Source organism: Benincasa hispida, chromosome 10, assembly GCF_027475165.1.
Source record: "Benincasa hispida cultivar pf3 chromosome 10, pf3_genome.v1.1, whole genome shotgun sequence".
Classification (NCBI taxonomy): Eukaryota; Viridiplantae; Streptophyta; class Magnoliopsida; order Cucurbitales; family Cucurbitaceae; genus Benincasa; species Benincasa hispida.
The window spans coordinates 44378308-44522486 of NC_143487.1; the positions used below are offsets into that span (position 1 = coordinate 44378308).

At 36.1% G+C, this 144179-nt stretch overlaps 3 protein-coding genes and 1 long non-coding RNA gene across 6 annotated transcripts; 1 reads left to right on the forward strand and 3 right to left on the reverse strand.

The window, feature by feature from the left end:
- The first annotated feature begins 20243 nt into the window (after positions 1-20243).
- On the forward strand, positions 20244-37762 carry LOC120088133 (uncharacterized). Its single transcript, XM_039045220.2, has 20 exons — positions 20244-20390; positions 20459-20529; positions 20615-20697; positions 20783-20836; positions 20948-21051; positions 24174-24355; positions 24542-24625; positions 24724-24795; positions 24865-24936; positions 25035-25271; positions 26021-26131; positions 26220-26333; positions 27239-27361; positions 27464-27532; positions 27676-27781; positions 28585-28669; positions 28788-28875; positions 36134-36253; positions 36633-36817; positions 37157-37762. Exons 6-20 carry the CDS (start codon positions 24242-24244, stop codon positions 37452-37454), a joined length of 1878 nt encoding a protein of 625 aa, XP_038901148.1. The 5' UTR covers positions 20244-20390; positions 20459-20529; positions 20615-20697; positions 20783-20836; positions 20948-21051; positions 24174-24241; the 3' UTR covers positions 37455-37762.
- On the reverse strand, positions 36716-38728 carry LOC150033392 (uncharacterized). Its single transcript, XR_016524039.1, has 3 exons — positions 38590-38728; positions 38453-38523; positions 36716-36850 (listed from the first exon to the last, which is right to left on the reverse strand). It is a non-coding gene; the product is annotated as an uncharacterized LOC150033392 (long non-coding RNA).
- Positions 38729-47062: 8334 nt separating this feature from the next.
- On the reverse strand, positions 47063-50168 carry LOC120087578 (eukaryotic translation initiation factor 6-2). The gene is made up of 7 exons (XM_039044394.2): positions 49916-50168; positions 49735-49831; positions 49518-49603; positions 49331-49375; positions 48226-48356; positions 47699-47809; positions 47063-47585 (listed from the first exon to the last, which is right to left on the reverse strand). The coding sequence occupies exons 1-7, from the start codon at positions 49923-49925 to the stop codon at positions 47328-47330; spliced, it is 738 nt and encodes a 245-aa protein (XP_038900322.1). The 5' UTR covers positions 49926-50168; the 3' UTR covers positions 47063-47327.
- A 1444-nt stretch (positions 50169-51612) lies between these two features.
- Positions 51613-85446, reverse strand: LOC120087880 (uncharacterized). Of its 3 annotated transcripts, none has more exons than XM_039044882.2 (21): positions 84563-85446; positions 83945-84007; positions 79910-80253; positions 79710-79809; positions 79565-79642; positions 79392-79451; positions 79134-79238; positions 78859-78969; positions 73154-73195; positions 72936-73037; positions 72673-72860; positions 62451-62662; positions 62257-62372; positions 61415-61457; positions 61234-61325; positions 58188-58236; positions 57039-57109; positions 56659-56778; positions 56046-56146; positions 54795-54840; positions 51613-51864 (listed from the first exon to the last, which is right to left on the reverse strand). In XM_039044882.2, the coding sequence occupies exons 1-21, from the start codon at positions 84740-84742 to the stop codon at positions 51814-51816; spliced, it is 2274 nt and encodes a 757-aa protein (XP_038900810.1). In that variant the 5' UTR covers positions 84743-85446; the 3' UTR covers positions 51613-51813. The 3 variants fall into 3 exon arrangements, with proteins under 3 accessions (XP_038900810.1, XP_038900808.1, XP_038900809.1); XM_039044880.2 differs by having other exon boundaries at positions 72936-73049; XM_039044881.2 differs by having other exon boundaries at positions 72936-73049; positions 79910-80250; positions 84563-85399.
- Between the last annotated feature and the right edge of the window lie 58733 nt (positions 85447-144179).

Consider the following 144179-nt stretch of genomic DNA (forward strand, 5'->3'; position numbering starts at 1 on the left):
ATTAAGAGTTTTTGGTTGTACTGTCTACTATCATGTTAATGAGGGTAAATTAGAATCGGGATCTAAAAAGGGTATATTTGTGGGTTTTGGGGATGGAGTTAAGGGATATAAGTCTGGTCACCTTCTGAGAATAAAGTTATACTTAGTATGAATGTGATATTTGATGAAAATTCCATGCTTAACTCAACTGTGAAGCCTTTTGTGACGTCTACTAATGTGGGAAAAAGTAGTGGTGTTGATAAATAGATGGTGATGCAATTCACTCCAACTATGAATGCATTACAACATCAAGGTGGAGAAAATCAACATGTTACTACAGAAACTAATGTGTAACCAGAAACTAACATGCCTGAAACATCAGAAGTTGTTTTACCTGAGAATTCTAGTTCACAAGTAGATCAACTGAGTATAACTCGTGACAAAGCTAGAAGAGTTGGTGTTGGACCTCCTGTGAGGTATGGTTTTGAAGGTATGGTTATTTTTTAAGGAACTCTAAATGTAGAGAACCAATGAGCGGAAGCAGATCATTCCAAATTCCATTGTGAAAGAACATATACATTTATAATCAAACAAAACAGTTATGTATCAAGTCTAAATTACAGCGTGCTTCAAAAGTTTAAAAACAAAGGATCAAGTAAACATACCTTTGAAGAACCTTTTCTTCTAGTATTTATGCGATCGAACTTAGCAACGCGTCCAATAACACGGACGCAACATGCCTTTGGAATATCCTCGATCAGCAACAAGTGAAACTCAATCCTCGACCCTCGAATAGAAACTTGACACTACCACGAGGCTACCTTGGTATTCTCGGTGTGAGAATCCAGGAGGTGTGGGCTCTGTTTGGATTTGAAAAAAGAATGGAGGAACTAGAAGATCGAGTAAACGATCGAGTAGGTGGCAGAAGGAATAAGTCTATCATATAGACTTGGGTACTCGATCGTTTAGTTGCAAGTAACTATCGTATAGAAAATACTCGATCGATCATTTACTCTCTCAACAAGTTATCGTACAACTTTTACTTTTTGCGCGTGGTTTTTCAAAATGAAAACAATTTTCATATTTATTCAACAGTTGCCATAAATCGTGCATAACCTCCCACCAAGGTGGTTATTGGAGAAAACCGAAATCAATTATCTTATAATTATTTATTATAAATAAATATAATAACTAATTTTCTCATATTATATTTATAACCTATGGTTTTAATATCACATCATATGCAACATATAAACCATAGTTCTTTTTCTCCTTTATGGCATTTAATATCAATCATATTTATATTAATTCCTCCAATTAAATAATATATATCAAATACATTAAATCAATTATATCACATATAATTGAATCAATTTAATTATATCATATATAATCAAATTCTCTCTTGTTAATTTGAACACTCCAAACTAACCCAAAAACTGATTCTCAACATGAATCCATTGAGCTGCCAAGGGGACTTTATGGACCTGTAGCTTGAAGCTCCAATGGTATGTGAATAACTGACTACTTTAATCATGATATCCACCATCTGTTAACTGTCGAACACTCCACTAAAGACCGACAGCTGCACTCTTTGCATTACAAATATATTTCTGTGTCCATCGGATATGACCAATCAACAGTACGATGACCCTTCACAAATTGCTTGTAAGTACAACTAGACCAATTTACTATTTTGTCCTTATAGTTACATCCAACTCCTTAAGTACCACTGATTCCTCTAATGAACAATACATCATAGTCCCACTATGAGGAAACCCTTCTTGGGCCAAGAGAAGGTGTGGTGCCACATTGTTCAAGCTCCCGAAATCAGCCTTAAGGGAGCAATTTATCTACTTACCCCTGCTTTGGGGAAGTAGTGAATTTCTTTTTATGTAGCTGAGTACCTAGCTCCTCAATCAGACGAATCCCCAAAGTGGTAGGTTTGAGCCGACGATCTGGCCACTCGCACCCATGCAAATCAAAGGACCACCCTCATGGGCAGGAGTTCCCAACTCATTCAGGATTAAGGTCATGTTACCTATGGTCATCCTAGTGAAATGAAAGTCTCTATCATGAACGACATTATATAATGAGACTAAACATTTAGTGGTCCGGTCTTATACAAACTCCTTTGTATAGAGCATCCCGCTCGCGTGTCTAATACATGAATGGTTAGAATCAAATCATTTGTAGCACTTTATAAAAATTGTAACATCTACAAAGCGTGCCACACTCGTAGTGTCACCAGGATAAGGTTCCCCTCCTTTATCCATATACTACAGAGCATTTAGGTTATCACTTAAAGCACGATCCACTTGTATGTCTCCACATACATGCTTAAGTTACAACGACAACCAGGGATCTTAGTTTATTGGTTTGTGGTTAATGCAACTAAAATATCTCATATTTCATAGATTGTAGTGCATAAAATATCTCATATTATTACATCACAAATAGTTTGTTCATACCAGTATTTACAAACTACAGGACCCTACGAGATTTAGGGCATCAACCCCAACACCCAGATAGTGGCAGTTGGCCATAGAAATTCCACACGATACAGTTGTTCGTTTAATGTTGTCAAAGAATCAGAGAGACGGTGGATGTTGGTTAAAGCTGCAAATGGTAGGTTTATAGGTATAGTTGAGCCAACAATAATGAGGGCCAACGTTTAAAAGTCAGATCAAGGTCTATCAGTTTAGAAGCAATTACGAAGTCTGAGAGAGAAAGTTGATGGCTATCATGAACCTCTAATTGTCAAACATTCGAATGAATTGGTAAAGTTGCAAAAGCGAATAAGGGCATCAAAGTGGAAGACCATAACAGTTGCTAAGGTCAAAGATAAAGTCTTCAGCTTAGCAACAGGCTTGAAGGAATGAGTCAAACTATTTGTAGAATGTATCTTCTTCAAGAACAAGTGTTTAGGATTGAAGAAGATGTCAATTAATACCAATTAGTTGAAGTTGAAGTACGTAACTATTCTTTATGTCTGGGGAATAGTTCCATATAACTTGCTCATACCCTGGGGCAAATACAGATTAACTACAGTTACTTTCTGATGGTTTCCTGTTTAGTGACTGTGTTGATTTTACAGGTTTTATGTTAAGCCTTGGAGTTTGTCAAGAAGACCAGAGATAACTGTTTGAGAGTATGTCTTGGAGTTTGCTAAGATACTATGTTTTGTTACAGTGGGAGGCAAGATCGTCGCTTTTTTCTAAGTGGGAGAATGTTAGGATCATGGAGACAAAACTTCACATTGATGGAAACACACACATACAGTATAATCTTTGACCAAAGTCAAAATAGAAGGTAAGCTAATTTTGACCAAAAGTTAAAATTGAAATAAAAATAAATTGTTGAAATGAAGATTAATTTGGGCCTGGCCCATTTGGATATTAGGTCTTTGGCTTGCATATATATACATTTAAGTGGAAAAAAAAAGGTGGCAAGCGCAGACAACAAATGGAGGTTGCGACAATTTTTTTAAGTGTTGTCTATATATCGTACGTGCAATAGTGAAGAAAAAGAAAGAATACAAAACTCTTTGGGTTTTAGGCGTTTCTCTTTTATTGTTAAGACCAAGATATCACGTTGTGGTACTGGGATCAAATAGTTCGTGTTGGATTTTTGGGAGAGATTTGTAGCATGAGTTTCGAAATCTTTTGCAATCTTCATCATAGTAGAACCTGAAGTTGTAGAAGACTAGACGTAGTTCCGAGTTTGGGGCGAACCAATATATTTCAGTGTCGATTCTCTTTTCCTTTCGCTTAATTGTTTTGGGAATTTTATGATCATTAACCCGTTTTTTTTTCTAACCTGTAGAAGTGTGAATTTAAGATATAATTTTGATATTCCATATTTTATTTATCTTAGTACAAATTTCCAACAGAAAGAAGGGAATATTAAAACCCAAGGCTTTATTGGTTGACTACATTGACGTTGAACCTCCAAATGCCAAATAGGCATTAAAATATCCTTACTGGTGATAGGTGATGAATGTCGAATACTCTGCTTTATTGCAAAATAAAATATGGAAACTGGTCCCTTTACTAAAGGATCAAAAGGTTGTTGGTTACAAGTGACTTTTCAAGATTAAAAGAAACTCAGGTGGGTTTATAGCTCGATATAAAGCTCATTTAGTCGCAAAGGGTTTTCATCAAACACTTGATATTGACTGAGACACATAGTCTTGTTGTGAAACCTATCATCATTCGCATTTTGCTTACCATGGCTCTTGCTCGTGGTTGGAGTATTCGCCAAGTGGATGTAAATAATGCACTTTTACCATGGCTCTTACTCGTGGTTGGAGTATTCACCAAGTGGATATAAATAATGCACTTTTACATGGGTTTCTCTCGAACAACCTATTGGTTTTAAAAGTACTAATCCATCTTTGGTATGCAGGCTTCATAAACCACTTTATGGGCTTAAGCAGGCACCTCACACTTGGTTTGAACGCCTTAGTGCTTATCTTCACTCACTTAGGTTTGTTTCATTTAAAGCTGACGATTCCATCTTATTTCGGCATCAAAAAGGTGAATTGTGTTATGTTTTAGTGTATGTTGATGATATTATAATTACTGGGAGTTCTACGAATACTATTTCCAATACTATTTGCATTAAAAGATTTTGGTACTTTTAGTTAATTTTTGGGTGTTGAAGTGTCCTGTCCACCTAACGGTGGCATGTTTTTATCACAATCAAAGTATACTTTTAACTTGTTGAATAAGACTTGAATGACAGGCGTAAAGGCATTACCACTCCCATGCTTAGTGGTCCTCTATTGTCTGCTTGGAAGGGTGAATATTTCTCTGATGTGCATATGTATCGAAGTTTGGTTGGGATCTTGCAATATGCTACACTCACATGTCCAGAGATTGCGTTCAGTGTTAATGAAGCTTGTCAGTTCATGCATTCTCCTAGGTTAGTTCAATGGCAATTAATTAAGCACATATTTAGATACTTAAAAGAGTCCATTCAGCATGGCTCATTACTTTCTGTACCTTGAGATATATGTAATCTTCTAGCTTTTTATATTTATTGTGGGTGGGTTCAGGAGTGTTTTCCCCTTCTCTTAGGGTTGGCAAAAATCCTCGTGGTCCCCACCTTGATTGGGGCAGGGAATCCCCAATTTGACTAAGGATGGGGTCAAACTGAGGATTCTAACCGGGTCCCCGGTCAGCGACGGGGAGGGTATCCCCACCCTGTCCCCATTCCCGTCTCGACCCCAATAATTTTTTAATATATATATATATATATTAAAAAAAAAAAAAAAGAACAATGGGGATGGGGGAAATACCCCTCGTGAGGACAGTGATGGGGAATCTCCCCTCGCCCTGACCCTGTTGCCAACCCTACCTTCTCTGCTTATATATAGGGCATTTCATTGTGTATTTATTCATGAAAAAAATCAATAGAATATATAAGGTTTCTCTTTTTCTTAAAAAAAAAAAAAAAAAAAACTTTTCCTCTATAATTTATTTAAATAAATTTTTACGCATTAGAGAGAGTGTTTCTTTAACGCAAATAGAGAGTGGAGAGAAATTGAAGAGAGAGTTTTCTTTCATCCACATTGATAGAGAGAGGAGGGAAAAGAGGATCTTATTGAAGCATGTGACAAATTAAGGGGTCATAGAAGCGACAAGAGGAGGGAGGATGGTTTCATCAAACAGTAAATACAAAGAACCTCTGATAGAGAAAATTTTCGTAGGCACAGAGGCGAAGAAGATGAAAAGCAGGACATGGGTTCATAATTGGGAGACTACAACAAGTTTTAAAAAATATTGGACAAGACAAAATTGGTTTCAAGTAAATAATATATTTACTTGTATTTAGAGATAATATAAATATGATAATATTAAGGGCGATTTTTAAATATAAAAAAATGGGCCAAAATAATTATAATTTGTAGCAAAAAAAACCTACGAAAAGTTGCAATCCAACCAAAGCCCAAAAATGGTGTGAAATACCAAAAAAGTCCCGCCTGATTTTTCCTCTTCAGCCGATTTTTTCCTCCAACATTTTATCTTCTTCTTCAGATTGACTTCGTTCACTCTTCTTCTTTTTCTTCTCCTTCTTCTTCTTCTTTCATCACGTTGCTTCACGTCGACTTGGTTATTTTCCATCACGCTGCTTCATGACGCTTCTTTGATCGAAGTTGATTTATCTTCCCCAACATTTTTCTATTTAGGTCCATTTCATGTTACTATTATTTTAGGCTGTTGAAGCTACAGGAAAAGAAAAACGTACAAAGTTTAGACCAAATATATGTTCAATGTAATTCTATTAGGTACATCAGGAATTCTATCGTTGATAGATAATGATATAAGCCTATAAAAGTCTGTTAGTAATGGTCTATTAAAAAAGAACATGATTGTAAGCTCCATCTCACTATGATCTTCACGTTCACAATCACAAAATACTTAGATTTAATGGTCAATAACAATTCAAGAGTCAGGGGAGGTAGTATGTTGAGGCTTGAAATTCTTCGGTCGTTTACCAAATAGCAACTCGATCGTAAGCTCCAAGAATTAAACAATAGTTCACTTATGTAAACGATTGGATGAAAAGCTAGAGATCGTGTAGACGACAGTTGACTCTAGCTAGACGATCGTATAGATGACAGTTGATGAGCTAAACGATCATATAGACGATTGGACATAGAGCTAAATGATATATCAAGCACTGTCTATCACTATCTAGCAAGCGAGCGCCTACGCGATCATGCAACCAATGCCACATGATCATGTAAAAAACTCTACACGATCACGTAGCATTAGCTAAACGACCGTTTAGCAAATGCTATACAATCGTGTAGTAAACTCTACATGATCGAATAACAAAAGCTATCTGATTGTTTAACTTTGTAAAATTTAAAGAAAGCCTTAAAACGAGAATTCTATCACGAAACATCCATCAACAATTCATCCACAAACATTTATCACATAAACGCAATGTAGATAAGAAAAAACCCATAGTTTACTGATAAATATATTTAAACTACTATCAGTGTCTATCAATGTTTAAATATATATTATATACTTTTGAAGTCTATCAATTCCATACTTTACTGTTAGACATTAATAGACTTTTATCAGCGTCTATCAACTCTCAACTCAATTACTATAGTACTATAATGCTTCTAGTTTTGATGCCAAAAAATGAATCAACCATGGATAATCCTAATATTACAACAACTTTTTATATAAAAAATGAAATCAATATATAAATTTTAATAACCAAAACTGATATACAGTATCAGATGGTAAAAAATAAACACTGACTTTCAAATTGACCATTAGACAAGTTTAGTATCGAAGTTGATTGTTCTTCTCCAACATTTTTCTATTTAGGTCATTTTCTTCAATCGACTTCGTTCGCAACTTTTTTTATTCTTCTTCTTCCTAATCCTTCTGCTGCTTCTTCTACCACTATATCAACAACAAAAGGTATAACTCTTTTCTTTTCGTGATTATAGTTATTAAGTCTAATTTTGTTTACTGGTAATATTTATTAACCCTAAATTTTGTGTACAGATGGTAAGCAACATCAAAAGAAAAACTGTTAAAGAAGAAGGAACATCAAATAAACAAAAGAAGGCAAAAACTCAAAAAGAAAAAAAAGGAAAACTAAAACTAAAGGTATAAACAAACTATGATGGGCATTGATAGGGGTATATCACTGTCTATCAGTGATACGAACATTTTCTCATATATTTTATGTTATCTATCATTCATACCATGTTTAGTTGGAGCCACTTACAGTTGGTGCTATGATATTTCTTTTATAGATAGACAATGTTTTTATCATTCATAGGCTACTTACAACTGTCATGCTGATACTTGTATGTTTAAGATAATAGTGAGTGATAGTTTATGATAGAACATAGACATATATAACTTGTTTATTGTTGATACTTGTATGTTTAAACAGGTGGAACATGAACATGAACATCAAACAATAATGCAAGATCAGAACAAAAATTTGAAAATATCAATATGCATCTCATTAGATGTAATGCAAATTATTAAAAACCAATTAGATGATAGAAATTTAAATACTTTTAGAAATGGTCCTTTCGGACACTTTCTAGATATAAAAATTGAGAAAATGCCCACAAGATTCATAAACTATCTTCTAAGGAGACAATGCATCACAAATAAGCCAAATGTCTTGGCTTTTAACTTTAATGGGCATATAGCAAAGTTTGGATTAAAAGAGTTTTGTTTAATCACAAGTTTAAGTGGTACTCAACTACTATCAATAGATTTAGAAGAAAAAGAGCAAATTTCTAAACTTATAAAAATAGTCTTTAAAAATGGTGATTCAATTGATAGAAAAGACATTGAGAGAAGCTTTAAGTTCCTACATGATTTTGAAAGTGATAGTGTCAAGGTTAAGTTGGCAAACCTCCTTCTCTTAGAGTCCTTTTTAATCCCAAGGCAAGGTCACAATGTTGTTAATTGGAAATATGTTGACATGTTGGACAATGAAGAAGAAATTAAAACCTATCCTTGGGAAAGTTTGTCATATAATTTGACATATCAATTTTTCAAAAAGGCTTCTTCTATTGAAAAGGATTCTGTATGCCTTCAAGATTTCCCTTTGGCACTAGTTTATTGGGTATTTGAAATAATACCAAAACTTTCAACAATAGATATTGGATATGGAAGAAAAATTTGCAATCAAAGTCCAAGAATAATATCATGGCAGTGCTTGCAACCTGATCATTGGAGAAATCTTGAAGAGAATATCTTTCAAAGAAATGATGTAAGTATTTTCTATAATTTCATAACCTTATTTTTATTACTTGTAACGGTTTCAAACAAAAAATAGATAACAGTATATCACCGATAGACAGTGATAGTTCTATCACTGTCTATCAGCAAAAACAATGATAGACATATATCATAAAAAAACTTATTGGTGTTTTCCTGTTTTTGATCTAATGATTTAACATGTGTTTAAACTTGTAGTTTTATGTAATTCCACTAGTTCCAACAGAAGAAGAATCACAATCAACCACTATCAAATATTTGATAGATTTGGAAGAAAAGGAGAAGGAAAAAATAGAAAGAGAGAAAAAAAAAGAAGAAGAAATAAACGAAGGAAGAGATTTAATTGGAGAAAAAAAAAAGCATGGGAAAAAGATAATGGAAGAAATAGAAGAACTGAAAAATGGCCAACAAAGGATAGAAAAAGAGTAGAAAAGTTTGAAACAAGGCCAAGAAGAGATCATCAGAATGTTAAAAACCATCATAGAAAGACTTCCAATTGAAAAGCTTTCAAAAAAAAAAAAAAAAAAAGAGGTTGAGGAGACCATAGAGAATTCTTGTAGCTTACAAATTCTTGAAAGAAATTATGAAATTGACAGACTGATGAATTAGGCTGCAAATTATGTAGCTCGGGTAAATCTTTTGCAATGTGTTATTTTATTTTTAAATGTAAACATACATTTACTGAGTAAAATAAAAAAAAAAAATCTTCTAGATTAAAATTGGGAATGAAGGAAAGGTTGGTTTGTATACAAGTTTTTGTACTGATGGTTGTAGACAGGCCAGGTCCAACCCTTTCGACGTTGTTCTCCTCATCATCTTTGTATTTGATTTATGTTTTTTGTTTTAGGAATCTTATACCCAAATACAAGAGATTCAAATACAAGATTATTTTGATGATATAGAACCTCTACCTTTGGAAACCCCAAAGACACAAGAATTAACAATACTATTCGAGGAAGAGGATGAAAAGGAAAAGGTTTGCTTCATCTCTTAAGCTATGTGTTTTCTCTGTTAAGCTACGTATTGTCTCTGTTAAGCTAGATATTGTCATGAAAGTCAATTAGATCTATCACTAAGTTTATCACTGCCCATCAGTGATAGACATTCATGATAGAAGTAAATGAGGTCAATGACTGAACGGATTGTATTGTCTTCTTAAGTATTAGTTTTTTCCTTTATTACAGCCTGTTGATAAAGGAAAAAATGTTGTTGAACAAGAAGAGCATGTTGAAGAACAAGTTGATGAGGAAGAAAGTGAAGAAGAAAACGAGAATGAAATGGAAAAAAATACTTGAAAATAAAAGAAAAAAACCAACAAAAAAGAAGGTAACCAAGAGTTCTTGTTGTCAGTTGATGACTAAAATTTATATAATGTTCTTTAAAGCATATGGACAATGATGAATATGAATGTAATGCAAGTTCATGTCCCCAACTATTGCGCTAATGAATGAATGAATGATGCTCTATATGCGCTCAAGTGCTTGCGATAAAGACATTTTATACGATACTAAGTTCTAAATATATGCGTTGATAGTGATATACTCGTAGTATGCGATGAAGTAGTGCGTGTCACAAGTTTCCTTGCGCTAAAACCAAGTATAATTCCAACGCAAGTTTCTCAGAATGATCTGAGGTCGAACACGGGGATTGTTGTTGTTAAATGCGATACTAATGTGATACATGCGACCAGTTATAATAAAGAATAAAGAATTTTGGTTTGTGCAGAAATATAAATTGCGCTGAAAGTAAAAATGCGTTGATAAAGTAAATTCTTAAACTACTATGATACGGGGGTCGAGGACTGGCTGTGAAGTTGTACAAAAGAATCTATGAATGTGATGGCAAGTCTTATGAATGAGGCAGAAAGAGAATGAGTAAAAAGTAAAAACATCGCAAGTTCGTCAATCGCGTTAAGGACGCAACTAAGGTTCCACTTTCCCTTGGCGTACACCTTTCAGTGATCGGCCGCGTTCCCATACGTCTATGGTGAAACAGAGATGAACGTGATGAACGCAAGGTTGTTTCCATCTCTGGAAATACTTCTCGCTTTAGTTAACGCATTCTTCCAACCTTCTCTCGATAGGCGGAATAACATCTTCACTTCTGCTCTCACAGGTGAAGATGTCGTTGAGCATGCTTTAGCTAAACTTAATTGATTCCTTGACACAGATTGACTCACTCGCTTAGTTCTCGCTATTTACCCCTGGGATTAAGAACACATCATAGAGAAAATGGATGATAAATGTATGGAAAGAGACAGAGAGATGATAATGATGACGATGATAACATTTAATTCTAAAATTAAGCATTTGATACATGTTTATGAATGAGGGATCAAAGAAGATGAACACATAAGATGAATTAGAGAATAGAAACAAATACGAAAAGAGTGTCAACGTCTTGACACAGATCTCGATCGGAGACTTGTGCTTGCCGGCGTATGGATATGGTGGAGAGGAAAGCTTCCCTCTCAGGCTTGCTTTCCCGGTAGAATTGACCTTTTGCACAGAGCTTCAGCTTCGGGAATCGAAAGAATTCCTTGCTCGAGACTCACCTTCCAGCCTTGTCTCGTAGTTTTCCCGAATTTACTCTGTAAAGTCTCTTCAGACCAACCTCTCTCCCCGTATATTTAAGGAAGCTATTTATAGACAAGACCTTGGCTATTTGAATTTGTGGTCCCCACTGTATAATTATGGTAATTCCTGCCATGGCGTAATGGAAAATTCCTCTCTGCTCCACGATCAGTCCGTCAGAATTGCACAACAAAAAGTTGTACACTTGTCAGAATCTTCTGCGAATGCATTGCTCTTCACATCTTCGATCGATCGTCGTATGCTGTGTTGTTTTTTTATTACCGCATGCGGTTGAAAATCGTTGATCGCTAAAGCTCATGATCGATTGTTGCATGCGCCGTCAATGCGTTGATCATTTCTTCGTTCTTGATCGATTGGCGCATGCGATGTAGATGCGTTTTACATTTTGTCTTTGAGCCATTAATGCATGCGGTGATCTATTTCCTGCAAAACAGAGACTGAAACATTCTATTTCGCCATCGCAATGGTGTTAGTGGATGCGTTTACGACATTTCATAATTTTCGTATTTCTCAGCCAATTCTTATACTATCGACGCAACTTTTCTCTCTTTTTTCCGCAATATCTAAATAAAACAGCGCAAATAACTTGTATTTCTACAAGTTATCATCAGTCATGATATGTAGTTTTCAAATTATAACATTTAACATTCTTTCTTGTTACTATTATTTTAGGTTGTTGAAGCTATAGGAAAATGAAAACGTACAAAGTTTAGACTAAAAGTATTAGATGATGACAAGAATTTTGTCAATGAGAGGCCCAAGAGAGAAAGGAAACAAACAACAAAGGCAAGAGAAATGAAAAAAGCATCTCCTAAAAAGAAGAAAAAGACTAAAACAACTTCATAGATGGACAGTGCTCCAAGCTTCAGCTTAAACATCTCTCAACTAGACTCTCAAACTCAATCTCAACCTTCTGAATATGAATCTCAACCTTCTTAAACTTAATGTTAGAACTTGGTTTTAAAATGTTATTGAAAAAGACTACAATACTACTACCAATGAACTATGTTATTTTGTGAATATTAAAAGTGACAATGAACATTGATGGTATAACTATATCTATAAGAATTCAACTTTATACTAATGATGTTATCTGCTGTGATTGTATCAATTTTATAAACTTTTGTATGCATTGGATAAAATTCTATCAGGTACATGATGAATAAACCACTATAAAATATATGTCCAATATAATTGTATTAGATACATCATGAATTCTATCATTGATAGATAATGATAGAAATCTATAAATGTCTATAAGTAATGATCTATTAAAAAAGAACATGATAGTAAGCTCCATCTCACTTGGGAAAAGAATTGCTCACTGAGCTCTGATACCACTTGTTGTTCCAGATGACTATGATCTTCACGTTCACAATCACAAAACACTTAGATTTAACGGTCAATAACAATTCAAGAGTCAGGGGAGGTAGTATGTTGAGACTTGAAATTCCTCTATCGTTTACCAAATGGCAGCTCGATCGTGTAGATGAAGCTCTAAGAACTAAACGATAGTTCAATTATGTAAACGATTGGATGAAGCGCTAGACGATCGTGTAGACGATAGTTGACTGGAGTTAGACGATCATGTAGACCACAGTTGATGAGCTAAACGATCGTGTAGACAATCAATGCGATAGGAACTACACGATCGTATAAACGATACTTTAGTAAATTCTAAATGATCGTAGTGTCTATCAATGGTTAAATATATAGTATATACTTTTGAAGTCTATCAATTCCATAGTTTACTGATAGACATTGATAGACTTCTATCAGTGTCTATCAACTCTCAACTCAATTACTATAGTGCTATAATGCTTCTAATAGTTAGCCAAATGATCGTATAATGGATATCTAAACGATCGTATAGTTAGCTAAACAATCTGTTAGTATTATCTAAATGATTATTTAACAAAAACTATATGATCGCATAATAGATATCTCAACGATCGTATAGTAGAGGATAGCTAAACAATCGCTTAGTATTCTCTATATGATCGCGCAACAGTTAGCCAAACGATCGCATAATAGATATCTAAACGATCGTGTAACATTTAGATAAACGATCGCTTAGTAATATCTATCTGATCGCTTAGTAATATCTATCCAATCGTTTAGTAATATCTATCTGATCGTTTAGTAATATCTATCTAATCGCTTAGTAATATCTATCCGATCGCTTAGTAATATCTATCTGATTGCTTAGTAATGTATATCCGATCGCTTAATGATATCTAAATACTCACTTAAAGTATTCGTAGAAACGCATTCACCATGCGATCGTGTACACAGGAATTACACGATTGTGTAAACGATACTTTAGTAAATTCTAAACGATCGTAGTGTCTTCAGTATCAATATCCATGATTAGTTCATCAAGTATCTTCATTTTCAAAATAGCTATGATATACACTGATTAAAAGATAACAGTGGATATCAACATAATAGTATATCCGTGTGTATAAATGATAGACACTGATAGAAATCTATCAGTGTCTATCAATATATATCAGTGTTTGTATAAATGGCTATATCACATGTTTCAGTCTAGAAAAGAAATATAAACAAAGAAATTCAAGAATTTTATTCATATAAAGATAGTGTTCCATTCACCTACAAACTCAATAATAGAACCAACAAATGGCAAAAATAACTTTCATAAGTTCTAATATCAATCTATTTGGCAATACAAGGGAAAAAATGAACTATAATGATTACATCATTGATTAATTAGGCGAAGTTTACAAGTCCTAGAAGTGTGACCTTTAGAATGACAACGACTACATCTTAATGAACTACTTTTAGCTTCACCTATAGATGAAATCCTTTGTTTTTTATGTCTTCCTGCTGAACGTTTAAAATAGAAAGTAATGCTCTAATACCATCATCTAAAACCCTCCAATCTGAATAGACTCCAACAGGTCGAACACAACCCATATATGTCCATGACAACGCGCTTGAGTAATAATAATTAGATACATAGGAATAAATATCCATGTTAAGCAGCTGAAGAACAGCAAGCGCATGAGAGCATGGAATTTCTTCAAAATCCCATACTTGATAGCTACAAGATCCTAAATTAATCTTTACTAGGAATTGTTTATCACCATCCATTACAGAGTATTCAACGTTGTCAATAGGATGAACTTAATAAATAAAAATGGGAAAAGAAATCAACATATTACAAACATACCAAATATACAAATAAATAAAATTTTATAGAAATCTATCAAGGTTAGGATGATAGACTTCTATCATGGTCTATCAGTGATAGACAGTGATAGAAATCTATCACTGTCTATCACACTGAATATCATTCTCCTATCAATTTTATAAATAACACTTACCATGAAACTTCTTGATTGTTCATGTTGGTTGCGTAATATATTCTCTACCCAAGGAGTCAAAATTGATGTCATCGATAAACTAGCTTTCCTTCGATCATGAAACCATTTTTGCAATAAACCTCTAATTGCATCGAGTAAACTTGCAACTGGTAAGTTCCTATTCTCTTTCAAAATAGAATTTACACACTCTGACGGGTTTGTTGTCATCATTTCATACCTTCTTCTTCGAGAATATACACGAGACCACTTCTCAAATCCTACATTAATAAGGCAACTTCGAATATTTGGAGAAATTGACTCCATAGATCTCATATTAAACTCGAGGTCATCAACAATATAAGATTTAGTACAACTAAAGTAAAACTGGTCAATCAAAGGATTCTTGAACAACTTCTTCAAATTTCGCAGAACATGTTGAATGCACACACAATACTCAACATTGTTAAACACACTTAAGACACCCTTTGGAATGCTCAAATGTCGATAAGAGACAATGACTAAATGTTCTCTATCCCCTAAACTAGTTTGTATATGTTCGAAAAACCATTTCCATGATACATCATTCTTAGAATCTACAATAGCAAACGCAAGGGGAAAAATATTATTATTACCACCTAGTGTGGAAGCTGATAGTAGAGTACCGCCAAACTTAGACTTAAAAAACGTGCTATCAATGGATATGGTAGGTCTACAATACCTCCACCCCTCAGTAGATGCACCAATAGCCATGAAACATAATTTAAAATGTCCATTTTCATCAATCTTTAAAGCAGTGTACGTTCCTGAAAAAATAAATGAAAACAATTATATTAGTCACAATGGTAACAAATCAATCATTGTCTATCATTGGTAGATAAACAATAATAGATGGCTATCACAGTCAATCAGTGATAGACAATGATGCACAACTATCATTGATAGACAGTGATAGATGACTATCATAGTCCATCTACAATGCACAGTAATATAAAATTTATAAGAAGAATACTTCATTTAAAATAATACCTGGATTCATTTCTTTCAACCTTTCAAAAAATTGTGGGATCAAGCTATATGATTCAGCTGCATCACCATTTAATGATCTTAATATATGTTCTTTTGCTCTCCAAGCTTTTTGATTACTAATATTAACATCAAGCTTAGTACGAGCCTTATGAACAATATCTCTAGGAAGGGAGTGATCAGTAGAGATAAACCTAGAATTCTCTTTCAAGCAGTCCCCAATTACAGATGAAGAAGCTTGCCTATGACAATTTTGAGTTGTATTCATTGAACAATTATGGTCGAAAATATACTTTATAAGCATCCACAACTCACTCTTCTTGTATCAAGATGCCCGAACATACCATTGACAGCCTTCTTGCTAACATTTCAACTCAAGTGACTTTGAATTTGACTGCGTAGTCCTAAATTGAAAATTCTTATTCATTGCTATTACGTAAAAACACTTACACAATATTTCTTTACTTCCAAATACATATTTTCCTTCAAATCGCCATTAAAACAAACATTTCGTATAACTTGATCATTTGAAGACTAGAAGAAGAACCTAAATATAGTAATCTATCACCACCTCCACCACTAATACCATTACAAGATTCTTCTATAGAATGATGACTGACACGAGCAACTAAAGGATGCCCAGTCCCTGAATCTTTAGCCAAAGACAAATACCAACTGATATCCTTATATTGCTTTATTTGAAATACAAATTGAATATTAGTTTGACCAAAATCCAATAATGTTGATAAATCTATTGAAACATCCAACTGAATTTCATCTAATATCAAACTAACTAAACCATTGAAGTCTATCATATTATCAACAAAAACTCCAGTAACACTATAATTCTCATAAGAATTGTAATGAGTCCACTGTCCACCATAAAAAATGACTACAGGAATATTAATCACGGTATCAATTTACTACAATAAAAGGAAAATAAGATTGTATAAGAAAAATGTTAATATGTATATAACTCTATCATTGTCTATTAGTGATAGACAATGATGGAGCTCGATCACATTATATCAAATACGGTATATCACTAGTGATAGAACTCATTCACTGTTATAGAGAGTGATAGAGTTCTATCACTTTCTATCAGTGATAGATAGTGATAGAACTATATCACTGTCTATCACGGATAGAAAGTGATAAAACTCCATCACTTTGTATAATCCATAGACAGTGATATATGTGTATCATTATCTATCAATAGTAGAAAAATATTCACATCCATACATAGTCACAAAAAAACTATCTATATGCGAGGAAGAAGCCATAGATGGATGATGCTACACGATCGTTTAGCACGTAAGGATGCGTCGAGTATCCAATACCGTATGATCGTCTAGCAAGCGATCGCCTACACCATCATGCAGCCAACGTCACACGATCGTGTAAAAAACTCTACACGATTGCGTAGCATTAACTATACGATCGTGTAAAAAACTCTGCACGATCACGTAGCATTAGCTATACGATTGTGTAAAAAACTCTACATGATCGCGTAACATTAGCTATACGATTGTGTAAAAAACTCTACACGATCGCGTAGCATTAGCTATACGATCGTTTAGCAAATGCTACACGATTGTGTAGTAAACTCTACATATCGCATAACAAAATCTATCCGATCGTTTAACTTTGTAAACTTTAAAGGAAAGCCTTAATATGTATATAGCTCTATCACTGTCTATCAGCGATAGACAATGATAGAGCTCAATCGCAGTATATCAAGCATGGTATATCACTAGTGATAGAGCTCAATCACTGTTGTAGAGAATGATAGAATTCTATCACTTTCTATCAGTGATAGACAATGATAGAACTATATCACTGTCTATCACTGATAGAAAGTGATAAAACTCTATCACTTTGTATAACTTATAAACAGTGATATATGTGTATCATTGTCTATTAGAAACTATCTATCTATCTACGAATTCGATTAGCACGATCGTTTAGCACACAAAAACTATCTATCTTTGAATTCGATTAGCACGTTCATTTAGCATGCAAGGATGCGTCGAGTATCCAATATTGTGCGATCGTCTAACAAGCAAGCGCCTACATGATCATGCAGCCAACGACATACGATCATGTAAAAAACTCTACACGATCGTATAAAAAACTCTACATGATCTTGTAGCATTAGCTATATGATCGTTTAACAAATGCTATACGATCGTGTAGTAAACTTTACATGATCGCATAATAAAAGCTATCCGATCGTTTAACTTTGTAAAATTTAAAGAAAGCCTTAAAACGAGAATTCTATCACGAAACATCTATCAACAATTTATCTATAAATCTTTATAACATAAACGCAATGCAGATAAAAAAAAAAACTCACTAGTACTGTAAACGAATTCGATGAAGAAACGTACACTTACAAACACAACAAATAGAAGAAAAAACCGTACCGTGGTCGCGGAAAATTCCGATGAAGAAGATCGATGAGGAAGAAAGAAAAATAGTGTTCAACGAGGAAGAAGATCAATGTGTTCGATGAGGAAGAAAGAAAAACAAAGTTCAGCGAGTGCAGCAAATCAAATTTGAAGAAAAGGAAAATTGGCGAGAAGGAAAATCATAGTGTGAATAAGGAAAGAAGGAAAATCAATACAGTGTTTGTAATTTGAGAATGGCGAGGAGGAAAATCACGGCATCGACGAGGAAGCATAGTTTAGCAAGCAAGTGCAGCAAATGAAAATTCGAAAAAAGGAAAATCGACGAGGAAGAAGGGTATTTTTGGAAATTAAAAAAAAAGGAAAACTGGAATTTGTTTTTGCTATAAAGTGTAAATATTATTGTTTTTTTCTTATTTATAAGAATTCCCCTAATATTAAATCTTCTAAAAAATACGATGATATTAAATAAAAAAACATTAAATGACTTCATATATTAATTAGATTTTTTTACACTAGTAATTGTTTTTAAGTAAATAAATAAAAATTTTGAAATTTAAATATAGTCCATACTTCTAGTTTATTGTTGATTTTTCCAAAAACATCGTATTATCTTTTAACATTGCCAATATAAATTTTGAAAATGAAAATTATTTTAAATGACAAAACTGCTGAAGATATTTACAAATAATAGCAAAATATCACAATCTATTTGCTATAAAGTGCGATAGACTACTATCTGTGTATATCATGATGTAAATAGACACGGATAGTAGTCTATTGTACTCTATTTTAGATATATAGTGAAATTTTGTTATATTTATAAATATTTTGATCTATTTTCCTATATTTGAAAGCAACCTTTTGTGTTTGCATTTTCTTAAATAAAAATTATTGTTATTATTTAACTGTTTTTTCTTAAAATACTTTGAAGGACTAATTATGATTTAGTGAAAATAAGTGAACTAAAATAGGCATTTAAAAATATAGGATCTAAACAATATTTTAACATATGTTAATTAAAGCTTTCTGTTTACAATATATTCTTTTTTTTTTTTTTTTTTGTTTTTTTTTTTTTTTTTAATTTTACAGATTAGGTTCTTAAATTCATAATGCTGATTTAAAAGTTAAAAGTTCAAATTTTCTTATAGACTAATTTTATAATATATTAAAACTATAAGAATAAAACTATGAATTTTGTGTTTGCATAGACTCAAATGAGTCACCGAAAAAACTGCTTAAGCCTGCAATGCCTACAAAGAAAGACATTTTGTGTTGGTGTTTAACACATCTATATCTATATCTATACTGCATTATTAAAAGGAGTTTATAAGGGAGATTTTTTACCTTTCTTTTTTATTCTTATACTTTTAATAAATGATTACTTTATCCTTCAATTTTTAGAATACGATTCTTTATTTAGTGTTTATTGAGCGATATTAAGAGAATATAGTTGCAACCTTATGTCGATGGTATACAACTCAATGAGTACAAATGGTTACACATATTGAATTGGTGTATCCATTCATGTATGAATGTGATCCATATATAAAAATGTGTCTATTCGAGTTTAGTTGTCCATTGATATTCTTCAATATTTGGAATACGACTCTTTGAATTTATGTGCCTATTAACTGTTTGTGTGTAGGTAGTTAATTCATGTATGGATGCGATCCATAAAAGGCAACTTATCAAGTTTAGATATTCATTGAGAGATATTAGAACTTTGAACAATAAAGATAATCCTTTATATTTTTAATTTACAATTAATAAATATACATGATTTTTTAACATTTACATTAAATTTTTAGAAAATAAAAAATAAAACAATAAATTTGGCACATGAGTAAGTGTGAGCACAAAAAACCTAAACGTTGAATAGTTCATTCTTTATTAAAGACCAAAATTGTAAAATTTCCATCTATACAAAAGACTAAAATGAGTGAGGATAAAAAAAATCATGGGTCATTTTTAAATGTAGAAAAATAAAATTAAATATTTACAAAATATAACAAATACTTCTCTTCCAATTTGACAACAATCTACAGTTTTACAACAGTCTAGAGTTTCTAGCTTACCTGTTTTGGCAAATAATTTTTCAAAGTGCTCTATTTTTATACTTAATCCGCCCCCTCCCCCTCTGGCTCGCGCGCTTTTTCTCTCGATCTCTCTCTCTCACGCTCACTTCCCGCGCCGCCGTCACGCCCTGCTGATCGTCGAACGCCACCGCCGCCTCCGTCCAACCGCCGAACGTTGCGGCCCGAGGATCCGCCGGCGGTGGGCAATCTTTTCTTTATTTTCCATTCTCTCTCCCTCTCTCTCTCTCTCACTGTCTCTCTGTGCAGGCACCACCCACGCCGCCGCCGCCTTGCTAGTCGCCAGTTGAAGGCGCCGCCGGCATCCGTTTTGTTGGCTGGTAGGTGGTTTTGGAATTTTGGGTTGTTTCTCGAATAAATCTTGAATACCCATTGGGTTTTGGCATGTTTTTTTTATTTGCCCAGAACATTTGGGTGTTACATTGGAATTTTGGAGGATTTTTAGGTGCCGTCCAGCAGCGGTGAAGGCATTTCGGCAACACGTTTTGGTGTGTTTTAAGTTTCCAATTACTTCTGAATTCATTATGATTATGGTAGATTGTACCCTAAATTTTAAAATTTCACTGTGCTCAGAGTTGGGTTGTTCGTTGAAGCCAGAAGACTGATTTTGGTGTGAATAGAAGTTGGGTAAATTTTCTAAGCACTCTTGGTTCGAGTTGTTGCCGGAAGGACTTCTTAAGTGAAATTACAGTATAAGTTAGGCCCAAAAGATTGAGATTTGTTTATTTTATGTTGTAGGTTTTACACAAGGGTCTATGCAGTGGAAGTTTATTTCCTCATACTTGGCTTAATTTTGAGGATAGTGACGCTACTACTAGAATGGCTAGAGACATGCAAAATTGGTATGATAATGTTGTTGGCCTTGTCATCTCGAGTATTAATGTGGTGAATGTCGACTAAACATGGCTTCTTACGTGTTTGAATAGTTATGAATGATAGCCGCGTCCAGGATGATTTGTGATTTTATGTGGGATCTCATGCATTTGCGTATTGGCAAAGTTCTAGAATGGAATGGCTAAGTTTTATGCCTAGAATGGCAAACTTCTAGCCTGAAATGATTAGGTTTTGGTTAGGTTCGACTAAATTTTAGGTCCCACCCGTTTAGAGATTTTCAAGCTCATGATTGGATGTGATTGCATAGTTTGACCCCAATCGTAGAGTTACTTACCGAGTATTTTTAATACTCAACATTTTCTTTTTAATATTTTTTAGAAAAAGGCGAGAACGTACTAGGTGGTTGACGAGGTGATTTTTGACGGTGCCATAGGACTAGAGTCATTGCTTCCGCTTGTTTTCATGTTTTCAAGATGTTGTTTTGATTAAGTCTTTGAGTTAGTAGTTTGACACTAACCGTTTTTCATTTCATTAATGTTTTCAGGAATTTCATTCTACTATTTTGTTGGCATACATTAAATTGACTTAGTGATGTTTTTATTGATTTCACTCCTAAATTTATTTAGTTAGGAATTTTTATTTTAAGTTAAATGACAATTTGGTCTTCGTTTTGAAATTGCATGTATTTAGTAACGACCCTAGTTCGAGGTATAAAAAATTTGGGTCCTTAAAAAATTTTGGGGTAAAAGAAACATTCATGGATAGAAGAAAACAGGGGAGAACCCCAAACACCAAAAGGTGGTTACAGAAGAGATCACCAATTATTGACTAAAAAAGATAAGTTTAAATGAGTGAATGATGCCTAGTTTTACGTTACAATAAAGTAGTAGACAAAACTAGATCCATAAAACAATTAAAAGAAGAAAAAGAGTCGGTGAAAAGCTGTCTGTTCCTTTCACCTCACAAAGTCCAAAAGAAAGCACGAAAGACAGTCAACCAAAACCATCTTCTTTGTACCACCAAAAGGATGACCCCCCAACAAGGAAACCAAAATAGCAGCAAAAGGACAATGCAAAAACAAAGGGACTGAAGATTCAACATGTCTGCGACACATGTGACACCAAGCGGGAGGAAGAGACATGTAAGGCAGTCTGCGCTGTAATCGTTCAGCAATATTGATGGTAACCCAACTAAGCTCCCAAAGAAAGATTTCATTTTTTTTGGGATAACCATCTTTCCATATCACTGAATAAAGGTCAATCAAAGATGGATCTATTGCACCCACTAAATCAGTCATAAGAGATTTAATAATAAAATTGGAAGATGGATCAAGCGGCCACAACCAAGAATCAGAAGAGGAATGCAATATAATAGAAGCCAAAATTTGTGATAAAGAAGCCCATTCAAAAATCTCCATCTCAGTAAAATTACGACGTAAGTTCAAATCCCAAGCATTAGTATGTGGAACCTGGACATTAGCCACCGTTACTTCTTATTGCGGTGCAAGATGATAAAGTCGTGGATACATGATGGATAGAACACTATAACTAAGCCAAGAATCATGCCAAAAAGATGTAGTAGCACCACCAAGCCGACAACAAATACGAGCATCAACTAGACTAGTATACCGACAAATAAACCTCCAGGGAGAAATGGAAGTGGGCTGAATGTCATACGTGGAGTAGTGTTTTGCCACAATAAGATTCTGCCATAACGCATCATGCTTTGATAAGAACCACCAAGTCCATCTTGCTAGAAGAGCAAAATTACGATGCTTGAAATTCCCAATGCTAATACCACCCAAAAGTTGAGAGCATTGAGAAATCACCTAATTCACATTGTGCATGCCACTATCACGCCAAGAACCCTCCCAAAAGAAGTCGCAAACCATCTTATCAAGGCAATTAATGACAGAGGATGGAGCCCTGAACATAGACAAGTAATATGTAGGGAGGTTAGAAAGGTTAGCCTGGATGACCATGCCATGTGTTTGCCCCTTTAGAAATGTAGGCATATCCAATTATGAAGTTTATGCCAAAATCGCTCCACCATCGGCTAGGAGAGATAGTTGGTTTGGTTTTGTCGATTTTGGGGTCAACCAAGAACCAATCCAAACTAATTGGTTTTATAAAAAGATCCAAATCAATGTCCAATAAAGAAAAAACCAACGGATCGGTTTTTATTTGGTTCTCGGTTTTTGACATTTTCATTTTTCTTTCAAATTTTTCTTTCTATTTCCAACTTTGTTTTGAATGGCCTCCTTTTGGCTAATTTAAAATTAGAATTGGGTTCATTTCTTTGTTTATAGATTGAAATTGCACATTTTTTTTTTAATTTTTATTTTTTTCTTGGCACTTGCTAAATAAAAAACATAAACACTCCATAATAATTGGTCTTTTTTTCCCCCCCTAAACAATAAATATATATGCACCATCATAATTAAGACACTAAAAGAAACCTAATGTTGGAGGTTATTTTTTAGAGTATATATACCCTTGGTTCGGTTCGAGTTTGATTGGTTTTTCCAATAAAAAACCGATCTAAACCAATACTTTATGGTTTTCTCCAAATATAAACCAATATGTCCAATTATATACTAAAAAACCAAACCAAACCAGTGGATTGGTTTGGATTGGACTGGTTTTTCGGTTTTTTGTTGCACTCCTACCACCAACTGCCAAAAATTAACTGAATTAGAGTTGGCACCCAAAGGAAGCCCTAAGGAAATTGTTGGCCAGAAGCCCCTTTTGCAGCCAAAATAACTCAATAACCATTCAAAACCAAAGTCAAGAATATGGATTTCAAGAAGCTCACTCTTGGCAAAATCTTAGGCCCATAAGCACATTCAAAGATACGAACAACATCAAATAAGTTGTGTATTTCATGGTGCTCAACAATGGAAAACAACAGTGTATCATACTATCATGAACAAACTGCTCATCATGTTGTTTTCGTCTAAATAAATTGTTTCAATGATGTTCCTAATATCTACTCGTGTTTTCTATAAACTTTTTCTCCTAGTTGGTCTTGAGTTTGAGTTATCATGCATGAAGTAATGGCTCCAGTTATTACTATTTTTTTTCCTGATTAATTTGTTTGAATCTTTTGTTTCCTCGTTCTTATGTTTCAGGTTTGAACCTCATCCTGCTCCTAAGCCCCGTTGTGGTGATAGGATCTTAATAGTGTTTGGCGTTAATCATGGGGGTGGAATTGGAAAAGGGTCAAGCTCAGTTGCACGATATGGAGGGTGTTAATCTCACAGATGCGCAGTTAGTTGATTTTGTTAGGGGTTTTCTTAGTTCAGTGTCACTGGTATTGTTCTCTTAACATCACTATTGGTCTTTACTTAAACCAGAGAACATATGGCATTTGAATTTAGAATTTCACTCTGTTAGTTTATTATTTGGGTTGGATATGCTTCCAAATTCTCACTGTTAATCATGTTGTTTTTTGAGGAATAACTGTACTAACCTTACAATAGCTCTTCCATTGGTGTAGGGAGATAATGATGGGTATAACCAGCTTGTTGGTGTTATACACCACAAGGACCGACTAACCCCCGAAGAGGTTGCCTTGCTCGTGGTATGTCCCTTACATCACATCTGTTTTTGACCAATGATAAGAGATTTAATTTCGTACTAAATACTATCTAATTTGAATTCACTTGATGTTCTTAACAGACATGTTTGAAGGCACTATCTGGAGCAGTTTCTTGTATAGATATCGTTCTCCATGAATCTCTTCTTGCAGCAGTAAGTTTATCACTGAATCTCAAGTCATTATCCTGGAATTTCGTTGTCGTAATGGAAGTTCTTTCTCAGATTTTCAAAAGGAGCTTGTGGGATTATGGACGTAACGTGATGGATGCCCTGATTGAACTGATAATTTCCCTGGTATGCGCATTTATGATGATAGAACTCTTAACACTTTTTCTCAAGGTTCACCTAATAATTCCAATATCTTGCGACTTTTTGTCTATTCAATGTTTCAGGCCGTTTCAAGTGGAAAATATGTGGATTCATGCTTGGATATGCTTGTAAATAATTTCATGCCACCCTACTCCTACAAGGATTTCCTGAAGAAACCACATGGGCTTACCAGAAAGGATGAAGTTCTTTCTCGAGTGCACACAGCTCTAAAAGACATCTTGGACTTGGTGCCTCTTGCACCCTTGAGATTAGAGCAGATAGTTGTCCATAAAATGCAAAGAGTCTTTTTCAAAGAATCTGTGAGTTGAATTTTCATGGACTAAAAGTTGCCCCAGAAAAATCCAAGTGAAAATTGTGTTTATTTCTCACTGACGATTATTGTTATTTTCATCTTTGTAATGTTTCTTTAAAAAGAAAAATATTGCTAATTTTGGTTTTTTATTTTTCTATCATCCTTTTCGTTTCATGACCATCAATTCAATGACTATTGGAAGTTTGGTGTGAAGCCGAAAGCCCATTTTTTGTTTGAATGCTTTCGCACATTGAAGTATATTAGATGGCAAGATTTATATCATTAAAACACCCTACCAGATATAGTTCAAACTAGAACAATGTCTGATTATGATTTGTAGTTGAAATGCAGTGTCATACGATCTTTGAAGTTTGTACACTAGATGCTATCATTAAAATACCCTACCAGATCTTTGCAGTGTCAAACTAGAACAAATCTAGTGTCATATATACACTAGATGCTACATTTGTACAATCTTTGAAGTTTGAACCTACGAACTCTTCTTAAATTTTGTGAATAAATGTGTTCATTCAATCTAGATAGCTGGGCCATTTAAAGAGAGGTATCATAAAGATGGTTACATTTTCAAAAGCCCTCATCTTGAAATTTTTTCAAAGAGAGACATTGTTTTGATTTCTTTTTGGAACTTTTTTTTTAAAAACTCGCCAGTCTTTCTTCAAAACATTTGCTTGCACTCTTTGTCAGGAATTTGTTTTGGGATTGTCTTCCACTTACATGTGTTTAACCTCTATGTAGTTGACCACGATATATGTGGAAAGCATGTTGAGGTTGGAAAAAGGTGCAATGAGTGAATTTGTTGGGAGAAAGATCTTAACCGCTCTGGTGGATAAGCTTTTAGATTTGGATGTAAGTCGAAACAAATATTTTACTGCACTGACATTTGTTTATTTGATTACATTATCATTAATATTAACGAGTTCTAACCTTCTGGTAGGTGGAGATTGGGTGGGACGATATCCTACAAGACGATTTCAGTAAAGGAATTTTTGAGATGGAACTTGCAGATGATGATGAAACTACAGAAGATATTAATGAGGCTTCTAGTGAGGTATGATATTTAATATCTAGGTTGGATTAAAAAACTTAAATGTATAAAAAAAAGGATTTTTCTTCAACAAGTTGTAATGTATTGTCTTAAAAAAAAAAAGTTGTAATGTATTTCATCTCTTTCTTAGCTTTTCTTCGTTTTAATTTGGAGAATTGTGGTAGAGAATCAATGTCTTAGAAAAGCTATCGAGGCTTATGTCTTGGGGCTTACCTCTAGACAAGACTGTAACATCAAGCCTTGAGATGTACACATTTGTTGAACTAGAAGAGACTCCTTGGTAAAAACACATCGAGTCTTAAATTTTTTACACCTTGTGTAATGATTAGAAGAATAATTTGATTTCTGTCATTCTTTAAGAATATAGAGGTTTGTTGTGAAAATTTGGACTACTACTACTTTTGGTAACGTGACTTCAAAAACAATGAAGACAATAAATTATAGTTTTAGTAGATCGTATTAATGATAATAGTAGTGATGTTATAGGCATCATTTTAAAATATTTTTGTTTAAGTGGCAATTGACAGGATGAATTTTTTATACATTTATGACTATCATTTTTAACAATACTTGGTCATACCAATTTAAAATGTTTTTAACTAAATTTGAGGCTTACATCTTACCTCTTCAAGAGGAAAAGCCTCGAGGCTACCTTTTAGTCTTTTAAAGCAATTTGGCATTTGATTCATTATACGCATTTATGTTCAAATATTAGCCTTCTAGTATATGAAGTAATGGATCTGAAGTATATTCCTTGGCTTGAAGCTAATTGTCTTTTGGGTCTACAAAGTTTATACTCTAGCAGAATCAGGTTTTTAACTTACATTTGGACTTTTTTGCCATACATCTCAGTACTTCTTTTAATTCTTGCCGTTATTTGCTTGGCTGAGTTAAGTTTATTTTGCTAGCTTCCAAGAGAACTAAGTCGTAAGAGCTTAGGTGGAAATATAATTGCTGAAACGTTAGATAGCTTGATTGTTCTAACATTTGAACATCTTGAATCATGTGAACGTGATGGACGATTGAATGAGGTACCTTGTGTAGTTTATATAATTTTCCTTTTTTTGTTCTCAATTTCTTTGTTTTATCTGCAAGTGAGAACTTTTTCCATGTTCCTTTAATGTGGAGGTTAGGTTTTTGACGTTTTACTCCTATCATTCCAAAGAACTGTTCTGACTGCTTACAAGTCTAAATTCGCCCAGGTAATTAACATGTCATAGCCATAATTCTCAATATTTGCTATACTCTGGTTTAGTGGGCTCTCATTTTATATCTGTTTTTGTTTTTTTTGTTTTTTTTTTTTTTGGAGATTGAATGACTTGCTTTTGTTGCTTTTTCTTGGCAGTTTGTCATTTTCTATGCTTGTGCATTAGATCCTGAAGTTTGTGGTGCGAGATTTGCCGTTTGGCTAGCAGACATGTTTGTTTCCTGCAATGATCCTCCGCTTACCAGGTATTAGAAATTCATTAGAAAGCGCTCTCTCTCTCTCTCTTTTTTATTAAAAGTATTGTTTCCATTTAGAGGAGGAAAAAACACACACACATACTCCTAATTTTGTTAGTTAATTTTGCCTTTGAAAGCTATGTGTCACTAGCATTTGAAAGCTTCATAAAAAGATCTGAATGGGGGATCAACATTGTTAATTTTGCCTCTGCTTTTTACAACACTTGCTTTGCTCATTTCTTGTCCATCTAGTCGTAGCTATTTAAATTGTATCTCGTTTGCAAGGCCTTACTCATCTAACAAATCTACTACTAACAAGTGTGGGGGTTGAGTTTCTCTCTCTCCTTCTGTCTCTCTTATTGTTATTATTTTATTTTAAGGTTTTAAGGTTTATGGTTTTCTTTTAACTATCTTTCTAGATATATATCAATAAAGAAAATAAAAGAACTCTCTCGAATAGAAAAATTTGCACCTGCATGAGCCTATGAAACTTGTACTGCTGTAGAGGTTTAAATGATTGTGATTTGAGATGGGAAGAAAGCAAGTAGTTACGTAGGAATTCTATCTGATTTATGTCAATAGTCTAGTAGCCTTGTACACGAAATATAATTTTACATCATCACACTGTCTCACGCAGTAGTGGTCCCTAGTTTGAACCTGGGCTTAAACGCATGTTTTCATTTTTTTTATATAAAAATGAATTTAAATAATATATTTTTTTGAGCCTGGTTTGATTTTGAGCTCAAACACGTTTTTCTTTGTTTAAATATAAAAATGAAATTAAATAATATATGTTTGTGGTATTGTGCAGGGATGAAGGCCGTTTCATATCTTGCAAGTTATTTGTCTCGTGGGAAGTTTCTGTCAACCTCTTTGGTTACTATTATATTGAAAAGGTTAACTTGTCAACTTCAACTATGTTTCTGTGATGAAAAATATGAAACTGATAAAATTGAAGTAGGGAGGGTAAATACGTGTGGCTCTAAGTGTAGTTTTGCTTCTCATTTTTTTCAGACTGGTGGATTGGTGTTTAGAATATGGCAAAACACTGGATGTTGACCCGAACCCAAAGGCTCATAAAGTATTTTATTCTGGTTGCCAGGTATACAATTCTTGGACTCCTTTTTGCTAGACTAAGATACGTGGGGTTTGTTGAAAAATGAGAAAATAATGATTATCATTGAACGATAGAAGAAGGTACACAAGATTTACGTGGAAAACCCTAGAATAGGGAGAAAAAATTACGATATAAGTGTTCTTTTATTATTGTTAAGGTGTAAACAGACGGTAGAAAACCCTAATACAGAAAAGGAAAAAACTAGGGCAAAGTAAAAAGACTAAAATGTCCTTAGGGCTAATACATAACAACCCTTTATTTTTCAATACTCCCCTTCAAGTTGGGGCGTAGATGTCAATTAGACCCAACTTGCTAACACAAGAATCAAAGCTTTGCCCGAGTAATCCTTTGGTGAGAATATCAACAACTTGTTGACTAGAAAGGATGTAAGGAATACAAATACTGCCACTGTCTAGTTTTTCTTTGATAAAGTGTCTATCGATTTCCACATGTTTTGTCCTGTCGTGCTGTACAGGATTGTTGGCTATGCTTATGGCTGCTTTGTTATCATAATAGAGCTTCATAGGAAGATCACTGGCTTGATGGAGATCAAACAGAACTTTCTTCAACTAGATTTTTTCACATATTCCCAGACTCATAGCTTTGTATTCTGCCTCAGCATTGCTTCTAGCAACCACATCTTGCTTCTTACTTCTCCAAGTAATAAGATTACCCCACACACAAACGTATAGTACCCAGAAGTCTATTTCCTGTCTATAACAGATCCTGCCCAATCAGAGTTGGTGTAAGCCTCAATGCATCTTCTGTTAGTTTTCCTGAACATCAGACCCTTACCTGGAGTAGTTTTTAAATATCTCATATTCTGATTCACAGCTTCCATATGTTTTTTGTAAGGTGCTTGCATAAACTGACTCACTACACTGACGGCGTAGGATATATTTGGTCTAGTATGAGATAAATAAATAAATTTTCCCACTAGACGCTAGTATCTCTTTATCGATAGGAACTTTGTCAACAGAATCTCCCAGCTTAGCGTTGAATTCTACAGGAGTATCAATAGGTCTACAACAGTCATACCTGTTTCTTTCAGTAAATCAAGTGTGTATTTCTGTTGAGAAACAGAAATCCCCTCTCTTGATCCCACCACTTCCATTCCAAGAAAATATCTTAGTCTTCCAAGGTCCTTAATCTCAAATTCCTCAACCATTTTCTTTTTAAGCTTGATAATCTTAGCAGCATCATCTCCCGATAGAACAATATCGTCTACGTACACAATAAGAACAACAATCTTCCTGATATTGACCTTTTTGTGAATAAGGTGTGACTAGAGTGTCCCTGAGTATAACCTTGGGACTTAACAAAGATAGTGAACCTGTCAAACCAAGCTCTCGAAGACTGTTTCAAACCATACAAAGACTTCCTGGGATTACACACTTGATAGTCGAATTGAGCTTCAAAGCCAAGAGGACTCATAAACTTCTTCCTCTAATTCACCATTCAAAAAAGCATTTTTCACATCAAGTTGGTGGAGAGGTTGATCTTTGGTAACTGCTACTGAAAGAAGAACCTGAACTGTGTTTAGCTTCGTATAGGAGAAAAAGTTTCTAAGTAGTCTATTCCATAGGTCTGAGTAAACCCTTTAGCTACCAATCTGGCTTTGTACCTGTCAAGAATTCCATCTAACTCATACTTCATAGTAAACATCCACTTGCACCCAACTATTTTATGCCTTTTAGGAAGAGCCATACAATCCCAAGTATTATTTTTTTCTAAAGCTCTCATCTCTTCCATGACCGCAACCTACCATTCAGGAACTTCCATTTTCATATGTATATTGTTTGGTATCATTACTGTATCCGGGCTAATAGTGAAAGCCATGAACTCAAAAGATAAACTACAGTAAAGTAGAAAGCTATGCATGGAATATTTAGTGCAAGATCTGGTGCCCTTTCTCAAAGCAATGGGTATATTAAAAGATGCATCATAACTCTCTTTTTTGTTAGACCCCTTATTGGTCAGTTACCTGTGGCAAAGTCTCATCCACTGGTATTTCTCCTAATGACTCATCACTACCTGCAACTTTGTCATTCTCTGGAATTAACATGTTAGTTTTGTCACTCTCAATTACGTCACACATATCACCCTTGATACAAACATCAGTATTATTAGAAGTTTTGTCACTCTCACCCACATCACACATATCACCCTTAACACTAACATTAGTATTATCAGAAATAGGAGTACCTTGAGCTGGTGCTGGTTCCGATTCATGGACCGTAGCCAGAGAAGCAACAGGTGGCACTATTTCCTTTATGAGATTCTTCCTGTAGTATGTTATCCATGGAACTTGTTTAGTAGGTAGGATAGTATCATTCGTACCCAAGATAGGTTCGGGAAGAAGGTCCATAGGAGTTAAAGATGTGGACCAATTAGTCTCTTCATTACTATTCTCCCCTTGAAGAGGACTAATAGGAAAGAAAGGTTTATCCTTGAGGAATATTACATCCATAGAGACAAAGTACTTCTGTGAAGATGGATGGAAACACTTATAAACTCGCAGGTGAAGAGGATACCTGACAAAGACACATTTCTGAGCACGAGGGGTAAATTTAGTGCGGTTAGGACCATGACTATGGTCAAAGGCAGTGCACCCAAACACCCAAAGAGGAACATCAGGAATAAGGCGAGTGGATGGGTATGACTCTTTGAAGCATTCAAGAGGAGTTTGGAATCGGAAAACACGGGAAGGCATCCGGTTGATGAGATGAGCTGCAGTCAGAACAGCATCCCCCCCATAAGTAAGAAGGAAGAGAAATAGATAGCATGAGGGATCGTGCAACCTCAACAAGGTGACGATTTTTCCGTTTAGCCACCCCATTCTGTTTAGGGGTATAAGCACAGGAGCTTTAATGGACAATTCCTTTAGAAGCCAAAAATTCATGAAAGGTGTTATTAAAGAATTCATGGGCATTTTCACTACGAAGGATGACAGTTTTGGTGTTAAACTGAGTCTTCATAGTAGTATAAAATTGTTGGAATATCAATGGTACCTCTGATTTATCAATGAGAAGGAACACCCAAGTAAGACGAATGTGATCATCAATAAATGTCACAAACCAACGCTTCCTGGAAGAAGTAGTGATGTTTGAGGGACCCCAAACATCACTATGGATAAAGATTAAATGGCTGGGAAGGTTTGTAAGGTTCGAAAATAAACCCAATGCTGTTTAGCATGAATACACACATCACAAGACAAAGAAGAGATATCTACATTATGGAATAAATGAGGAAATAAATACTTCATATATTGAAAATTTAGGTGACCAAGATGAAAGTGCCATAACATATAATCTCTTTCAGAAGTTGAAAAACAAGAAGATAATAAACCAATCCTATAACAATTCCTAGAGGAAGCATCATCATTAAGGGAATAGAGCCTTCTATCATGTTGGGCAATGCCAATCGTTGTCGCCGAGCTTAGGTCCTGAAAGAAAACAGTATCAGGTGAAAATACAACTTGACAGTCCAAATCTTTAGTGATCTTAATGATAGACAACAAATTGTAAGATATTTTTGAGACATGCAATACATTTTGTAAAGTTAAACCCTCAAAAGGAGAGAGATGACTCTTTCCTGCAACAGGAGTAAAGGACCTATCTGCAATCCGAGTTTTCTCATTACCAACGCTTGAAAAATATGAAAGAAACTGATCAAACGAGCTAGTTAAATGATTTGTAGCTCCCGAATCAAGAATCCGTGGTTTCTAACCATTAATACTAAGGAGGCTGAAGGACTGAGAAGTACCTGACTGGGCAATAGCACTGACCTCGACAGTACCAAAGTCATTCTAGTTATTCACCTGAGATTGAGACTGTGAAGCACCATTTGTAGAATCACTCACAAGTGTTCGGCCAGGGTTTGACTTATCGTTTTGATGATGGCGTCTGCCATTCAGAGGTCGACCATGTAACTTCTAGCACTGATCCTTAGTATGCCAAGGTTTCTTGCAATGTTCACACACTGGAGGAGGTTTACTATTTTGCTTGTCACCATCAAGCCCAGATGATTTTACGCTAAACACAGCAGAATCAATGGTAAAAACAATAGGATTGTTCATAGCACTCGATCTATCTTCCTTTAAACGAACCACAGAGCAGACTTCCATGAGAGAAGGTATCGGTCTTTGTCGCAGTATTTGATTGCACACTGTATCAAATTTGGAATTCAGACTAGCAAGAAAGTCATAAACGTAATCAATTTCCTCAATTTTTGGATACTGAATTCCACCATACGGATAGTTCCAGACAATTTCATGACATAGATCCATCTCCTGCCAGATTAGAGACAGTTTATTGAAATAGGAGGTAACATCCATTGTTCCCTGTTTGCATTCATGGACATGTTTACATAAAGTGTATAATCGTGATGCGTTTTGCGTCTGCCTCTTAGATTACAGCTTCTGTACTGCATCCCAAATATCTCGAGCAGTTATAGCATACAGTAAGGTCTGTGGCTCCATACTATTATCTAACAACGAGCGAAGCAAGGAGTCTTCTCCTTTCCAATGCACTCTTGAGGATCTCCGGGTCTAGGTCTCGGTATCTCACCAGTTAGACACCCAAACTTGTGGCACCCCTTGAGGGCCATTTTGATAGATTGAGACCAAAAGAAATAATTCTGGCCATTCAGCTTCTCCCTTATAATGAAACCTGTAAAATTTCCCATAGATCCAGACAAAAAATTTGTTGTAGGTAAAGTAGGGAAAGTAGTTACCGGATTCTCTGAATACATTGGTAGACCGGAAGTTAAATCTGAGTTTACGGGGTTCAACTGAAGATTTGTGGAAGTTCCAAAAGTTGCCCTAAGAGTTGCAATCTGTTGTTGAAGGTTAGCTAATTGCTGTTGGACCATCATTGGAGATAGACTTACTGAACCCGTAGCACCATGGCTGGCCAGAGGAGACTGCACGTGGCTGGTAGTAGGTGACATGGCTGGTTGCTGTCCACCGTGAAAGGATGAAGATTCCCTTGTTTCAAAAGTGTGCTTATGGTCGTTGACATTCGTGCGATTGAGGTGGCCGGTGTTTGGGTAGTCAGCGCCAGGGAAGCCAGCGTTAGGAAGGCTGGCGCTCGGGTAGGGGAGCATCTGCAATCGCCAGTCAGCATCTGACGGAACCAACGTTGAGGGAGTTGGTAGCGGCTGGAGGTGTGGCGGTAATGCTGTCGTCTGACTGAGGAGAAGCGAAAGCGTCGTTTGGAGGTAGCAATCAACAGCTGCTTGCACGACGGCAGCGTGGATTGCATCAACAATGGTGGCGGCGGCTCCACCTGTTTCAGCAGTGATGGTGTCGCCAACTGCTATTGTTGGTGAAGGTCGAGGAACCAACAATTGATTTTTGTCAATGACGAATAGGGTTTCGTCACCATGTTCTGATACCATATTGAAAGATAGAAGAAGGTGACATAAGATTTACGTAGAAAATCCTAGAACAGGGAGAAAAAACCACGATAGAAGAGTTCTTTTATTATTGTTCAACACATACAAATATAAGAGGACTAAGGTGTAAATAGGCCGTAGAAAACCCTAATATGGAAAAGGAAAAAACTAGGGCATAGTAAAAAGACTGCCCCTTAGAGCTAATACATAACCGCCCTATATTTTTCAACAATTATGTTTCTCGAAGTGCTGTTATTTGTACTTTTCAGTTATGATTATGATGACTTAGATTTTTGTTTTTTAAACTCGGAAACAGATTCGACTGATATTAACAAAATTCAAAACCCCTTCATGGAATTATTTGAAAACAATCCAATTGGAAGATTTTAAAGAGTATGAGTAGTCATATAACCACTCTGGGAAGACAAACTCTACAAGTATAGAAAGGATTGGGATGCCTAACAGTCTCCCACACCATGCATCACGTAGGGGAGAGAATATAAATCTTGACAAATCCATTTTCCATCTCCAATTGGACAGCTCTTACTAACCATTTATTGAAGTATTTGGCTTATGGTTTTGATTTGTGTGACTTGAGGATAAAATCATATTTGGTGAAGGGCTTGCTTACCTAAACTATGTGTATTGCTAATTTCACTGGTAGGGAACCACCTGGACACCAAAAAAGACAACTCATCTGATATGAAAATTGTCAAATACTTATTATTAAAAGGAGCCAAAGGTGTATATTATTAGGCTCCCGTTATTATGGAAAGTAGACAACGATAGAAATGAATTCTTTAATCCTTATGAGCATCCCATTATGGAGGTGTAGGTGATTGCGATGCTTTATGGAGGTGTAGGTGATTGCTTATAAATACAAGTGGAATGAAACTCATTGGTGGCCTTCTATGAAAGGATCTCCTTTGTTTAAAGGCCATTGGCTCTAGATCATGAAAAACATCCTCACTTCATAGGAATGATACATAGTTAGAGTGGGTTGTGGTCCCATGGAGATAAAACTTGGTTTTGGAAGGACAAATGGTTGGTTGACTTGGCTTTTTTGAACAAGTTTCAACAAATCAACGTTTTATATTAAATAACAGGGATGACGTGTTTGTGTGGTAGCTGGAAAATGATGGCTCCTTTTAGGTTAATTCTTTCTCTCCCAAGGCTCGTTGTGAAACAAATAGCTTTGGAAAGGAAAAAATCTGATCTTATTTGGTTATTTTTCTGCTTCTTTGTGGTCCTTAACTTCTAAATTCTTGTGTAATTATAGCCTAACCCAAATTTATGCTCTTCTTTTTGTAAGTAATGTGGAGATGCCTCATCTCCCCCCCTTTTTGTGTCTGTCTTTGATAATGAAAGTTATGTTTATTAAAAAAAATCTTCTTTATCATAGTCATTTTTAGTTGCTTTTGAATGTAAATCCTTTTCATTTTTATTTTTACTTTGATTAAAAGCCTGTTATTATTCTTTTTAGAAAAGTCCATTTTGGAGGGATGTAGTATTTTTCTCGAACTTTCCCACTCCAACTCCACTAACATGGGAAAAAAATTTAACCTCTATGATTATTGTTATCTAAATTCCTCTCACTAAAAAAGCAAGGGGTTATGGCAAACCCTAAAATGGCTTTTTATCTATTTACTTATATTAGTATTTTAAATTCTCTATCGTTGGAACCTAAAGAAATAGAACTGCACTTTGAAATATTGATTCAATTCTAACACCTTGAATTGCTTCGAGGATGAATTTCATGGATGTTTGGTCAATTAGAAAATCTGCGTGGCAGCAGTTTTCTGTTTACAAGATTTAGAACCTTATTTTAATGATTTATTTTCCACAGGCCATAATGTATGTGCTTTGCTTCCGGATGAGGTCCATTTTGGAGATTCCACGTCTGAAGTCACAACTTCTGCTTATTCCTATAGGTCCAGTCTTGACGCATAGATTAAGCCCACTGAAGGTGGGTAATTGGTTGACCCCTTGATCTTTGGTGGTTTTCGTTTTGTCATAAATCTGTCTGATAGTTGTTCCTTGTCCTTGAAATCAATGTTTGTGTTCTGAAAACTGAGTAACTGTATGGAACTATGGGATGGGCATCTTACCCATGCATTAAGTTACAATTGTTTGGAAGTTTACATTTTGGCCTTGGTGCTTTACATTTCTAATTCGTAATTGCAACTCCTCTCCAGTGCCTCATAATCAAATCCACAAATCTCGGCTTTCTGCTATTGTAGTGATGGTGTGTTGTTAACCTCCAAAAAGATTTGACTACTTTCTGAATCTCTGTTCTGTGCAATTTTCTTATATGCATATTATTTTGGCGCCTTTTTGTTTAACAGGTTTGCCTACCATCTATCGTTGAGGAATTTCTTCGGCAGGCAGAAGTTGCTAATTTATTTTCACCATCAGAGACTTTTATATTCAATGGTTTGCTGGAGTCTGAATATTCTCAGACTTTTGGTGGGATAGAAAGGCTCGACATGTTTTTTCCGTTTGATCCTTGCTTATTGAAAACATGCGACAGGTTTTCACTCTTAGTCCTGATCTCCTTTGTTTCCTTTTTAAGACAACAAAGGATAGATAGATAAAACCATTATAAATTTGGATACACGCAGAAGAATTATAAAAGGCCACATAGAATTGCAAGTTAAAATCATTTTGCCTGCCTATTACGGGTAGATTGCTTAATATTCGAAATGATTGATTGGAATGAGTGAGAACGCTTGAGAACTTGAAGGTGTAATAAATAAGAATGTTTCCTTTGATTGATTGATTGATATATATATATATATATTTATTATTTATTTTTTTTTTTTAAAAAAATTATTAACTCATGCTTTGTTATTCCACTTGGTTTATGAAGATATCTACGGCCACATTTTGTATATTGGTCGATGGTCAGACCTACCTACGATGAAGAAGAATATGGAGGTAGCAGCGATGAAGATGTTGCAGAGGTTTTTCCAGATAGAATTGAGGAAAACCTTATGGACGATGAAGCAGTGGCAAGAAGCTACGACGACAGAGATTTTGATCTTGATGAATTTGATTCTGCATTAAATGAAATGTCCATCACACCAAGAAATTCTCTTCAGTACCGGCGAGATTTTGTTCAAATGCCCTTGCAAATCCGACCCACGATAAGTCCAGAATCTTTGTGATAAAAGATATCAGTTTGAATAGTTAACTGGAATGGAAGTATGAATGGCTGGGTTGGCATATTTCCATGAAGATATTGATTGCAAATCTAGGTTGGGTTTTTGGGGCTTGTCTTGTTTGTTTAAAATGTATAATAAATAGGTGGGTTGGAATTGGTGTTGGTGGGGTTCAGTTTTTTTTTTTTTTTTTTTTTTTTTTTTACCTCATTCCTTTTTCTAGCTTTGAATATTGCCTTTGCTTTTCTTTACGCTCCAGGCTTATAATAGTTGCAGTAAGTGATCATATACAGCCTAATTTTGTTCACCTCTAAGTGATATATATGTATGAGTATGACTGGTTAGTGAACTGTCTTTCCTCTATTGTGTTTCTGATGAACATTTTATAAACCACAGATAAATAACTCATATATTAAAGCTTGCTAACTTAATGTTATTGTAAAAAAGATAACATATACACATAAACGTTGAATAACTCGATAACTTGACTGTTTATGTTTATATAATATACATTGTCTATGTCAACGAAATTGTGTATAGAATATTTACCCTTCATTTCGATGTTATTACCTTCACTAATTATTTATCGAATGTGAATTTTATTTATAATAAAGCCTTAGTGTAAATAAAAGAACATTATATCATCTGTCTGTAATAAAAATGTTGAACTAAATCAATAATTTTGTCTATTAATAGCTATTCTTTGTATAAAAAAAAACAGATCTTTTTTAATATTTATTTTCTACCCATTTGCAATTTTTTTTTCTAGAAAATTGTAAGATAATTGAGCTCATTTAAAATTATAAATGGAATTATAAATTAAAAATGTTCTAAAAAATATCCACAAGAATGTCAATATACATGTGTAAAAATACAAAACCACAGTACTTTACAAATATTCATCAAGTCAAGCAACAAACAGTAGACTATAATAAAGATTTCTTTGAACATAGAACTTATGAACCTAAAACTAGTTATAAAAAGTCTGATCGATTAGAGCATACCTTTTGATTATGTTTGGAGTGAATGGAGGTTGAGACAGTCCACACGTAGGGAGGCATACTAGAGGTGTTGCCTAACAACAACATTAAAACGTTAATGACAGATCTTAATTGGAATATAAGGAAGGAAGGAAGCATACCTTGTGTAGGGCAATCAGTCATTTGTTTACTACCTTATATGAATGGAAAAACTTTGAAATTAGAGGTGGAAGAAGGAAACAAAAACATTGCAACAGCCAAACCACACATATGAGAATGTAAATCGGTTTAAGAAAAAGTTGAACAAAGAAAGAAAGAGTAAGAAAGTTGGGAATAGGGGTGTACCAACACCGTGTATCAGAGGAGGTTCTGGAGAATTCTAAAAAATATAAGGAGGAAGTTGGGTATAAATAGAAGATAAAATAAGGGTGGTTGGTGGGAGAGTTTGGTGCACTTAAGTGCATCTAACCTCAATAAGCTCAAATAGTAGCTTCATTGAACCCATAAGAAAGAGAGTTAGCTTAAACATAAATAAAGTAAGTAATGGTCAGATCAATATTAATTGGGTGGTTGAATTAAATACAACATAATATCTCACATGTAAATGGACATAAGAATAAAGATTAGAGGGCCTTTGGATTTGGTATAACTCTTTCATTGGAACAAATCCAACTCCAAACAAACAAAATAAACAGTTGCAACATTTGTAAAACTGAAGTTCAATTTCAATGTATGAAAACTAAATTTAGTTGAATACTGAAGACATTTTCAATGGAACAAAAAATAGCCATTGATGAGATGAAAAATACCAAACAAATTGACTATGTATGAAGGAAGAAATTACAAAACAGTCCACAAAACAGAAGGAGAAACAAATATGCAATAATTTGAAACGAAAACAAGAAAGCAAAGTTTTTAATCTAATTACTGAAATAAGTAAAATCGAATATGAAATTGTACTAAAAAATTAGGAAAAAAGATAGAAAACAAACCTATTGTAGGGTGGATTGAACCCTCCACCAAGCTCCAATAACATGGTCAGTATCCCTTACCAAGAATTTACTCGTCGTCCAATTTTGATGGAAAAGCAGAAAAAAGGTCAAGGGAAGGACACATGATTTATTATTGAAGCGACAAGAGAAGATATGGGAAAAAAAGTAGGGAAGATAGAGACGAAATAGAAGAAGAAAGAATAGAGACAAAGAAGTAAATAGAATAGAAATGGGAAAAAAATAACAGAGATTTGGTTGTAATAACATAACAGAAGTGAAAACAAGTTATAAGATGTTGGGATTGGCATCCTAATTCCCCCATAGTCTCGTAGTTTGTAAACAGTTTGTACACATTGTTATTAATAAAATAAATGTTATTTTATTTGCATTTACTCATATCCAATAAACTAAGATCCGTGGTTTTTTCAGGTAAACTTAAGCATGTATGTGAGACATACAAGTGGATCATGCCTTAAGTAATAACCTAAAAGGTTTCTAGTATAAGGATAAATGAGGGATACCTTATTCTGGTGACACTACGGATACGACCCCCTTTGTAGATGGTTACAAGTATTGTAACATGCTACAAATGGTATGATCCTGACCATTCATATGGAGACATTTGAGTGGGGGTGTCCTATACAAAGAGTTTGTATAAGATCGGACCACGAGATGATTAGTCTCTTTATATAACGCCGTTGATAATTGAGACTTACATATCACTAAAACGACCATAGGTGACTAACCTTAATCCTGAGTGTTTTGGGAACTCTTGTCTATGAAGGCGATCCTTTGATTAGTGTGGGTGAGAGTGGTCAGATTGCCAATTCAACAAGCCTACTTTTTTTAGGATTTGTCTGATTGGGGAGTTGGAAACTCAGTTATATAAGACGGAATTCACTTTTTCCCCGAAGCAGGGGTAAGTAGTTAGCTTGCTCCCTTAAGGGCTGATTCCGGGTCTTGAACATAGTGGCCACATCCTCTCTTTGGAAGAGAGGACCTAGTCATAGTAGGACTATGACTTATTGTTCATTAGAGGGATCAGTGGTACTTAAAGAGTTAGATGTAACTACAGGGGCAAAATGGTAAATTGGTTTAAACTGTACTTACGAGCGATTTGTGAAGGATTATCGCACTGTTGATTCGTTAATATGGACACAGAAATATATCTGTAGTGAGAAAAGTGCAGCTGTCGGTCTTTAGTGGAGTGCTCGACAGTTAACGAATGGTGGATCTCGTGACTAAAGAGTTTAGTCAGTTATTCACGTACCGTTGGAGTTTTAAGCTACAGGTTCATAAGGTCCCCTTGGTAGCTTAATGAGTTCAAGTTGAGAATAAGATTTTGGGGTTAGTTTGAAACATTCAAATTAACAAGAGGAAATTCAATTATATGTGATATAATTGGTGTAATGTATGAGATACATTAAGTGGAGGAATTAATGTAAATATAATTTACATTAAGTACCATAAAATAGAAAAAGAACTATAGTCTATATGTTCCATGAGAAGAAATATTAAAACTATAGGTTATAAATATAATATGATAAGTTGGTTATCATATTTACTTATAATATATTAATTATATGATAATTAATTTATTTTTCTCTAATAATTGATTGAATGGGAGGTTATTGGAAGTTTTATGGTAACTGTGAGATAAAAGGAAAATTATTTTCCTAAATTTGAGAGTTGCTTCATTCAGAAAGTTCTCACGGAGACAAGCTATCAAGTGAAAGAGTTTCACTAAGCGATAGTGTTGACAAAGACTAAACGATCGTGTAGAGTTGACTATACGATAGTCACTCAGCTAATAATAACTACATGATCAAGTAGCAAAGTCTATGCAATAGGCTTCAGTTTACTAAACGATCGAGCACATCGTCTATGCGATAGACTAGTTTTTTATCTCCCACTTGCTCGATCGTTTACTCGATTGTAGACCTCCAGTCTCTTCCTTAAGCCAAGATCATACAGAACCCACAACTCCTGGATTCTCACACCGAGGTAACCATTGTGGTGGTATCCTTACTCAGTTCGTGAATCGAGTTGGACTCGATTGGGTTCGAGGAGCTGTTAGCTGTGTTCGTTGTTCGTGCTGTTGGTGTTTCTGTTCGTTACGTTCGAGTGTTACTGTGGACGCATTGTATTCTGAGCGAGGGATTCTTGAAGAATGGTTCTTCAAAAATATACATCCTCTATCCCTTGTATCATCGTATAGCATGTTGTAATTTCTATGGTTGCATAACCTGTTAGTTTCTGTTTGAGACTGTAATTATTTGTGTTCAATCTGAATGGAATTTGGAACGATCTTTCCGCTGCTCATGAAAATTCTCTGGTTTGATTTCCTTCATAAGAGACGAAGAATAAACACATATAATGATCAAAATAAATAGTACATACACGAAGAAGAAGAAGATATTAGCAAGAGAAAAAATAATAGGGCAAATATAATTGATAACTGGCAATTACGACAATTTTAAACATCTCTATGTTATGGAGGGAACTCGTTGCTAACGACTGTAGTGTTGGGGTTAATGCCCTAAAGTCTCGTGTCCTATAGTTTGTAAACAGTTTGTACGAACACTTGTGATGTATAATATATGATATTTTACTTCACTTCTTGATTTTGCTTAGTTGAATGTTTTATTTGCTTTACCACAACCAATAAACCTAAAATCCCTGGTTATCTTTATGTAACTTAAGCATGTATGTGGTGACATACAAGTGAATCATGTCTTAAGCGATAACCAAACTGGTTAGTAGTATATGGATATAGGAGGGAAACCTTATCCCGGTAATGCTATGGATGTGGCCCGCTTTGTGGAATAGTTATAAGTGTTGTAACTTGTCACAAATGGTCTGATCCTGATCATTCGTATAGGGGGCATGCGAGCGTTGGCGTCTTAGTACAAGACCTGACCACGAAGTGTTAATGTCTCGTTATATAACATCGTTCATGATAGAGACTTCACTTAACTAGGATGACATAAGTAACATGACCTCAATCCTGAATGAGTTGGGAACTCTTGCCATTGAGGGCGGTCCTTTAATTTGTATGGATGCGAGTGGCCAGTTCGCCGACTCCAACCTACCACTTTGGGGTTTCGTCTGATTTGAGAGTTGGGAACTCAGCTACACAAGATGGAATTCATTCCTTTCCCAAAGTAGGGGCAAGTAGATAGATAGCTCCCTTAAGGGCTGATTCCAGGGCTTGAACGATGTTGCGCCACACACCTTCTCTTGGCCCAAGAGATATTCACACATAGTTGGACTATGTTGTATTATTCATTAGAGGTATTAGCGGTACTTAAGAAGTGAGATGTAACTACAGGAGAAAAACGGTAAATTGGCCCAGCTGTACTTACGAGCATCTGTGAAGGTCATCGTACTCATGATTGGTTATATCCGATGGACACAAAAATATATATGTGGTAAGAACAGTTCAGTTGTCGGTCTTTAGTGGAATGTCTGGCAGTTAACAAATGGTGGATCTCGTGGCTAAAGAATTTAGTCAGCTATTCACGTACCGTTGAAGCTTCGAGCCATAGGTCCATAAAGTCCCCTTGGTAGCTTGGATAAAGTTGAGAATCAGATTTTGGATCAGTTTCAAATGTTTAAATTGACAAGAGGGAGTTCGATTATATATGATATAATTGAACTGGTTAATTATATATGATATAATTGACTAAATGTATGAGATACATTACTTTGGAGGAAATTGGATATAAATATGTTTTATATCAAATAGAGGAGAAAATACTATAGTAGATATATGATATTAAACTATAGGTTAAGAATATAATATGATTATATTCATTATTTAATTAATTAGGCGGTTATGAGATAATTGGCCGAGTATTTCTCCGGAATCGTGCGAAAGTGAGAAGATCAAATTCAGTTCTTGTAACTGAAGAATAAAATGAAAATTGTTTTCATTTTTGATACATGAAAAAGAATGCAAGAAAATCACTCACGGTGTGAATTTATACGATCGCTTAGTGTTGAGGGCCTATGCGATAGCGCCCATCGTCCTAAACGATGGCACACCCGCACTAAACGATCGCCCGGGATTTCTAAACGATCACTTACCTTTTCTAAATGATCGCTTAGTGCGCTGAGCAGACCTAAACGATCACTTACCTTTTGCTAAATGATCGCTTAGCAAAACCTACACGATCTTATACCTTTTTCTAAACGTCAAGCACCCGACTATACGATACTCTTCTCTCACTTGCTTGTACGTTCTACGCGATCGCTTTTCCTCCTTCCCTCTACCAATTCCATCAAAGTCCATCCTTTGGATTCTCACTCCGAGAATACCAAGGGCTTCGAGTGGTGGTGTCGCCCCCAGCTGCTGTTAATTCGTGCGATGCCGATTGTGTAGACGACTGTGGTACTGGTAGGCAACTGTTTGTTGGACGATAAGAAGCGTAGAGGAGTTCACTTTCGTTGGACTGAGTTTGATTGAAGAAAGTATTCAACTGGTACGTTTCTCTCAGTCTTTTGTATATTATCTGTTAAAGCATGCCTGTAATTAGTGTTATAATGCATATCTATTTGTTAGAATGTATGTGTGGTAATTATGTCACAATGAAATCGGAAAGATCCGCTTTCGCTCATGGATACTCTTGTTTAAGGGTTCCTTCACTTAACACATATAAGTTATTTTCCAGATATGCTGAACAGATCTCAACTCCATCTTTATGAATAAACACTTTATTCAATTGAAAATTAAGAGTATATTTACACTGTATCAAACATTTTACAGAAATTAAGTTCCTTTTCAACTCAGGAACTACATAAACATTATTTAACCAACCTCTAGCTGCCGCTAGGATCTAATCCCCTGAAAAGAAAAACAAACATGATTAGTGGCGCCGGAGTCAATAATCCAGGCAGAATCATCATTCTCCACTAAACAAGTTTCCAAAACTAGTAAATCATATTGGCCGCCTTATTCTCCTTCAACCAGTGAGGACAATTCCTCTCCCAGTGCTCGTCCTGGTTGCAGTGGAAACACTTTCCCTTGTCAACTGACGCCAGACACCTACCCTTCCCCTTCCCCTTCCCCTTCCCCTTACCACCTATCTTCTTCTTCCACTTAGTAGTGTTAGAAGTAGAAGGTGCAGACTTTGTTCCTGAGGTTGAACCTCTATGGAACGTCTTTGAAGATGAAGCAACATTTATCTCACCTCCTCTCTTTTAATTACTTTTTAGCAAGGATTGGAAAGTCTACAACTCGTTGAGGAGAGTTGTAAGGGTATAGTCGACTTTATTAAGAATCACATTGCTAACAAAGTGCAGGAAGCTATCCGACAACGAATGCAGGTTAATGCTAATCTGGCTGCCCTCATCGATCCGAGACCCATTCATCTCCACCACATTGAAGTGGACCATCATGTTAAGCACGTGTTCATGAACATAGGTGCCTTCCTCCATTTTGGAGTTGAAGATGCATTGAAGGGCCTCGTGCTTAAGCTATCCAGACAGTTGTCCAAACATTCCTCGCAAGGACTCTATAATCTCACGCGTTGAAACCATAGGCTCATGCTTCTTGGCTAAAATGTTGTTAAGACTGGCCAAGATATAGGCTCGGGCCTTCTCATTCGCCCGTGTCTAACGCTCATAGGCCTCAAGAACATTTCGAGCGGCGTTAGGAGGTGGAATAGGAGAACACTCCTCCATAAGGTTGAACATGAGATCATCGATGATCAAAATTTTTGTGATTGTATGTTTCCAACTAGCATAACTCTCACTAGTCAGTTTATTGGCACTAAGTAGAGCTAATGTAGCGGTGGCCATATTAACGTTGCTAAAAACAGAACAAACTTAATAAGTCTATGCAATACCACATTTTAACACCAATTTTAGTTTTAGCAAAATAGTTTCCAAGTACCCTAAGTGAAAAAGACTTCTATTTCGCAATGATGCCCCAGCGAGGCAGGACAAACGTCACCGTTCATATCTACTAGATCTACAAAAAGATAGTCATACAAAGAAAATCGAAGAAGAGAAACGCAAAGTTCAACAAGAAAATGCAAATATAGAATGAAATCAGGAGAATACAACTCATACAAGCCAGAGGAAAAAATAAGAGATGAGATGAAAGAAGACGAACCGAACGGCAAAAGAAGGGAGAAGATGAGAAGAGAGAGAGAAACAAGTGAGTAAAGGGGAGAGTAATGAAAATGCATGATGAAAACGAGTCGAAATGTTGGAGAGTAAATGATGGGTTATTAAACTCACCGTTTTCTTTTAATCAGCCAAACAAACACCGGGTGGGGCTTTTCTAACTCTCTCAATCTTTCAAACGCCCCTGAAGTGTTTTTTATCTTTCAAAAATTATTCACTGCTCCATATGCTTTGCTAAAGCAGTGGCTTTGTTTGACTTCTTCAAATCTTTGCCAGCGTCAACCTATGTGATCAAATAAAGCTTTAAAATCCCATATGCTTTTCTATCTCTATAATGCTTACACATCAATTTCTTTGAATTTTCCCAGTGTATTCCCCAATTGTACACACATAACTTTGCTCCTCCTTTTTTGAATCTTCAAAAGCCTTTGTCAACTTCTCTTTTGTTTTTTTTGGCCTGTTTCTATCTGAACTTTATAGTGATTGATATCTATTCTGGTTTTGTATCATTGTTCTACAAGGGAACATAAGATGAATCACTGACAAGTAATTTGGTTGTCAAGATACTTCACAGTAATAATTGAAGTTACAAATTGCAAGGTGGGCCATTGAATTGATGGGCATTAATTATGAGTTACGGGTCGAGGTTATCGCCAAGAAATATAATTGCAAGGTGGGGCTTTGGCAAACAATCATCTCTTTCCTTTTGGTAGTTCATAATACACAAAATTGACAAAAGATTAAATTACTTATTGAAAAGTCATTTTTAAAGTGTTTTGAAAAGCCTAAATTATTTATTGAAATAAAAACCAACCTATTTAGATTGACTAAAGAAAAAAAAACATTTTTTAAAAAAAAACAAATCATTTTTATATGTTAGTTTAAATATTAACTTAGAAACTTTGTTTGTTTTCTGATTGTATTCCATGCTTAACACCTTTAAGAGTGGACTCATAGTGCAAAGACATTTATTTCTACAGAGCTTGAATTTTATTGTCATAAAGAGATGTTGACATGGTTTCTCCGCCAGTGCCAATAGAGATGGAAACATTATTATTATTATATTATTTATTTTAAGAAACAAACGTATGGTTCAAAATATTGTTCTACTAATTATAGATTGTTTGTTAAGTAGTTCTCCAATTATGAATTAGGTTTTACTTAAGTCGGTGCGCGAGCGAAATTACATTGTTTAAGTTTAAATCAATACTTAAAAGGAATCGGTCATTTATTTTCAATGTAAGAACATGAACAAGTTGAACCAAAAATACATGAATAGGTAAAATTCATATTGTGATACTAGTTGATTGAGCAACATAACTTTGCTGCCTACTAAATTCTTTTCATAAATAGGAGAGGGGAATACAAAGAGAGATAGAGAGAGGAAAATACTCTAAAACAGGAAGTTTAATTCTTACGGTTCACTTAGAAGAGTAAATAGTAAGCTTATCGATCTGACATTTTCATTAGGTCTTATGGCACAACAAATAAAGAAAGAGATCGGACAATGTAATTCAACATTTTCTTATGAATAATATTTCCTGTTCCTCGCCTTTCGGTTACTCGAGTAGTAGGTAGCCTTAATATTTTGTTTGATCATTACAAATATAGAACAGATTTATAATAGCAAATACGGGTATAAATTTTAACCAAAACACTAATTGCTTGGTCGAATTTCATACTCACCAAGTTGTTAAATATAATAGAAGGAAAAGAACACAAGAGTAATGACAATTAATTGCTTTCAAGATCTTAGGTGTAGTAGAAGAGACTCCTCACACATAACTGTCTATTAACGACTTCCTCATTTCTTCAACAATGGAACTTGGTTGAGCCTCTCTCAATTTGAAAACGCTCTCGATGACTGATAACTCAGTGGCAGTGGTATCCGAACCACAAAATGCAGTCCAGTCATTTGCTGTCAATCCAGCAGCAATCACTTCACTTCCACGATTCACGGTTCCAGCAACTAAAGGGACCTGAAGAAGGGTTGACAGCTCGTCCAAATCTTCAACAGATGTGTGTGGATGAACCTGCCAAATATTTGCATAATTCCAACTTTGAGGGAATTGTTTTACATGAAGTTAAAGGTAAGTTCAAATATGGAGACTAGACTTGGTTGAGGAGCCGGGAAGGTGAATATTACCAAGCCACCCCTATTTGTGAAGCTACAGTAGCTTCCCACCAGAACATTGCCCGCTACTGTCTGCCTAAAGACCTCTACTCCAAGAACATCAGCAATAAGCTCTTCAGTTTCCTGATCAATGAGAGAAGAACTTGATTCTTTTAGAAGAAAAGGAGGAATGGATGACATAACTAAAGCAGTCTCAAGTTCCAAAAGTATAATTTGAAAGAATACATTTTATAAGAAGACTCAAAGCAATAGAGTCCATATTATGTACCATGTCTTGTCTTTATTTGGATGTGTGTTCAACATTGACACTCAGTTCATAAATTACCTACACTGCTCAAAAGAAGTTATTGCGTTTGAGGCAGGGACGAGCTCTTTCATGAACATTTTCTAGAAACCAGGATATTAAAGAGATATGAAATGTCCAGATTGAAATGAGAGAACACTGTTCAAGAGATTGCAAGCTAAACAATCTGATGGTGATGCAGAAAGTGACATTAGAAACATAATGTGAAGTAGGAAGGATAAGTGAAAAAAAATACCCGATCAAGATCAGTATGTGTGAGAGCAACATGATCATTACAAGCAATTGTATTCCCCAGAGCAGACAGTCTCTCTTGTATACGTTGAACAACAACTTGGTCAGGTAGGCTATTCCTCAAGTGCTGGAGTTCTTCAAAACATAAAAAATAGGAACATAATGTCAACTAAATAATTTGGCCATACACATCATCACCAAATAACATAAACTAAAGAACATCTAGAAGAATTTCATGCAAATCGGAACAGAGTACAAACTTTATTTTCATGATGCGTCCTCACTAAAGGAACTTGTATAAACACACGTTTAATAATGGAAATGCTTAAAGTTTCAGGCATCATGTGCAGGACATGAATTGATTATTGCACAGTGATGTAGTTGATATATTCATAAACTTCATAAACATTTGTGTAATGAATTTCTCATCCTTTTTCATTAAAAAAAAAAAAAAAAAAAAAAAAAAAAAATACATGCATATTTCTCATCATTACTGCCAGTCTGCCCACCAAGATATTAATACTTCTAAGATTATTTTTTTTTATAATAGGAAATAGTAACATTTCATTGATGAGATAAAAATTACAAAAGAGGAGAATCTATCCAATGGATTACAAAAAAAAAAAAAGAAAAAAAAAACACACTTCACCAATTGGTCATGAGATTACATAAAAGGAAGTAGTGGAAAACAGAACAACCAATGTGTTGATCTAAAAAAGTTGACAAGCTTATCAATTTGGTAGTAACAGCTAGGATTACCTAAGAAATGTTTAGGCTTCATCAACACCATAAAATAGAGATACAGAATTTAATAATTCAAACTCACAATGCAATCATAAATGACAATAATCCGAGACTCTTGATCAAGGTGGCAAAGGTGGTAACCATTTACAATTGTATTGTGTAAATGGGTAGCGTCAGACATCACGAGTACAAAAAAATAGATCAAATGACCATCTAATCTAGTCAAAATTTTAAGGCATATTGTTTTTAATTCCATTAGCCTCCGATTCAATACTCCAAGTTATTCAAATAGATGTGGTGCTGCAGTTATATACCCCAACTATTAAATTAAAAGTGTGATATGGCAAGATAGAAAAGAAGCTTGCCTTGGTCAGTAGTGGTGTGTGGTACAAGAAGCCCATTTTTGTTTCCTACAGTATGAAATAAAAACAATAAACAATGTTATCGAAACATGAACATAAAGAAGTTTGGGCCTCACATCATTGATGGGTACCCTTCTCTTAAAAGATGAAGCAAATAATGAAAAAGAAAATGCAAGTGAGTTTTACAAACCAGCACATAGACGACCAATAATGCGAGTGCCATCAATAGATGCTTTAACAACCGGAATGACACCACCTAATTCAGTTTCAAAGGTACTAAACATAAAAAAAAAAAAAAAAAAAAAAAAAAAAAAAAAAAAAAAAAAAAAAAAATTAAAATTAAAATTTGTGAAAAATTGATTCCAGAGGAACACAGTCAGTAAACAGGAAAAGGAAAAAGAAAAAACCTGTAGAAATTCTCAGAGCCACCAATTGCAACCAAGCAGTAAGCATTAGTGAGCTTGGAGAAAACCCCAATTTCACATGAATTCTCAAACATAAGCCCTAAAGAAGCATACAAAGAATATGCTTAAAAAGGCATATAATAAAAGTGGGCGAGGAAGAAAACAGAAAAAACAGGAAACTCACTGGTCGCCATGATTAGCAGAGGATAAACCTTGAAGACTCGAAGAAGTCCCTTGCGATTGCAGTTTGCAATGCAACCGCCGAAGTTTGAATCCTCAATTGTTCTTTGGAACCCTTAATTTTTCTATTATGATTATTATTATTGATATAATGCAAATTTGAGTGGGCACCACGGCAGAAACGAGCCCAAGTTGGCCACTTGAAATTGGTTCGGTGGACTTCAACAACGACACCGTTTTGCTGTTTCTTTCGGATCAAGTAATTCTTTTCACAGTCCACTTTTGTTTTATTTTTTTTTTCCAAAAGAATATATATCTTTTTTGACAATTTTATTTCTATATTTGATTCTAGATTTTTTAAATGCTACCGATCTTTTAGGTTTTGAGTTTGATTTCAATTTAGTCCTTAAATTTTACTATGTAATAGTTTTATCCTTGAAATTTAACTTTTATTTCAACTTGGTCTCTAAGATTCAAGATTTACGTTTTTTTAACTTGATTTTTCACTTAAGCCTCACTTTTATTTTATAGTGTTAATGTTTATTAATTAATTTAATTTATATATATACACACACTTGGTTAAGTTTCACTATTTTTTTATTACTATTAAAATTAATTCAAATAATTGTTTTAAATGATAAAAGTGCAAGAAATAATTTTAAATAAAACAAAATATCATTGTCTATTGATGATAAACAAACATTTTACTCTATTTGTGAATTAATTGGTTGATTTTACTATATTTGAAAACTGCCCAATTAATTTTAGAAATTCACTTCAAAATTATTGTAAATTAATTAATTGACATACAACTGAAAGTGAGCATTTAACAAATAATCAATTTTAAAAATATAAATAACATGAGGACCAAATTGAAACAAAATTCAAAACTGAAAGATTAAAAGAAACCTAAGGTCAAGACCCAAAACCTAAAAACTTGAAAAGTATTTTAATCAAAATTAATAAAAACAAAATTCCTTCTAATATTTGAAAATACAAAACCAAATGACTTTTTCAAGTCGATCACTATAATTTGGTTAAACCTCATGTCAAAATACTCTTGGGTTTAACTTTACTTATTTATTAATATTATTGTTCTCATTTCAAAATATACATGTTCTCGTCATATATATCTTTAGATCCAATTAAACAATTTTATTTGTAGATTTACTTCCAGAAATTCCACATTTCTTGTTAATTCACCTAATATGTGTAATTTTAGCCGAACTACTTTAAAATATTATAGCCGAACTTAAAAAATATTTAAATCAGCAAACAGGTTAAACTTTTTATTATTAATATTAAGTCCAAATTAGTGATATTTGTTATATTGCACCAATTTTTTTTAATACCTCAGATCAACGATATAATCAGAATGTCATTTAAACTTGTCAACATGTCAACCAAGATTAAAAAAAAAATGTTATTAAGTAAATAAATAGTTTACAAGATATTGTCGTCCCCCCCTAGCTCAAAATATGAACAGTACTAACATTACAAGAGCCAAAACAAACAAATTATATCCTCAAACCAAAAAATCATAAAAGTTTGAATCCTCTCTCATATGTGAAAGCTAAAAATAAATCAATATATTTAAATTGTTTCGCTAACGATTTCTTTCTTTTGATAAATTTAGAACCCCGTTAAGGGCTGCACTAAGAACTCTTCAAAACATGATAAATTATTCAGAGCATAAATAACTGAAGCTAAACGAAACGTGAATTTGAAGATTTAAAGTAGCCAAAACAAGAGGAAGACCCTATTTCATTCCAAGCCATATACGCTCATTTTACCCATATACATTCTCATGAATATAAAAAAGAAAAACTAATTCAACATAGCTGACACAAAATAGAGAAAGAAAAGAAAAACGCCAATGGAAAACTTTGAAATCACAATTCTTTACTTGTGAAAGAACAAAACTCGCTTTCTTCCTTTTCTTCTCTCGCTAGCCTGCAAAGCACAGTAGAACTTAATCAAATTCGCAAGATAAAGGCGAACACAAGGATAACGTTGCTCAAAACAAAGCAGCATAAAAATTAAGCTTGGGAAAATACATTGTTGCCATTTTGCAATGCTAGTACCTCAGTTCAGAGTAATCAAGGAAATTCCATACTCCCAAGCTTGGTAACTTAAATTACTCTAAGGCCATTATGATTAAAGCCTGACTAAACTACATTGGCAACAAACTGATATTCCGATCTTGTTTATGGAGATTAAGCAGACTAAAATTACATTAGTGGTAAACTGAAAACTCCTAGTGCAGGGCACGGTGATGTCAGTTGATTGGATAATATCCCTAAATATAATTACAAAAGAAAAGAAATATCCCTAATATCCTCGTCATTTCCCTTCCTTTAAGACTCTCAATGTAGTTCTCTCTTCTCACAGCTCCCTAAGAATGATCAACCTCGAGTAAATCCTAACCGTTTTATCGTTGTTGCGCTAATAAAAAATGAAATAAAGCTCTCATAGCAAAGGAATTCAGACTACAAAGATCCCACTCCATATCTTCTTGGAGGACATAAGTAGGGCCAATAAGTTCTCTACAATCTATACTTGTAATCAAAGGTAGCACAAACACACCGACTTTCCTGGGTAAGAACAGTCCTGCCTCACATCAGTCATCTATCAAAAGGACATATAGTTTTGCAGCATCACTGTAATACCTAAGTTTAGGAGAGGGGTACATGAACGAACTAAGATCATGTACGAATGTGATGGGATCTAGCACATGAAAGTATGACTAATAAAAGACTTAAAAGAATTGAAAACTACTACCTATACTAACAAAGAGCATATTCTTTTTCAGTGGCTCGATCGTAAGAACTCCAAAATTGAACATGCTTAGCTTGGAGCTATTCTACGTTGGATGACTTATTGGAAATTTTCCTAGAAAATATGTGAGTGAAAACAAAGCATGCAGAAAGAACCCATGTTGGTTTGTGCCGATAGTCTTCACTCTTAGAAGCATTTTAAGAAAAGTAGATAGTGTTGCAGTAGAATGCCAGGACCATTAGGTACTGAATCCGGATTCCAGATCCTGATTCGAATCTTGGGCTTTGAGGCATTACAACCACAAACTTTATGAGCATGTCCTTGGGACCACAATTTTACTATGTTCATAAGGGTGCCATCATTTCTCCAAGGGATAGAAGCATTTGTATAATGTGAAATTGTGAAAGGACCAGCCAGCCTATATTTAGTGAGTTGGTTTATCCTAGACTGAGCTTTCCAATATTGCTAGCTACATAAGCTCAACACTGAAGTCACATAAACCCAGAATCTTGAAATCTAACTTTTCTGCTACATTATCAGTCACAAGCAGTAACCGATACAAATTATACAAAATCAGGTTTATGTTAGACGACCCTTCAAATTTTTGTTGCCCCAACCCTCTCCAGTAGACTGACTTCTCACCATCCCAATCTTCTAGCTCAATTTTTTCCTCTGGCAATATATGGCTAGCAATCTCTCAAGGAAGGATTAACTTCAGGCTCAGTGAATTAATGGAGAAAATAAATAAGCAATTTTTTTTAAGTAGAAAGCACCCAACAGTTTGGAAAAAATACCAAGAAATAGAAATTCTTTTCATCCATAGCAAGATTATCTTGAGAAAAATGCAGTTTTTACCCCCAACTTTGGCAAAGTGAGTCAAGTTTTGCTACAATTTTAATTTCATTAGACTGGACATAGACCCGGTTAAGTGTTGCAACTTACTCTTAAAAACTAGGTAAAAAATTTCTATTACTCAAACCATTTCGAATAATAATAAGAGTAATAAATAAATAAATGCACAAAATTGATATTTTGATAGATCTCCAACAACTCACCAATTTCACCATTTTTTAATTAAAAGAAAAAACACACCACCTGGTCCTAGTGTCACCTCCCTTTGGTCTCATCAATGATGCCCTTTGTTCTTGTAATTCATTAAACACGTTATAAAAATTACATTCAAACAGAAGCCCTAACAAAAGGTAAAAGTTGCAACTGGTGCATGGTCCAATTCATTGAAATTGGAAGTTAAGGGGGAAAAATGAACCCACCTTGTAAAGTTTAAGGGTACAAATTAAAATTTCCTCCTCTTTTTCCTTCAGTACCATTATAATAGGGAGATTATTAGATTTACATATCCTCGGAAGAGCAAGAGTAAAAGGGCATGCTCATGATTGGGCAGTGGGATAGGTGGACGCATTCATATGAATGACAGTGGGAATTACATGAAGAGGGTAGATCCATGTGTGAGGCACTGTAACTAACAAAAGCAATATGAAAGTATAGAACACTAACTAGAGAAATATCAAAATATAGAACGGATACAAAAAATTGAATTGCAGAGAAGCTAAGATAAGGATCTTGGCTTTTTCTGGAGAAACTCAACCCTGAACTAAAGTAAGAAAGGACCGTGTCAAACGAAGGCTAAATATCATCGTAGAAGGAAGAGACAATCTAGGCTCTCTACAAACTAGACTAAAAGGTGTCAATAGCTCTTCGACTAGGACTAGTTTTTCAGGCTTGATTGCATATGAGGAAAGTTGATTCAGGGTAGAGGACAGAGAGAGCTATTGATCTTCCTTGGTCAAGCAAAATATTCAATCATCTTTCGGTGAAAGGAATGTTCAGTTTATTTATTTATTTATTTTAAAAAAACTCATTTCTGTAGTCCTGAATTTTTTAATTAATTAATTTATTTAATTGGACATATATATTAAATAATATATATTTCTAGAGTTAAATCTTTTATATACTTCCACAGATATTAATACTTCCAAAGTGACCCCTTATAGTAAAAGATCTCTCCTACGAAAGGAAAATAAAACAGAAGTTACATCCCATTCTTTTTAAGCAAAGAATTGGAGACAAAATATGAGAAGACATACCCTTAGAATAAATAATCTCAAGGTTAGCACAATCGTATCTCTGCAGCTACAAAATAAAAATAAATAAATAAATCACTGCAGACAATGCAATCGAAAAAATTACAATATAAAGACAAATTACATTCTATAATCAGACTCAGAACTTGATCTAATGCAAGCAAAATAATACCTTCCCAAACTACACCTGTAAATTGTCAATATATGAACTAAAATCTAAGAAGTATTACTTTTTCGATCAAACGGAATTTTTAACTGATTTAATAAGAATTATACATAAGTTTTTATCAACTCCCAGAAGCTGACCAAAAAAAAAAAAAAAAAAGAACTCAACTAGAATTAATCATATCAGGCTACTTCTTGAAGAATAAATGTGTTCATATCTTTTTATCAGACTCGAGAAATCTGATATTAACTAATCCTGATACAACGCTCCAACAATTTCTGCTATGACCCAAATTAAAAATATTATGAATATATTCCTACTTTTCCCAACAAAAAACACACCAAGAGGAATTGGGTCTTCTGCATTCTATCTGTAGTATTCAAAGTACACTGGCGCACAAGAAAATTATAACAAAGTATCTTCTGAGAATCAACTTAGTGGAAAATGTCCAGTATATCCTAGTCTCCACACCCTTTTACAGGCTCATGCATCAAGAACTGTCCGGTTACAATATGATGCAATTCAGTAGAATTAAATTCTCCCTTTGCAAGCATCAAACCTTTGCATCTAATATCATGACCATCAACAAATATAAGGTTCTTATCAAGTTTAGAATTTGCCATTGGGGAATTCGATTTGTGTATTTATAATACACGTCAGTTTACATTTATCACAAAAACATTTATGTGCAGTTGCACATATATGGAGTAATGATCATGAAAATAGCATATGCAAGACTCCACTTCTAAAGAAACTCGCCAACTTAAAATTTGTTCCTTAAACATCGATGCAAAATTCTTTTCCCACGCTTTCCAAGGAAACCAATTAATTTGTGAGTGAAACTTTCTAATTTCAATTATTTACTAAGCCACTCACAGACACATATATAATGGTTAGTAGACCTCATTAAAGAAGGAAATAACCTAACCTTACTAAGGAAGGAAATAATCCAACCTAAATTAAATCTTCAAATAACACAAAATAAAAGAGAAGATAATTTCCGAAAAAGATAATTACAAGACCACCCTAACGTTCATAAGTTACAACAAATTACAACAGTGAGAAAATCCATTCCATTCCTTACTCACCAGCTAATATCAGCAGAATTGTTGTCCACTCGCAAGTGATGCTCAACATTATTAGAGCCAGTTATTGTAAATTCAGAAGGATTTCCGAATGGAATTGAAACCTACATGGATGAAAATATAAATAAATGTTTATATGGGAAAGAATGACCAATGTGAAGAAGTATATTCTTTTGAGATCAGAAATAAATATATGGACTAAAAGTAACTACAAAGAGGTAAGAAAGATTAAGTGACAACCCTATCACAAGGCAGGAAACCTACCCATATGAAAAATAATAAAATCAAAATCTCTTGATGGCAAAAGCTAAAAATAAATAAATTGAAGTATACGGCTGAAAACTCCCAGTCAAGAGTATAGTGAACAACACGATTGGTAAACTTTCAGTTCCATCCAAATGCAAATAAAAAGGGTCAGGAAATGATGATTCACTAATCCTGTGTGACAACTGCTCTAAAGCCACACTACCATTCCACCAACTCTCTTACTGTAATCTATTAGATGCCATTATACAAGGATACAGGATTACTTCATCAGAATAGTTTTCGACAACTGAAGATGGCTTAGCTTTTCTCTATGGTATATCAAAAATAGAGGAAACCACAGAAACCGTACAATTGTATTTGGAGAAAACTTTTCTGTGATGACATCACCACTAGACCCACTACATTTTATGCTGTATCCTTCCCTTTTGATGGACAGTGTAGCTCCTTCCCATATATCAAGATATCCAGCCTGCCATGGAGTAAAAATAAAGAAAGTTATCAGGTCAGTTAAGATTCTATTAGTCTTGAAAAGGAAACAATTTTTTTTCATTAAAGAAATGAAAAGAGACTAATGCTCAAAATACAAGGAAACCAAAAGAAAAGAAAATAAAACAAGTGAAAGAACAAATACATCATAAGTATTAAGCTCATGCACGAGTGCGAGTAGGCATGTATCTACAAACACAAATAAGACAAGCAAGCACAGTAAATAAAATCATGTCCTCATACCGACATGGATACTTTATATGATGCATGACCACTATAAAGAGTCTTCTCTATCTGGTTCTGCATTTCGGGATCTGTTGAGACGAAAGGAACAGTAAGTTACAGTAATTGGTACTAAAAGGACACTTATGAGTTATTACAAGAATCATCGGAGGTTCTTAACAACCTTTATTTTCATAAAAAGAACAAAATTAATAGTTGCAAAAGAGGGGGAAAAAGACAAATTTAATGATAGAAAAGATAATACAGAACTTATTGTAACTTTTTACACATCACTGAAAAGTTCAGTTTCTATATGTACATACTCACGGAACAACCAATAATAAAAAGAAGATACATATATAGAACTCTTTAATTAGAACAAGCATGTGCTGGTAAGAACTCCAGTGCACCAAGAAAGCTTCCAGTAGAGACAGTCTAATTTTTTCTTCTAGAAGAAACAGAGGAGACAATCTAATTAATTGACTTATGCTAGGAGTACAAGTGGAGGCATGTTGGTGTTGAAGTATAAATATAATTAAATTTACCGTAAGTCCATAACCTATCAGCTGAAGTTTTTGGGTTGATTTACGTTTTAACATGGTTTTAAAGCAAGAGGTCCTGTGTTTGAACCTCTGTAATGTCATTTCCTTCTTAGTTAATATTAAATTCCACTTGTTTTCATCTTCTACAAATTTCTAAGGTCATAAGTGAGGAAGAATATTAAAAAATTGATATAATTAAATTGAGCATAACCTATCAACTGAAGCTTTTAGGTTGACGGGTGATTTAACCATCAATAATAGCATAACTGCTATTACTAGATAAAACAGTAAGCATTGAGTGGTTATAAATAGGGTAAGTTCTTAGAACTCGGGGTCATCATGTGCGTATTTCTTTTTTCCCTGGGGGCCTGCTAAGGTCTCTGGAAGGGTTTCACATCTTCAATGAGAAGTCCTGGTTCCTCTTCTTTTCATAAAAAAACACATGGACACCTAACCAAGATTAACTCAAAACCTTGAAACTATCTTAAAATCACTCTCCAATTTTCAAACACCACTTGTAAAATATACAAAATTTATGTCTAGAATATCGTCGTGGATTTTTTTTATTGTAAAAATAAACAAATAAATGAATTATAGAATATATCCAGATCTAAAGTCACAAACTTACCACAAGTAATCTTTCGGTGGTCATTGGCAAAAACCTTTACAAGCTCTCCCTGCAATGGCAAAGAATGCAAGATATAAATACAACCAAGGGTAAATAGCAGGCAGACTCCAACTTGGCTCCCTGACCTGTGAGGTTTCTTCCTTACTATTCAATATTCAGATAGGATAATAAGCCAAACACAGGGGGAACGAGCTTGATTACACAGCAAAATGAGAGAACTACGCAACACTACAGCCAACTAAGAGGGCTGCTCTCTCCATAGTGAACTAATGTTCATACACAAAACACAAGATAACTAACCCTAGCCAAAACAAAGGTATAAATACTGACATTCTCCTGCAACAAGTACAATGCGGGACCACAGCCAACTACCCCTCTGTCTGGGGTGCAAACCCCTTTTCACCCCTCCTATAAATGCTCTTAATGGTTGGCCTAGCATTGCCCCCGTTCAGAAGAATCACCTTGTCCTCAAGGTGGAAATCCAGGAATTGCTAATGGAATAACGCATGGGACTCCTAAGTAGCTTCATGATCAGCCTGCCCCTTCCACTCTACAAGGCATTCCCACTCCTGTTCAGCCTCACTCCAGCGCATCTGTGACAATCTGCTCAGCTCCAAGACCCATTCTAATTCATCATTCAAAAGGGAGAGATCTTGTTGCATGATGTGGTGATTGCCGATTACCTTCTTCAACTGAGAGACATGGAAGACCAAGTGGATTTGGGTCGTGGACGGAAGATCCAATAAATAAGCGAGCCCTCCCACACAGCCCATGACACGGAAAGGACCAAAAAATTTGGGGGCCAGTTTCTCACGACGTTTCTTAGCCAAGGATTTCTGGCGGTAGAGCCGGATGTTCAAATAAACTCTCCTATATCAAAAACCACATCGCGGTGCTAGGCATCAGGAAATATGACATTCATGATGAGAGATTCGAAGGTGGTGATCAAGGGAGACCCGACACTAGCCCGGATGAAAATCTCTCTTAAGATGTTAGCCAAGACGTGGCACCTAGAAGACCAAGGATTTTTGGTTGACTTTCGAGCCCTAGGGATCTCATGAGAGGACCAAGAGTTAGAAGTCACAGAGACCATAGCGGAACTCCAACCAGAGCTCGACCAGTTACAACGGGAGTTTGATGATGTGTTCAATATGCCAGATGGGTCACCTCCTGCGCGACAAATAGATCATCGCATTCAGCTGAAAACAAATATGGACCCGATCAACGTAAGACCCTACCGCTACCCGCATGCGTAAAAGACAGAAATTGAAAGATTGATAATGATATGATGACTTTGGGGATTAGACGATTGAGCATTAGTCCATTTTCCAGCCCAATGATCATAGTGAAGAAGAAAGATGTGACTTGGCATTTCTGTGTGGACTACTGGGCGTTGAATCACGCCATACTGCCAGACAAGTTCCTTATTCCAATGATTGATGAGCTATTACACGAGCTTAATGGTGCACCGGTTTTCTCGAAAATAGACTTAAAATCGGGTTACCATCAGATAAGGGTGTAGCAAAAGGAGATGGGAAACGAGTATGAGTTTCTAGTCATGTCGTTTGGGTTGACCAATGCAACGGCAATGTTTCAGGCACTAATGAACCAGGTTTTTTGCCCCTACCTTCGTAAATTCTTACTCGTTTTCTTTGATGACATTCTTGTATAGAATTGATATGGCCATGCATTTGGAACACCTAACAGTGGTTTTTTGGCTCCTTCATGAGCATTGCCTGTATGCTAATAAAAAGAAATGCCAATTTGTGAAAGACTAGATTGAGTATCTGGTCATTGGGTGTTGGCCAGAGGGGTCGAAGCAAATGAGGAAAAAATTTGTGCCATGGTGCAATAGCCCATTCCCATAACGTGAAGGAACTAAGGACTTTCTAGACCTGACCGGTTATTACAAATGTTGTGTGACGAACTACAGGGCTATTGCCACACCGTGACGAGGTTGACAAAAAAAATGGGTTGCCTAGTCCGATGAGGCCACCCACGCATTTGAATCATTGACACTCCATACCTTCCATGATTCGGTTATTGGGAGACACTCAGGGTACTTGGGAACATACAAACAACCATCTGCTGAATTGTATTGGGATGGAATGAAATCGGATGTGAAGAAGTATGTAGCAGAGTGCACAATTTGTCAAAAGAATAAAACATAAGATAACTAACCCTAGCCAAAACAAAGGTATAAATACCAACATTCCCAACAACAAGTACAACGCAGGACCACAGCCAACTACCCCTCTGTCTAACCCCTTTACCCCTCCTATAAATGATCTTAATGGGTGGCCTAACATGACCACACTCATCTATCTCATCAGCTTAGGCTATGCAAATGAAATACAATTTTATTCCATTTAGAATGAACTTAATGGCAAATTTACAGTGAAAGAAACGTCTATAAAACAACATTTTGTGTTAACAATAAATTCATATATTTTGTGTCAATAAATTCATATGAATTTTCTAGAGGAACACAAGATCTGTAGGCCCCCGCCCACAATTACGGACTGGTTGGATCCTATCACGACACGGAAGTTGAGGTTCCTTCATACCCATAGAATGAACTCAAGAACTAACATCCAAGTGACTGCCCAAACCCAGGAGTCATAGAGGGACATGAATGTGGATTGGACAATGTTTTCTAAAAAAAAAAGGGAAACAAGATGTGATGAAAAAGAAACTAATGCTCAAAGTACAAATGAAGAAACAAACATAATACGAATGAGGATTAAACAATGTACTTTGGTAATTTGTGTTTTTAGTGCAATAGTTAGAAACTAATTGGTAAACCAGATACCTTTTTCCTTTGTTTGGGGGTATCTTTAAATCATGCTTTCATTTATTTTATTTATTTATTATTAGTATTAGTATTAGTATCATTGATAAGAAACAAATTTCATTGAGGTATGAAATCAAGGTTTCATTTAGAATAAATAAAAGAATACAAAATGATACACAAAAACATCACCCAAACACGGAGCAAAAACAACACCTAAAGATCTAACAAAATAAAATGGCTCAGATACAGCACCTTGCGCCTTCTGTTATCCAAAGGCTGGACCTCAATAGCCAGATAGGTGTCAACATCATCCGCAGTAACACGATAGTTTGGTTGCTTCGCCCCTATTATAATCATTTAAAGCAGCATAAGATTTATTAAAGAGGGGTGGGCGGTGAGGAACAAAATGTAATACACACATTAGAAGTGATACCTTCAATGTAATTTACAGATCCATCTTCCAAATGGCGTACCCACTACATTTTGAAAACAAGGACCATTACTTACAAAACAATAGTTAAATAGCTCAGCAATAATTCTTGAAGTTTGCAGCGTCATACGTTTTAAGGGTTTTGACATTCCTAAATTGGAAAGTAACAGAAGAACATCCAGGAGCATATTGAAAAATGTCATGCATGGGTAAAGAGAAAAGGTAGAACTATTTTTGTCTTTGGACTAGACCACTTGAGCATTTTGACTGGTTGGATTCATTTAAAAGCATAAGTGTAAATGAACTTGAACGTGAAAGAATAGTAACCCGTTGGAGAATAGTCGTTCACTCTCTGGAAATTCAGAAAATCCTCAAACCCTAAAAGGTTAAAAATAGAATGCTTCCCAATTTTAACAAATTTCATTAAAATAATAACTGTAAATGAACTTGAAAGTTTCACACCATAAAGAAGCATGAATCTAAACTAGATCAACTCTTCATACCACTCTAAATATTTCCTTTCAAAGACTCTTGGATTGCTTTTATTCAACATGTCCCACACCAAAGCTTTTATAGCATTAACACATGAAATCTTTGCTCTACATTAAGTTTTACACCACAAGAAACTGGAAAATAATTTTCTCCGACATTTATTAAAATCCACATTCCATAGAACTACTGAATGGTCTGAATATCTCATTCCAAAATGGAGACGGAGCAAAGTTACGCATCCAATGAGTTACTAACATAAGTAACTATTCATTTTAGTGTAAGCATCAGACTTCCAGATACAAAGAGCAAAAGCAGATTAAAAAAGGTAGAAAATTGGGCTAATGAAAATGGACCTCAAAGTTACAGCTAGTTGTTCCATTAATTGAGTATCCACATGCTTGGAGATCTTGTCCTGGAAAGGCTTCGCCAGATATTTGAAGGGCCTCAATAGCAGGTAATGGATCATCATCTAAAGCCAAAAGTGAACCCCGTTAAATAAGAACTATTACTGGCACGCTAACAACAAGGACAGAAAAATTATATTTGCCTTCAGAAAATGAAGGTGAAGGTTCCTCGAGAACTGGAGGCAGAATTGGAGAATGAGAAGAGCTTGGCTCATCAAAAGCGGCAGGAGGAGGGGATTGCCCAGAACTCCAGTTGGTGATAGTTTCTCTCTCTGTTTGGTGGACCACATCCTGGTCATCAATCTCACTATTGCTTACAGGTTCACGGAATGTCACCTGTTTGTTTGTTCCTTCACTGTTTGAACCAAGTAGAGTATCAGAAGTAAGTTTTGGAGGAAATATCAAGAAGATCACGGGGAACATAAGCAATGAAAAGACATGTTTTTCTTTGGGTAAAAGAAACATATCATTGATAAATGAAAATGCATGTTATTAATAGTAACAAAGCGTACAACAATGTTTGATTCACTATTAGCTGCCAACTGTTAGGTTGGAAAAGATTAAGAGAGTTCTACTTGTTATACTGCAACTTGATTCAAGCTTTTAAAAGGTTTCATCATTCTTCATAATATTTCTATGCTCTCAACTTCTTCCCATTTTATGTATCAGTATCCTTACCAACCCATGAACAGTTCATTGAAACTAATAGCTTCTTTAAAGCAGCATTACACCTAACAACATTACCAACAACAATATCAAAATATCATTCCCATAATAGATTTCTCCCTGACAGACGTTTCCAAGGACTTCCAAGTCTTCTCGAAGTGAACAATATAATAGATTTAGGAGAACGTTTGCTCCCATGCTAACAATCTCAACACAAACAAAAAGGAGAACATTTTCTCTCGGGCTTCATTACTGATAAACAACATGAAAAGTAAATAGATTTACAAGATTGGAGACTTGGAGTGCTGAAGACAAACGAAAGTAGGCATCATTAAATGTGGCATGTGCTTTCATGAAAAATAAGACTTAAAATAACGTACACTACAATACAATTTTTAGAATTTTCCAAACCCAGACGTCAAATAAAGACATTAAACAGTACCAATCAAAAAAATAATGTAAGAACTTTGGATTTTGGAAGCAATTTCCTTATCATCCACGAAAGTAGCATTTACTTCTTCTTCTAACTTCACATCTTGATCTGGTCTAGTCCCTTCAACTTCCATTTTCATCAGATGTCCCCGACCAGAAGTTTAGTCCCCCTCCAACTTCATCTAAAAGAACCTCATTGACTTCTTTAAAAGAATTGATTCCATGAACTTCGGGGCAAAGCAAAATCACCCTCATGACTTATTTAAGACTTTAACAGGGGTGAGAAATCTCAGCGGAATTCAATCAGCATCTCCCCAACAACCCTCCAACCTCTTTTCTAAGACCCGGTTGAAATTGGAACCAAAATAACATTCCTAACACCTTCGTAAAAAGAAGAAATTTCTGAATATCAACCGAACTTACTGGACTTTTTATGAACTCAAGGAATTCTACGTCCCCTCTCAACTGATTGAAGAAACTACCATTCAAAAGACTGGGTTGATTAAAAGAATGCTCCAACAAGGGCAAAAAATTCCGTTCACCCCCCCCCCCCCCCTTCCAGCAATAAATTTCCATGGAGTGAACAAACAAATAAAGATCTGCTGACGTTACTACAACTAATTTCCATGCAGAAAAAGAAACGACTTGCAAGAAGAAGTAATTGCCCTTCTTTCTGTCATTTTCGATCAATTGCTTTGTCCAAAGAAGGGATTCCCACTTTTCAGTCCCCAACTCGGCCGAGGGTTTCTCTTGTAGTTCACTTTTCCATACTCTCTTCTCTATCCCACTGCAGGCACCTTTACGTTCTTCTCTTTTTGCCTTTTTGAAAGGTAAAGATTTCTAAGAAAGTGAAATTCTTTGCCTTTGACAAGTTCTGCATGGGAGACTGAACACTTGAAAAGCACGCAAAAAGTGCTTTCTTAGGCTTAGAATTTCATTGGTTTTGTTGTTAATTTGTATTCATGGATCCTTTTCTTTGTCAAATTTGTAAAAACCGAGATTTTGAGCTGGAATAGGCTAACTGGAGTTAAAAAAGATGAAAATACCCCTAGGGAGATCAAAGGTTGACCTAACCTAGGGTTTGTGTAAAGATGAAAAGGGCTGAAAAAGGCACCCACAGCACTATACTCGACACTTCAAACCCGAGAGTGAAAAACAGGATAGTTCTGCGGCACCATAGAAAAAAGACATGTAGTGTTGTGGCACTGGGAGGAATTTGCACCAGCGCCATGGCACTACGACCAATTTTTCATAAATTTCACGTTTTTCCATCAGATGAGGGGAGTTCAATTAGAGCCTCCATGGGGACGATCGAGAGCCGATTTCTGGATAAAGGCAACGACTGAGAGCTCTCAAAGAATTAGATGATTGAGGAGATTGTTGGAGGGCAATCCCGAGCTTGAAGACAAGAATCAAGAGCCCAACTTGCTTCCCTTTCCCTATTTAGTCTTCTTCTTTTTCTCTGTATTTTTGGATACGTTATGAACTGGCGATATTTGTATCGTAACATGAGTTGTTGAGTTCGTAGTTCTTTTTAAAAAAATGAAACAAAAAACTTTTCATTGATATAATGAAAAGAGTCCAATGCTCAGATTACAAGGAGACATAATGATGCAAAAAGACGAGATAAGGACATCAACAGGCGCAGCCAGCCATCTCAACTAGGTTGACACCACCCTGGCACCCTCATCATATCCCAAAAGATACAAGATGAAAATGTCAATGTTTAACCTAAAGAGAAAATAATACAACTCAATACAACTCAATAAGCTCTTAAAAACTAAGAAATAAAGTAGCATCTAAATCTAGTGAAGTAAAAGCTCTCCAATTGAGACAAATGTCTTGCACCGAGAAGCTTGAGAATGCCTTGGAAAGTGAACACCAGGTGGATGCATTAAGTCTGGCCGCTTCAAAATGATTTATCCACGATAAGGATTTTTTATGAAAAATTATTTGGTTTCTTTCAAACCAAATTCCAGCAAGCAAAGACTTCACCACATTTATCCATAGAAGATTGGCTTGCTTTTTAAACTTAGGACCACCCAAGATTTGAACAACATTATTTTCAAAGGAAGCACCGAACACACATGAAGATGTCAAGGAGTTTCAGCCAGCATGCCCTAAAGAAGCGGCAATTAAAAAGTAAGTGCGGGAGACCTTCACCTGCAGAAAGACAAAGTGGACAAATTGAAGGGGATAAAAAGTGAGTAGACATTTTCACTTGAAGAGCTGAGGAGCAATTAAACGTTCCAAAAATCATAATCCAAATAACAATATTGATTCTTTTTGGACCGTTGGACTTCCATAGGCTTTTGTAAATATGGTGATCGATGGCCACTGAAGCAGCTAGGCACTTTGATAAGGATTTGACTGAGTAACTTCCTAAAGAGTCTAAAGCCCAAAATCGGGTATCATCATGAGCCTCCACCTTCTTTCCATTCAAGCACCGAAGGAGTTGAGAAAATTCCAAAATTTTTTTCTTTTAACAATCTTCAAAAAGGTAATATTCCATGATGGAGTTGATATGTCCCAATGATTGAAAATAGACCCTTTGGGCAGAAGAGTAAGCCTAAATAATTGAGGAAAACGAAGACTTAGGCTTGAGTTATCAATCCAAGAGTCTTGCCAAAAGGATATTCTTTTACCATTACCCAACTCAAACTGGGCAAATGCTTCTACTTGCAGCCATGCTTTAGAAATGTTGATCCATGGGCTAAGGAGACTATGCCAGTCGAAATGGTCTTTGCCATGAATATTTTGGATCACTTTACACCATACGAAATCAGACTCATGTAAAAATCTCCAAACCCCATTTTGCCAGCAATGCTAAATTTTGGTTCCTTAATCCACCAAAACCAAGGCCACCATCTTTTAAGGATTTAGAAACCATTTCCCATTTAACCAGGTGGTTGATTTTACTCCTTTTGTCATCTTCCCAGAAGAAATTAATTATGCACGAAAGTGATAGGAGAGTAATGGAGATCAATAATGAAAGGTCTTACCGTTGCATCTAATTGATTAGTTGCATGAAAATGAATTGATGATTAGATGTTAGAAAGGTTGAGCTCAAAAGGGGAAACCTGGATTGACTTCTAGGTCTATAGTTAGCATTAAATCAGTCTAAGAGTTAAACAACTAGTTCAGTTAATCCATTAACGAAATCATGCCCTAGGACGTATTTTAGTCTAGTTTCGCCATGTTTCAGTATTTATTTTTTTCCTTGGGTTTAGATTAGATTAGTTTTTATCAAAAGTCGACCTCCTAGATAAAACCAAAACGATCTCTTAGTAGCTAAAAGAATTCTATAGCTTGATGTGCGTGCTTGTGCGTATTAACACTCAAGACTGTCTCTAGAGAAATTTCTTCTTTTTGTGTTGCACCGAGAATGTTGTGTTCTAAAAATGCAACAATAGGACCTTGATCATTTACTTCCGAATGGTTTGCATTCTACAACCTTACTTGAACAGGATTTGTTCTATTGGTTGTACAACTATGTCCTTGAGTTCTAAGGATGGTTTGCATTCTCTTTTTGAAGTCGGTGGGTCATCCTTTTGGTGGTACAAAGAAGACAATTTGTTGGCTCTAATGCGTGCTTTCTTTTGTAGTTTATGGGGCAAAAGGAATAGCAAGCTTTTTCGGGACTCTTTCTTTGTTGATTGTTTTATGGAGTTCGTTTTATCTACTGCTTTTTCATGGTGCAAAACAAAGCACCATTTATCTCTTTTGTAACCACCTTTAGGTATTTGAGGTTCTCTCCTAATTTCATTTATCAATAAAATGTTTTTTACCCCAAAAAAAAAAGTCTGTGTTTTAGAGTTCCGTCACTTTGTTTTGCTATGCTGTGAGAAATTCGGCTTGATGGAGAGTTTTCGAGGGGCTGAGAAATCTTGAGAGGAGTTTTGGTAAATGGCTAGATTAAATACTTCTTTATGGGTGTTTTGGTAATTGAGGTTTTTGTAATTACTAGCTTGGTCTCATTCTTTGGCATTTGAGTCCGTTGTTGTAGCTAGTGTTGGGTAGGATTTGGGATTCATAATTTGGACTTGTTTTTTATGCCGATTGGCATTTTGCATTTCTAAATAAATCAAGATAATTCGGGCAGATACAATTATAACCTTGCCGAGGATGAAAAAAGAGAAGTGCACCAAAACATCTCACAATCAAATCCCATAGTTCAAGACACTCCATAGCGCTAGCATAGTAGCATTAAAGACCTAGAATTCTTTCCTCCCAAATTTTTCAAAACACTACAGAAGACTAAGATATCAGAAGTGCTGGGTTACCAGGACATAACTGTCAATACAAAGAAATGTTTCCTCGTAAAGAACCCAGGCCATGGCAAATTTATTAAAACGTTTGAACCAAAAGTGAAGAAAAGATGGTTACTGTCTTCAGCCTCTATTTTTTCCCCTTATTATTTCTCCGGATGGGATTCGAACCCAGGACACAGAGTTTCTCTTATTATTTCTAGGAAACAAATACTTCCTTGGCAAGATGAAATATACAAAAAGATGTGAGAAAAACATCACATGCTAAAGGAAGTCATGTAAGAGCCTTCCAATCAGCCAAAAGGTCATTTAATATATAATTTGCAAAGAGAGGATAATGTTTACACCATTTTTTTAAGGGGAAAAAAGATACGGAACTTTTCATTAAGAAAATGAAAAGAGACTAATGCTCTAAAGTACAAAGGAAACCAGAACATAAGAAATAATCACAAAAGTCACAAAAGCCACAAAAGGTACAAACAAGATAACGTTTACACCAATTAAAAGCAGGTATAAGTAACATATCTCTAAATTTATCAAAAGAAGTTGAAAGTCTAATGGTTCTTCTCAATCCAAAGTGTCAAAAGAAGAAGGGAAAAAAACTCTGACGATCTGTAGTCAACGGATTTCTTTCTCCTTGCAAAGGCATGACTCTTCAAGGATTGATAAGAGAAGGGCTTTCATATTGGTTGTGAGAGGAGCCATTCCTACTGGAGTTTAAAAGCAAATCATCCAATAGAAGCCCTTGAAAAGTCATAATTAAATTCAAAGCTTACAAAAAAAAGTTCTATTTCCTTTTCTTTGTATCTTGAACATTAGTCTCTTTCCATATTTCAGTGAAAAATTCTGTTTCCTTTTCAAAAGGAATAATAATAAAAAAAAATCAGACCTTTTATGGAGTCTCACAAATCAAATTAGGAAATGGGAGAAATTTTGGCGGACTGCTCTTCCAGGAGGTATGTGTGAGGCCATCGGTTATTCATTTTTTTTTTCTTTTTTGAAACGAAAACAAGTCTCTTCATTGAAATAATGAGATGAGACTAATGCTCAAAGTACAAGTTATTCATGTTTATGAGAGGAAGGGTAAAAAGGGGAATCACTTGGGAGGTAGGAAGCAAAACGGTTAGAGGAGGTAATCACTGGGTGAGTGGGGACCATGGAATGTGGGGGAGGTTTAAGAAGGGTTTTGGGGAGTGAGGGATGGTAGGAAGAATTTGGGTGAGCAACTGGCTCTTGGGAAGGATCTTCAGCCCTCTATAATGTGCCGAGAGTTTACTGGTTCTATATTTCATATATTGTCTTTGTTTTTTCCTTTGAATATTGTGATAGTTGAATTTCCTAGAAGTAAACATATAATATAAGGGTGTTTGCCTTGTGATTTCTTGAAATACTTGTTTCTTGTTGGGATTTTCTTTTTTTATATGATGTATATACACATCCATGAGTGTCTCGGCCGGATTACGTGCACCTCAACTAATCTCAAGGGACAACCCGCCTGACCCTACAACATTTGAGTGTCAAGGAAACTTGTAGGATATCAAATGTCATGGATTGAACCCATGACTCCTCAACCCTTTGCCTTTTTTTATGTTCCCACTACCACTAGGCCAACCCATGATGGTTGGGATTTCTTCTCTTTCTTTCTTTCTTTCTTCTTTTTTTAATATGAAAACAACTTTCATTGAGAAAAAATGAATACACAAGCATACAAAAACCAAGCCCACAAAAAGGAGACTCCCTTTACAAGAAGGGAATCCAACTATACAAAATCATGTCTATAGAATAATTACAAAAAACCTTCCAGATCGAAGCCCAATGAGAAACATGAAAACAAACAAGAGACCAAATCTCTCTAGCATCCCTCTCAATCCCCTAAACACCCTACCATTCCTCTCACCCCACAGCACCCAAATAATAGCACAAACACTAGCAAGCCAGAGAAAACGGCCTCTCTCCCCAAACAGTGGATTGAGGAGGAACTCCTTGATCATATCTCTAGCAACTCTATGTCGAGCACACATCATGCCAAACATTTGGAAGAAAGAGTCCCAGACAAAGGTCGCAAACTCACAATGTCAAAAAATATGATCCAAGTCTTCCTCTACTTTCCAAAAAAGGAAGGATACAGCAGAAAGGCCTAACAAACGACGACGTCTTTCTAACCAACCTATCCAACATACTAATACAGTCGTGAAGAAGGCCGTGAAGAACCTTCCAAGTGAAGAATCTCACCTTTCTTGGGACCTTAATCCTCCACAGCGACACTCACCCAAAGGTGAAGGAATAACCAAACATTGGAAGAAAGACTTACACGAGAACCCTTCCATTGGATTAGGGCTCCAAACTCACATCTCTCCTTCTAAGACAAAAGGGGTGACTCTTAAGAAAAGAAATGAGAGCAACTACATCCGTTGTTTACCTATCGAAAAGAGCACGATAGAACCTGAACTAAAATGAGCAAGAGCTCCCTGTCCACACGAGAAAATCAATCACCAAATGATTTTTAAAGGAAGTGATGTAGCCTAGGAGATAAAAGGAGAGAAATCTCCAAGAACCAATATTGTAAATCTTTTATTGGAATGAATATGTGTTTGATACAAGAGGGGAAGGTTCCTATTTATAGAGCTTTATTACAAGTGAGGGTAAAAAGTGAATTAACCTAGAATATTACCTAATTACCTGATTAATCCCTATTCTTCTTACATCATTCTACCCCTCCAAAAAGAAAACTCGTCCTCGAGTTTTAAAAAGAAAAAAATTATGAACAAAACAAGGAATGAAAAACTTGTTCAATGGAGTATGATCAAACCAACCTCCTATATTTTGAACAAAAATATTAAGATCAAAGGGATAAATTCGAGACAAAAAATCCAATATTGCCACCAAAAGATGAACTTCTCCATCGGCCATAAACCCAAAAAAAGAGGTTTCCTTCAAGTTCATTCAAAACCGTGTTCAAAGGAACAATCACTAAAAAAACGACCTTTCAAAGAGCACCGTTCAAGAATCACATATTTTTTATCATTTGCTTCAAGTTCTTCGACGGTTTGGTGATCCATTTCCAACACAATCAATGCGTCGTTGTTCTTGCTCGGTTCTTGCTTGGTGTTCGATACCTCTTTTCCATCTTCTTTGTTGGATTTTTAATCTTCACCTGAGACAATTTCTGAATTAACATCTTCAAACTCTTCTTTCTCTTCTTTTTTCTTTTACTTCGTTTGCATGATTTTTGTCCCAGTTACCTTAGTTAACTACATGGGTCTTAACAAGATTTTTCCCAATTTAATCACCAAGATTTTCTATTTGAAAAGGGTCCAACCGTAGTTCCTTTGTTTTTCTTCCATATATGAAATCAATCCGTTCTTGAAATCTTGCAAATGAATTGATAAATGAACAACATATTGAGTCATTTTTCCCCATGAACGTTGGATTTCTTTTGTTGTTTTCTTTATTTCCTCTAATGCTACAGGATCAAAGTAGGCATTTCGTTGGATTCTTGGATATGTTTCAATCTCATAGTGGGTATAGAGTTCATCCATTGATTTTCTTAAATCAACCTTTCTTGATCGTGTTTCACAACCAAAAGAATAATTTTGAGTCTTGAACGTTCTTCTTGGGCTGTAAAAATCCATGTTTGATGATTCTTAATGATTATTTAATTCATCTAACTCCCAATCTTTACATTGATTTCTTGAAAAATGGGTTTGATTGGATCATTGAGCCCTTTTTCGATATTGTTGCCTTCTTATTCCATCCCAAATTGACTTAAAAACGTCTCCAGGGTCACTAGAATCACTAGAATCAAATTTCCAATATGGATAACAATAGGTTCTTTGAGAAAATTGAGCATAGGCAAAATTAGTGTGTTGAAATTTGTCTTCTAAACACTTGAGTCAGGATCCCAACATTTTTTTTGGAAGTAAAATTGATTTTCTTGCCTATACAAACTGCTGTATTTTTCTTGGACATCTTTTATCGGCAATAATCCATTCTTGCAAAATCTTGAAAAATCTTTGGTTTCTTCTTTCTTTCTTAGAATTTCAAGGGTTCCCCCCAATTAGATGTGGGTTTTTTAGCAACGAGCACAACTCATGAAGCTCCCTCTTATGATCAGTGTCACCAAAAGTTTCCCGGTCTTTCACCGGCGGCAGTAACGTGGGCCCAGATGGTTGCTCTAGTACCAAATTGATGCAGCCTAGAAGATAAAAGGAGAGAAATCTCCGAGAACCAAGATTCCAAATCTTCTATTAGAATAAATAATATGTTTGATACAAGAAAGGAAGATTCCTATTTATAGGGCTTTATCACAAGTGGGGTAAAAAGAGAATTAACCTAGAATATTACCTAATTACTTAATTAACCCCTATTCTTCTTACATCAGGAAGACAAATGATACAACTAAGGAAATAACCCACAGAAAGGTGTCCCTCCCAACTAGTGATCTTCCCAAAAATATGTCTCTCTCCCATCACCCACCACACACTGGACCCAAAGAACAAAAGCAGAAAGCTCTTTTGAAATCTCTTTCCAAAGATTCTGGTAGGTGCCTTTAACCCCTTTAGCCAGTCACTCGAAAGGATGGGGATTTTCGGTTTGCAGGGAAGATAATACCTAACAACAAAAATGATGACACAACCGAGAGGCTTCCTCGAGTTAACAGGCTATTGCATGCGCTTTGTGAAAGACTATGGGGGCAATAGCATCACCTCTCACTAACCGGAAATTAAGATGATCCAAATCAATGATCGAAAATTAAGATTACCACTCTTGAGAAAATTATAAAATTGAACAAAAGATGATGTGGGGGATTCCATAGCATAATGAAGTTATATGTCATTGATGAGATAAAAGTAATGTTGTAAATCAACATTCATCTCTGGACAATACTAACACATTTGGCATGCAACATAAAATATGCAATGAAAGCAGAACGCACCAACAATGGAGATGGTTGTTATTGTATTCAGTTCAGTAGCAGTCTTCATGTGACCAGGCTCACCTGCTTGCATGATGTGAATACCTCCCCAAATCATCTGGTTCCAACTTTTTTGCCACACCAACACCTAAACCAATCTGATGATGAGTTGATAGATCCCAATCAGCTGTGGTCTGAGCATCAGAAGAAGAAACTGGCATCTTCCCGTTCCAGTATGAAGGTTGAGGAACCAGTTCAAGGCCATTTTTAGTCTGGCACAAAATTTAGAAGATTAAGAAAAAGAAATTAATTCACAAAGGAAATATAAAAGAAAGATGTGAGCATACTGAAGTGGTTAAGGTTGCACCAATAGAATGGAAGGGTGATTGTGGTGCAAAACTTGAGTGGCTTGCATCAGAGCGCCAAGGTGTCAATTGATACTGGGACTCCTTCAATTTTGTCTATCAACGCAGAGTAAGATACAAGAACGATAAAGAGAAGTAAAGAAAATGAATGATCAAATTAGAGTTTCCCTTGCTACATCAATCTAATAAATTCTCAGTACCTCAGTGAGAAGAAGCTTCTCCTGCAAGTGCTTAAATAGAATCTGCAAGAATATATAGACTCCACAAAATTAATTTTCCATTTATTATTGTTACTATTTTCTTTTAACAAGAAATAGCTCCTCATTAATAAAATGAAAAGAAAAATATTGAAAGGGTACAAACTCCAAAGGGAGTGAAAAAGAAAAGAAAACCAGAAAACAGACAAGATCTTAAAGCAGTTACAAATAAAGAGTGCCAAGAAACAAAAAGGACTGAGCGAACCAAATTTCAGCTCCAAAACAAACTGGAATAGCAAGCATAACAGCTGAAGATAAAAATCAATAAGCAAAACAAGAAAAAGCTTAGCCAAAATCGTCCTTCAAAAGGATCTAACAATTCAACAGAAACTCCCCAAACGAAAACCCCAAAACTCGAAATGGCAAAAGAGACTGTAAAGACCAAAAAAGCACTCACTGGAAACTTGATAAAATAAAAATTATTATTATTATTTAAAAATAATAATAAAATAATAAAATCTATTTTTATATATATATTATTAAAAAAAAAAAAAAAAAAAAAAAAACTGCAGAAATGTTGCCCTTGGTTCTTAATATCTCCCAAATCTGCCTTTTAAAGACTCTAAAGAGCGTTTATGGATTTGTTGTGCAAATTTGTGGAAGATTTGGGAGGAAAGAAATGCAAGAATCTTCCAGGATAAAAGAAAGACATCAATGGACATCATAGACTCCACCATCTTTAATGCTTTTTTTGTACAAAGATATACCAGCTTTAAAAAGCCATAGTTTTTCTATCCTTACTGCAAATTGGAAACATCTTTTCTACTCCCTATAAAATAGGCCCTTTTGTATTTTTGGATATCTTTGAATATTTCATTCAAACGATGAAATTGTTTCTTATCCAAAGAAACGGAAGATGAAGAAAGAGAAGGAATTTTTTGTTATTCAAGACCACAAGCTTCTATAAGAGATGAAAATCTGCTAGGCATCGAAGAGAGAGGAGAGAGAGAATAACTTAAAAGCATCCGAAAGGGAGTTTTCAATCTCCACATCATCAAAAGTAATCAACCATTGGCTACATGAGAGAACCCACGCGACTTAGACTAAACTCAGATTCAACAGCAAAGTCACCACCCCGAGAGGGAGAAAAATGAATGGTAGGTCTTTCGACGAGTCTATGCCCTCACGAATAAAAAATGTACCTTATGAGGAGAAAACTTTTTTTTTTTATTAGAACAACTTTCATTGAAGGAAAAAAAAATAATACACGGGCATACAAAAACCAAACCCCACAAAAATGGGAATTCCTCTATAAGAAGGGACTCCAACTATACAAAATCATGTTCATATGAAAATTACAAAAAAAACCTGTGAAATCGAAGCCCAATGAGAAACGTGAAAACGAATAAGAGACCACATATCTCTAGCATCCCTCTCAACTCCCCTAAACACCCTTCTAATCCTCTCATCCCACAATAGCACAAGTTGATGTAAGAAGAATAGGGGTTAATTAGGTAATATTCTAAGTTAATTCCCTTTTTACCCCATCTGTAGTAAATCTATATAAATAGGAACTTTCCCCTCTTGTATGAAATACATTATTCATTCTCATAAAAGATCAACAATCTTGATTCTTTGAGAGAATTCTCCTTTTATTTCCTCCAATGCTACAAGATCTAAGTAGTCTAATAAAGGACTCATCCATTGATTCTCTTGAATCAACCTTTCTTGATCGTGTTTCATAACCAAAAGAGTAATTTTGAGTTTTGAACGTTATCCATTCTTGATGATTCTTTAATTCAACTAACTCCCAATCTTTGCATTGATATCTTGAAAAATGGGTTTGATTGGATCTTTGAGACCTTTTCCGATATTGCCGCCTTCTTATTCTGTCCCTACCCTTGATACATCATCAAAATCACTAGAATCACTAGAATCAAATTTCCAATGTGGATAATGATAGGTTCTTTGAAAAAATCGAGCAAGGGCAAAATTATTATGTCGAAGTTCCTTCTATTCCGAGTCAGAATTCCAGCACTCTTTTTTTAAGTAAATTTGATTTTCTTGCCCATACCAATTGTTGTATTTTTTTTCTTGGACGCCTTATTTGGTCGGTAATAGTCCATTCTTGCAAAATCTTGAAAAATCTTTGGTTTTTTCTTTCTTTCTTGGAATTTCAAGGGTTCCCCCTAATTAGATGTGTGTTGTTTGGCAACGAGCACAACTCACGAAACTCCCTCTTGTGATCAACGTCGCCAAGAGTTTCCCGGCCTTCCACCAACAGCAGTCAATCTTGGCCCAGGAGATCGCTCTGATACCAATTGATGTAGCCTAAATGAGATAAAAGGAGAATTCTCTCCAAGAAGCAAGATTGTTGATCTTTTATTAGAATAAATAATGTATTTCATACAAGAGGGGTAAGTTCCTATATATAGAGTTTTACTACAAGTGGGGGTAAAAAGAAAATTAACCTAAAATATTACCTAATTACCCAATTAACCACTATTCTTATTACATAAACACTAGCTAGCCAGAGAAAACAGTCTCTTTCCCCAAACGGCAGACTGAGGATGGACTTCTCGATCATATCTCTAACGTCTCTTTGATGAGCACACATCAAACCGAACGTCTGGAAAAAAGAATCCTAGACAAAGCTCGCAAAATCATAATGCCAAAGCATACGGTCCAAGTTTTCCTCCACCTTCTTACAAAGAATGCAACAAAAAAGACCAACCAATGATGGCATCTTCCTAACAAGCCTGTCCAGCGTACTAATACAACCGTGGGGAACCTATCAGGTAAAGAATCTCACCTTTCTAGGAATTTTAATCCTCCGCAGTGATGAGAAGACAAATTCACCCACAAGAGAAGGGTTAACCAAACACTGAAAAAAGGATTTACACGAGAACCCTTCCAAAGGATTAGGGCTCCAGACTCTCACATCTCTCCTCCCAAGGCGAAAGGGGTGACTCTCAAAAAGAAAAAGGAGGCAACCACATCCATCATTTCCCTATCGAAAAGGGCACGACGTAACCCGAAGGTGAATGAGCAACAGCTCCCGGTCCATATGAGAAAATTTGTCACAAAATGATTTTTAAGAAAAGACAAATGATACAACCGAGGGAAAGAACCACAAAGAGGTCTCACCCCCACCCAGTGATCTTCCCAGAAATACGTCTCTCTCCCATCCCCCACCACACAACAGACCCAAGGAACAAAAGCAGGGAGCTCTTTCGAAATATCTCTCCAAAGATTCCAATAGGTGCCATTAATCCTTTTAGCCAACCACTCAAACGGATGGGGGTCATGTTTACTAGCAATAACCCTACGCCACAGAGAATTGGGTTCAAAGGAAAAGTGCCAAAGCCATTTGGCTAAAAGGGCTTTGTTTCGAGTCCTAAGGTTCCCAATTTCAAGACCCCCCAAAGACACCAGTTTCTCAATAATCTCCCATCTAATAAGATACGAGCCGATGCCTTTCCCTTCATCATCCCCTTCCCAGAGCAAGTCACGCATCAACCTCTCCAAACACTTACACACCTCCCCCATAGCTCTAAAAAGAGAGAAGAAATAAACCGGAATGCCACTCAGGACGGACTCAATGGGTGTAAGACGACCCGCTTTAGAAAAGAAACTCTTTTTCTAAGAAGCCAACCTACTTCAAACTTTGTCAATCACAAGGTCCCATAAAGAAACACACTTTGGACTATTCCCAAGAAAGAGACCAAGGTAAAAAGGGGGAACGCTTCCCACCTCACATCCAATCCACTCTACCCACCTTTTAATCTTATCTTCCATGCTATTGATACCCATGACACAACACTTACCCCTATTTATCTTCAGGCCGGACATCTCCTCAAAGAAAGCAAGCACGTGATTCATCATTGAGAAGGAATTAACACTTCTTAAGCAGAAGAAGATGGTGTCATCTACAACTTGAAGATGGGAGAGGGGAACCCTATCCTTACCCACCTCAAAGGGCTCAATTGGGTTACCTTCGACACACTTAGTCACCAATCTGCTGAACACATTCACAACAAGGAGGAAAAGAAAAGAGGAGAGAAGGTCTCCCTACCTTAGACCTCTCGACGCCATCACATTACCTCTAGTCTCCCATTGATAAAAAAAGGAGTAGCTCACATTCCTCAAGCAACCCCACATCCACATGTCTACTTATAACCAAGGCCTTTCCTATCTAAAACCTTATCCAGAAAGTTCCAATCTACGTGGTCATGAGCTCTGTCCTCAATCGCCTCATTGGCAACAAGGGCTTGATCCAAAATTTGCCTTCCTGCCACAAGGGCCCTTTGCTCATCAGAAATGGTCGACGGGAGCACCCTCTTCAGACGATTCGCCAAAACCTTCTCCAAAATTTTGTACACATTTGTGATGAGACTGATTGGACGGAAGTCCTTAACTCTTGTCACAGACTCCTTCTTTGGGATCAAATAGACGTAAGTTTCCAACATAGATCTATTTAAAATCCCCCTTTTGTAAAACTCTTCGAAAATTTTGCCCAGATCCTCCTTCACAAGGGACCAATTCTCTTAATAAAAATCCCTGGTAGAAACTTTATGGCTACTAGAAAGGAATGATGGATTTGATGGAGCTAATGTTAATAAGTTCAAACTCTGTCTTACAGAGGAGACCAAGAGACGTGAAAATTTTTCTTCAATTAAATCAAAATCCACATTATGATCCTCAATGGGTGATTAAAAAGAAATGATAGGCTCACGAATACGGAAAATGTGACACCTTCAATTGCGAAGACTTATTCTAGAAGGGGTAAATTAGGTAGTGGCTAGGAAAATGCTTATGTTGAATTGGCAGTGAATTGGCAGTGGAGTACAGTTTGTTTGGAGGGAAGGGTTTTGTAAGGGGTTATGGGGGAAGGTTGGGAGGTAAGAAAAGTTTAGACAAGAGTGTGAGGGGGGAGAGAGCCTTTTCTCTGAAAATTGCTAGTTACAAACATTGTAGAGTGATGAATCATTTACTCATCCTTGTGAATACATAACCCACTGTATACCAAAAAACTCTCAATATCACAGTGTTTTCTTAAGCTTTTGGTCCTCTTCTGTGTTTGGTTGTTGGTGTTGCCAAGTATAATGTCTGCAAGTGCAATAGTTTGGACACCTAACACAAGACTTTTGGCATAGACATCAAATATTGAAACGAATTGGTTCAATTTCTAGGCATGTTGATAAGCTTCGAAAGTCCTTTTTAGTTGGAGTATTTTGCAACCATTGAAAACTCATCGGTGGACGTTTATTGGTTACTTCCTTCCACTTTCTTCTATCTTGAACTCGAGGACAATTTTTTTTAAGAGGGAGGGCATTACCCTAGTAGTTGGTTTAATTCAATGTTTGATCTTCTTGGTTTCTCTTTTTTCTTTTTGGGTAAAAGAAACTTTATTTATATGAATAAGGGGAAGACCCCGAAGAATTACAATTCTTGGTTTCTCTTTTAGTATTTTAAAAACTGAGTCTGTTGTTAAATTCCCTATAAATAGAGGTTTATCTCTTGTATTAGGCACTTTAGAATCATAATAAAGATTGACGGAATATGTCAATCGTCTCCAAGTAAAAGGAATTCAAAAGATTCGGACTCGAGGGGTGTTCCTTCAATCTACACCACTATCATAGTCTTCCTCGTGTAAACTTGCAAAGTACTAAGGTGATTCATTCAAATCCACATATTTAAAGCCTCACCTTGACATTGCTGATGATGGACTGAGCGTCAGGAACAGGAGGCTGCAATGAATATTCCGCAAGAAGAGGCAGTAGAGATGATACAAAGGTGGTTCTCTCTTGTTGTGCTTCCTGATAGAACCAAAGTCATGGAGTTCATTAGAGTTCACATCAAGAAAGAAAATACAGTTCGCATCTTAATAGTTATTAGATTTTTTATCAAACTAGTTAATGGCAACAATACTGAACATTCTGAAAGACCAAAAGCCACATCAGAAATGGCACAGCAAAGGAACCTGTAATGCATATGTAAGACGAATATTTTCCTCAATTATGTCTTGTCTGTATGAGAGAGCTTTAGAAGCAGCATCAACAAGATCTTGTTGTTGTTGATCAAAGGCCTAATTGACGGACACCGAAAAGGAGGGGGGGAAATGTCCAACAGCAGAGCACCAATCAGAATGGAAACGATGGAAACGGTGAACATTGAAAGTTTAGGGAAGGCAATTGACATTAAAAAAATAAAATTTAAAAAATATTAAAAAAGGGCTTACCAAACGCATATACGCAATACGTTTTTCCAGAACATATTTTTCATTTCGTATTTGTGCTTCCTGTTACAATAAGAATTATCATCTTCTCCAAGTAAAAGGAATCCTAATTCCTAACAACAATAAATCAAACTCATCTAAGCAATGAGCTAAGATACGCACACGATTCATTTTACCTTAATTGAATATTCAGCAAGATGCTTGCGTAACTGCACAATTTCATCTTCATGTTCCTGGACTTTGACAACAAGGTCCTAAATATGAAACATAGGTCAGAGTGGCTCCTTGGAATATGTGAAAAAACAGAACCAAGAGATGTACCTGCTTCCAGAGGCTGTTGGGATTATTTGCTTCAGCCTTTGGCATTATGCCATGTCCAGACAACTTAATCCGTGGATCATATTCTACATCCATTGTAAACCTGAAAATTCATAAAATAGTTTTCATATTCTATATTAATTCAAACAAATAACACCATATAATTTCACCAGTAAGGATGAATGACATCCTTTTTAACTTACCTGCTAGCTGAGAAAGATGTCGTAGATGGTGAGGAGAACTGTGAGCAACCAGCATTATCAACTGAAGCCTGAACGCCGGGAAGAGCATTCACCATCCTGTCTGACTTCCTGTCCTCAAAGCGAGATTCTGCATCAACTCGCATGGAAACTTCATCTTTTTGCTCAACAACTTGATGGAGAACTAGCGGTCCGCGTGAATCAACAATAGAAATGTTATTCTTAAATCTCTGTCGTTCATTATCAACTGAATTATCTGATTGATGACCCCCATTAGATCCATGATGGTCATTCTCACTCCATTGGTTTGTGGAATGAAACCTTTGAGCCAAAGGCTCGTCAACCTTCTGCCACATTCAATGAAAAAAAGATATCATGTCAAAAGCAAATTATTAGATATAATTGAATAGTAACGACCTTACTTGAACAGGATCTATTCTATAGGTTGTACATCTATGTCCTTGAGTTTTAAAGAGAAGGAAAAAAGGGGATACAATTGAACAGTATATTGTCCGTGAACATATAACATAGAGCAAGCTCAATATCCCCAAAAGGGACATTCGTAACACCTAACTATCTAGTGAATGTATACATCAATAAAACGGTTACTCCTTTCCTATCAAAAAAAGAAACGATCAAGTCAATGTGTAAGAAGAAAATTTTCAAGTACCTGCAACACAGATAAAGATAACTTGGCAAGCTAATGAATTCCACATTATTTTTAGAAGAACCTAAGTTGCAAACCAGCAGCAATTGTAGTTGACAGCATAGAAATGTATGGGAGAGCTCAAACTAAATGCTAATTTGCTGATATTGAGATATATCAAGAAGTTGCAAGAATGGTAGCCAAGTACACGGAGGAGTTCAATAGATTGAGTGCAAAAAAGTTGAATCTAAAAACCAATTGATAGCTAGATATGTTAGTGGCTTGTGAAAAGATACTCAAAAGAAGGTAAAGAAACAATCTATTCGTTGTTTAAGTTTCTTTGGCCTAAGCCTATCGAGTGGAGGAACAAAAGAATGAGACACTGAAGAACACAAATCTTGGTAGCACGAAATCCCATTGGGAGCATGGGAGTGTTAGAGTTTAGGAGAAACAAAGGCATTACTCGGAGGATGCCTTTCTCTAAAAGTACACCATTTTCCTCAACATGTAAAATTAGAGAAGAACAAAACCCTAGGGCTAACAATTAGAAGGGAAACAAACCAACAAACGACCAACTAATTTTTGCAATTGGCCTACCACCGGGTAAGTGCCTTTGATGCAATCCGCAAAGCCATTTGTCAAATGAATGTTCTTGGAAAAGATCAATGGCATTTCTAGATGATAACAATGATGAACCGGTGAAACAAGAAGAAACATAGGAAGAAGTAGACTATTTGAAGCCTAATGACGGAGAAAAACTATTTCGTGTTACAATGATTCCTCTTAGGTCTTGCAAATCATGTACATCTCCAACAACATGCTCTTTTTCGAACCCAATGTACTACAACTGAAACCTTGTGCACAGTCTTCTGGTCAGATGATCACCCTAAAATTCATAAGAAAAATCCTAAATTAGGCAAATCTTGGCCGGCATCACTTGCTCTCTCCCTTCAAACAAGAACCCAATGTCCTATTATCGGAAAAGTATGTCTTCATCTCTTTAGTTTAATTATGTATTTAAATTTATGATCGTTCTGTGAACTATAAAAATCTGATTAAGGATGTATTTTTTATTTGGGATACGATGAGGGAGTTAAAGTTGTGTCAACCTAGTTGAGATGGCCTTATGCACCTGTTGATCCTCTATTCTCTTTGAATTCTATGATCTATATGTCTCGTATTTTGAGGCAATAGTCTCAAATTTTGTTTCTATTTAAAAAAAATGAAAACTTTGTGTTTAGGAAGCTAGTTCAATTTCTTAAACTCAAGGTCGATCCCCATCCATGAGTTGCATGAAGAAAGGTGGGGAAGTCAAGTTCATGAAATTCGTACTGTCCCAATGTCAATTGGCAATAATTACCAAGATAAATAGTGTGTGACATCTGGATATGGATGCTCATCACATATTACTAGGAAGTCCTTGGCAATACGATGTTCAAACCCTTACATAACAAGTGCAACGATACATATGAATTCTATTAGGTGGATGAAAATTTGTACGGATGCCTTTCGGTGCCTCACAAGAAAATATTGGAAAAGAAAGTATTAAAAAGTCTAGCCCTCTTTTTACTATCCTCGGCGGAAAGGAATTTAAACTTGCAGATGAATTGTGGGGTTATTTCCTACATCTGATATGCATTCACTTGACACTTCCTAAAATCCCATTTCCCAAGATGGATAAATTAGTCATAAATAATGGACCACATTTAGGGTAAGATAACCAAGGAAAGGCCTGTCTTTGTACCTTATCTTGCATGCTCAAAACTGATAAGCATGAAGAGTTTGGTATTTTCAAGTTTTTCCTTCACAAATAAACTTGGATGCAACTCCAATAGCTCAGTTTGGTTTTTTTTTAAGTGAATGTGGTCATCATCCATGCCTACTTGGAAAGGTAATGATTGGCCAAGTCCTTGTAGGTTGGAGGTTTAGAGGAAAGGCCAAGTGATGTAGCCTAAGGCATAAAAAGAGAGAAATCTCCAATACAAGAAGACAATCTCTCTATTTATAGAGAATTGGAAAGCAAACTAATCCTAATCCTAATTAATCAAGGAAACTAATCCTAATTCTGATCAATCATGAAAACTAATCTCAATCCTAATCAATTAAGGATTTGACCATAATACCCTAATTTACCCTAATCCTACCACATCACTAAGCTTTTATTGAATTGTGTGACTAGAGCTCTTATTTAGCTTAAACAAAGGGTTTCAAAGAAATTTTTGCATAATGCTCTTTCTTACCCTAATGCTTTTCTTTTGTAGCTTCTTAGGTAGGAGATTCCTCTATCCTAAACTTCTAGGCTGTTTTCTGGCCTTTTTTGTGTTCTTTACAACATCATATCTCAGTTCTTCTCCCCCCACCCCAAGTAAAATAAATACTCAAACAGCTTAAGTGTTTTGTGAAGCTGAAACTTAGTTGATCTGCAGGAGAAAAGGCCTGAACTCTCATACCACCAACAAGCACCTAGGTGAGGTAAACATTTTCCACCTTATGAGTGAGCAAGTTCATTCTTCCGGTTCCTTATCTAAAAGGTCTCTACGAAGACCAAACCCTCAAGGCTCTCATAAAAAAGAATTTTTAATAAGCTAAAAAAAATAATTAAAAAAAGCACAAGTATATACCCTCAAAATATTAGCCCCTTTTCATTTCATCAACGAAAAGTTTACTTCTTTTTTCTAAAAAAAATGAACCCTCAAAACATTTAATTCACACTAGAACCAAAATAAACACTTTTCATTCAAAATAAATGAATAAGAAAAGTTTACTTAATTTTTAAAATTTAAATATGTATATATATATATATATATATATATATATAAGAAAATTTTTACAAATAGAAAAATGTCAAACTATTTACAAAAATAGCAAAAAAAAAAACACTGGTAGACGCTGACAAACTTCTATCAGCGTCTATCACATAGTATTAATGATAGACTTCTATCAGTTTCTATCACCAATAGACACTGATAGACTTCTATCAGCCTCTATCAAAGAAGATCGAATTTTTCTATTTTGTATAAATAGTTTCACTTATTTTTCAATTTTTGAAAATTCCCCCATATATATATATACACACACACACATAAAAGAACCTACCCTAAACAGATGTTATCTATTTAACAAACTTTTTTTAGAAAAAGAATCTCTGATTTTATATTTCTGAATCGGTGACTGAACAAAATATACTTAAGAAGCAAGAATAAAAATCCATAACAAGTTCCAACTTTTTTCAAACTGACAGACATACATAGTGTATGCCATCTGAACTGAATGCAAGATGTGAAAATAATTAGAGTAATGTGCAAAAGTCGACCACGATCAATGTAAACTAAACTATTTCAGGGCATCAAGGAATGCTAAGATTTTGTGTAAATTCAACTTGTAGTACTTACATATTTCTCAAGTTCCTGAATCTTTTTCTGAAGTTCAGTCCTCAGTCGATTATTTTCCTCCACCTAAGAGTATTTAAATACACTCATATCAGCATATAACATTTAACTACTTAGAAACTTTCTATAACATACAGAGTCTTTTTATAGAAACTTTCTATTCAAATCATAGCCCAATATCCTCCTTAAAAAATGGGTGGGAGGGAAGAAACAACAAAAATTATCAAACAAGGAATAACGGTTATACTCAAGTAAAAGATCGAAGAAAAGGTGGTTTGTGAGTCCAGGATTGCGGGTCCGTATATCTCAACGTACAGAAGAAAAGGGTGAACAGATTTTGGATAAAGAAATAAACTCGAGTCCTGCAGCAAGTGTCTCTACATTCCTACAACATTCTCAATGAAGAAAATAATACTCAATTGACGGTATGCATTGTGCGAAAATAGAAAACGTGAAATAGGTTTTTAGCAAGAAAAAGTAAAGGAAGTAACAATGAAGTTGGCATCAAGCAATATTGAAGTGGGTATATACTAAACTTAGTTATGAAATCATCGGACGAATAGCATTAGGTCTGATGCTAAGAGACAGAAAATGAGAGGGAGGGATGAAAATTCGTTGCACCTGTTGCTTAATGGTAGCCTCAGCTGCTTCAACAGCTTTCAAAACCTGAAACAAGTTGCTATCATTGTTGTTACCGTGATTGTTGGATGAGTGGGAGTTAGATTGCTCTGCTGGAGTAGCACTGACGCCCAACTCAGAGAATTTTTCAGCCAATGATCTCCCGTCGAAACCATTTTCCATCTTCCACTTCTAGCTCAAATTCAGCTCAAACAACCAATATACGACTGATCCGAACCAGAATAGCTCCTGTGGTCTCAAATTGGCGTTAAATTCAGCAGCAGAATTGGGTCGTAGGTGTGACACCTCCTTCTTTCGGACATTTAAACAACTCAGAAACAGTAGTGTGAGAAAGGACGTATGAAAATGGAGTTAAAGTGAAACCAAAAGAAAACCCTAACCCAGTGGGGGCAGAAGAAAGATGATCTATATAACTTAAATCCCAATTCTCTATCTGTCCTGCAATGATTCACTAATGGGGGATGATGGGGTTTTGATGATTTCTTCGAATAAATAAAAGAGAAATGAAGATGACAGAGAAAGGACAGACTCGAACTCAACTCAGCTTGAACTTTAGCTCGAACAAAACCACTCTTTTGAGCCTGAATCAAACAAACAATCAATCAATCAATCGAATCCACAGTGTTGTTGTGGTGGATTCAAGTCGGCTCCTGCGCCTGTGCGCTTCAGTTCTCCGAAAGTCTGAGTGAGTGAATTACACGACGCCCGTCGCCATTGTTTATTATGTATTTCAGCTCCCTTCCTCATTTTACCTTTTCTCTCATTTTCTTTTCGCTCAGCTAACAACAATTTTAATTAATAATAAAATCACTCCACTTCCGCTTCAACCCCTCTTTTCTTTTCTTTCTTTCCCTATTTTCGAGAACAAGTGACTGTCTCTTTTTTCTTCTCTCTTTTTAATAAGATATTCAAAATATTATAAAATTGGAGACTGATAACAAAAATAAATAAATAATGATAACACTAATAATGAAGAGAACATTTAGAAAGCATGAAAGAGAAGAAGAAATTAAAACATGTCATTATTTACAACTATAATGAGTTGTTTGGGACTAAATTGAGATAGAATATTTAGAGTTTATATGTTTGTGGAGTTCATATACTTGTGTTTAGGGTGTAAAATTATTTGGTCTAAGTTTATATATCTGTGTTTTGGGTGTAAAATTGAGTTCATATGTATGGGTATCTGATGCAGTTTTTTTAACTCTAAATAATATGTCTTTATGATTACTCTTTTTGTTTTGAAACTCTTTTATTCAGTAATTCTACCCATCTTTGTGTTGAATAAAATGTGGATTGCAATTTTTTTCTTTTGATTTTTAAAACTTTTCCTTTTGTCTTTCTTTCTCTTCTTTCTTTTTTGGTCAATGAACAATAATTAGCTCATTACATTTCTTGTAGAAATATGGTTAAATAAAATGAGAAACTAAAGCGAAATCAAAACTTTTGATTCTAGCTAATTTTTCTCCATGAATTTGATTATCATCTTCTCCTTTTTCTTCTTCTTCCTATTGTTGCTCTATATTTTTACCATGTCATGAATTTTTTTAACTAAATCTCCCCCATCATAGTAACAGCCAATGGAATTTCACCACACTTCTTCAATAGTTTCACTTTCATTTCCTCTAAATTTGGAGGATCATCAGAGAACAAATCTCTATTTTTCACTAATTATTGCTGGAAAATGTTCTAGGAAAAAATGTTCATTTTATGGATTTTTTGTTATACATTACATATTTTTCAACTACATACATATTTTTTGTCTAAATATTATTAACACTCGTTTGATATGTAAATTCATTACGCATAAATATTGCACTTAATGTAGACAAAATAATATTTTTTATATAATCAACAACCCTACAACATACTTTAACAATCATCAGTCTTATCGAAAGTGGTTGTCGAAGTTGATTATCGAAGATGATTTTTGCTGGAGTTTGTAGTCGGAGCCTGGAGTTGGTCACATGAAGGTTTACTGGAGTTGGTTATCGAAGTTTGTCATCGAAGGTGGTTTTTTAATCCCATAGTTGGTCAGATGAAAGTGGTCGCCAAAGTTGATCATTGAAGATGGTTTTCGTTGGAGATTGTAGTCAGAGGTAACTGCCAATGCCTGAAATCAGTCGCATGAAAGTGGTATTAGAGTTGGTTGTCGGAGTTTATCATTGAAGGTGGTTGTCGAAGCCTCGAGTTGGTCGTTGGAGTTGCCCCCTCAAAGGTGATTTTAATTGGAGTTTGTAGTCGGAGGTAGTTGTCGAAGCCTACGAAGGTGGTTGTCAGAGTTGGTCGTCAGAGTTTGTTGTCGGAGTTAATTGGTCGTTAGAGTTGGTAGCACAAACGTGGTTGTCAAAGTTGGGTCACCAAAGGTGGTTGTCGAAGGCCATAATTGGTTGTCGGAGTTGGTCGCGCGAAGGTTGTCGGAGCTCGGAGTTCGTCGTTGGAGCTGTCATCGAAGGTGGTTGTCGAAGTCTGGATTTCGTCGCTAGAATTGTCATCAAGGGTGGTTGTCGAGGTCGGGAGTTGGTCGTCGGAGTTTTCATCGGAGGTGGTTGTAGAGCAAGGAGTTGGTTGCCAGAGTTATCATCAGAAATGGTTGTCGGAGACCATAATTAGTTCTCCAAATGTGATAGTGGCCAATTTGTGAAGCCATTGAAAATATGGGATGGGAAAAAGGGAAAGTTGGGGGGAGTTAGGGTGAGTTGAGGTGAATTGGTAAAATATATCAACTTAACTCCACTAACATTTAAAGTTGGTAGGCCAAACAATGAGTTTGTATATTATACCAACTCAACTCAACTCATGTTAGTGAGTCAAACACCTCCTAATATGTAGGAATAATCTCTACAATCTCTATTTAGGATAGTGGTTACAAGAAACAACATAAGTTAAAAATAAGCGCGGGTTTTTTTAGTACAACTGCGGCGTGAGGGTTCAAACCTCCAACTTCTAGGGAGGAAGGTTATGCCAATTACCATTGAGCTAAACTCGGCGTAAGGGTTCAAACCTACAACTTTTAGGGAGGAAGGTTATACTAATTACCATTGAGCTAAACTCACTTTAGTAAGATGGGGGAGTTATGATCGTCTAATTAAAATAATTGAGCTGAATATTCACAACACGTAATTTGAAAATTTAACATTTTGAAGAAGAAGAAGAAAAGTATTGGAACATTCGTTCCAGGGAGGAGTGGATGGGATGACAGAAGCACAAAGTGATTCCATTATAGAGCAGTGCACAGGAAAAAGAAGAACAAGATTATGGCATATTAACTAGATCTAGAGTGTGGGTTGATTTTTAAAATAAGATTGGTAGTGTGGCTACCGATTATTTTTCCTAACTATTTCATTCAAATTACCCAGATCCCATTGCTATTGACAAAGTTGGTGAAGGGATAATTTTAAAAATATCAGGTGATACAAAAAGGGAGCTTGAGAAGGAATTTACTAGGTTTGAGATCGAGAAAGCTCTGAAAAAATATGAACCCTGAAAAGTCTTAGGTTCTAACAAAGCCCATGCCCTATTTTATAAAAAATACTAGAATGTTGTGGGTGAGGACGTGGCCAAGTTTTGTCTGAAGTTCCTCAGCGAGGATGGGGATTTGAGCTTGGTCAACCACTCTTAGATTGTTTTAATTCGTAAAATTAATAGCCCACTATAATGGAAGAATTTAGACCAATTAGTATTTGTAAAGTCATCTACGAGATTATTATTAATGAAGGATTTGGAACCCGATGCGGAAGCGAGTGATCGCCTTTGTGTTAGTAAATTCATTTTTAGAAAGCAACTTAAAAACAGTGAAATGACATAACAAAAAGGATAAACGTCTAATTTATAAGCACCTTTCTAAATTAATTACATAGAGAAGAAAGGGAATAGTAGACACTTACCCTTGAAGAAATCATTCTTCATTGCTCCTCTACTAAAGTCACAAACAGAGATCTTTCTCATGAACATGGCAAGAACAAAGAACTTTTCTTGGACACCACCACCAAAGCTTTCCTTGGCTATTCTCAAACTAAAGATCAAGACAAAGTTATGGGTTTGTCTACTTAATTTTGGTGAGAAAATTGAGCTTTTCTTTATTGAGAGAGTTATTGGGAGAGGAAGAAGAATTTTTGCAGAGAGAAAAACTCCATCGTGTTTCGTGTATATTTTCAAAGCTTCCTCTGTTTTCTTGTATATGAGAGAATGAGGGGAGTTATTTTCATAACTCCCTAGGGAATTATTATACATTTAATCATATTAAAATAATATAATTAATTAATTTTTGTATTATATCTCATATAATATAACTTATAGTTTATGTTATATCATATATAACATAATCTAACTTTATATTCTCTCAATAACCTATAGTTTTAATATGAATCGTATTCATATTAATTTTAACCTGTAGTATTATATGAATGTATTATTAATATTTGAATTACATTCAAATAATTATCTCTCATTAAACTTTATATTATAATGTATCCATATACACATATCAATTGCATCTCATACAATTAATTCCCTTTAATTAATTTGAACAATTCGAATTAATCCAAAATTAATTTATTCTTATTTATCCTTTACCAAGTTAGTAATGGAACCTTATGGACATATATATTAGAAGCTTCGATGATACGAGATTCATCAATTGAACTCTTTAATTAAATTAATCAACATTCATTAACTGTCGGTCACTCCACTAAATACTGACAGTTGAACTCTTCACACTACAACTATAGTTATGTGTCCATGGATATAACCAATCAGTAGTAAATTGACCATTCACAAATTGTTCGTAACTATAGTAAGGTCAAACTACCGCTTAACCCTTGTAGTTACATCTGACTCTTTAAGTACCACTGATCTCTCTGATGAACAATTAGTTATAGTCCAACTATAAACTAGATCCCTATCTGGCCAGTGAGAGGGTAAGACACCTCATTATTCGAGACCCAGAATCAGTCTTTAAGGAAGCAATTAATCTACTTACCCCATGATCGAGAATGAGTGAATTTCGTCTTATGTAGCTGCGTTTCCAGCTCCCCACTTAGACAAATCTCCAAAATGGTAAGCATATTGAGTCAACGAATTTGGTCACTCTCACCCATACAGATTAAAGGATCGCCCTTGTAGGTAGGAGTTCACAACTCACCTAGGATTAAGATCAAATTACCTATGATCATCCTAGTGAAATTTAAGTCTCTTCAAGTAACAGTGTTGTAAAGAGAGACTAATCATCTGTGGTCTGGTTTTATACAAACTATTTATATAGGATACCCCCACTCACATATCTCTACATAAATTATCAGAATCTGATAATTTGTTACATTTTACAACAATTGTAACAATTACAAAGTGGTCATATCCATACCAAGATAAAGTACCCAGCCTTACCTTTATACTACAGACCATTCAGGTTATTACTTAAACATGATTCACTTGTATGTCAACTGTATACATGTTTGAGTTACAATAAATAACCTCATATCTTAGTTTATTGGATTTTGGATTAATGCATACTAAATGTCAAATAAAATAACACTTTATTTTATTAAATAAATAATTCATATACAAATAATTTACAAACTATGAAACCCATGAGATTTAGGGCATCAACCCCAAAATCTCCCACTTATCCCAAAGCTAGTGGGTTACAAAGTAAAAACAAAGTATAGTACACAAAACAATAAATTGGGGCATACACTATGCTCCCAGTAACATCTCCCACTTGCCCTAAACTAGATGATGCATGTCTCGTAGACCCAGATACTCCAAGTGACCCTCAAACACTTTAGCTGTGAGAACCTTTATAAATGGATTAGCAACATTGTGCTTCGAAGCGATCTTCACAATAATCATGTTCCTTCTATGCACAATATCCTGGATGAGATGATATTTACGCTCAATGTGTTCGCTTTCTTGTGGCCTCTCGGCTTCCTGAAATTAGACATAACACCACTATTATCACAATAAATGGTGATGGATTTTGACATGTTAGGAACAACTTCTAGGATCTGTCAAAAATTTCTTGAGCCATACAGCTTCTTTGGCAGCTTCACAGGCCTTTACATACTCTGCTTCCAGGGTAGAGTCAACAATGCAACCTTACTTTGTGCTTCTCCAGACCATAGCTCTTCTTTTTAAAATAATTTTCATAAATTAATTTAAAATGTTGAATTTTGAATTTCATAAATTTTAAAAAAATCAATTTAAATAATTAATTTCAAATAAAATTAATTTAAATAAATAATTAAATAATTTAATTGATTAATTGATTAATTTAATATCATATATTAAATTTAAAAAAAAAACATCTATCTTGAACATGAAACCCCATTCATGTATACAATATTTAAATCATATTTAAATATTTTCAACTATCCATTTCGTTTAATCATTAATACTTCCTTAAATCGAACTTCAACATTTCAAATTCTTTTAACATGTTGTTCCAAGGTTTAGTACGATATGAGCTAGCAAGGGGACCTAATGGACCTATAGATCACGAGCTCCAACCATTTGAGATTAATCTGCTAAAATCATTAACCCAATTAATTAACATTGGTTAACTACCGGAACATTCCACTAAAGCCTGTTAGCTGCATTCTCTTCACTATAGATATAGTTATGTCCACTTGATTTCGTTAGGTTGATGCCCTAAAGTCTCGTGTTCTGTAGTTTGTAAACAGTATGTAGGAACACTTGTGTTGTAAATATATGATATTTACTTCACATCTTTTTTTTTTTTTTTTTTGCTTGGTTGCTTGTTTTATTTGCTTTACCTCAAACCAATAAACACAAAATCCCTGGTTATTTGTATGTGACTCAAGCATGTATGTGGTGACATGCAAGTGGATCATGTCTTGAGTGATAACTAAAATGGTCTGTAGTATATAGATATAGGAGGGAAACCTTATCCTGGTAACACTACAGATGCAGCCCGCTTTGTGGAATGATCACAAGTGTTGTGACTTGTCACAGATGGTCTGATCCTAATCATTCGTGTTAGGGACATGCGAGCGGGGGCGTCTTATACAAAGAGTTTGTATAAGACCTGACCACGAAGTGTTAACGTTTCGTTATATAACACCGTTCATGATAGAGACTTCACTTCACTAGGATGACCATAGGTAACATGTACTCAATCTTGAGTGAGTTGGGAACTCCTACCATTGAGGGCGATCCTTTGATTTGTATCGGTGCGAGTGGCCAGTTTGCCGATTCAAACCTATCATTTTGGGGATTCGTCTGATTTGGGAGTTGCGAACTCAGCTACACAAGATGAAATTCACTTTTTCCCTGAGGTAGGGGTAAGCAGATAAATAACTCCCTTAAGGGCTGATTCTGGGGCTTGAACGATGTGGTGCCACACACCTTCTCTTGGCCTGAGAGGTGTTCACACATAGTGGACTATGTTATATTATTCATTAGAGGAATCAGTGGTACTTAAGGAGTGAGATGTAATTATAGGGGCAAAACGGTAAATTGGCCCAGCTGTACTTACGAGCATCTGTAAAGGGTCATCGTACTCATGATTGGTTATATCTGATAGACACAGAAATATATATGTGGTAAAAAGAGTTCGGCTGTTGGTCTTTATTGGAATTACTGACAGTTAACGATGGTAGATCTCGTGGCTAAAGAGTTTACCAGCTACTCACGTACTGTTGGAGCTTCAAGCCACAAGTCCATTAGGTCACCTGGGTAGCTTGGATAAAGTCGAGAACTAGTGTTTGGGTTAATTTGAAATGTTCAAATTGACAAAGGAAGTTCGATTATATATGATATAATTGAATTGGTTAATTATATATGATATAATTGGCTAAATGTATGAGATACATTATTATGGAGGAAATTAGATATAAATATGATTTATATCAAGTAGAGGAGGAAATACTATAGTAGATATGTGATATCAAACTATAGGATAAAAATATAATATGATTATATTTATTAATTAATCTGGTTAATTATATGATAATTAAGCCAATTTTTCACGTTCGGACGTGGGTTAGTGGGGAGCGTCGGTTAATGTAACCAATGAATTAAAATGAAAAAAGTTTTCATTTTGATCGTCCATCGTCAGATCGCACGAAGAGAATTCGGAAGCGCGCATTGGTGAAAGTAAACGATTATTCGAAAGATTACATGATAGCTCTTCTCCGCCTAAACGATTGTCCACCTCGCACTAAACGATCACACACTATCGCCTACACGATCGGATAGCTTATCTAAACGATTGTATAGTGTGCCGATTTTACTAAACGATCGTGTACCTTTTCTTAAATGATCGTTCAGTAAATCCTACACGATCGTGTAGCTCCTCCTAAACGATAAGCATTTCTGCTATACGATAACGTTTTCTTCTCTCCCACTTGCTTATCGCCTACACGATTCATGTTCCTCCTTCCTCTACCAAATTCACCAAAGCCTACCCTTTGGGTTTTCACTTCGAGAATACCCGGTGCTCTTTAGTAGTGGTGTCGTCCCCGCGGCATTCGTGTTCGTGCGGTTGTTCGTGCTGCTTTTATTGATGCTGTTGTTGGGTGTTGGTAGATCACTTGGAGGTTCCGCTGTGTTGGAGTTCCGAAGATTGAAGATTGAAGATTGTCTTCAACTAGTATGGAATTCTATCCTTTTGTTAATTTGCTGTTCGTAGCATGCCATTAATTAAGATTTGTTTGCATAATTGTATGTTTTGAATGTATATATTGTTATATTTCGGTCATTGTAAGATTGGAGCGATCCGAACACACTCATGGAACTCTTAGATAGGAAATCCTTCAATTGGTATCAGAGACAGGTTTTGATACTCCGATTTCATCTATTGCAACGAAATAAGATTTACATTCATGGTGGGTGCATTTTTACACTGATTTAATGGTTAAATTTTGTTGTGGATGTGCGATTAATGGATGTTTTCGGGATGATAAGCCTCGGTTTGATTTAAATCCTTTTACATTTGCAATTGTTTATAAATGCCTCAGTATTTTGGGCATTAATAATCGTTATCGAGTATGTATTCAAAGTTTGCTTGAAGTTTTGAGTCGTTCGTCGAAGTTATAGGCAAGCATTGCAGCTCTTCGAGGAAGGAGGCAATCTAGGGTTGAACGCATCATGCATAAGATGTTCTACGCGATCATCGTTGATTGCATTGTAAAGATGAAGGTGTACGTAATCGCTGTTGAACACATCGGTTAAACAATAAGGTATACGATCAAGAGTTGATCGTATCGCGTTTAACGATCGGGTACGCGATCGCTGAGTATTATGTCGTGTAGACGATGAGATACTCGCGGATCGCTTAACGCGCGGGTGTGTTAGACGATTGTTTAGGTCAGCAAGCTTCATCGCTTAAGTGACTGACTAAACGATCGCTTAGTATCGCAAGATAAATCGTTTACCTGGTTGCACGCATCATGTAGATGATGAGATGCTCGTGTATCATTTAAAGCGTGCATGTCAGACAATCGTTTAGGTTAGCAAGCTTCATCACTTAGTAACTCAAGGTACCTATCGTCGCTCTACACGATCGTATAGACGATCAAGCTTCGCAGCCTCGTGGTCGTCTACACGATCGTTTACTTATATTCCTATCATCTAGTGCGTGCTGAACGATTGTCTACCTACTAGAGTTTGATACACGATGAAGACCTCCTGGCGGTTCAACACCCGGTTCGCCTGTGAACCGATTTACTCGATGAAAATGTAATAGATAGAGTTTTTTCATTCCGATTTTTTGTGAAGGCTCATCCCGATCCATTATTCCTTTATTTATTACATGCAATGTATGTTTTTATATGTCATATGGTATGCACATATAGTAAATCCCACCTTAGGTTATGCAATAGTCATACATCATCTCTTTATTGTAATTATTATAATTTAGAGAAGCTTGATTTAATTATGTAAGAGCATGCTCATGCATCATATAATATAAGAGTTATATTTATGCATGCATAAAAAGCATTGACATGCATCATCTTTATATTATAAATGTTATAGTATAAGGGTGAATGATAGCATGTTTGCTTGGTTGTTACGTGTTATATAAAAGTTATATATAGTAATGACCGGACATTGCATGAAGCATGACACATAGGTTTATTTTATAAATGTTATAAACGCCTCGTTGTGCGCAATGGTTTTAGTTGTTTCTTTTTAAAAGTTAAAGAGAAATTAGAACTAAAAGAAATAAGAAAGACATGCATGCTCACTTAGGTTTAATTCTTGGTTTTAAAGTGTTTAAAACTTGGATCACATTGACCTAAGATCACGGTTCTAATACGATTAGCAACTCTAAGGCTTTAATCTTTTAATCAGTTTAATAGGATTAAATTGGCTAATAAAAGGTTAAAGTGTAGCAAATCTATCTATAAAGGACTTTTTGTCTAAGGCGGGTTCTATCTAGGCTGGGGTATTTAGTTGACGAAAATGTAACACCCCTACCTGGGAACTTACCTAGAAAGGTGAATAAGATAGATTTGATGCATGCATGCATGCAAGTTAAGGACAGTCCATTAAAGTGTTTAAATGTGACTACTTGAACTTGTTCATATTTCATAGACAAACGTTGTTTATGAGCAGATTTTAAAAAGACGACTTAGACTAAAATCAGTAGTCGGATTGTCTAGGTTAATGAATCCCTAGGTAGAACATTTAGTGGGAGGTACTTGGGGTATAATATGCTTCACTTAAACCTTTCAGTTTCTTCTAAATAGTCCACACCGTGAGATCTATCCTCGGCCTCGCGGCACCTTTGGCATGTCCCCCCAACGGATGGTGTTTGAATAGGTCAATATCAAGGTAGATGGAGAGAGTGTTGATAGTAAGTGGGAGCGGGAAGTGCGACAACATATCCCTTGGTCTCCCTCATTAGGTTGAATAAAGTTACTGCACATTGCCTCGAGGCACCCTAGGAGTATTCCCCTAAAGGATGGCAGTTTTGCACGTGTCATTACTGTAAGAGGATAAGGTAACATAGTCTCTTGTCCTAATCTGCTTCTTCCCTACGGTGGGCTCATTAGGGCGGGACTCTGGCACCGAAAGCGAAGGGTTACACTTACGTGGAATAGTTAAAGGTTAACAATTCTGGACCGAAAAATGGTGGCTGTTAGGTTCAATTCCAAGAGTTAGATCTGCCTAATGGTTGAGAATGTCTCATCCCAACGAAGGGACAACTGATCACCCCTCCGGTGACATTTGTCCGATGTCACTAAGGCATCATTGCAAAATAGAAATCTATAACTTAGGGTACTTGAAACTGTTTTGTAAAAATGATTGGTTTAAAAGTGATTTAGCATAATCTAATAAAGTTTTGTTCGTATTTTCAGCAACATTTTCAAAATGGCAATAGCTACATTAACATTGCTAAGCGCTGAAAAACTTACTGGCGATAATTTCACAACATGGAAACACATGATCATTGAGGATCTCATGTTCGTTCTCACGATAGGCTTGCCCTCCTATTCCAGCTCCGAATGCCACTCGAAATGTTTGGGAGGCATACGAGCGATGGACAAGGGCGAATGAGAAGGCCCAAGCCTACATCTTGGCAAGTCTTTCTGAAGTTTTGGCCAAGAAACATAAGCCTATGGTCTCAGCGCGTGAGATCATGGAGTCCCTGCGGGTAATGTTTGGACAACCGTCTGAACAACTTATGCACGAGGCTCTTAAATACATATTCAACTAAAAAATGGAAGAAGGCACCTCTGTTTGTGAACATGTGCTTAACACGATGATCCACTTTAATGTGGTGGAGTTGAATGGGACTACCATCGATGAGGGCAGCCAATTTAGCATAAACTTGCATTCTTTGCCGAAGAGCTTCCTACACTTTGTTAGCAATGTGATTATTAACAAAGTGAAATATAACCTTACAACTCTCCTTAACGAGTTGCAGACCTACAAATCTTTACTGAAAAGTAAGGTAAAAGTAAGGAGAGGTAGAAGGGTGAGGCAAATGTTGCTTCATCCTCTAGGATGTTCCATAGAGGTTCGACCTCAGGAACAAAGTTTGCACCTTCTGCTTCTAACTCTGCAAAAGGGAAGAAGAAGAAAGGTGGTAAGGGAAAAGGGAAGGAACCTACTAACCCACCGCCTGTCGCCCCAAAGAGGTGTCCACAAGTTGCTAAGAGAAAGTGTTTCCACTGCAACCAAGATGGACACAAGAGGAACTGTCCTCGATATCTGAAAGAGAAGAAAGCAGCCAAGGCTAAGGCCAGGGCGGATAAAGGTAAATGTGATTTACTTGTGTTTGAAACTTGTTTAGTGGAGAATGATTATTCTGCCTGGATAATCGATTCAGGCATCACTAATCATGTTTATTCTTCTTTTAGGGGATTAGATCTTGGCAACAGTTGAGGCTGGTGAGATGACGATGCAAGTAGGCACCGGGCACATCATCTCAATTGTGGCAGTGAGAGGACTCCAGTTAGCTTTACAGAATAGGTTTCTTGTTTTACATAATGTATATATAGTTCCTGAACTAAAGAGAAACCTTATTTCTGTAAAATGTTTATTGCAATGTAAATATACTATCTCTTTTAATGTGGATAAAGCATTTATTCATAAAGATGGTGTTTTTATTTGCACAAAAAATCTGGATTCGAATTTATATGTGCTAAGGTCGTTAGCCATTAATTCCTTTCATAATACTGAATTGTTCGGAACTACCGTAACTCAATTAAAATGTCAACGTATTTCTCCAAAAGAAAATGTCCAACTTTGGTATCTTCGTTTAGGGCACATTAATCTCAATAGGATTGAGAGATTGGTGAAGAATGGACTTCTAAGTGAGTTAGAAATTTTTTTTTTTACCGATGTGCAAATCTTGCCTTGAGGGTAAGATGACTAAACGACCTTTTACTGGAAAAGGTTATAAAGCCAAAGAGCCTCTTGAGTTAGTACATTTTGACCTTTGTGGTTCTTTGAATGTGCCAGCCCAAGGAGGCTATGAGTATTTTATCAGTTTTACTAATGATTACTCCATGTACGAGTATGTTTATCTTATGCAACAGAAGTCTGAATCATTTGAAAAGTTCAAAGAGTTCAACGCTGAAGTTGAAAACTCATTAGATAGACGGATTAAAACACTTCGATCGGATCGAGGTGGAGAGTTTTTAGACTCGGCATTTCAGGACTATTTGATAGAACATGGAATCGATTCCCAACTCTCAGCGCTGGGTACACCTCAGCAGAATGGTGTAGCGGAGAGGAGAAATAGGACCTTGTTAGACATGGTTCGCTCAATGATGAGTTACACTTTCTTACCGTACTTGTTTTGGGGTTTCGTAGTGGAGACCGCAGTGTACATACTCAACTGTGTTCCCTCCAAGAGTGTTGCAAAGACACCTCTAGAGTTGTGGAATGGGCATAAAGCTAGTTTACGTCACTTTTGCATTTGGGATTGCCCTGCATATGTGCTTGAGGCTAATCCCAAGAAGTTTGAACCACGGTCGAGGTCATGCCTCTTTGTAGGCTACCCCAAAAGTACACAAGAGTGTTATTTTTATGATCCGACGGAAAATAGGGTGTTTGTTTCAGCAAACGCTACTTTTCTGGAGGATGATCATATAAGGGAGCACAGTCCACTAAGCAAAGTCCTGTTACGTAAGTTTTCCAATGAAACTACTGAAACTTTAACAAGAGTTGTTGAAGAGCTTGCTACATCAATAAGAGTTATTGATGGGAGTTCATCGGATAGGTCGACTCCACCTCAAGAGTTGAGGGAACCTCGACGTAGTGGGAGGGTTGCGAATCCCACCCGTTCGCTATCTGGGTTTCATGGAAATCCTTGCTATGGTAGCAGATGGCGATGTTGAGGATCCGTTGTCTTATAAAAAGGCAATGGAGGATGTTGACCAGGATGGCGATGTTGATGAACCTTGTGTCTACAAGAAGATCATCCACACTTTAGTAGTTTTCTTAGTGTTGTACGTAGACGTTATCCTACTCATTGGGAATGATGTAGGTCTACTGACTGCAGTTAAGAACTGGCTAGCGACCCAATTCCAAATGAAAGATTTGGAAGAGGCTCAGTTTGTTATAGGTATACAAATCTTTCGAGATCGTAAGAACAAAGTGCTAGTATTGTCTCAGGCATCGTACATTAACAAGTTGTTGCTCAAGTACTCGATGCAGGACTCCAGAAGGGGCCTACTTCCGTTCAGGCATGGAGTCACTTTGTCTAAGGAAATGTGTCCTAAGACGCCTCAAGAGGTTGAGGAGATGAGACGGATCAGTTGTCACATCCCCTCCCAGATTATCCTTCTTAATCCAGAAGTGAATGTGACGACAGTAGTTACCAACCTTTTTGTGGCACTAATTGCCTAACTAACATCTTTAATCTGCTTAGATCCCTGGAATACATATATAACATTCACCAAACTAATAAAACTTTAAAAATAACTTCAGAACACCAGGGATCAACAACAACATAATTACATCATATTAACACATACAGAGTTTAGCGGTCCCAATATACTTTACTAGTCCCTAATATGAGCAACACATACATACAGACATTTACAGAATAAACACCTAAAACTTCTCTCTAGACTTTGGATTTTTAACTGGAGTCCTTGAGTGGTAGTGCAGGATGACAGCTAGCCTCTGGGAGATGACCACTACCTGGGAAAAGAAAAAAATTTGAAAGAATGAGCTACTCGCCCAGTGAGTGATTTAATAAAAACACAAATCTCATGCTTAAACTGAAAGCTAGAAAACATAATACTGGAACTAAAACATGCCAAGAAACGTGTACATAAAACCTTTAAAACCATTGTATCTGAAAACATAGCTAAACTGATTCTCGGTTGGGAGAGAACTCTTTTGTTCAATCTCAATGTCAGATATCATGTTCAAGAGAAAACTCTTTTGTTCAATCTCTCAAACATTAGCCTGGCCTGGGGTGAGAACCCTTTTGTTCAATCCTATTGAACTGATTAACTGTCATACGTGCATGTAGAGAAAACTGGATCCTGACGTCAAGGATCATAACTGAAGCAGGGTACCACTACTTATCATTGAACTGAGTGAATTATTCTAATATGTTCTCTAATTACTTCAGTACCAGAATCATAACATAACTAAAACCGGGTAGTACAACTCAGATACCTTCTCCTTGTACTTCAGTATTGAGCTGAAAATACCTGATAGGAAAACATTTTCATAAAACAAGCTTATTGAAAGCTTGATCTCATAAAACATAGTTTTCATAAGAATATCATTTGCTAATGCATGCTCAACAACATCAAGAGTACACATGCTTTAAAACATAATACAAATACTTGTAACTTAAACATGTCATGGAATCTTCTTTTGAAAACTACAATCGTTCAACCATTGTACCAAAGCATATTTCATAAACTTTGTAACTAGCATGCGTTTATAAGCTTTAGAGAAATATGTTGCTTGGAATTTATTGTAAAATAACCAGCATAAAAGTAACTGTCAATAAAGCATAGATTATTAAAATATTTATAAACCATTTATAAATTATTTATAGTCACTCACAGGTCCTTCAAGTTTCCTTCCTTAGGGCATGATAGGCTTCTCCAATGGGCGTTGAACCTACACGTATAAGTATACTACTTAGTGTTTACATTAGCCTTCTTTTTAGGCCTACTCAATAAATCAAGCTCACGTGCCAAACCATCACATGGTGCCTCCTACAATTCACTTTGAGGGTCGGACAGCCAATTTGGAGGGCTTGAGTGCCAAAAGAATGCACCCTTTGATCGCACACACTCCCCATACTTAGAAAAACTTTGGAGCATCAAGCTGCAAATTCAATTTCAACAATTCATAACTAAATTTTCGGAATTCATCTCAAGGAACTTTCTTCTACAAACTTTCATAGAATCAAGTTAGCAACATTACCTTAAAATTTTAGCTCAAAATTCCCCGTCGTTTGATCTAGAGATTCAAACCTTCATCATTGGCTCCGATTCAAGCAACTGCCTGTTTGTTTAACAACTTCTAGTTCAAACTTCAAAAATATATAACTCGATTTCCAGGACTCATCTTAAAAATTTTCATTCTTTAAATTTTTAGCTAAAAAATCTTCGTAATTCATCCTGAAGCTTCAATCCTTCATTGATGACCTAGATTCACCCGAGAAACGAACCTTTGTCTTTATTTTGCCCCTCCAGCCTTATTCCGGTGAGTTTTTCCTCCAGCAACACAGCCATAGAAAATAGACACATAGAGCTTTCGAATGCCACTGGAATTACACAAAAGCCTAAGTAATTTTTCCAAACCGACCCAATGATTCAACCTTCTTGCTTATACCACCGCCCAAAATCCTGCATGAACCCTCCTTGTGCCACTTTGCCCACTATTGGTGATGAAGGGCTAGGATTTAGCAAATTTTCTGTTGCTAACTGCACTTACAATATTACTTCAGCACTACACCTCATTAGATGGCATTTCATCCATATGCTTATTATGCATTCCATCATCAAGCATGACCTTCCTATACTAGGCCAACCCACCTCATGCTCGGCTTACTTCCCACTTGCACACTACCGCCCACACATTTCTCCATTTCCTAGCCCCTTGTGCATGAGCTTCTTCCTTAGCTTAGCCGAGTTTTGTCCTACTTTTACACTTAGCTACCCAAGAACTTATTTCTTCTTGCTTCCATCTTCTATCCTTCCTAAGACATGGCTTCATTTAGCTCATTAGAAGACATCACATTACTCAAGGTAATTAGGGTTCGGGTTTTATAGCAGTCTACCCAGGCCATTTTAATGTTGATCACCCGTTTATGAAGGCTCTCACGGCTACAGTGTTTGAGGGTCACTTATGGAGCATGGGTTTACAAGATCGCCCACGGTTGGACTAGGGCAAGTGGGAGATTTTATTGTACTGGGCTTTTATTCCCTAGTTTATTGTATTGTACTAAGTTTTTTGTACACCTCACTTCGCTTTAAGACTAGTGGGAGATTGTTGGGGCTGATGCCCTAAAGTCTCATGTCCTATAGTTTGTAAACAGTATGTACGAATGCTTGTGTTGTTAATATATGATATTTACTTCACATCTTGTTTTTTTTGCTCGGTTGCTTGTTTTATTTGCTTTACCACAAACTAATAAACATAAAATCCCTGGTTATCTGTATGTGACTCAAGCATGTATGTGGTGACATACAAGTGGATCATGTCTTGGGTGATAACCAAAATGGTTTGTAGTATATGGATATAGGAGAGAAACTTTATCATGATAATGCTACAGATGCGGCCCTCTTTGTGGAATGGTCACAAGTGTTGTGACTTGTCACAGATGGTCTGATCCCGATCATTCGTGTTGGGGACATGCGAGTGGGGGTGTCCTATACAAAGAGTTTGTATACGACCTGACCACGAAGTGTTGACGTCTCGTTATATAACACCGTTCATGACAGAAACTTCACTTCACTAGGATGACCATAGGTAACATGACCTCAATCTTGAGTGAGTTAGGAACTCCTGCCATTGAGGGCGATCCTTTGATTTGTATGGGTGCGAGTGGCCAGTTCACCGATTCAAACCTACCATTTTGAGGATTCGTCTGATTTGGGAGCTGGGAACTCAGCTACACAAGATGGAATTCACTCCTTCCTCGAGGCAGGGGTAAGCAGATAGATAACTCCCATAAGGGCTGATTCTAGGGCTTGAACGATGTGGCGCCACACACCTTCTCTTGGCCCAAGAGGTGTTCACACATCGTTGGACTATGTTGTATTGTTCATTAGAGGAATCAGTGGTACTTAAGGAGTGAGATGTAACTATAGGGGCAAAACGGTAAATTGGCCCAACTGTACTTACGAGTATCTGCGAAGGGTGGTTGGTTATATCCGATGGACACAAAAATATATCTGTGGTAAGAAGAGTCTAACTGTTGGTCTTTAGTGGAATTACTGACAGTTAATGGATGGTGGATCTCGTGGCTAAAGAGTTTAGTCAGTTATTCACATACCGTTGGACTTCGAGCCACAGGTCCATTAGGTCACCTGGGTAGCTTGGATAAAGTCGAGAACTAGTGTTTGGGTTAATTTAAAATGTTCAAATTGACAAGAGGAAGTTTGATTATATATGATATAATTGAACTGGTTAATTATATATGATATAATTTGCTAAATGTATGAGATACATTATTTTGGAGGAAATTAGATATAAATATGATTTATATCAAGTAGAGGAGAAAATACTATAGTAGATATGTGACATCAAACTATAGGATAAAAATATAATATGATTATATTTATTAATTAATCAATTGGTTAATTATATGATAATTAAGCCAATTTTTCACGTTCGGACGTGGGTTAGTGGGGAGCGTCGGTTAATGTAACTGATGAATTAAAATGAAAAAGGTTTTCATTTTGATCACCCATCGTTAGTCGCCCGAAGAGAATTTGGAAGCGCGCATTGGTGAAAGTAAACGATCATTCGAGAGACTATACGATAGCTCTTCTCCGCCTAAACGATCATCCACCTTACCCTAAACGATCGATCGTCCACCTCGCGCTAAACGATCGAACACTGTCGCTTACACGATCGGATAACTTCTCTAAACGATCGTATAATGTGCTGAGTTTACGAAACGATCGTGTACCTTTTCTTAAACGATCGTTCTGTAAATCCTACACGATCGTGTGGCTCCTCCTAAACGATAAGCATTTCTGCTATGCGATAGCGTTTTCTTCCCTCCCACTTGTTTATTCCCTACACGATTCGTGTTTCTCATTCCTCTACCAAATTCACCAAAGCCCACCCTTTGAGTTTTCACTCCGAGAATACCCGGGATACTTTAGTGGTGGTGTCAGCTTCGCGACGTTCGTGTTCGTGCGAGTGTTCTTGCTTCTTTTGTTGACGCTACTTCTAAGCATTGGTAGATCACTTGGAGGGTTCCACTGTGTTGGAGTTTCGAAGATTGAAGATTGTCTTCAACTGGTATGGAACTCTATCCTTTTATTAATTTGTTATTCGTAGCATGTCGTTAATTAAGATTTGTTTGCATAACTGTATTTGTTGAATGTATATATTGTTGTATTTCGGTCACTGTGAGATCAGAGCGATCCGAACACGCTGATGGAACTCTTGGATATGAGATCCTTTAGATTTAACCATGATTAGTAAATCGTTTCTTCACAGGATGTTCGCAGTTACAGTTAGGTCAAAATTATCATTTGACCCCTATAATTTCATCTAGCTCCTTAAGTCCTACTAATCCTTTAGCAAACAATTGGTTTATGGCCCAACCATTAAACCGAGTCCCTCTTAAGCCTTAAAGAGGGTGGGACCCCTTATTCAAGATCTAGATTAAGCACTTGAGAGTGTTGGGGTTAATGCCCTAAAGTCTCGTGTCCTGTAGTTTGTAAACAGTATGTACGAACGCTTGTGTTCTTAATATATGATATTTACTTCACATCTTGTTTTTTTTGCTCGGTTGCTTATTTTATTTGCTTTACCATAAACCAATAAACATAAAATCCCTGGTTATTTGTATGTGACTCAAGCATGTATGTGGTGACATACAAGTGGATCATGTTTTGAGTGATAACCAAAATGGTCTGTAGTATATGGATATAGGAGGGAAACCTTACCCTGGTAACATTACGGATACGACCCGCTTTGTGGAATGGTTACAAGTGTTGTGACTTGTTACAGATGGTCTGATCTTGATCATTCGTGTTGGGGACATGCGAGCGGCGGCGTCCTATACAAAGAGTTTGTATAAAACCCGACCACGAAGTGTTAATGTCTCGTTATATAACACCATTCATGACAGAGACTTCACTTCACTAGGATGACCATAGGTAACATGATCTCAATCCTGAGTGAGTTGGGAACTCCTGCTATTGAGGGCAGTCCTTTGATTTGTATGGGTGCGAGTGGCCAGGTCACCGATTCAAACCTACCATTTTGGGGATTCGTCTGATTTGGGAGTTGGAAACTTAGCTACACTAGATAGAATTCATTCCTTCCCCGAGGCAGGGGTAAGTAGATAGATGGCTCCCTTAAGGACTGATTCCGGGGCTTGAACGATGTGGCGCCACACACCTTCTCTTGGCCCGAGAGGTGTTCACACATAGTTGGACTATGTTGTATTATTCATTAAAGGAATCAGTGGTACTTAAGGAGTGAAATGTAACTACAGGGTCAAAATGGTAAATTGGCCCAACTGTACTTACGAGCATCTGCGAAGGGTCATCGTCTTCATGATTGGTTATATCTGATGGACACAGAAATATATCTATGGTAAGAAGAGTTCAGCTGTTGGTCTTTAGTGGAATGCCTGACAATTAACGAATGGTGGATCTCGTGGCTAAAGAGTTTAGTCAGCTATTCACGTACCGTTTGAGCTTCGAGCCACAAGTCCATTAGGTCCCCTAAGTAGCTTGGATAAAGTCGAGAACCAGTATTTGGGTTAATTTGAAATGTTCAAATTGACAAGAGGAAGTTCGATTATATATTATATATTTGGATTGGTTAATTATATATGATATAATTGGCAAATGTATGAGATACATTATTATGGAGGAAATTAGATACAAATATGATTTATATCAAGTAGAGGAGAAAATACTATAGTAGATATGTGACATCAAACTATAGGATAAAAATATAATATGATTATATTTATTAATTGATTAATTGATTATATGATAATTAATCCTAATATCACGTTTTGACGTGGGTTAATGGGCAATGTCTGTTATGGTAACCGATGGGTTAAAATGAAAAATGTTTTCATTTTTGAGTCGTGCAATCGACAATCCGTATTTCGTCCAAAAGATTTCGTGAAAGCGCGTTGGTGTTTTTGTAAAATGATCGCTCGAGAGCCTATACAATAGTCGCTTCTCCGCCTAAACGATCGTCCACCTCGCGATTTAACTTAACGATTGTATACATTATCCTAAAGGATCGTTCAGTAAATCCTACACGATCGTGTAGCTCCTCTTATTCGATAAGCACTTCTACTATGCAATAGTGTTGTTTTCTCTCCTACTTGCTTATCGCCTACACGATTCGTATTTCCTCCGTCCTCTACCAAATTCACCAAAGCCCACCCTTTCGGTTTTCACTCCGAGAATACCCGAGGCTCATTAGTGGTGGTGTCGTCCCTGTTGCAGCCGTGAGTTCGTGTTGATCGTGCTGCTGCAGTCGACGTTCCCGTCGAGCGTTGGTAGATCACTTGAAGGGTTTTCGCTACGTTGGAGTTCTGAAGTTTAAAGATAATCTTCAACTGGTATAAAACTCTTTCCCTTTGTTAATTTGTTGTTCGTAGCATGCCGTTAATTAGAGTTTATTTGCATAGCTGTATGTATTGAATGTATAATGTTATATTTCGGTCACGGTGAGATCGAAGTGATCCGAACGTGCTCATGGAACTCTGCATTATGAGATCCTTCAGAGAGAACAACCTATCTACTAACCCTAGAAGTGGGTAGGAATGAGTTTTGTCTTGCATAACTATATCCCTAACTATCTACCCGATCTTACCTCTAAAATTAGAGGCTTATTGAGTTGGCGATGTTGAGCCATTCTCACCTATACAGATTAAAGGATAATCCTGAATAAACAAGAGTTCATAGTTAGCTTAGGATTAATATCGAGTTACCTAGGTCATCGATTTGAAATAGTCGGCCTTATTAGTAAACAACGTTATAAAATAAAAGTGACTATTTCGTGGTCCGATCTTATGCAAACTCATTACATAGGATGTCTCCACTTGAATGTCTTTGCATGAACGATTTAACATCACTTCGTTTGTAATGCTTTACAACTATTGTAATGATTACAAAGTGAGTTGCATCCATAATGTCCTCAGGATAAGGTACCCAGCCTAATCCCTATACTATAGGTCGTTCTAGCTATTACTCGAACTTGATCCAGTTTTATGTATCTACATTAAGCTCAAGTATTCATGTTATAGCCAAGGGTTCTTAGTTCATTGGATTTAAAGTTTAAAACGTGCAATTCATATATTTGATAATATTTTTACTGAATAAACCTTAATAACATTTTTATTGAAAAAACAAAATATGTTTAATGTTCGCAAACCATGAGTTTTAAGACATACAACCCAATAAACTCCCACTTAGACTAAAACTCTTGTGGGGTTATATATATGAAATGTCAAGTGTGAGAGAAAAAAAAAACATAAATACAATAAACTAGGGCATCACACACCCATGACTTCTCCTACTTTCCCTAGATTTATATAACTCGTAGTCCTAAACTCACTAGGTGACCTTCAAACACTTTAGCCGAGAGGGTATTTGTAAGTGGATCAACTAAGTTTTCTTCTTAGGCTATTTGCGTGACGATCAAGTCTCCTCAATATACTATCTCCCTAATGAGATGGTATTTGTGCTCAATATGCTTTCCGCATTTGTGGCTTCTAGATTCTTTGGAATTTGCAACTGAACCATTGTTATCACAATAGAGAGTGATAGGCAAATGCATATTTGAAACCACTTCCAAATCTGTTAAGAACTTTCTAAGTCATACTGCCTTATTTTTCGCTTTCCATGCAACCACGTATTCTGCTTCCATGGTAGAGTCAGCAATATAACTTTGCTTTATACTCCTTCAAACTATAGCTCCTCTATTTAGAATGGACATTGATCCTAAAGTTGATTTCTTTAAATCTACACTGGTCTGAAAATCAGAGTCAATATATCCTATAAGGATCAGATCCTTAGCGCTATACACAAGTATATAGTTTCTCGTACTTCGAAGATACTTGAGAATATTTTCAACGTCAGTCCAATGATCATATCCAGGATTGGATTGAAACCTGCTGACAATTCTAACTACATAGCATATATCAGGTCATTTACACAACATGACATACATCAGACTACCTATTGCTGATGCATAAGGAATACATTTCATATCCTCTACTTCTTGAGGTTTCTTAGGACAATGTTCCTTAGACAGATAAATTCTATGCCTGAAAGGCAATAAATCCCTCTTCGAATTCTGCATTTTATATCTAGACAACATCTTGTGTATATAAGATGCTTGAGATAAGGCTAGTGTTCTATTCTTACGATTCCAAACAATTTGGATTCCAAGAACATATTATGCTTCTCCCAAATCTTTCATTTGGAATTGTATTGCTAACCATCTCTTAATGTCAGCAAGGAATCCTATATCATTCCCAATGAATAGGATATCATTAACATACAATATTAAGAATGCTACAATTTTGTCAACAATCTTCTTGCAAACACAAGGTTTGTCAACGTTTTGTTCAAAGCAATAAGATCTAATTGCAGTGTCAAATCTCATATTCCAGGATCTAGGAGCTTGTTTCAATCCATAAATAGATCGTTTTAACTTGCAAACCTTTTGCTTTTGACCTTGTTCAATGAACCCTTTTGGTTGATCCATATATATACTCTCCTCAAGATGACGATTTAGAAATGTTGTATTGACATCCATTTGCCAGATCTCATAATCATAAAAAGCGGCTATGGACAAAAGTATCCTAATTGACTTTAGCATGGTAACAGGAGAAAAGGTTTATTCATAGCTTACCCTATCTTTTTAGGTAAACCATTTTGCAACAAGTCAAGCCTTAAAGGTCTCTACCTTACCGGCTTGATCTTTTTCCTCTTGTAGATCCATTTGCAACCAATAGGTTTTACCCCATCCAATTGATCTACAAGTTCCCAAACCGAATCGAAGTACGTAGACTCAATTTCGAGGTCCATGGCTTAAAGAAGTATATCAGCATGCAGCAGAAGCAACAAGGATCAATAAGCGTTCTAATTCATCAATTTTGATTATAAATGAAGCATGCTCATACAATAATAAGAGGGTTTCAAGTAATACCTTCATAGAACCTCTTTGAATCACAGATTCAACTGCAAATCTTCTCCAAAACTTATTGTGAACCACCTCAAGATCTTCCCTACTATTCTCTTGGAACTTTAATTGAGTTGTGAAACTCAAAATAAGCTTGAATGAAGAGAATTTGGAGAATAACTCACTGTTGCATCCACTTGAAGAACGACTTCTTCAACTTAAATTTTTCTGTAAAAATTCAACTGATGCATGCCTCAATTCCACTTCCATCTTCTCTATTTATTGTAGGACATTCATGCAAAGAAGAAGGCCGCATGAGGTGCAACTCATGCTTGGAGTATTAAAACTAGAGTCAAGTGGATGTTAAGTGAGCTATTTGGTAGTGATTGGAGAAATCCAACATTTCTAAACTTTGTGTTTTCCAATTTTGTTTTTTATAAATTGATTTCCAAAACCAATTTTGTTTTCAAAATTGAGAAATTTATTAATTTTACAAAAATTAATTTTCTAAATAAAATTAATAAATAATTAATTACACAATTTAATTAATTATAATTTAATCTAATATCAAATATTAAATTAATTTTACACAAATTCTACCTTCATGAATTTAATTTCTAAATCATATTTAAATATAATCCTCTAATTTCGTTTAATTCCAAAATTAAACGCATAATTATATCTCATGTAATTACTAATTCTCTTAATTCTAATTTGAACGTTTCAAATTAACTTATCACGCTACTCTAAAGCTAATCCATTTTCAAGCTAGTAGGGGGACATCGTGGACCTATAGATCATGTGCTCCAACGATCCAAGATTAATTGGCTAACCTCTTTACACCGAATTAACCTCTATTCATTAACTAATGGGTCACTCCACTAAAGCCCATAGTTGCATTCCCCTCATTGTAGATATATTATGTCCACTCGATATAACCATGATTAGTAAGTTAATCCTTCACAGGTTTTTCATAATAATGGTTGGGTCAAATGTCTATTCTACCCTCGAAATTACCTCTTGTTACTTAAGTCTCACTAATCCTCTAATGAACAATTGATTTGTGATCCAATCAACAAACCAAATTCCTCTCGGGCCAATGAAAAGGTGGGGCCCCTTGTTCAAGACCCGGAGTCAGCACTTAAAGGAACAACCTCTCTACTATCCCTAAAAGTGGGTAGGAGTGAATTTAATCTTGCACCTTATGCCTTCAGCTATCTACCCGGTCTTACCCCTCAAATGGAGGTTTATTGATCCGACGCTGTTGAGTCAACCCTCACCTATACAAATCTAAGGATAATCCTGAATAAGCAGAAGTTCATAGTTAGCTTAGGATTAAGGTCAAGTTACCTAGGTCATCACTTTGAAATAGCAAGTTTTAAATAGTAAACAACGTTATAAAGTAAGAGTGACTAATTTCGTGGTCCAATCTTGTATAAACTCATTGCACAGGACGTCCCCACTCCTCATGTCATAACATGTATGAATTAGGATCACATCGTCTGTAGCACTTTACAACTTTTTGTAACAACTACAGAGTGGCCGCTCCAATAGTGTTACCAGAATAAGGCACCCAACCTTATTCATTTACTATAGATTATTTTGACTATTTACTCGAACCTGATCCATTTTTATGTCTCCACATAAAGTTAAAGTACTCATGTAATAGTCATGGATCTTTTTAGTTTATTGGATTTCTTTCTAAAACGAAATAAGTAATACATATTTTCAATAACAACTTATTGAATTTCAGAGTAAGTTTTATTGTTTACAAACCCTGTGTTTTAGGACATAAAACCCAACAAACTCCTACTTGGACTAAAACTCCAATGGTAACTTATATATCCAAATATATCAAACTAAGTTTATGAGTTTTTTAGAGAAATACAATAAACTAGGGCATCTCGTACCCATGGTTTACCATTCGGTATCCATACCTTGTTTTTCTCCCACTTGCCCAAGGTTATTAACCTGGTATTCCTAGTCTTACTAGGAGATTCTCAAACACTTTAGCCGAAAGAATCTTTGTAAACATGTTAATGTACAATAGACTTCTTATTAAACTATATGAGGAATGCATCTTATTCTCAATAATGGCCAATAAGTCATACATTCCTCCCACTACATCGAGGTACTCTCAACTCTTTGAGTAAGACGCATCTGACGTGTCTAGACAATTCTTGTTAACTGTGTTAATTCAATAACTCTTTATTGATTTATGCAAGTTTTTATGGAAACAAATAATATAAGGTGATCTAGAACAATATTCCAATAATTGGAATGACGTTTAAGAAAACAATCTAAGGTAACAAGAAAGTTTGTCACTGGATTTCATATTCTATCAGATAGACCTAGAAATCTTAAACTTTCTATACTTTGATCCAATCGAAGTATTTTGGTTTTATTTTACCTAACAAGTTTTGTACACTTTGAACGTTTCAAGTGTTTTAAACTTATCATTTAGGTTAAATAACTATTTGCCTCAATCGATTTCTAGCCATTTAAAATATCTGAATATTTACAAATGGCTTTTAACTAGGTCGGTTCTTAACTAAAGTTAATATGAAATAGAACAAACATAATTTTCGAAAATGAACATTTCATTTACAACAAAAATATATACAATTTGTTCTTTACAAGATAACAAAGCTGATAAGATTATCTTCAAACAGCAACATCTCCCACTGGTTAAGTTGAGCAAGCAGTCCTGAGGAACTAGTTTGCCTGTTTTGCTTTCTCTACTCTCTTCTCAGCAAGGTACTGAGGACAGTTCCTCTTTCAGTGCCCTTTCTCGTTGCAGTGGAAACACTTTCCTTTGCATGCAACGTTAGTCTTGGCTATTTTACTATCGGGTTTCTTCTTCCCTTTCGCTTTGCTCTTCTTAACAGGAATACTTTTACTCTGTGAAGAGGAAGCAACATCAGGCTTTTTGGAGGACATTCCTCTCTTTTTCAGTAGTTGTAACGTGTACTTCCGGTTCCAGACCTTTAGCTCTGATCATTGTCTGGTAAGCCTGTAGCTCATTCAGAAGAGTAGTTAAGTTGTATTCAATTTTATTCATGAGAGTGTTCGTGCAGAATTGTAGAAAACTCTTCGAAAGAGATTTTAGAATAAAACCGACTTAACTTCTCTCGTCGACGAAAATGCCATTTATTTTCGCCATATTAAAGTGGACCATCATGTCTAGGACATGCTCATGAACAGAGGCTCCCTCTTTCATATGGCAGTTGTAAACGTACTTAATAGCATCATGCCTTAGGGAGATGGACGGTTGCTCGAACATCCCTCGTAGAGATTCCATAATCTCTTTGGCAATACCTATATCCTCATGTTTCTTGGCCAAGACATCAGATATGCTGGCTAGGATATAGGCACAGGCTTTATCATTCGCCCTGATCCATCTATCGTACGCATCCCTAACAGTTCTATTTGCGTTAGAGCTTGGAATGGGAAGATAATCCTCTGTTAAGACTAACCGTAAATCGTCTATTACCAGTATAGTATTCAACTTTGATTTACAGGTTATATAATTATCCCTTATCAGTTTATCAAACACCAACAATTGTACTAGTGCACTTATCATTCTGAAAAACATAAATAAAGTTTATAAGTGAATTGCTTTTAAACCCCAATCAAGTTTTAGCAAAGTAATAATATACCCAAGATTATTTTTGTAACGATACTACAACAAGACATATTGACTAAACACTATCTCCAAAATAACTCATATTCTGATTGTTATTTAGTTACTGTTTTTTATCAGAAATTACTAACTATTTAGTAATTTTGTAAGTGTAGCCCTTTGTTTTCAGACCTCAAAAGTCCGATCCCAACAATGCACCCAAAGTTGGAAAGTCAAAGTTGAAACCAACTTTAGAAATCCTATTTATTTATGGAGTTTGAGTTGTTTTGAATCCTATGTTAGAACCCTCTGAGGGGATAGCCGTTGTAAACGACTAGCGAGGCCAACTTAAAGACAACAGGCAGGTACAACATAGGAATCTCACGGTTCAAACTAACAGAAGAGGCCGTAGGATATGTTGACACATATCCTTCACCTACTTATTATGAACTACCTCACCCACTTTCCGAATGGAGGTCACTCCGAGGGTTTTAATTGTTTTACCTAATAGGTTCTCAATCTCAGCCTTATATTCCTTAAACTTTTCAAAAGTTTCAGACTTATGATGAATTAGGTAAACATAGCCATGCCTTGAATAATCATCAATAAACTAATAAAATATTTATACCCTCCTAGTGATTTGATATTCATTAAACCACAGAGGTCTAAATGCACGAGTTCTAAGGGTTCTTTGGCTTTAAGACCTTTTCTCGTAAAGGATTTTTTGGTCATCTTACCCTTAAAACTGGAGGAACCTTTGAAGTTCATTGAGCGAAAGCGTGGAGATCGATCCAAAATTTATTTTCACATAATCAAAATTATAAAGTACAAATGTTATGCATAATCATAAATTTACAGCATGCAAACAAAAAGGAAATGAGAGAATTAGGGTGAGAGAACTAACCCTTGAATAACGATCTTCTTCGTGTATCCTCTTGTCCAAAAATCACAAACTTGAAACCCCACAATGGACATCACCACTTGATTACCTTAGTATTCTCTGGGTGAGAATCCAGGAGTTTTGTGGGCTTTAGCTATTTTGGAAGAGAAGGATTTTGAGCGAGATGAGAGGAAGTGATAGGATTCAGATTTTCTCATAATGTTTCCGTGGATCTTTTTTCTTTTTGTGAAACCACACCAGGAAGAAGAAAAATATCTCTCCCCACCCCACTATCACGTATTAGAGAGAACAGAGGGGGAGAGAGTTGCAACTCTCTCCCAAAATGATTTTTAAAATAAAATAATTTATTTTCATAAACCAATTGAATATATATTTATATGATAACCACCTTATCATATAATATATGTTAAACTATATGTTATAACAAATATAATACATAACCTATAGTTTCTATTCTCTCACCAATGGCTTTTAATATAAATCCCATTTATATTAAATTTAATTATATGAATCAAATTCGTATAATTAATATTTGAATCATATTCAAATATTTATTTCCTCTCAAATAAACTTTATATATATAGATGTCCATGGGGTGGGGCGGGGACGGGGAAGGGGAAGGGAAAGGGGGAAGGCTTCCCCATTCCCATCCCCACCCCCTATTTCATTCTCCGTCCTCGCAAAATTTCACGCGGGGATCGGGGCGGGAATTCCCCGTAGGAATTCGTGGGGTTCCCCATTTGTTTTTTTCCTACATTTTTAGCACTTTTGTTTATTCTCAACCAAATAAAATTATATATATTAAATGAGTAATTTCCAATAAATTTTTCATTCAAAGAATATAGTATAAAATTCATCATAAAAATAATACTATTATATTTCTAAAAATATAATTTAATCCTGTAATTTCTAAAAGTTAAAATTTAAATATTACAATATCATAGTCAAGCTTTCCATTTAAATACTACAACATTTATGGCTTAAAGTAAAAAGTCTTAAATGTTAAAACAATTTAGAAATGTATTAAAATACAAAAAGGTTGAAATGAAAATTAGAAAATAACTAACTTTTTATACCATCATTTTTGTAAAAAAGTATATGGATAAAATAATAATAATAATAATAATAATAAGTAATTATTATTATATAAATATAATTATATAATATATTAACTAGGGTAGGGCGGGAAACCGGGGTGGGGTTTGAGGACGGGGTTGGGGTATATAATACCCGTCCCCATCCCCGTTTAGGTGACAGGAAAAAAAATATCCCCGCTCCCTCCCCCATTCCTCGTCTAATCGGGAATTCCCCGCGGGGTAAATGGAAATCCCTATTTATATACATTATAGTAGTTTTATCATATATAATTTGGTTAAATTAATTATCTCACATGTAGTTAATTCCCTCAATTAATTTGAACCATTCAAATTAATCCAAAAATTGATTCTCATTAATTCTCGTTAAGCTATAGAGGGGACCTCACGAACCTGTAGGTTAAAGCTTCAATAGTACGTGATTAATTAATTAAACTCCTTTAATTAAATTGTTCACCATCCATTAACTGCCGGGCATCCCACTAAAGATCGACAGCTGCACTCTTCGCACTACAAATATATTTCTGTGTCCATTTGATATAACCAGTCAACAGTACGATGAACTTTTACAAATTGTCGCAAGTACAATTGGACCAAAATTACCGTTTTGCTCATGTAGTTACATTTAACTCCTTAAGTACCCTTAATCCCTCTACTGAACAATAAACCATAGTCCATGACCAAACCTCTCTCGGACCAAGAGAGGGTGTGGTGCCACATTGTTCAAGCCCCAGAATCAATCCTTAAGGGAACAATTTATCTATGGTACCCGATATTAGGGAATGAGCGAATTCCTTCTAATGTAGCTGTGTTCCCAGCTTCCCAATTAGACGAATCCCCACAATGATAGGCTTGTTGAGTCGGGGACTTAGCCACTATCATCCATACAAATTAAAGGACCGCCTTCATAATAGGAGTTCACAACTCACTTAGGATTCAGGTCATGTTACCTATGGTCATTCTGGCGAAATGTAAGTCTCTATTATGAGCGGCATTATATAATAAAACTAGTCATTTCGTGGTCCGGTATTATATTAACTCCATTGTATAGAATATTCCCGCTCACAATAGAGACCATTTAGGTTATCACTTAAACAATTGTAATATCTACAAAGCAAGTCATACTCATAGTGTCACTAGGATAAGGTATCCAACTCATCCATCTACTACAGACCATTTAGGTTATCACTTAAACATGATCCACCCATATGTCTCTATATACATATTTAAGCTACAAGATAACCTTGGATGTTAGTTTATTTATTTGTGGGTTTAATGCAACTAATTTTCAAATAAAACATCACATATTTTATTAGATAAATAAGATGTTTGTACAATGCAATTACAAACTATAGGACCATACGAGATTTAGGGCATCAACCCCAACAAAGATAGAACTCACACGGAGGTAAGGAGTTGTCTTCTAACTAAGTTAGGAGTTCACTCTTAACCAATCTCTTAATTCTACTAAGATTAATGTGTCCAAGTCTCAAGTGCCAAAGTTAGGCATTAGAGGAAACTTTTTGCCTTTTATTTTGAGTTTTAGCTATTTTAAACATCTTAGTATTCAAAATAGTTTTAGCGTTAGTTGGTTTGGACACGTATGAGTTGTTTTATAGTTTTGCAGAACATATTTGGATACCTCTTTAACTAATGAACACTTCATTAATTTTAAAGGATACTTTGTACAATTGTTCTAACAAACAAAAGATAGATATTAAATTCCTTATCATAGTTGGAACATAATATACGTTCTGTAGTAAAAGGAATCTATCTCCAAAAAATAACTTCATGTCTCCCACAAAAGTTCTATCCTTTATGTCATGGTTATAAACATTTTAAGGAATATCGTTGCTAACAATTGTCCAAACAATGTCTGTAACGAATCCATGATTTCTTTAGTAGAAACCATGTTCTTAAGTTTATTAGCTAGTCTATCGAATATTTTTTCTAAGATATGGATTCAGGCCTTTTCATTTGCCTTAATCCATCTGTCATATGCATTCCAAAATTTTTGGTTTGTAGATGAATTGTGAGATGGAGGACATTCATCTGTTAAAACAAATTTTAAATTATCATCTGCTAGTATTGTGTTATATTTGATGTTGAAATATTAAGACCATTAAACTTGTCGGAAGCGAGTACTTTAGAAGAATTCGACATGCTGAAAATATAAACAAATTCTAATATGTAAATTTCTTTTAAATCCAAACAAATTTTAGAAAAAATAATAATGTACCCAAATTTCATTATTCATTTGCAACGATGTGAGTCAAAATATATGTTATCGAGAGGTAGTCAAATATACTCATTCATTGAAGCAAGACATTCTTGACTAAATACTAATTCCATAATAACTTTTATTCCTATAGTCATTTAGTTACCATTTTTTGGTCAAGAACTTACTAACACTCAATAACTTTTGTAAGTGTAACCCTCTCCATTGTCGGACCTCAGAGGTCAGCCCCAATGATGCTACCGAATTGGAGAGTCAAGGTTGGGAATGGATCTAAGAAATCCTATCCATTTCTGGATTTTGAGTTTTTCTGAATCCCATGTTACAACCTTCCGTAGGGATAGCCATCATAAAACGACTAGCTTATGTCGTATAAATATGACAAGTAGGCGTAACATAGGAATCTCACGGTCCAAACTAATGGAAGAGACCGTAGGACATGTGACACACATCCTTCACCCACTTACTATAAACTACTTCCCCTGTTCACCTTGCTATTGACCCATGCAAACACTTTCCGAATGGAGGTTACACCTAGGGTGACACGAAACCGAGCATGAATCTCACAGTGTGAAATCTTAGGAACGTGAGAGCTAAGAACAACATAGCGTATATATTATTGATTTCTCATTGAAGTGTTATATTTGTTTTGGGTAAATATTTACTTAGGTATATTCCAGGTAATAAAACAACCTAAATCTAGGTGACTTTCCAAGTATAACGTTTATATTTGGATTTAACCTACTATGTTTAGGTGACAAACCAATTTTAAAACCTCACATCGCTTACATGCTCATAAAACTGGGTTAACAATGCTCTATTATTCGACTATAATCCCTAAGTAGCAGGTGTTCCGTAAACCATCAACTTAAATACCTCCTGCCTTAGATGGGATTATAGAATGGTTAAGTTTGTAACCAAAATTTTACAAGATAATGACCTATTTTAACTATTAAAACAAGTTGCTATTTGTTAACCCTAGGTGAGCATGCATCTTATCTTTGTTATGGATTTTAAATGTCTAATCCATTTCATAACAACTTATAGAACTTTAGACATGCTTTTCATCTATAACATATATAAAGCATTTCAACATTTAATATAACTATTTATATTAAACACTTGAAACCCTAACACATGCATACTATACATTATAACTATTTATGTAACGACCCGACCCCTTAGGACTTAAGTTAGGCCGTTATTAAATACATGCATGCATGGAACTCAAAACGACACTCGGTTATGACAAAATAAATGTTAATTAAATAAGGTAAGTTCAAAAGACTTTCATTAAATTCAAATACTAAAACAATAGTAGGGTACCCATAAATCATAAAAGATAATAAACAAGTCTGAAAAACGACTCTTAAAAAGTAAATTTTAAACATCAAATCTAAAAGTTAAGAGAAACATGAAAAGAACTCTAAATTTCATGGTGCGGAACCGTAAAAACTAGTCCCAGTGGCTTGATCACGAATTTTGCTTGTCTATCGCCGGTGCATCTCTATCCTTACCTGAAACAAGAACATGAGAAAGAATGAGTATAAAATACTCAGTAAGTAACCCCACTAATGGGGTCAAGCTGGGCATCTATGTCCTCTAGATACCCACCTCTGGTGAAACATATAAATTGCTCTAGTCCTCATGGGACACATATACACATGAAACAAGAAGGAAACTGAGTTCTATCCTACTGTAGTTAAGTATGCCCACTACCTCTGATGAATCCTGAAGGAGACACAAACTGATGAATCCCGAAGGAAACACAAACTAGTGAATCCCAAAGGAAACACAAAATCTAATGGGCATCTAACTAATCAATAAGGACATTTGCACAGTCTCGACATCATAATAATCACTGTACGAATCTATGACATACATATAAACCTCAACATCATGGCTCTACAACATACACATATACCTCAACATTATGGTTCTACAACATACATGTATACCTCAACATCATCAGATCAAATACAACCATGGAAGCACATACCATCTTATACTAGCATTAAAATGTCTATGTGCATAAATAAATAATTCGGATCTCGTAACAGAACATACTTTGATCATGTTATACTATCAATTTATCATGCTGTCATTCTGCCATAACATTCATTTATCATGCCAGCATACATCTAATGCCTGACCCGTGGGAAGTTCCAGTAGTAAGATTACTTACCTCAGACTTAAGCCCAAAATAACTAACAAGTTTATCTTCTCCTTAGAATGGAATAATCTTGGATCAAAGTTCCAAAGCTGAAGTTGAAGCCGAACTCGCTCCCAAACTTTGCAAACAAAGCCAACCAAAAACATAAGCCATTATTAAGTTTTCAAGTCCAAATTTTTACAGCAACATCAACCAAAACAAGATGGTTTTGAAACCTCCAAGCTTAATAAAACTTGTCGAAAACGATCTCGAACCCGCTGGACAGCCACTCCAATAGTTTCCCAGACTCAAATCTAAAGCCAAAAATAGTTCGAATAAGTTAACTTTCATTCCAAACTTAATGGTGGCCCAATCTTCTACCCAAAACTTCACAAAAAGATCTTACCCAAAACAGATCCGATGACAACCACAGCGGCGGCAGGGGCTGAGCGGCGCGTGACAAAGATCGGACCGACGGCTGGCCAAATGGAGAAGTGGCAGTATGGCGTGGCTTTACAGTTGGAAGGTTGGCTAGGAGAGAGCAGATCTGGCGGCACATGAGCGCGGGCGGCTCTACGGTGCGGCGGAATGCAGTGCATTAAGAGGGGGGCTTCGAACGCGGTCGGGCCTCGCCAAACGGTGGGTGTCGGCTGGGCAAAACCTCGGTGGCGATCGGCTAAGGCCAGACCGGCAGCGTCTGGACGACGAGCTGAGGAGATCAGCTGGAGGTCAAGGTCGACGACGAGAGTGACGTGGTGCGGTAAGGCTTCAATGGCGGCTGGAGGAAAAAGAAATTGAGGGGGGGAGGTGCGGATGAGTGAAGAAGAAGGGAAATTGATTTTTATAAATAATAATAATAATAACTAAAAAAGGAAATAAGTATAATTATATTTTATTCCTTTCCTTATTCCACTTTATACTATTAAATTCCTTTCCTTCTCGAAAAGAAATTAATTCCTGCCATTAATTTCCAAATTGAATAATTTCACGCCAACAATTAAATTCCCACACTTACACTTGACGTCCAAAATTCCAAAAATGCCCTCAATAATAAAAGGAAATATTGAAATTACACAAAAAATATAAAAAAATATTTGGGGTGTTACAATTTATAACGTACTTTCAATTCCTGCCACATGCTTCCTATGGTGGGATTTTAAATCTACATGACATACTATATGCACATACAAGATTTATTTAATTATAACATACATTCATAATGCATAAATAATTAAACACATACTGATATGGACCAGTTTTGGCATCTTAAGCAAGCAAACAACCTAAATTATTACAAAAATAATAAAAACCAACTTATGGATCACAAACCAATGCAAACCGCCCTAACTGAACCTACAAAGCTCCAAAAAGGGTTGAACCAGCCAAAACCGGGCTGAATTGAACCTTTAAGACCCAAACCAGCCAAACGGTTCACTTGAATCGCCATTCGGGTCACACACACACTTTTTAGGCTAAGATGAACAACGTGGCAACACTTCATCCCAACGTTGCGATGGTAGGGGAATTTTCCTCGTTTCTGGGCTGCTTGAAGAGCAGCATTTCGATGCTTCTCATACCAGTGAGTTGTATGCTATAAAGCCGTGTTGTTGCTTATTGCTTTCTAGTTGTACGACTAATGTTCATTGTTTAATCATGCTTTTCTTGGAATGTATCAACATGCAGCAGAAGCAATAAGGATCAATAAGCACTATAATTAATTAATTTTGGCATAAACTAATATGCTCTTGCAGAAACAAGTGGGTTTCAAGTCTTACCTTTGTAGAATTTCTTCAAATCTCGATTTCCAGCTGCAAGTCTCTCCAAATCTTGTTGTAGACCACCTCAAGATCTTCCCCACTATTCTCTTGGAGCTCGAGATTGAGTTGTGGGACTCAAAATAAGCTTGAATGAAGAGAACATGGAGAAAAACTCATAGTAGCAACCCACTTGAATAACACCTTCTTCAACACGAATTTTCAGCTAAAATTCTATCGATTGCCTCACCTCAATTTCACTCCAATCTTCTCAATATATTGCAGACTATCATGTAAAGAAGATATCTGCATGAGATGCAGCTCATGCTTGGAGGTATTGAAGCCAAAGTTTATGGGTTTTGTGTGAGCAACTTGAAGGTATAATGGAAAATATGAAATTCCATTTATGTGTTTTTTTAACGTTTTCAATTTTTCCAAATTTGATTTCAAAAATCAATTTGTTTTCTAGAATTTAAAATGTTATTAATTTTACAAAATTAATTTCATAAATTAATTTTTCTAATAAAATTAATAACTAATTATTTAAACAATTTAAACAATTCTAATTAATTTAATATCAAATACTAAATTAATTTTACACAAATCCATGTTCATATATTTAAATCATATTTAAATATTAATTCTCCAATTTCGTTTAATTCCTAAAATTAAACATGTAATTATATCTCATGTAATTACTAATTCCTTTAATTTTAATTTGAACGTTTCAAATTAACTTATCACGCTACTCTAAAGCTAATACATTTACGAGCTAGTAGGGGGACCTCTCGGACCTACAGATCATGGGCTCCAATGATTCGAGATTAAACTCATTAGACCGAATTAACCCCCATTTGTTAACTAATGGGTCAGTCCACTAAAACCCATAGTTGAACTCCCTTCACTGTAGATATATTATGTCCACTCGATATAACCATGATTAGTAAGTTAACCCTTCACAGGTTGTTCGTAATAACGGTTGGGTCAAGTCTTTGTTTTACCCCCGAGATTACCTTTTGTTCCTTAAGTCCCACTGATCCTCTAATGAACAATTGATTTGTGATCCAACCAACAAACTGAGTCCCTCTCAGGCCAACGAGAGAGTGAGACCCCTTGCTTAAGACCCAGAATCAGCACTTAAGGGAACAACCTCTCTACTATCCTTAACAACGGGTAGGAGTGAATTCCTTCTTGTACCCTATGTCCCCAGCTATCTATTTGGTCTTAAAATTGAAATGGGAGTTTATTGAGTCGATGATGTCGAGCTAACCCTCACCTATGCAAATCTAGGGATAATCCTGAATAAACAGCAGTTTATAGTTAGCTCAGGATTAATGTCAAGTTACCTAGGTCATCACTTTGAAATAGTCAGTCTTAAATAGTAAACAACGTTATAAAGTAAGAGTGACTAATTTTGTGGTCCGCTCTTGTACAAACCCTTTTGCACAGGGACACCCCCACTCCTCATGTCATAATATGTACGAAATAGGATCACTTTGTTTGTAGCACTTTACAACTCTTTGTAACAACTACAGAGCAGGCCGCATCCAATAGTGTTACCAGAATAAGGCACCCAACCTCATTCATATACTATAGATCATTTTGATTATTTACTTGAACCTGATCCACTTTTATGTCCCCATATAAAGTTCAAGTACTCATGTAATAGTCAAGGGACTTTTTAGGTTTATTTGATTTCTACTAAGCAATATATATATTCAATAACAACTTGTTGAATTTTCAGAATAAGTTTCATTATTTACAAACTACGAGTTTTAGGACATAAAACCCAACAGCTTTCAATGGTTGCGAAAATTTTTTCCTCTAAACCTATTTTTTTTAAAACCTTTTCTCAAGAATGAGGGTGGAGCTTGTGAGAAATGCCCATCGTGCCATCGGCTATTCAGATTTGGATTGGCTAACTTATTCGAGGGCAAGAAAAAGTGTCGCACAATCGCCTCGAGACCCTTACGAAGGTGCGATTGTGACATTGGGCGTGGGGCAGGGCAACCTGGTGCTGTCTTTTTCGAGAACACCTTAGTTCAAAATTAACCAATTTTTAACCCTAATTAAAGCAAGAATTTTCACATACTTTCTTCATGAAATATGTTAGGAAACCTTTAAATAACTAACCTCAAAATTTCAGCTCTTAACTTTTCTTGTACAACTCAAAATCGCTCCAAGATCAAACCTTGCTCAGATTTTCCAATTTCCTAAACAACCTTACCCATTTTCACCATTTTGCCACCTTCACAACTCCAAATCACTTTGGCAACCACCGGTTAGAATCAAGACTCATTAAGGTATGATCTGGCACAAAAAACGAATTTTGTACGAGTAGTTTTGGAGAAATGGCTTCCAAGCCAAGTCTTTGTTCTTCAGCTGCCTGCTTAAGTCTTTAAACAAAAGGCCACCTCCTGCTTCCTACGTTGCTCCTTCTCCCTTCCTCCCTTCCTTTACTTAATTTTGAAGTAACCTAAACAAAATAACAACTAATTAATGGTATTTATTCAAGGTTATCAATTAATTTTTAATTATTTAATTTGTATCATATTTACACTTTATTACATACATACATACATACATACACATATATATATATGTATATATATATTCTTCACCTCCCTCATTCTCATGTGCCCTCCCTTTTATAAACAAATTTAATTCGTCTCACCTCTAACTTAACAACTTCGAACAACAAACCTCCTTAGATTGCATATTTCATGTTTACTTCTTAATTTAATCATATGTTTAATCAAAAGGTAAAGGATCAAGGACTTACAACACCAATTTGATATGTATGGGTGAGAATGGACCATGTTGCCGACTCAACAAGCCTACTATTTTAGGGATTTGTCTAAGTAGGAATTTGGGAACATAGCTACACCAAATGGAGCTCACTCTTTCCTGTTTTTAGGGAAAGTAAATGAATTACTCTCCCAAGTGTTGACTCTAGGTCTTAAACAAGAGGTCCTTCCCTCTCATTGGCCCAAAGGGATTTGTTTATAGTAGGACCATAAACAAGTTGTTCATTAGAGGATCAGTGGGATTTAAGGAGAAAGATGTAACGTTACACCCTCACCCTTACAGAATTCCTTTAAGTAGAAAGTAGATTGGAGTGCAAGCCTTGGGAGGAGAAGTTTTGTTAAGTTTCTCAACTATTTGTTGGGTTTTATGTACTAAAACTCATGGTTTGAAAACAATAGAACTTATTCTGAAAATTGAATAAGTTGTTATTGAATATATATATTGCTTATTTCATTTTAGAAATAAATCCAATAAACTAGAAGATCCATGATTATTATATGAATACTTGAACTTTATGTAGAGACATAAAAGTGGACAAAGTTTGAGTAAATAGTCATGGTCTATAGTATATGAATAAGGTTTGGTGCCTTATTCTGGTAACACTATTGGCTGCGACCCACTTTCTGAGCCCGATTCGGTGTTGTTTTAATTCCCAAAAAGGACCAGAGCAAAAGAAAAATTTGTAATATCATCGAACTACTTATATCACTACTAAAATGTAGCAATAGTGGTAAATGTGGGGTCGAACCACAGAGAAGCGAAGAATTTATTTCTTTTTGTGTTATATTTGATTGTGGGAAAAGCAGTAAAAATGGGGTTTTGGTTTTGATTTATAAGGATGCAAGAAAAGTAAATTACAAGGGATATATGGAATGGTAAATAACTCATTAGTTCTCAGATCAAGTGCTCATTCGATGTAAATTAAGTCATTGTTTTCTGCCAAGTAACTACAAACTATGCATGCATAGCTATTTAATTTGATGAGAACTAATCAATCTCTACAAAGGCCGAAAATCAACTAATCTAAACCAAATCAAGCATCCTAATCCGTAGTTGAGGCTGGAAAGATCGTGCCTTAACTAGCCTACATACTTCTAGATGCAATTGGGTCCTTAGCGGCCATAAAGAACTAGGAACACATGCATGAAAATCAAGGATTCAACTATGTTGATTAAGTGTCAGGAAAGCCATATTCAGATAATCAAGGTATTTCATTAATTCTAGATTAAATGTACGATCCAAAGATTCAAGGTTAGCTTATACACCTAAGCATGCTCATCTAATCTATGCTACATGGGTAAGTTCAAAGCATGGACGATTACAAGGATACGTGCGAGCCTGAAATTAACTAGCAAAGACATGCAATCGTAATAGGGTCATCAGTCCAACACACAAAAGAAAATCTAAATCATGTGAGATTAAAGAAAAACACAATTCTTAATTGAAGCACAAAATTGAACATATAACTCATTAAATTACAAAGAACACTTAGTCCAAGAACTAATAGAAAATTACCTCATTGATTGATAATCAAAGCAATGGGATACAATCTGATACAAAACCATAATCCGGAAAAATAAATCTAACCTATGATACTGAATACATAAAAGAAAAAAAGGAAAAAGAGAAAATCAAGGCCTCTCCTCGGCCTCCATGAAGAGTTTGGTGTTTTTAGAGCCTTTTTCTATACAATTCAACATATTTTGACCTAGCAAAAGGAGATATTTATAGAAAAATTCAGGGCAGCATTGCAATGCTCACTCACACGCGCGCTTCTCACCCCTCCATCAAATGTCGTAACGTCGCGACGCTCTAAAGGAGCATTCCAACGCTACATTACTGTCTTACTGTGTTGAGCTAAAGCATTGTATGGCGTTGTGATGCTGATGCTTGGGGTATTTTGGTCATTTAACATCCCTTGATGCTTGGATACTTTAAATCTACTCTAAATCGCTTCAAATTAGTCCCGATCAGCTTCAAATCCTCAATTCTTCCTCTTGGTTGCTCGTTACCTACAAAATAGAGAAATAAACACATAAAATCCATTAACGAGTGATTTGTTGTAAATGTGATGCGATTATGGTGTATATTTGCGGTGATGATTTATGCGTTGCATATGCAAGTTTTCCTAGTAAAACCCAAGTATAAATCTCACTAGGTTTTTTGGTAAGTCTAGGGTCGAACACAGGGACTACTGAGTTACTATGCGACAGTAAATTTTGATTCCTTTGCGGTGGAAAAAATAAATAATTTGGATGGTGTTTTGTTTGAGTATATTTACTATGCGGCGGATTCGAGTAAAGAGTTTATGAAATCGAGAATTACAATGAGTGTGCGATGAACGGGTTGAGAAGGGATTTAGCTAACACTTCCTAAGATTGCGTTTAAGTTATTCGATCATACTATACACACACAAGAACATGTCATCTCCCAATGCAAATGCCATAATTCCTATTTCTAGGGTGTATGCGATGCGTAATAGCAAATAAAACTTATTCCTAAGTTTGTATCTCTTGCTTATGCGGTTCTAATCTGACTCTCCCAAGCCTAGATTTTAATCTGACTCTCCTAAGCCCAGATTCTGTCTTTAGACCACTCTCCCGAGCATCTCTAAAGAGTGACTGACGTATACATAAGACAAGATGATCGCATAAAGTGAAGATCTTAGGTCATGCTAGTTAAGTGCTTCTCAACCCATTCGAAAATTTAGCTACTCATGCGAAGTATGAAGTGATTGAACACAATTTGAAATGAGATTTCCATTGTCTATAGATTAAATGCAGAATACAGAATAACAATAGAATGTAAAGATGAGAAGCCCGATGGCAATGTCTTGCTTTCTGTGGCCTTTTACATTATCTTTTCACTCCAACTCCGCTCAGATGAATATCCTTGCTTCCGCAAGTGTTGGCCCTCTTTCCTTTTGTAGCGCCTCCCAACAGTCTTTCGAGCTGTCCAGGAATGATCTCTCAGCGTCTTCTTCTCTTCGCTCGTCTCCGTCTTCTAAGTATGACTATGAACATACTATCGGCTAACTATCTTGTATATGAACTCTATTCTATATGGCGAACTTGTTAACCCTTTTTCAATGGTGGCCTCCGGTATTTATAGAGCTCAAGGTCAAGAAGCTTTTCTCTTTCATGATTGCAATGATGGACGATCATTAAATCTTCTGCTATGATGTACCAATTAATGGTAACCGAAAAGTTAAGTGTACTTGCTACAGTGTGTCGTTAACGGCTTGTCAACTAAATTTGGATTCGACCGTCATCAGCTTTCCGTCCCATCATGATTTATTATGCTTTCACCTTGATGAGTCGTCTTTATGCGGCCACCTTCTTGAGCAACTTCTTGCGAGCACATACGATCGCATGACTTTGCGATCACAATCTTTTAATGCGTGCAGACGTCGAATTCCTTGGATCGCAATTTTAATTGCGCCAACACATTTTTCCTGCACAAAATAACTAAATTAGTTGCTTTTATACGATGAGCGCATGCGATCACAATATTCTCAATTTAACACTTTTGGACATGAATTTGTATATTTTTACCGTCACATTTTCTCATTGTTTTACTTATTTGTGTTGTAATAACGTGCATTTCTACCCGTTATCAACAAGCTTGAATTAAGCTAGGAATAATAACACTTTTTGAGAGCTATCAAACACCCCCAACTTAATTCTCGCTTTTCCCTAGCAAGATAGAGAAAAACAATCAAACATTGTATAAATCACTTAAAGACATGCTAGCTTAATTCACAAAGTTGTTACTCCAATCTCAAAAGTCAGATCGAATGAAAGTTAAATCAAGAACGAAATTCAATTATGATCAATCAATGAAGCACAAGTTTAAGAATGTTCTCTATCTAAACATGCACAATGTTGGGATTGGTGTCCTAATTCTCTTGAAGTCTCGTAGTTTGCAATTGATAGCTTATAGAAATACAAGTTATTTATACTGTTTTATTTAAATATTGCGGCCAAAAGAAAGGAAAGTTGCGTCAATTGTATAGAAATTAGCTAAGAAATGCTAGAATTATAAATTGTCGTTAATACACCCACTAACACCATTGCGATGGTAGAATAGAATATTTCAAGTCTGTTTTACAAGAAATCAAGTCACTGCATGCGTTCAAGGCTCAAGATAAAAAAGAACAACGCATCTACGTCGCATTGTGCCTATCATTCAGGAATGAATAGACGATCAACGCAATGACGACACATGCAATAATCAATCAAGAGCTAAGGGATCAACATAACTTCAACCGCATGCGGTAATAAAAAACAACACCGCATGCAGGCAAACGATCGAAGATGTAAAGAGCAATGCAAATGCGGAGGATTCTGACGTGTGTACAGCTGACCATTGTGCATTTCGGACGGGATTGATTGCGTAACAGAAGGAATATTCTCTCCACCATTTCTGGAACTGCCTTAACAATAAAGTGGGGATCATAAGTCAGAGAGCCAAACCTTAGCCTATAAATAGCTCCGGCCATTCCACTGAAAAGGGATACTTGAATATAGAGAAAAGTGTATATACCGATCTGAGGGAGAGACTAGTTGAGCGACTAATCAGAGTAGATTCGAGAAGAATTAAGAGATAAGGCTGAGAGGTGAGTCTCTAGGCAAAGAATCCTTCCGATTCCTGCCGTTGAAGCTCTATACGAAGGTCACCTCTACCAGACGAGCAAGCTTGAGAGGGAAGCTCTTCTTTTCATCCACTCCACACGCCGGCAAACAAAACCACCGTCCAGATCTGTGTCAAGACATTGGCACTCTTCTGTATTTGTTTCTATCTCTTTATCATCACTTGTACTCATCTTCTTAATCTCTATCATTCACACCATGTATCAGACGCTTAATCTTAGTATTAATTGTTATGATCATTTTCACTTCCATCTTTCTGTCTATTTCCGTTCATCCGTAATTCACTTTCTCCATGATGTTTTCTTAATACCTTGGATAATTAGCATGAATTAAGCAAGTAATTAATTGGGTTAAGGAAATAATTATGTTTAGTTAAAGCATGCTCGACGACATCTTCACCTATGAGAGCAGAAGTGAAGATGCCAGTCCACCTATCGAGAGAGGGTTGGAAGAATGCGTTAACTAAAGCGAGAAGTACTTCCAGAGATGGAAGCAACCTTGCGTTCATCACGTTTATCCCTGTTTCACCATAGAGATATGGGAACATGATCGATCACCAAGAGGTGTATGCCAAGGGAAAGCGAAACCTTAGTTATATCTTTAACGCAATTAACAACCTTACGATGTTTGTACTAATTATTCCTTCCCATTCCTGATTCATACATAAAGACTTGCCATCGCATACCACGATCCTTTGTATAAACTTCACAGTCGGTCTCGACCTCAGCGTCATGTATATCATGTATCTTGTATCTTGCATCACATTAGCTTAGGTTTATTTTCATCGCACTTTATTTTATCAATGCAACTTTAGTTTATCAGCACAATTTTACTTTACTGCAATTTAATTTTCTATACAAACACAATCTTTCTTAATTTTAAAAACACCGATCGCATATATCACAAATGTAACATACTAATGACAACAATCCCTGTGTTCGACCTCGGATCACTCCGAGAAACTTGCATTGGAATTATACTTGGTTTCAGCGCAAGGAAACTTGTGACAACGCATTACTCCATAGCATACTACAAGCATTTAGTTAACAACACATATATCTAGAAGTAGTCATGCCTAATACAACATCCACATTCCATTTCCATCTTTACGTCATCAGGTTTATGGCAACATAAGCTTGTATGATTCATTCACCTGTATTCATATTTGTCCGCATCCTGTAAGTAGTGTGAATAAGCATAAGATACACAATTTTATGCCACATCAAGTTTATGGCGCCGTTATCGGGGATTGGTAACATTATTGTTAAGTACGTTTGTGATATTTTGCAGGACAAATCTCTTTGTACTGGCTATTTATCGCGGAGAGTAGTCTGACGGTTTATAAGTACTGGAGTGATCCAGAAATTCTAAGCTAACCTAAGGATCAGGTGTATTTTTCGCGTAGGAGCACATCAAAACTAGATTAAGCGCCGGAATTTCAAGACCTACAGTTGCGGAGAATGCAGGGTATGAGAATTGTGCAACGCATTCTTCATACCTAGTGTGACTCCCCAAGGAACTAGATTGTATCTCTTCCCGTATACATTGCGGGATGAGGCAAGGAGGTGAACAATGTCCTTGATGGCATTGTGTAGACAAGCTTGACCGTCTGTAGGGGATGTTATTGTGGTAACTCTGAAAAACTTCTTTCAATTAGCATCCCCATATCTATGTTTAATTGCTTTCTTTACAGCTTTTATTTACTACTTTCTAAATTGCGTTATTTACTGCTTATTAGAATTAGCCTTTAATGCTTTATGTATTTCCATGTCATGTTTAATTTCATTAATTTGTATGCATTAGTAGCGTTGTTCTTAAAATTTTTGTGAATGCCTGAATAAAACGATGAACACCGCAACGTCTTTTTGACTTGCGTTATTGATGAATTAAAAAGGAAAAAAAAATTGGTATGCAACGCAATGATGGGTGCATTTCATGATAACAGATCATCTTTGCGTCCATTATACCTAAATGCATTGCGTTGAGGGGTGTGTTGCGCTCGTATGTATTGTTAGCCTGTCCTTAGCAAAAGCGCACTATGTTGAGGTAGTGTTGCGCTGGTAGAAATACCATGCGCCCGCCCTCCAGAAATGTGTTGAGTTAAGGGGTATGCTACGATGATACATGCACCCATCCTCAGCAAAAATGTATTTGCGTTAATGGAAGCATGGTGTTAATTTTTAATCATGCACCCGTCTGAATAAAAAACAAAAGATAATTTCATTTATTGTTTTCTAAGTAAAGAATCTGATTCTTTGATTCTTTGTATATGATAAAAAAATTTGTATTGCGTTAATTGTCATCCCTTGTATACTTAGTTATTTTTTAATACAACTAAGTAACAATTCTTTCAAGTATGCAATAGCCTCTTCTTTATCATCCTTTGTCATTATTTGTGATATTCTTGATCTTCTATTTTGTGTTATTCATTGCGCTGCCATGATGTATAATATGCATACACTTAGAAACATTTCCCACACTTTGTATTTTCTGATTAACACTTAGTTAATTCGTAGCTATAGCAATACTTTACCTTTTATCCTTCAAAATTATGCTCAAATCTTTTTTTTTGAAATTTTGTCTAAGTGTTTGTCTATTCTGTCCAAACAACGCAGTGAGAACCTTGCACATCTCTAAATTTGGGGGTGGGGAAGGTCTGAGTAGATGAGATCAAGTGATGTGGTCATTAAGAAAAATGTGTTATCAAAAAAAAAAAAAAAAAAACAAAGAAAAAAATATATATTTTCATATAAACTCCCATGTCAACACAAGAGAAAACTCAAAAACAATCCCAACCTGATAAGAGTTAAGTTGTGAAAGAAGCCTGCTCGTAGTTGGATGTTCGCATGACACCCGTGGGAGCAAGCCAAAACGAAGGTAGGTTTCTAAGAACAACGCAATATGAAAAGAGAAAAATGAGAAAAAGAAGAAAAAAAAAAGAAACAAGAGACAACTCCTCTAAAACTCAAGAGTTAAAGTTGAGATTGGCACACAACCGTAGTTGGATGTTCGCATGACACCCGTGGGAACAAGCCAAATGAAGGGTGTGACCATGATCAATAGTCTCTAATATATGACACAAAGTTTGACCACCACATCCAGACACGTCAAGTTGTTTTGATAAGAAGAGGTAAACATTCTTTTTAAAAACTAGAAAGGCATTTTTTAGCAGAAATTTGTGGTATAGAAGAATAAAGTAGGGTTTTGCTAGGAATTTTCAAGGATAGAAAGAAATTGCGATGTTAAGTAATGTGCCTAGGTGGAGCATTCAGAGCAACCAATCAACGCAAAATTTAGGATAGGAATTGAGCAATATTGCCTTAATAGAAGATATGCTTGAGGACAAGCATATATCTAAATTTGGGGGTGTGATAACTTGTAGAAATACAAGTTAATTTATACCGTTTTATTTAGATATTGGGCCAAAAGAAAGGAAAGTTGCATCAATTATATAGAAATTAACTAAGAAATGCAAGAATTATAAATTGTCGTCAATACACCCACTAACACCATTGCGATGGTAGAAATGAATATTTCAAGTTTGTTTTGTAGGGAATCAAGTCACCGCATGCGTTCAAGGCTCAGGATAAAAAGAACAACGCATCTACGTCGCATTAAGCCCATCATTCAGGAATGAATAGACGATCAACGTAATGATGGCGCATGCGATAGTCAATCAAAAGCGATCAACGCAACTTCAACCACATGTGATAATAAAAAACAACACCACATGCGGGCAAACGATCGAAGATGTTAAGAGCAACGTAAATGCAGAGGATTTTGACGCGTGTATAGCTGACCGTTTTACATTTCAGACGGATTGATTTCATAACAAAAGGAATATTCACTCCACCATTTCAGGAACTGCCTTAACAATACAGTGGGGACCACAAGTCAGAGAGTCAAAGCTTAGCCTATAAATAGCTCCGGCCATTCCACTGAAAGGGGATGCTTGAATACAGAGAAAAGTGTATATACTGATCTAAGGGAGAGACAGGGAGAGACTGGTTGAGCGACTAATCAGAGTAGATCCGGGAAGAATTAAGAGACAAGGTCGAGAGGTGAGTCTCCGAGCAAAGAATCCTTCTGATCCCTGCCGTTGAAGCTTTATACAAAGGTCACCTCTACCAGACGAGCAAGCCTGAGAGGGAAGCTCTTCTCTTCATCCACTCCATACACCGGTAAGCAAAACCACCGTCCAAATCTGTGTCAAGACGTTGACACTCTTCTGTATTTGTTTTTATCTCTTTATCATCACTTGTACTAATCTTCTTAATCTCTATCATTCACACCATGTATCAGATGCTTAATCTTAGTATTAATTGTTATGATCATTTTCACCTCCATCTTTCTGTTTATTTCCGTTCATCTGTAATTCACTTTCTCCACGATGTTTTCTTAATCCCTTGGATAATTAGCATGAATTAAGCAAGTAAGTAATTGGGTTAAGGAAATAATTATGTTTAGTCAAAGCATGCTCGACAACATCTTCACCTATGAGTGTAGAACTGAAGATGCCATTCCGCCTATCGAGAGAGGGTTGGAAGAATGCATTAACTAAAGCGAGAAGTACTTCCAGAGATGGAAGCAACCTTGCGTTCACCACATTCATCCCTGTTTCACCATAGAGATATGGGAACGTGATCAATCATCGAGAGGTGTACGCCAAGGGAAAGTAGAACCTTAGTTATATCTTTAACGCAATTAACAACCTTGCGATGTTTGTACTAATTATTCCTTCCCATTCCTGATTCATACATAAAGACTTGCCATCGCATACCACGATCCTTTGTATAAACTTCACAGTTGGTCTCGAACTCAGCGTCATGTATATCATGTATGTTTTATTTGCTTTACCACAAACCAATAAACATAAAATCCCTTGTTATCTGTATGTAACTTAAGCATGTATGTGGTGACATACAAGTAGATCATGTCTTGAGTGATAACCAAAATGGTCTATAGTATATGGATATAGAAGGGAAACCTTATCCTAGTAACGCTACGGATGCGGCTCGCTTTGTGGAATAGTCACAAGTGTTGTGACTTGTCACAGATGGTCTGATCTTGATATACGTGTAGGGGACATACGAGCAGGGGCATCCTATACAAAGAGTTTGTATAAGACCTGACCATGAAGTGTTAACGTCACGTTATATAACACTATTCATAACAGAGACTTCACTTCACTAGGATGACTGATAACTTGTAGAAATACAAGTTATTTATACTTTTTTATTTAGATATTGTGGCCAAAAGAAAGAAAAGTTGCGTCGATAGTATGGAAATTGGCTAAGAAATGCTAGAATTATAAATTATCGTCAATACACCCACTGACATCATTGCAATGGTAGAAAAGAATGTTTCAGTTCTGTTTTGAAGGAAATCAAGTCACTGCATGCGTTCATGGCTAAAAAATAAACTGAATAACACATCTACGTCGCATTGCGCCCGTTAATCAATAATGAAAAGACGATCAACGCAATGATGGCGCATGCGACAATCGATCAAGTGCTTTGCGATCAACACAATTTCAACCACATGCAGTAATAAAAAACAACATCGCATATGGGCAAACGATCGAAGATGTAAAGAGCAACGCAATTGCGGAGGATTCTGATACGTGTACAGCTTTCAATTGTGCATTTCTGACGGGATTGATTTCGTAACAGAGGGAATATTCACTCCACCATTTAAGGAACTGCCTTAACAATAAAGTGGGGATCACACTGCAAAGAGTCAAAAGCTTCACCTATAAATACCTTCTGCAATTCCATTGAAAAATATACTCGATACAGGGAGACGTGTATATACTGATCTGAGAGAGAGACTGGTCTAAGTGCCTGATTAGAGTAGATTCGGGATAATCAAAAGATCAGGCCGAAAGATGAGTCTTCGGGCAAAGAATCCTTTCAATCCCCGCCGTTGAAGCTCTAAACGAAGGTCACTTCTACCAGACGAGCAAGCCTGAGAGGGAAGCTCTTCTCTTCATCCATTCCACATGCCGACAAGCAAAACCTCCGTCTAGATCTGTGTCAAAACGTTGACACTCTTCTGTATTTGTTTCTATCTTGTTTTCATCACTTGTACTCATCTTCTTTACTCTATCATTCACACCATGTATCAGACACTTAATCTTAGTATTAATTGTTATGATCATTTCCATTATCATCTCTCTGTTTATTTCCGTTCATCTATGATTCACTTTCTCCATGATGTTTTCTTAATTCCCTGGGCAATTAATAATGAAGGTGTTCATATAACACATGCGAAAGCAATTTTAGGATCGGAGGCACTTAACTACATCAATTTTAGAAAATGAAAGCATGCTGTCCAAATTCCGTTGAAGACCAATTTAGCAACTCCCTTTGATTCCTTTGCTCACGAACGGTGTGTGGACCACTTCTAATGTCTTCCCTACTATTCTCCGGGCCAAGAATGACTTATGGGAGTCTATAGAGATAGGGAATGGGAAGGAATGCTTGAAGGTTCAAGCTCTAGAGGGATATATGAAGGTAAGTGAGTTTGAGACCAAATTCCAGCAGCATATGCTCTCAATCTGATTCTACCTCTACTTATAGAGTGAATCCATGCATCAAGAAGCCTTAAGATGCAAGACACATGGTGGAGATGCAAGCAATAGTGGATTCTAGGTGTTCATGTAACATTACATGCAAGAGTGCATGGATGAGTTGTTTTTCCACTTTGAATAACCATGCATAAGTGGGATTCCAACAAAATCCACCATCCTTGATCCAAAATCTGATTTTAGCTTGCATTTTAATTTTAATTTCAATTCTAAATTGAAATTAATTTCTGGTAATTAATTTGAAACTTTTTCAATTAATTTCATATGATTAATCCAATAAATCATTCTAACCTTGTGCAATCCATTATATATGAATCCTTATTCATGTATATAGTATTTAAAAACTTTTAAATAATTTATCTCTCATGTAATAATTTAATTCATAATTAAATTATTGTGTCAAACAGAATTGATGATAATACCCTTTCCTGATTTTGAACGATTCAAAGTTTCCTATCTAATTATTCTAGGCTTTATTCCGATATGAGCTAGTAGGGGGACCTAATGGACCTACAGATCATGGGCTCCAATGATTCGAGGTTAACCAACTAATCTCATTAACCAAGCTAACCAACATTCGTTAACTACCGGGACACTCCACTATAGCCCAATAGCTGCACTCCCCTCACCGTAGATATATTTCTGTCCACTTGATATAGCCATGTTCAGTAAGTTGATCCTTCACAGGATGTTCGTAGCTATAGCCGGGTTAAATGTCCATTTTACCCTTATAGTACTTCTTGTTCCTTAAGTTCCACTAATCCTCTAATGAACAATCGGTTTATGGTCCAACCATCAAACCTAAGTCCCTCTCGAGCCAAGGAGAGGGTGGGGCTCCTTGTTCAAGTCCTAGAGTTAGTACTTAAGGGAACAACCTCTCTACTATCCCTGAAATGGGTAGGAGCGAATTCCGTCTTGCGAGACTATGTCTCCAGCTATCTATCCGATCTTATCCCCAAAATGGTAGCCTTGTTGAGTCAGCGATTTTTGGCATCTTTCACCCATGCAGATCAAAGGTAATCTCATATAAATAGGAGTTCATAGTTAGCCCAGGATTAAGATCGAGTTACCTAGGTTATCTTGTGAAATAGTTAGTTTCTTCAGTAGACGGCATTATAAAGAGAAAGTGACTAATTTCGCGGTCTTGTCTTATGCGAACTCATTGCATAGGATGCCCCCACTCACATGTCTCTACACGAATGATTTAGGATCTCATCGTTTGTACTTAATACAAAGTGGGTCGTGTCCATAGTATCCCAAGATAAGGTAGCCAACCCTCTCCTTATACTATAGACAGTTTTGGCTATATACTTGAACTTGATCCTATGATATGTCTCTACATATAGTTCGAGTATTCATGTTATAGCCAAGGATCTTAGTTTATTGGATTTAGGTTAGATATTCGCAACTTACATATTCAATAATATCTTTTACTGAATAACCTCAATAACGTCTTTATTGGAAATAGAATATGTTTAATGATTTACAAACTACAAGTTTATAGGACATTAAACACAACAAATAAGAATTAAGAAAGTAAATTAATCTGTGTTAAGGAAATAATTATGTTTAGCTAAAGCATGCTAGACGGCATCTGCACATGTGAGAGTAGAAGTGAAAACGCCATTCCGCCTATCGAGAGAAGATTAGAAGAATGCGTTAACTAAAGCGAGAAGTACTTCCAGAGATGGAAGCAACCTTGCATTCATCACGTTCATCTTTATTCCACCATAGAGATATGGGAACGCGGCCGATCACCAAGAGGTGTACACTAAGGGAAAGCGGAACCTTAGTTACATCTTTAACGCAATTAACAAACTTGCGACGTTTTTACTAATTATTCTTTCTATTTCTAATTCATACATAAAGACTTGCCATCACATACCACGATCCTTTGTATAACTTCACAGTCAGTCTCGAACTCAGTATCATGTATCATGAATCTTGTATCTTGTATCATAATAGTTAAGGACTTTACTTTTATCGCACTTTTATTTTATCAACGAAATTTATGTTTATCGCAATTTAAATTCATGTACAAACTAAATCTTTTATTAATTAAAATTGGTCGAATATATCACGAAAGTTACACATTAATGAAAACAATCCCTGGTTCGACCTCAGATTACTCTGAGAAACTTATGTTGGAATTATACTTGGTTTCAGCGCAAGGAAACTTGTGACAATGCATTACTCCATAGCATACTACAAGCATATAGTTAACAGCGCATATATCTAGAAGTAGTAATGCATACCACAACATCCACATTCCATTTCCATCTTTACATCAAGTTTATGGCAACATGAGCTTGTTGTTCATTCATCCATATTCCTATTTGTTCAATTGCTGTAAGTGAAAGACACATTTTAGCATTACAAGTTTATGGCGCTGTTACCGGGGATTGGTAACGGGTAGTATTGAGTACGTTTGTGATATTTTGCAGGACAAACCTCTTTGTACTGATTATTTATTGCGAAGAGCAGTTTGACGGTTTATGAGTACTGGAACTGATCCAGAATTTGAAACTGACCCAGAGATCGAGCATACATTTCGCGCGAGGGCACATCAGAGCAGAGCTAGGCGAAAGAGAGCCAACATGGCAGAAAGATCAAGGGGTGGGCCGACCAGCGCAAGATCCTGTTTTCTTTGCTGCTGACTGCAACATCCCAATGAAGAACTACGTGGTGCCTAATCTGTATGACTTCTCGCCTGGAATTTCACGTCAGATAGTTTAGGAGAACGCAAGATTCGAGATTAAACCGGTCATGCTCCAAATGATTCAAAATACGAGGCAATTTGGTGGTCTGCAAGGTGAAGACTCACATGCCCATTTGACCAGTTTTGTCGAGATGTGCGATAACTTTTCCATACCTGGAGTTACCCCAGAAGGTATCAGACTTTACCTCTTCCCTTACACCTTGAGGGATGAGGCAAAGAGGTGGGCTCATTCATTGGAGCCAAATGAAATAACTTCCTGGGACCAGTTGGTTGAACGGTTTATGAAGAAGTTCTTCCCTCCTACAGTCAACGCAAGAAGACGAAAGGATGTGTTGAACTTTGAGCAGATGGATAACGAGACCCTAAGCACCGCCTAGGTGTGATTCAGAAGATTGGCAAAGAATTGTCCGCATATCGGGATACCTGATTGCGTTCTGATGGAAACGTTCTATAATGGCCTGAAGAGATCAATGCAAGTTGTTGTTGATGCCTCCGTGGTAGGAGATTTTATGGATAAAACATACGCTGAAGCCAAGGTCATCCTTGACCGCATCTCGTGGAATATGAATGATTGGGTTGATGATGGGTATGGAGGAAGAGGCTCCGAAAGAAGAAGAAATGATACTTCCATTGTGCCTGCGGAGACAATGACAACTTTGGCCGCACAAATGGCTGCGGTAACCTCTATCCTCCAGTCGATGACGCTTAATCAAGATGCCCTCTCCCAAGGATCAGTGCAACCCATTGCGCCGACACAAGTGGCCGCAATAAGTTGCGTACAATGTGGAGGGGCCCATGTGGTGGAAATGTGCCCATCAAGCCCACAACAAGTATGTGCTATCCAAAATAATCCGTACAGCAACACGTATAATCTTGGTTGGAGGAATCACCCTAACTTCGGTTGGGGAGGAAATCATAACCAAGATGGGCCAAGTAACCATTAGAACAGGAACTTTGGGAATCGAGGAAACCTCCACCTTTTCACCAAAATAAGAATCAAGGGCAACAGTGATAACTGCACAACCAACCATCCTCGTCTAACACCTTTAATAATTCATTGGAGTCCCTGCTCAAGCAATACATCGAGAAAAATGATGCGGTAATGCAGTCGTAGGCATCTTCGATCAGAAACTTGGAGATTCAAGTAGGGCAGCTGGCATCCGAGCTACATAATAGAACACCTGGAACCCTACCAAGCAATTCTGAAGCCCCTGGATCTCACGGGAAGGAGCAATGTCCTTGAAGACATTGGGCAGGCAAGCTTGATCGCCTATGGAGGTGTGGATTGTGTTCATCATGGAAAATTGTCTTCCGATCCATATCTCAATTCTATGTTTACATGCTTTCTTAATTATCGTCTTTATTGCTTCATGAATTTTTTTATTTATGACTTCCTTAAACTTGCTTTCAATGCTTTATGAATTTATTTCTCATTTAATTCGCTTGCGTTAATTTTCGTGCTTTCTTTAATTTCCTTACTTTTCTGTCTTAAATGCGTTATCCTTAAATTTTGGTGAATGATTGTTTAATAAGAAGAGATTTAATACCGCAAAGTCCTTGTGACTTGCGTTGATAAAAAAAAATAATAACAAAATAAAATAAAACAATCAACATCCAGTATGCGTTGCGATGATGGGTGCATCTTGTACCAACACGATACACTTTGCGTTCGTCCAACTCAAATGCATTGCGTGAGGGGTGTGTTGCGTTCACATGTATTCTTTTCCCGTCCTTAGCGAAATGCATTATGTTGAGGTAGTGTTGCGCTGGTAGAAGTACCGTGCGCCCTAAGAGAAAAGTTGGCATGCGCAGCGGAAATAAGAATCAATTTTACTCTAATTGCCCAAATTAAACATGCAACCCAAAAGAATTAATTAGGGTTATTTTGAAATAATACCTTTGAAGCTCCCGAAACTTGTCTATCTCCACTCAAACATAAACCGGAAAACCACTAGAGCTGACCTACTATCCTCTAGACTCAGAACCGGGTTGTGGGACCTAATGGATGAAGAACCTGAGAGAGAGAAAAAAGATGGAAATAATATAGTGAAATTGGATTGGGTTTGGTTTTTTTTTTCAGCCCAATTTTTAAAAATAAATTTTCAAATTTCCAAAAGTCTTTAATCCAAAAACACAAGCCCATATTTATTGAAAAGGACCATGCAAAATTGCATGAAAAAACATCACAAATTTCCAACACCTAGAATCCACTATCTAAGTAGGCTTAATGTCTCCACTATAAGCCAACACCTAGCCCACTATTTTGTTAGTGGAATTATCCAACAAAAGTTTGGATTTTCCCACTAACTTTAGTCAAAGGGCAAAATAGTCATTTTGTCAAAGTCAAACTTTGATAAAAAATTCAACATTTTGACTTTTTATGATTTTTTTCGTGTTGACTAATTTTGACCTCCCGAGCATGAATCCGCATTCATTTTCTAAAAATTCAAATCACATTTGAATATAAGGTCGGTCAAAGTTTGACTTTTCAAAGTCAAAAGTCAACTTTTTGACTTTTTACATCTTTGACCATTTCCATTATTTTCGAGCTTCCAAATATGAACATATTCATATTCTTGATATTTAAATCACATTTAAATATTAAAGTTGTATCTCTAAACTAAAAAACCGACCACTATATCACATATACTTGTCGATTTCTTTCTCTTCACCTAATTCGAACAATTCAAATTATTCTATCATACTGTTCTAAGTTTATTCCATATGAGTTAGTAGGGGAACCTAATAGACCTACAGATCATGGGCTCCAACGATCCGAGATTAGCTGGCTAAACTCTTTAGACGGAGCTAATCAACATTCGTTAACTAACGGGTTATTCCACTATAGTTTCGTAATTACATTCCCCTCACTATAGATGTATTTGTGTTCATTTGATATAACCATGATTAGTAAGTTAATCCTTCACAGGTTGTTCGTCATCTCAGCTGGGTCATAAAAACTGTTTAACCCTCGAGACTACATCTTATTCCTTAAGTTTCACTGATCCTCTAATGAACAATTGGTTTAAGGTCCAACCTATAAACCGAACCCCTCTCGGGCCAATGAAAAGACGAATACCGCAATGGCGACGCAATATGACAGTCGATCCGAGAGTTGTGTTTCAACCACATGCAGTAATAAAAATAAACACCGCATGTGGACCTATGATCGAAAGATGCAGCTGAGCAACGCAAGAGCGGAGGATTGAGACACGTTTACAACTGACGGTTGTGCAGAATTGACGGTTTGATTGCATAACAAAAGGAATAATATCCCTCCATCTTTGGAACTACCATAACCATGAGTGGGGACCACAAGGCCGGAGTCAAAGATCTGCACTTATAAATACCCCATTGATTTCAGAGAAAAACATGCTACTTGATATGAGGCTAAGTGCTGTTAGATTGTAGAGAGAAGGTTGAGTTGAGTGCTTAAGAGAAGAAATCCGGGAAGAAGACAAGATAAGGCCGAGAGGTGAATCTAAGATCTAACCTGCCAAACACCCGATCGGAAGCTCTGTTCAAGGATCCCTGCTACCGATAGAGCAAGCCTGAGAGGGAAGCTCTTCCTACCATTAAATCCATCCTATCCGGCAAGCAGATCTCCATCGAATCTGTGTCAAGACATTGGCACTATTTGTATTTGTTCTATCTCTCTTTCATTGTGTAATTCGTGTTTTCTTTATCTCTTCATTCACACACCATGTATCAAACGCTTAGTAGAAATTTTAAATGTTTTGATAAATTCCATTTACCATTTTCCGTCTATTTCCATTCACCCACCAATCACTTTCTCCATGATATCTTCTTAATCCTCTGATGAGCAATATGAATCACTAAGATCTTAATATTTATTAAAGATATAAAATACGTTTAGCTAAAGCATGCTAGATGGCATCTTCACCTGTGAGAGCAGAAGTGAAGGTGTCATTCTGATCTATCGAGAGAAGGTCAGGAGAATGCGTTAACTAAAGCGAGTAGTACTTCCAGACATGGAAGCAACCTTGCGTTCATTACGTTATTCTCTGTTTCACCACAGACATGTGGGAGCACGGCCGATCACTGAGAGGTGTATGCCAAGAGAAGAGCGGAATAGTATTTGTACCTTCAATCCAATTAAGAACTTGCGTTGTTTATATTATTTGTCTTTCTCTTTCTATTATGTTCATAAGACTTGTCGCTGTATCCCATGTCTTTGCATAACTTTCATAGCCAGCCTTAATCCCAGCATCTTGTACATGTAGTCTGTATCTTGTATCATCTAGTTTAGGTTTACTGTCTTTTTATGTTTTTATCGCATCTTTACTGCTTTCCTTTATTTTATTGCAATTTATATACTTGTACAAACACACTTTTAAAGATTGAAAACCTGGTCGCATGTATCATGAATGTACCGCAATAACCTGAACCAATCCCCGTGTTCAACCTCGGATCACATTGAGAAACTTACGGTGGAATTACACTTGGTTCTATTTTAAGAAAACTTGTGACAACGCATGGCATACTACATGAACATCCATAATTAACGCATAATTAGACGTAGTATCGCATCATTGTGAGCAATTTATATCATCCATCCAAACACGTTATAGTTACCTAGGTCATCAATTAACGAAATAGTCAGTTTTATACATGAAACGACATTTAGAATGTAAAAGTGACTATTTCATGGTTCAGTCTTATGTAAACTCTTTACGTAGGATGCCCCTATTTTCATGTCTCCACATGAACGGTTTAGGATCATATCGTTTGTACTAACTACAAAATGGGCCGCATCCATAGTATCCCCAGAATAAGGTGTCCAACCTTATTCATATACTATAGACCATTTTGGCTATATATATTTGAACTTGATCCACATTTATGTCACTACATAAAGTTCAAACTTAAACTTAATAGCCTCGAAACCTTAGTTTATTGGATTCATGAATATAAAATTTAAATTTACTTTTTTTTCAATAATAACTTTATTGAAAAGGAATATGATATTACAAACTACGAGTTTTAGGATATAAAATCCAACACGCTCGTCCTCCAGAAATGCATTGAGTTAAGGGGTGTGATGCGAGGATACATGCGTTGTTGCCCGTCCTCTACAAAGATGCATTTGCATTGATGGATGCATTGCGTTAATTCTTAACCTTGCGCCCATCCGAATAAAACACCAAAGAAAAAATTCTTTTTGCAAATTAAGAAGTCCAATCACTTAGGCTTCCAAGAACATGATGAATTCGCAGTTGAAAGGACGTACGTCTTTGCAAATTCATAAATGTGAGGCATGCGGCGGCAGGATTTTTGAGTACCTCGAGGCCTGTCACCGCAGAATTTGCATTGGGCCCAGCAAGGCCCAACCTATAAATTCTGTCTCCTCCATCTTAGGTTGTTTATTTGAATCTCTTTGCAACCAGAAACCCTAAATCGCCTCTGCATACCAGACTTACTCTCTTCCTAAAACCCTAATTGTGTCTTAGCTTTCTTACTCAGTTCATCCATGGCCGACCAGCCTTCCCAACCATCTTCTTTACCCTCATCACCCTCGTCAGCCCACTGCTCGAGAGGCGGCAATCTTCGTGGCAAGCTGCCGTCTTGTCGCCCAGCCACAAACCATCCCTCGAATCGTCGAAAAACCTTGGCGAAAGCCTTTAGCAGCCGTACCACTCCAGTTTAAAAGGGGGCAGAGCTCAAAGAGCACCCCACTCCCAACATTGTCCTCTGAAAGTGAAAAGAAGATAAGGGATGATAAGGAGGTGTTTGGGAGTATACTCAGCAACATGGAAAATGAAGGAGGACTACTCGAAGTTGGGGTTGTGAACCAGCCACTGCCTTCAGAGGAGGAGATGGAGGAAGCATCAAGGAGAAGCGCTTTAGCAATTTTGGATCCTAAGGAAACTGCTAACGCAAAATCCTATGAGGGACCCATCAGGGTCACTTTGGAGGAAACGGTGGCGAAGAAGCAGCCTGAAGTGGCTGAGAAGAAGAAGAAGAAGAAAAAGATCAAAGAGAAGAGGGCTAAAGGAGATGAGGAAGCCCATCCAATCAAGAAGAAAGAAAGGAGGACGAGTGAGAAGAAGGAACGCAGGCTAGAGGAGAGGTGCCAGATAACTTGTAGAAATACAAGTTATTTATACTGCCTTATTTAGATATTGTGGCCAAAAGAGAGAAAATATGCGTTGATTGTATGAAAATTAGCTCAGAAATACAATAATTATAAATCATTGCAATTACACCCACTAACATCATTAAGATGGAAGAAAAGGAGATTTCTACTCTGTTTTGCAGGAAACCAAGTCACCGCTTGTGATCAAGGCTCAACGAGAAACTGAACAACGTTTCTTTGTCGCATTGCGCTCGTCAATCAACAATGAAGAAGCGATTAACGCAATGATGGCGCAATGCGACAATCGATCTCGAGCTGACTTTCAACCGCATGAGGTAATAAAAACAACCCCGCATGCGAGCAACCGATCGAAAGATGCAGCTGAGCAACGCAAAGGCAGAGGATTGTGACACGTGTACAACTAACTGTTGTGCAGATTTGACGGTCTGATTGCATAACAGAAGGAATAATTATTCCTCCATCTTCAAAATTTCCATAACAAGAAGTGGGGATCACAAGTCAGAGAGTCAAAGCTTTTCACCTATAAATACCCCCACAGACTTCAGTGAAAGATATATTTGATACGGGGCTAATTGCTGCTAAATTACTGAGAAAGAGGTTGAGCTGAGTATTGATCGGAAGAAATTTGGGAAGAGAAAAGACAAGACCGAGAGGTGAGTCTCAATGCGATTCTGCTAGATCCCCGCTGCGAAGCTCTATACTCAGATCCCTGCTACTGGTTGAGCAAGCCTAAGAGGGAAGCTCATCCTTCCGCACGATCCATCCACATTGGCAAGCAAATCTCCATCCAAATCGACGCCAAGACATTGGCGTTTATTTGTATTTATTTCTAACTCTACTCATCACTTCATCTTCTTAATCTCTTCATTCACAAATCATGTATCAGACCCTGAATAGAAATATTGAATGTCTCGATCACTTTCATTACCACTTCTCTGTCTATTTTCGTTCCTCCGTTTATCGTTTACTTCATAAAGTCTTCTTAATCCCTTGGTAATTATATGGATTAAACAAGTAACTTAATCTGGGCTAAAAAATAAGAATGTTTAGCTAAAGCATACTAGACGATATCTTCACCTGTGAGAGCAGAAGTGAAGATGCCATTCTGATCTGTTGAGAGAAGGTTAGAAGAATGCATTAACTAAAGCAAGAAGTACT

What these genes read in the sequence shown, in the direction of transcription:
- LOC120088133 (XM_039045220.2), top strand. Translation starts at nt 24,242, where the DNA reads ATGGGGGTGGAATTGGAAAAGGGTCAAGCTCAGTTGCACGATATGGAG. An exon ending in ACAAGTCTAAATTCGCCCAG is followed by an intron (nt 27,533 to 27,675) that starts GTAATTAACATG and finishes TTTTCTTGGCAG; the next exon opens with TTTGTCATTTTCTATGCTTG. An exon ending in TTATTGAAAACATGCGACAG is followed by an intron (nt 36,818 to 37,156) that starts GTTTTCACTCTT and finishes TGGTTTATGAAG; the next exon opens with ATATCTACGGCCACATTTTG.
- LOC120087880 (XM_039044880.2), bottom strand. Translation starts at nt 84,742, where the DNA reads ATGGAAAATGGTTTCGACGGGAGATCATTGGCTGAAAAATTCTCTGAG. An exon ending in TTCAGGAACTTGAGAAATAT is followed by an intron (nt 80,254 to 83,944) that starts GTAAGTACTACA and finishes TGAATGTGGCAG; the next exon opens with AAGGTTGACGAGCCTTTGGC. An exon ending in TTCACCTTCATTTTCTGAAG is followed by an intron (nt 62,373 to 62,450) that starts GCAAATATAATT and finishes TTTTGGCTTTAG; the next exon opens with ATGATGATCCATTACCTGCT.
- LOC120087578 (XM_039044394.2), bottom strand. An exon ending in GGCTCTGAGAATTTCTACAG is followed by an intron (nt 49,604 to 49,734) that starts GTTTTTTCTTTT and finishes TTTTATGTTTAG; the next exon opens with TACCTTTGAAACTGAATTAG. An exon ending in ACACACCACTACTGACCAAG is followed by an intron (nt 48,357 to 49,330) that starts GCAAGCTTCTTT and finishes TATGTTTTGAAG; the next exon opens with AACTCCAGCACTTGAGGAAT.